Source organism: Dasypus novemcinctus, chromosome 30 (genome assembly GCF_030445035.2).
Source record: "Dasypus novemcinctus isolate mDasNov1 chromosome 30, mDasNov1.1.hap2, whole genome shotgun sequence".
Taxonomy (NCBI): Eukaryota; Metazoa; Chordata; class Mammalia; order Cingulata; family Dasypodidae; genus Dasypus; species Dasypus novemcinctus.
Window position 1 is genome coordinate 35,710,001 of NC_080702.1, and position 144,179 is coordinate 35,854,179.

The 144,179-nt window shown below is 37.5% G+C and overlaps 1 protein-coding gene and 1 pseudogene across 1 annotated transcript; one reads left to right on the top strand and one right to left on the bottom strand.

Annotated features, from left to right (window-relative positions):
- Positions 1 to 17,566: 17,566 nt before the first annotated feature.
- Positions 17,567 to 38,087, bottom strand: LOC101425541 (vomeronasal type-2 receptor 116-like). Its single transcript, XM_071212786.1, has 6 exons — positions 37,855 to 38,087; positions 25,454 to 25,745; positions 23,322 to 24,128; positions 22,368 to 22,595; positions 21,448 to 21,571; positions 17,567 to 18,489 (listed from the first exon to the last, which is right to left on the bottom strand). Exons 1-6 carry the CDS (start codon positions 38,085 to 38,087, stop codon positions 17,567 to 17,569), a joined length of 2,607 nt encoding a protein of 868 aa, XP_071068887.1.
- Positions 38,088 to 62,591: 24,504 nt separating this feature from the next.
- Positions 62,592 to 96,793, top strand: LOC131276783 (vomeronasal type-2 receptor 116-like; annotated as a pseudogene).
- Positions 96,794 to 144,179: the final 47,386 nt, after the last annotated feature.

The following is a 144,179-nucleotide window of genomic DNA, read 5'->3' on the forward strand; positions in this document are numbered from 1 at the left end:
AGTGATAGCCAACCTCCGTTTCCTGAAGAGCCACTTCCAGAGATAGATGGAATAGTGTTCAGGTCCTAACTTACTCAACTGCCCCAATGCCCTGGGAGCCACCCTTTCTCTCGAGGGATACAGTTCCCTCTATTTGATGGCATTAGTCCTCCCCAGGATGTGGGTCCACCCTCACTCTCACTACTTGGGTTTCTACCCCATGGTGTCACCCACTCTGGCAGAATGAGCATTTAGATATTCCCCAGGAGTTCGTCCTGCATCAGACCCTCCCCTCCGAGCATTCTAAACAGGTAACCCTCTTTATTATGTTTTGATATGATTTTCTCGGCATTTTACTCTCCACCAACACCTGACCCTCTCCTGTGTTCGTATGCTACCCCTCCCTCCCCCCACTTTTAGGCAACGTTACCCATCCGTCCCTCCCCAGCCACCCTCAAACCCGCAAAGCCCCAAGCAAAGGCAACCCCTTGCCCCCCTTTTATCTCTTCTTTGTGTTCATACTTACCACCATCTCGTCTTAAATTCCACTCCTGCAGACATCGGCTTATATCCTTCCTCCACCCTCCGATTTCCTGTAAGCCTATCGTTCAGTCTCTTGCTATCTAGGGCAGCTTGTTTATTTCATATCATTGAGGTCATGTAGTATTTGTCCTTCAATGTCTGGGTTGAGATAAGCTGTAACTTCTGAAGTATCCATCTATGGAAAAACAGAGGAAGACCTTGCATGCTAGGCTTAGGGGTATAAATTGTGTCATTTTTTTTTGTTTGGGGCACCAGCCATATCTGGCTCTGCGCCCCTTCTTGCAAGATTGAGAATAAATTATTTTCTTCTCCACATTCTGGTGAGCCTTAATTTCTTCCAGAAGATTTCTTTCCAACGAAATAAAGGTAATTAGTGGCTCTATTAACAAATTTCAGTAAGTAAAGAAAAGTCCATAAAAACTATGGAGAGATCTTTCCTGGGTTATGATTTAAAAATATTAAGTAATTGTGTAATGTGTTTTAAAACCTGGTAGTCAGTATGCATGTGTTTTAAAACCTGGTAGTCAGTATGCTTTTAAATTATTAATTTTCATAACTTAAACAAAGAAAAGAAGTTTTTAGCTTCCTGTAAGGGAAAAAGAACATTCCTTGCATAAACTATTATGGTTTCAATTTTATTTAACTTGAGTGTAATCTCCCATAGTTAATTTATAAACTAAATTAACATTATATGTACAAAATCTTTACAGTAATGAAAATTGTAAGTTCACATTGGTGAAATTAGGCTAAAGGAAAAAGATTGTAGATATGCTCTCTTAAATAAAGAGTAAATTTCTTTCATTGCTAATTGTAATTTAGTAAGTTTATTTAAACTTGAGGTGGCTAGTCAATGTGGTTATAGTCCATTATAAAGAGTTTGTAAAACATCTTCCAAACTGAAAATGTTTAAATAGTTCTAGTTGTAGAAGTCATTGTTAACTAAAAAAACTTAGATTGGTATGGGTAGCAGAAATAACTTCATGATAATAAACCTGTCTGAAGGCCACCGCAAAATACACATTTAAGTAAATGGTAATAAAAAGTTGTCTTGATTCTATTGGAAATATTCTGTTTTCATTCTAACAATGAAAAATAATATTTTCCTCTATTACTAAAGTAAAGTACATACTGTTATCTTCATATTAAAATTGTGTAAGTAAATAGTCATTTGATATATGTATTGCATTAAGTTGTTTAAAATATATATAAAACAAGGAATAAACTTTAACATTGTCAAACTCTCGTGCATTCAAACCAGGCCTTGAATACATTACAGGTGGCCTCTCCATGTGAGTTATTGGCTAGGCTGGTCACTGACCCCTCAATTAAAATATGTGCTATATCAGTCTCTGGTTCTGCTCTTGAAGTCGATGGAAACTATATTGCAGTTTCAAGCTCCTGCAGCAGCCAATAATGACTCGGTACAGCCAAGTGTACAATGGATATCGCCTCCAGACTGGCACTGTTCCATAGTGCCAGAGAGCACTATGCACCAGGGTAGTGGAATCCTGGAAAATCTCTCTAAGATGAAGGATGCAGCAACTTGCTCACTGCATTGAAGAACATGCTAAGTGGAGCCATGATACCAGGATACTGTAAGTGAAAGTTAAACACAATTGGCATTATGGCCTGCTCTCATGGAGAGATAACATGTAAGGTATTACAAACCTGAAACTCAAAACTAATAATTGCGACTTTGAATTCTTATGCATTAAGTAATACATTAGTTAATATTAAGTGCTGTACTTTTATCCTGTACTAAATATATGCCTAATAATTGTAATGTTATCTTTTCTATTTTGGATCAAGTGCAGAAGTATATTAGACATGTTAAATTCCTGGTAAAATCATTTTCTAAACAGTTAATAACATGTCTATAGAATAAGGTGGCAGTCTCAGCCAGTCTCAGTCAACTTCTATATTCTGCTCTACTCTGCTGTGTAGCAAAAGTGAGGCTTGCTTGCTGATGGTGAGTCACCTATTGAACAAGTCAAAATTGCTAGAAATTGTACAATGAAAACCAAGGTGTAAAAATCTTTATTCTGTAGTTCTGATCACTCCCACAGGTGAAAACTAAGAGTATTTCCAAATTAGCATTCTAATCCTGAGTGAAGCCAGTTGCCCAAGGAGTGCCAGTTCACCAGGAGCATCTGACAGAGTGAATGAGTGTCAATCATTGAACAGCTTGGAATGTGTCTTCAGACAAAGCTAAGTGTCTGTTGCAATTTCTCTCTAAAGATGGATAACTTAAAAAAGAATATATATATGCTGTTCCCACCAGCTTTTAAGGAATGCCATCTTTATAGGCACCTAATCTTGTCTACCCCTGTAATCCAATGTGTCCTCTTTTAAAAACAGGTATTCCAAATTTTTAATTAAGTTTGTTTCTTTCAGAGTGAACATCTTATTAACCATATGAAAACTTCATCCAACTTCGTACAGAAGGCCAGATCCATCTTCCTCCAGTTAGAATAAATTAAGAGTTTTACACCTTATTAGGCAATGACTACAGCCCATGGCCAGCAGGAAGCGGTTACAGAAAAGAGATCCATCTCCCTTCAGCACCCCTTTTAAATTAAAGGTGTACACTCTTCAAGGGTATAATAAAATTAATAGATGGATCTGGAACCTGAGTGGAAATCCACGTGAGTGCCAGTGGCAGCAGAATAACTGCAGAAGGCCCCTGTCCAAGATTCTGCTGTCCAGAATGAAAAGTTCTAACCTTCTAAAAACAGTCCTGGATGCTGTACTAAAGACTGATAAATAATCAATCAAAACAACAAACAGCCATCCACCTCATAGCTCCAACAATAATTATGCCAAAGCTTAGCAAGTTAAACTTTGGCAAAAGGGGAGGAATGATGTGGGATATGGGTGGAAGGCTCTTTGTCTCTTCAGAGATAGCTAAGCTGTTTGACTTGTGAGTGTGGAAAGGTAAGAGGCTGCAGTCCTGCCCTTAGGGACAATGGCAACAGGCTCCAGTCCCAGGAAATGTTTAACAATGCAAGGGCTATAAACTTTAAGTATTTAGGGGAAATGCAAAAAGTAAATATGCTAAAAGCTTATCTAGAATATCTGGAGTCCATGCTAAAAGCTTACCTAAGAGGTGGAAGATATATGCTAATTGAAGCCTATTGAGAACTGAAACAAAGGGACCATTTGGCCTTTCCTCTCTGTATAAAAGACATTTGAAAAGCTTGTTCGGGGCTCGGGATTCAAACAGAAGTTCCCGAGTCCAGCCGGCCATCAATAAACCATTTTTCCTTCTCAAAATCATTCCTGAGTCCTGACCTCTCTATACTCAAATAATTGAACTTCTCTTAAATTCCACAACACAATGTCTGTGAGACATTTGAGAGGAAGCAAAATAGCTGACACACATTCACATTTACAGCACATATTTTAGTGTTTACCATACAGTATTGCTGCATAAATACCTGTTGAATGACTGAGGAAACAAATGTTTAAGTGAACTAAACAAATATTGGTCAATATGAGGGAGAAATGCAGTGAGACAAGAAGTAATTCTGTAGAGAGATGAAAGCCCCATATATGAGAGCCAACTCCAGAGGACAGAGTTTGGAGGTAAGATATTTTAGAGTACTCTGAATATCTCCCAGAATGAGTGATTGGGAAATCATTTTGGGAAACCTTTTGCAATATTAGACTCACATCTAAAGAGAGGTGACCTCCTAGGAAGGAAGGAGTTCACTGGGATAAGAGATGAACATGGAGCTCCAAAGCTGTCTCTCAAGGGTCAAAATCAGCACAAGTATTCATTGAGTTTTTCTTTCTTTGTAGAGAAGAATGTGTCAGTGGTAAGAGAGACAAAAGAGCACAGATTAATGATGCTTATGGGAATGGAATCCCTCAAGGCATGGAAACTCAGTTGTTCCCTTGCACTGTTTCAAATTTATTTTAGTAATCTCTGGTGCAGAGAAAGGCAATTTTGTCTTCTATAGACCTTGTGGGTGGTTCAGACTCACTTTTCTTCCTGGAAGGAGAACATTCATTTCCATCCATCATTCAAGGAACAATCTGCATTGCTGGACTAGATCCTGCCTTGATAATTTCTGGGTGAGTCACAGAATCTTCACAGGTGCTGGGGGGCATGTATTCAAACTCCAGGGTCCCCTCTTAATGGTAGAATCTTTAGGGACACCAAAAGGTTATGCACATAAAGAAAATTTAAAATACAATGTCCTGCTATTTTAAACAGCCTGATGTGGAGGGAGATAACAGATACAACAAACTGTCTTCATTCTCCAATGTGACTCCTCTGGTGTTAGCTCTCATTCATGGGGCTTTCCTCTCTTGGAAGCATTTTCCCTCACTTGACTATTTCTTCTTTGTCTACAGCTCTTGGAAGCATCTGTTTAACCACATTCATTCATTTTTTTATTTCAGTCATTAACCAATATTTAGTCATCAAATACCTCATGGTAGTCACAAAATATTATTTTAGGAATAAAGTAATAAGTAAGACAGATAGTCATATATATATATATATATATATGTCTTTCTACTGGGCCCTTTCCATGGAAATTGTAAGCAAATGCATTTGTGTTCACTGCCATGTATATATGCACATACCTGTAAATATGTCTACATGCAAACTTCTGTATCTAATTTCACCTCCATATAAGTTAATACCAATGTGTCTAACTGTAAACTATTAAAACAGTCCAGTGTCCTGCCCTTGTTTATTTGTAAACTTCCACAACACAGGGAGAATCATATTCCCCCATCTTCCCTCCATTGACTTCATTGATTGATAACAGTGTAAATGTATAGGAGTAAAAGAATTCTTAACTCATACTGAAATGGGAGACAATTGTATTAACTAGAGTACTGTATTTATGTACAGTGTCCACTGACTTCATTTTACAGACTCGGTTCATATCCAATATTGTTATTTCAGTAAATGTCCCCCCATTACCTTCAGTGAGGACATTTCATGCATTTTCAGAGAGTCAAATCATTTTAGAACACTGCATATCTTGTAAATTAATTTTTATTTTCATACATTAATGTTCCCTCTTTTTGTTGTCAATTTCAATGGGTTTTGACAAATGCATGTCATGTGCCTACAATTACAGCATAATGTAGAATAGTTTCATTGCTCTAAAAATTTCCCTGTGCCTTACTGATTCAACCCTTCTGCCCCTCCATATGCCCCTAGCAACCAGTGATCACACTTTCTTTTATATGAAGTCTCTGTAAAATTAAGGCTTTGTATGATGATTTTGCCTGAACATCTTGTGATAAATAACATGACTTCACTACTTTCTTTTTTTTCCTTCTGTCTTTTCCTTGCAGCAGTTTTAACAATGAGGAATGCCATGATTTTTTTTTATTTCCTTATATTCTTTACCCAAAAAAAGATTGTAGACACTTTTGTTTTTATAGTCTATACCCTTTGCTAGACAGTGAAGGGCACCAATGCAGAACCCAATATGGATTCCTCCAATGAATGGATGAATTTCACTTAAAATCCATACAATGTAGAACTGGGAAATTAACTGAAAGTGGGTCAGGGATATTTAGTTAAATAGTGCTCATGGGATCCTCTAAAAGGGGATCAGTTTCATAAACAAAATCTAGAAATTAATTACTTCTCTACAAAATATGAATTATGAATATGTTAGTCTTTTTTTTCATTAATTCATTTATTTTAATTGTATTTTTTGAAGATACATAGATCACAAAAAATGATACATTAAAAAGCATGAGATTCCTATGTACCCCACCCCCACCCCCCAGTCCCCTCACATTTTAAAAAAAATGTTAGTCATGTCCTTTCTCTATTTCTGGATAGTCACACCAAGCAGATGGAGACAGGAAATGTAACACGAATTCTAGAATTTCTTCTTTGGGATTCTCAGAGTACCCAGAATTCCAGTCCTTTGACTTTGTCTTTGGCCTCGTCTTGTCCATGTTTGTTGCCACTATCTTTGGGCATGTGTTCATCATCCTGGCCACTGTCAAAGTCTCCCACCTCTGCACACCCATGCACTTCTTCCTCTCTAACCTGACTTTTTCTGGCATTAGTTTTATTCTTCCACCACCACGAAGATGCTGGTGAGTATCAAGAAGCACAGAAGTATGATAACCTATGAAAGTTGCTCACCAAGATATACTTGTTCATTTTCTGTGGAGGGTTGGACAATACGCTTATTAATACAATGGCCTGTGAAAGCTTCAAGGCCATCTGTCAACCCCTGCAATACATGGTCATCACTCAAACCCAGCTCTGTATCCTCCTTATTCTGGGTTCCTGGATAGTGAGTGCCTGCATTTCTTGATAGAAAGCTTAATAGTCTTGTGACTATCATTTTGTAAGCACTTGGAAATCCACCACTTTTTCTGAGTATATAATCAGATGACCTAACTTGCCTGATCTGATACCTTCATCAATGATGTAGTGATGTTTTTTGCAGCTGGGCTGCTGGGTGGAGGACCATTGATTGGCATCATTTACTCCTATTCTAAGATTGTTCCCTTCATATGTGTAATCTCATCATTTCTGCAGAAATATAAACATTTTCCACCTGTGCATCTCATCTAAGAATTTTCCCCTTATTTTACTGTATGAGTCTAGGAGCGTATCTTAGTGCTTTTGTGCTGCATAAAGCACATGCAAGTGCAGCAGGCTCAGTGACGTATGCTGTGTTCACACCCATGTTGAACACCTTCATCTACAGTCTTATGAATAAAGACGTAAAGGGGCTTTGAAATTATTTCTGAGCGGAATGCCAAAACTTTTTCTTGGTCCTGGATTGAAGAAATGCTGTGATTTCAGGGCTCAAATACTCAGAGATAGAAATCATGATTCTTTAAACTTTCTGATACTAAGACCTACATAAGAAGTGTCACATATAACCCTAATAAATATGTTGAAGGAAAAGTTGAAGTCATTCATTTTATTACTAAAGAATATAGTTGCTTTTGATATCTTATATTTTACACTAATGATTTCCATTTGCAAGTTATTTTATGCAATGGAGTACAGGAATGAGTTGCGTGTTCTGTATTATGTTAATGGGAAATAAATAAGACTCTATTCCTGTAAAAAATGACTGCCTTTTTTTTTCTAAATTTCTTAAACATTGAAGGTACTGTTAGTGGGTAACTTGTATACTGATGCTATGATTAAATTTCTAGACTTAATTTTTACAAGAACTTTCAAATTTCATGGCAAAAGGATGACTTAAAAAAGAGTTTAGAATCCTGCTGATTTTTTCCTAGGAATGGTATATCCTGAGTCATGGCACAATTTATTCAAAAACAAACCTACATGTCCATCCAAGAACTACTGCTTACCCATAATGGAGACTCAGAAATAATCAATTTTTCATACACTTCCTTTAAATCACCTGTAAAAGCAGTGTGATCATGAAGGCTGTTTTCAAATATCTGAAGAAATCCTAGAAATAAGAAGCTGCTGATTCTTCTGATGATATCAGTGAGCTATTACTGCACTTGTATCATCACCTGCCTGGAATTGTTCAAATACAATATCAGGGTTCCAGAAAGAGCAGTAGAAACACTTCAAGGTGTCTTGAAGCTTGCTGATACTCACCATACATTCTCTTTGCTAAAATAAATGTTAATTTATCTGAGTCAAGCTTAGATACAAAAGTAGGAAAGCTAGAGTCTTATTGAAAAAAATGAATTCTGGGAATTTTTGAAAATTGGGCCTATCTCTGCATACTTTCTACCAACATATATAAACCATGATTCAGTAAAGTTCAATTAGAACCTTTGAGACGCAAGATTTCCACTTCTGCCTTAACAGCAGAGTTGAGTTCTTGATAAAGAAAGTGAGACACAAACATATATTTAATAAGCAGACATAAAATCCTCTTTCAGAATGTCATGTTTCCCTCAAATTAAAATATTACCTCCATACTCTTTATCTCATATTCATTTTTTCTCAAGCTGAAAAAACTAAGCCAGAAGAATTGGGTAAAAAACTATACCACCCCACTGCCAACAGCTTGCAGCAGTGTGTAAACATCTCTTCAAGTGCCTTTTTTTTCTTATTATTTTAAGTATATGCAGAGTAGTGGGATTGCAAGGACATCCAAAGTCTGTCTTCCACAACAGCTGCCCCATCTTACATTCCCACCAGCAATGATTGAATATTCCTATTTCTTCACATCCTCTCCAACACTTGTTACATTCTATGTTTTTTGCCCCAAATCAGCCCTTCCAATAGATGTGAATATTATATCTTTTTGGTTTTGATTTAAATTTGTGATCAACTAATGACATTGAGCATCTTTTCAGGTGCTTTCTGGACCTTTGTGTATATTCTTTGGAGAGTTGTGTGGCCCCATTTTTAATTGAACTTTTGGTTGGTAAGTTGAGGGATTTCTTTATATATTCTGGCTATTAAGCCCTTTTTGGATATGTGGTTTCTAAATATTTTCATCCAATGCATAAGTTGTCATTTGATTTACATGATAAAAATACTTTGAAGCACAAATGTTATTTTCTTTTTAAATTTTGATGTGGTCCTGATACATATTTTTTCTTTTGTTCCTTGTGCTTTGGGTGGAAAGTATAAGAAATCATTGCCTAACATAAGGTCTTGAAGATATTTCCCCATTTCTTCTTCTAGAATTTTGATAAGTATAGCTCTTATATTTAGGTCTTTGATGCATTTGTGACTGATTTTTGTAGAAAGTGTGATGTAAGGGACTTTTTATCTAGTGATAAAATCCTTGGCTAGCAGTTTTTTTTCTTTAAACACATTAATTATTTCAGGTTGCCCCATTCTTGCCTCCAAGGTTTCTGATGAGAAATTGGCATTCCATCTAATTGGGACTTCCTTGGACATAAGATGTTGTTTTTTTTCTTGCAGCTTTCAGTACTCTCTCCTTGTCCTAAGCATTTGATTTCATCATCACTCTATGAAGGGGTGTATTCTTATTCATATTTATCCTATTTGATGTTCTCTGGGCTTTTGCTAAGTTTAGGAAGTTCTATGTCCATATTTCTTTGAATATCCTCTCTTTTCCTTCTGGGATTCCCACATTTTGAATATAAGTATGTTTGACAGTGCCCCTGAGATGTCGGGTTATTTTAGTTTTTAATAATTCTCATGTCTTTGTACTTCTCAGACTATCTCATTTTAAATATCTTTAAGTTCTGTGATGCTTTCTTCTGCCAGCTCCAAGCTTCCTTCTGGCATTTAAATATGTAATTTAAATGTCAAGAATTTACATTCTTGGAATATCACTAATGCATATAATTTGTATCTCTTTGCATTTTTCATCAGCTATTTATATAAAAAGGTCTTCTTTGTATTTTTCCTCTCCATCCCTTATGAGGAGGGCAGAGTAGGTTTTTCTTGAATAAAACTTAATTTCATGATTTTTTTTACCAAAAAAAGCAAATTTTTTATAATATTTAAGCTATATGTCTTCCTAGTAATATAACAGAATGAAAATATTTATATAATCATACAATGGAAACATAAAAGTGTTTATGTAAGCAATTCAATCAAACCTATGAAAATTATTTTACATGAAGGTGCACTTGTGACCCTACTTCCTTTCCTGGCCTTGTATTTTTTTAAAGCCTTGCTCTGGGCTTTTCACACATTTGCAGCCACTATTAAATGCTTTTGACCATACCGTTCCTCAAAATATACTTGTTTGTTTATGTAATTTATTCAGAAACCTTAATTCTTGTTTAGTTTTACCATTTTTAGTTTTCTGGTTTCTCATTTAAATCTGCATTTAGAATCTAGAAAAATTGGATGCAGTATTTTCTACTCACTCCTTGCATCTGTATGTAAAAGTCTGGCAAAATGGTATACGGTGCTGCTTGTAAATAATAACATTTCATATTGCCATATTTTAACAAAATTTTAAAGAGTTACCAAGGGTTTATTTCAAGAGATATTTTATATCTAACCCTGCATTATATGACTTCACATTCTATGAAAATCCAAATATAACAAATAAGATAAATTTTGCAAATGCATGTATTTTTATTGTATTTTTTGAAAATACATATACCACAAAAAAAGTTACATTAAAAAATGTAAGAGGTTCCCACGTACCCCACACCTCATCACCACCAATCCTCCCATATCAACAACCTTCTTCATCATTGTGGCAGATCCATTTCATTTGGGGAATATATAAGGTGATTTTTAATAATTCATAAATAAATTGTGATTTTTCAGAGCATTGATGCAGAAAATACAGGACTTCCCTACAGCAACCCACCTCCAGTCTCTCCCATTGGTGTGAAACATTGATTACAACTGATGATAGCACCGTTTTATAATGTCCTGTATTTTAACAGTAGTAATGAGGGAGTCTATGTTCTAGATACCTAAAAAAAATGACATGAATTACTTCGTTTAAAACACCCAATAGGGAGGCAGACTTGGCCCAGTGGTTAGGACATCCGTCTACCACATGGGAGGTCCATGGTTCAAACCCCGGGCCTCCTTGACCCGTGTGGAGCTGGCCCATGTGCAGTGCTGATATGAACAAGGAGTGCCATGCCACGCAGGGTGTCCCTGCGTAGGGGAGCACCACGCGCAAGGAGTGCGCCCTCTAAGGAGAGCCACCCAGCGTGAAAGAAAGTGCAGCCTGCCCAGGAATGGTGCTGCACACGCGGAGAGCTGACACAACAAGATGATGCAACAAAAAGAAACACAGATTCCCTTGCCATAGACAACAACAAAAGTGGGCAAAGAAGGCGTAGCAAATAGACACAGAGAACAGACAACTGGGGTGGGGGTGGAGGGGAGATAAATAAATAAATCTTAAAAAAAAAAAACACCCAATAAAAAATGCCTGTGAAATATTTCCCATGGTTATTATTATTAGCAGCCTATAATTTCCTTTTATTAAACATGCCATATATTAGTTATAATTCATGAAAGAACATTCTTATACTTGCACTATTAATTGTAGTCTTTTGTCTACAAAAAGGCTCACTGTGTTCCATGTTTTATCATAAAATCTTTTACTTTTTTTTTCGAATAGCCTATGCAACCTAAAGTTTTGCCTTTTACCTATATAATTCATTATTGTTAATTATACTCTAAATCATTATTTGCTACCAAAATGACAGCCTTTTTAACAAACAGCTCCCACTCCTCTTGTCAATTTTCCAATGGCCTTCCTTGTTCTTAGCATAAAGATCAAAGCCTTAAATGAACTACACCATCAGTACAATCTGACCAGAGGCTATCTCAACTCACCTCTTCTCCCTCCTCATTAATTTCCAGCGATTTTATTTTCATCCTGTACATGACAATCTCATAGCCTATGCTTAGGATATCCCGATGTTTATAATTATCTTTTCTACTTGTCTTCCCCTTTCCCCTGCCTACTCCTAAGTGCCAGTTTCTGCCCTACTCCAGCTCATTCTCCAGGTACCTTCTCTTGTTTGTCTTTTTCCTTTATTTCCTGTAACTAGGTGTATACATTCCCCTCCATTCTCTCATTGCACACTCAGTTTCCCTTCACAGTCCAATGCCATACATCATCTTTTCAACTACATACATGAGGACAGCTTGAGGATCTATTGTGTTCACTTATGTATATACACAAGACACAATACTTTAAAGATAGTAATATCATATATGTTGAGTAAATGAAGGAATGTATGCACTCGAAATGCATACATAACAAAATTATTACACATTACAAATTTATTCAAATAATATATTGATGTCTATTATTCACCAGGCCATGTGAGCAGAAAACATTTCCTCTGAAGATTTGGGGATTTATACTCATAATTTCACTTTTGAGAGTGATGCCTTATGATTCAATAATACTGTATTGGGAATATAATCATGTTCACTTAAATTAGACTCAAAAGAAATCTGATCGCAACTTCCATTTTAGTAATTTTTACTAAGAAATGTATTCATTTAAAAATGTTTCAGGTGAGAGAGGTGTGCAAAAGTGGATTAAGATAATACCTAAAATGAATAAATCTGAGATCTTTACACTGGCCACCTCCACCACCCACACTCATGTGGAAAGACAACTTACTCACCAGTCCATGCTGGGTTGATGAGCTACTGATTTCTGCCTGCAGTTGATCACCCTACCTGTAGTGATGGGATCTTGCTCTGGTTCTTGGTGCAGAAACTAATTAATGTTTATTTATTAGCTTAGTCTATATCTCAACTGTGAGAACCTCCAGTGCTAGGAGTGTTGGAGTGCTTATCCATGCACTATCTATACTAGGAATGATTTTTCATTTCTGGGATTATTCGTTTCTATCTGAGTCCAAATCCTGCAGTTATAGAAACAGAGATGAATATCTTTGATAAGTGGTTCACAAGTTCCCCAAAGGTGTCAGACAGGATGCTTTGCTCTAAAATTACGGTGACCTTGAACATATTTGCTTATGATTTCTGACTTTAATAAAAGCCCTATTTTTTTTTAAAGTTCTGTATTTTTCCCCCCATAGAAAACATTTTGCACATTGTGGCACACGTTGTACAACAGTGCTCAAAAGAATATAGTTTATCATTTTGGTATAGGCAAAATAGTACATGAAGAAAGTGATAAGACCTTTTGAACCACCTCTTCTTACTGATGATGATGATGAAGGAAAAATGAAGGGATTAATAAATAAATTTCACTTAAGAGTAGATATTGCTTACTGTTCCCACAACTAATTTGCTGTGATTTGGGGACCAGTTACCTCATCTGTAAGACAAAGGGTACAGATTACAGCATCCTTTTGCTCAGATTCAGACCAGTGTTCCTGATACTTGCTGGAAGTAAATTAAATACATAAAATATAGGAGGAAATATACTAAAATATTCCCTGGACTCAATACTTCCTGAGAATCTTAGAAGTTTACCAGATGATTTCAGATATCATTCTACTCTTTCATTTTTAATTCTCTTTATTCTCTTCCCAGAAGCACACATATGGAGATGGATAAAACAGCCAATTCCTTTGAAAAAAGAAGTAATAGATCAGTCTAAAAATTATAAGCTGTTTATTGTCATCACCTGGTTCTTTTCTTCATTTTGAAAAGGAAAAGATTTCACTTTTAGCCATTCTAGTGGGTTAGAATATATTGTGGTCATCAAGGCTTTTAATATATTAAGCTAATTTATAAGTACTGTTGGTCATTTTATATGATAAATTGCAAATTTTTTTCAAGTTTTGTCCATTTCTGATGTGGGCTGTTTGGAGGTATTCAGCATATATTAATGCATCAGGGAGTTTTCCAGGTATATGTATTAAGAATATTTTCTCCTAGACTGTGGACACTTTATTTTATACAGTGCTCTTTGTTTTGTTTTTAGCTCTTATTGCCATAAGGATTTGTTCTTAATAAAACAGACAAGTTATTTAATTTGTGGGTGTGATATAATATGATACATGCAGACATGCTCTTCAACAACATTTCAGTACAATTAACATATTGGTATTAACACCATGGTTGGAATTTTAAAATGAAATAATGTATATGCTTTTAAAAATCGTTGACTAGCTCCCAATATCTAGGTGAGTCTTATTCCAATTCTAAAACCACAGATTTTGAGGGAATTGTTTCTTTCTCATTGTGCAGAAAATAGGTGATTGGGTGCTATCAAACTGACCTACACACCTGGCATCAGCTCTTTTGTCTTAAACTATTAGAATATTCCTTTCTACCTAGTGCAGTCCATGGGTCAAAAATGAGCATGTGACACAATTTTAGCAATGGGAGGAAGTACATTTCAAGATTGATGGAGAAGATATAATTTATATATGCAATCAACTTCATTCTTCTGCTAAAGCAAATTTAATTTCTGTTTTCTATTGCTTGAAACCAAAAGAGATCCAAGTTATGCAGTGACCTTATATAATTATGATAGCATGCATAAGAGCATCACAGGGTCTATCTTTATAAAGACAGTCAACAGTTAGACTGATTTTATTTTAGATATTCTGTATCTTCATCCTCTATTTGCTCACCCATTCAGTGTTATCATCTCACTCTACCTTCATTCAGTTTCTCTATTTATCAGTTGTACTAATCTCCTTCTATTCCTCTATGTAGTCCTTTGTCCATTCCTCTCTCTTTCCATCTTTTCCTCCATTCATTCATCCATCAAATCATTCCAACTTTTTCCCTTTGACTCTCTCTCTCCATTCATCCATCCCTCTATCCAGTCATTTCTTCCATCCATTCATTTAACAAACATTTTTATTCTCATTTGTATGCTTAAAAATCCAATAAGGATAACACTAGAAAGAAAAATTATAGGCTAATGTAAATTTAAACAAATACAATAACACTTCATGCAAATTTACTCCAGTCTAATAGAAGAACATCACAGAATGGCCCATTAAAGTTTTTCTCAATAATTCATATTAAGTCTTATTAATGAAATTTTTAAAGTTAACAGGTAAAGGAAAAAATATACACTGTGAGGAAAGTCAAAAATATATTGTCCAAATCATTATAAATGTCTGAACAATCTAGAATGAAAGAAATAGTTTTTTTATCTTAAATGGTTATGATAAAACAATTTGCCATAGTCACCGTAGGTGATCATGAAATCTTTGACAAATTTTCCACTTAAGACATGAGAAATAGATGGAGTTCCATGAGCAACTCTAAGACTACATATCATATTAAACAAATAAAGAAATAAGAGAGATAAAGAATTGGAAAGAAAAGGAAAGGAGAATTTGCCTAAAGAAATATGTGAACCAAGAAGTAAGAGAAATAATGCTTTTTGTATACAATATGAATAACCTTTGAAAATGTAGCAGAGATAAAAAAGACCTTCATATTACGTACAACAAATAGGAGAATTTATTACTCTTATATGTATTTATATATATATGCAAAATACACATATATACCTAAATTATCAATGAATGGTGATGAGTAGAGGAGAGAATGGAAAGAGATAGCCAAACCCTGAGAGAGAAAACTTGCCTGTTGCAAATATATGAGCTTTCCCAAAATTAATCAATAACTTAAATATATTTCCAACCCAAATCTAATAGTATTTTAATATAGCTTCTGACAAGCCATTTCCAAAGGTCAAATGAAAGAAAATAAACAAAAACAGTCTTAGGTACCAACACCATTCCTCCTTACTTAAGGAGTTGTTTTTTCCCATCATGATTTCCTGGAGGAGAAGGCTGGAGAATGGATGCAGATGGGCAAACAGAAAGTATACAGCACAGTACTTAATTAATTTTAGTGCTTGTCCTTCCTCTTCCAGTTGCATTTTTTCTCATAAAGCAGTATTTATGTAAATTTGAAAAATTAATCCATAAGACTTTTTCAAAGAACCTCACTTCAAAAGGCAGTCATCAATTTGTTGGATCCACATAGCACTTTATATTATTAGATAAGCATGACAGGTGGTATTATATTGAAGTTTAGGAGATTAAGAGAATTTTCAAAGACCAAATAGGGTCTAGGCTTATAAAACAGGCCCATTACATTTATGTGAAATCTTAGAGATACAGATCATGAAAAAGGCTATTTGAAAATGAACAATCTGAGTAAGATGAAAGGATCTTGAACATCATCATTACCACTGTATTTCCAATGGGCAGAAAGTTGCATCTCCAAAAATGAATTTGATTTTATTTACAAGAGTTCTTACCCTACATTACCTCTTTCATTCCTTCCTTCCTTCCTTCCTTCCTTCCTTCCTTCCTTCCTTCCTTCCTTCCTTCCCTCATTCATTCCTTCCCTCCTTCCTTCCTTCCTTCCCTCCTTCATTCCTTCCCTCCATCCTTCCTTTCATCCTTCTTTCCTTCCTTCCTTTCTTACTTCCTTCCCTCCTTCCTTCCTTCCTCCCTCCCTCCCACCCTCCCTCTCTCCCTTCTTTTCTCACTTTCTTTCTGACTTTCTCTTTCCTCCTTCTCTCTCCATTTGTTTCCTCAATATTTACATACTTGGCTAATAAAAGAGAAAGAGAAATTCAACACAATGGGGTGGATAATGATTCAAATCCTTTGATCTACTTGCTAAGGCTGAGAATAAAATTTGATTCTGAGTTAATTGATACTAGTAAGTAATTCAATTCTCAATAATTGCAAAAGAAGAATATGTTATTTTCTCAGAAATAAATGTCAGATATTCTTAGAAATCATCTCTAAAATATGTTCTCAATTAGGACCATAATTTAAGTAAGATTCTGAATTGCAAAGTGAATCTTAAATTTTACAACTAATAAAATGGAATAATATGCCATGATTATTTCTTGAAATCAGAGTAAACCATTAAACACACTGCATTTCAGAACCTAATGCTCAGCCCATAAAGCTTTCTGCATTCTCTATACGATCAAACCTGGAATCTACAGAAGCTAGAAAGGAGAACACAAATCCCATTTTTTTTAGATCATTCCTCCCTACAATCAGCATTTCTGCCAGACACGCTTTTGAGTCGCTTAGACATATTGAGGTTATTCTCTCCAACAAATCCAGAAATGGTGCAGTAATTATGAAGGAAATGTACTATCAATTATAAAATACAAGTGGTAATCATACTGAGCATAGTAAAATATTGTGGTATTTGTTCAAGAGGGGAAAAGTCAAATAAATACATTAGGAAGTTCAGAAAAATGAGTTGTTTATATATAAGAATCTATTATTCTTAAAATCTGGTCATGGAAAACTGGGAGATAATAAGGAATAGTCCATAAATGGTATTGGATCACTAAGACTACCATAAAGAGATGAAAGAAAGGAAATGTTGATAGTGTTTATAAGGGAAATTAGGAAAACAGAAGTGCAAAACAAAGTGGGAGAATATGTGTAAATTAGGTAATTACACACAAAATGAATGCAAAGTACCCATCTTCATGAGTGTATTTGATATGAGGAAAAAAAATATAATTTAAAGTTAAAAATGTAGATGGCTGAAAGATGTGTTCCTGAACACTTTGAGAGAATGTAGGAAATTCATGTGTTAATTGAGGATAAATTACATTATATTTTTATCTAATACCTGAATGCAAGCATGGAATAGATTGTCATCAGTCCCCCTATTTGTTTTAGGAACCAAATGAGATAAAACTTAAGAAGACTTATTTCCCCCAGAATGTGTTTTATTCCATAACCCATGGTGAGTGTTCCTATCTGGCCTTAAGAAAATAATATAGCACTTTGGGGCAAAGATGCAGCCTAGTAATCCAGCACTGGAGGCCAAGATGGAGAAGATCTCCACAGCTGCCATGACCTTCCCCTTGGTGCTGTGGTAGACAGGGAGGAAAGTGACCCAAACACTGCAGAACACCAACATGCTGAAGGTCAAGAACTTGGCTTCATTAAAGGTGTCAGGCAGGTTCCTGGCCAGGAAAGCTACAATGAAGCTCACAAAAGCCAGGCAGCCCAGGTATCCCAGGACACAGTAGAAGGCAATGGCTGAGCCCTTATTGCACTCGATGATGATATAACCAGGCTCAGAGTGTGCATCTTTATCAACAAATGGGGGAGAGGTTCCCAGCCAGATGCCACAGAGTGTCATCTGGATCAGGGAGCAAATGGGAATAACAACGTTAGGTGCCCCTGAAACCAGCCACTGCCTCATTCTTCTCCCTGGAGCAGTGACTTTGAATGCCAGAACCACAGTGATTGTTTTGGCCAAAACAGTGGACACAGCCACAGTAAACACAATTCCAAATGTGATTTGTTGGAGGATGCAGATGGCTGTGTTTGGGCAACCAATGAAGAGTAAGGAGCAGAGGAAGCAGAGCTTGAGGGAGATGAGCAGGATGTAGCTGAGGATCCTGTTATTGGCCTTGACTATGGGAGTTTCTCGGTATTTCACAAAGACCCCAAGAATAACAGCGGTGAGGAAAGAGAAGCAAAGAGCTGTGCAGACCAGAGCCATCCCCAAAGGGTCTCCATAAGCCAGGAAGGTCACAGCTTTTTGGAGGCAGTGATTTCTCTCACTGTTTGCATGCTCATGATCTGCACACTTCACACACTCATCCATATCTGGTGAGAAAAGCAATGTGTCATCAGCTCATGTTCAGTAATTTTAACTTATTTATAAGTCCCTAAAAGAAACACATTGGGTAATTTTATCCATTTTTGTCAACTTGCATTGACTTCAAGAAAGTGTGTGTTATAATCTGTTTATTTTTCTCCCCTCAAACTTTCTCTTAGAGCTCTGACCTTCTTTCGACATTCAGACCTTCAATTGGATAGGAGTTGCTCTTTTCATTCAATGTTGAGTTTTCGTTCAGTTCTTCTTAAAACTTGTACACTGGTGGATAACATATACTCATAAGGGCATCTTTAGACATCCAGTACAAATATAATGTTCCATTACTGGGCCATAAGCTACTTAAATACTCATCTTTGTAAATAATGCCATCCTCTTTTCCAACTAGTTACACTAGTTTAAACTCCAGCAATCAACATTCTTTCCAGTTCTACCATGTTCTCTGAGACCCTTGACGTGGATGTTGTTTAATTTTTGCTATTATGGGGGATGCTTGGAGCTTTTTCACTATGACTTTTGTTTGGAATTTCTTGGAGAGTAATTAATCTGAACACGAGCTCATATGTTCATTGCACATTTCAAGATGTTTTTGAGGAAAGAGCTTGTGCTCAAGCCATGCCCTTCTTATTGCTGTATTTTCTGTCTCTCTTGTGCTTTAGTAAAAACACTCTATATATGCTAGGAATGATTTCTCACTGGCTAGATCTATTTTACAGATTTTATCCAACTTAAGTTGTTCCCTTCTATTTCTAATTTGGTAAACAATGGTTTTGTTATTTATTTTTAAATATTGAATGGATGCTCACTTTTATTCAATGTTTTCCTGAATTTTTTTTGAAATGATGGTTTCTCCTTTTCGAGGTGCTCATGTACCGATTTTTTTGCATAAAATAAACTTCATCACAATAAGTTCTTTATGTTATATAGCTGGATTTGGATTGGAGCTTTTCTTAACGGCAAATGTGAGTTTAGTGTCAAGAGAAAAATTGACCTAAATATTTTATTTCTTACAGCAATGTTATCAGACTTTGGTACCAATGTTAAGGTCTTCTAGTATAATTAAATGTGCATTTTTCCACATTTTCCTAATATCTGGAAAAGTTTGAGTAGATAAGGATTCTTTTTTCCTTGAAAGTTTGGATGCATTTTTCAGTGAAGTCATTGGTCCCCCAATTTTTTTAATAGATATGTCATTTTAAACTATGGTTTAATATCCTAAGTAGATACGAATATTTTCAGATTTTCCATTTTTCTTGGGACACTTAACCTTTATTTTTGGGGAAATTTGAGAATTTCATTTAAATTTTCAAATATATTGAAATGAAGTTATTTTTACTATCCTTTATGATTTAATATTTCTGTACATACATCCCACTTTTAAGTCTTTTCACTATTTATTATGCAACTTTTTTTATCATTATCTATCAATTTATCATTATCTAACAATTTGTCTTTCATTAGATTTAGCTTTGAGTTTTATTCTTTCATATTTGCCTTTTATTACTTTTTCTTTTTATACTTATTATTTTCAGTCTTCCACTATCTTTATGTTTACTCTAATGTTATTATTTTAGCTCGTGATACTTAAACATCAGATTTTTTTACATTTAAATATGCATACTAATAATACATACATAGGTATATAAAATTTAACATTAAACATCATTCTCTGAGGATACCTTTAGCCTTATCATATAAGACATGAAATGTGGCAATTTCAATTTTAAACTTTTCATAAATCCTATCATACTATTTACTTTAAACCATGGGTTATTTAATAGTGTATTTCTTAATCTCCAAATGTGTGGGAATTGACTTTGTAGATATACTATTCTTTTACATGTGCACATGGAGCATTTACTCAAACTTGCTTATAACCAATGTGTACATGAATCATTTTCCCAAGTTGACTAAATCCAGGTTATATCATTAGAAAACATGTTTCAAAAAGCTGAAACAACAGTAACCATTTCAGGGAATTAAATTGCATACTAATCACCAAAAGAAAATTAGAAATTTACCACCATAGAAGTGATTCTATAACTTAATATCATGAATATGAATAATTTCAAGATGTTAATTATATTACGAAAAGAATATTAAAGACTATTCTACATCATATCTCAAACCCTATCCTCAATATTCTGTGTGATCCTGTCACATTGAAACTCTTTTCGGGTACTCTGAATCTCTGAATATTATATGCAGTGGTGGTTTCCTTTTCTTCATTTATAATAATTTGGCCAAGATTTTATTCCTCCCTTCACTCATTTTATATAATACTAAGTTCCTGCCTCTCTGATGACCCCATAAGACCCGTCCTCCCAATGCAGGTACGGGTCAACAGGTTCCTGGTCAAACATTCACTGTGTGCTTTAAGCATAGACAAAAAAAGTCTATGTTTTCTCCCCAATTACCTGGGAACTTTAGGAGAGTGGAAACTAAAACTCCTCATTAAGGGTACGTTACATCATCCTCATTTTGTACACAATAGAAATAAATATTTCTAAAATCATTCCCAAACATTCTGAGCAGCTGCTCTGTGTCATGAACAGTTTTAGGCACAGAAACTGAGGAAGGTCTAAACACATTACTTAAATATAATCTAAACAAGCTTTCACTCAATATGGAAATCAGGTACTTGTAACACCATGTACTAAATTCCAAGAGAGGGAGGAAAGGTGTATTAATTTGGTGGCATCAACTAAAGGGATTCCTAGAGACTATTTGGCCTTACATGTGTCTGAACAATGACTCAAATAAGCTAGTTCTGGGCAGAGAATTGGTGTCATTTCAAAGGGAAATATTTTTTATTGTAAAAATGAAATTACTATACAAAGGAAGGAAGAATTTTGTTTCTGTAGTTGTCCTCCAGATTCTTTCTAATACCTTGTATGAATTGGGGATATAAAGGAGATTTGGGGACTTTTTTGTGGGCATAAACTTACCTGTCTCATTGGAAATCTCATTCTCTGGGCAGGGGGTGCAAAGAAAACAACAGGCAGCCTTTCCCTCCTGAAAGGTTTTCCTGAATCCAGGAGAACACTCCTCACTGCATACAGATTTGGGAGTCTGGGAAGAAATCAGATACATGCTCTTAACAGTGAGCATTTAATTCACCAGTATTTAGAAGGTTGAAGTATTGGAGCACCAACAAATTTAAATTTCAAATACCTAAGTCAAATTAATTGATAAGATATCAGGTTTATTACATGATATGAAATATAATAACTTAGATATGTATCTTTAAATAAATGTTTTCTTTTTCCACCCTTTGGATAGTAGGTGAGAAAATTTATCAAGTGAAATGGTAAGTGGTTAAACTAAAAATCTGGTCATGTACTTAGCTGGAAGGAGGGTATAAAGCCTCTGTGTTGGTTAGGTTAATGTATTAACACGGTCACTGTTTGGTCAAGTAAACTCTGGGCTAATTGTTATAAAGGATATTTATGGATGTTAATCATCATGTAATAAACTGCATAAATGGCTGATTACATGTACAATCCACCAGGGAGATTTCTGTCAACAATGAATAAGGTTTTTTACAATCAGACTACCTTAAAACAGGAATTGATTTCAAGATTTGGAGAGAATTTCCCAGCTCCTGTTTGGACAGGCAACGTCTCCTGGGAACTGATCAAGGGCCTTCATGGTACCTTCATTGGAGCCCCTGTTTTCAGCCTGCCTGAAGAATCTGGACTTGGCCATCCCCATGTTCACATGAGAGAATTTTTATTGAATCTCATACTATTCACAGATATCGCCTGTTGATTCTGTTTCCTTAGAGAAACTTGCCTATTATAATCTCCATGACAAGATTTTTGATATTTTGTTGTAATACTATGCATGGTAATTGGGTCCTACCCACCTCTGAAAATCCTATGGCCCATTCTATCACCTCCTCAGATATAGACAATTGTTGATCTCGTGGCACAGCTGAGTCAAATTGTCCTACTTTAACTTTAAGTCCAAAACCTTCTGGAAAATTCCAAAAGTTGAGAATGTCATAACTGGCTTCCAATTTCTTTTCATCATCAAAATACACTGTGTCACCAGCAGGATTGTTAAGTTGGATGTTCTTTAGAAATGGTTGAAGCTAAAAGAGACACACCTGTGAGGAAGTGGGTCCTCTGATCAAGGACAGATCACCAAGGTCAGAACATCCCTGATCCTCTGTAATCCCTGCTTCCTAAGGCAATTTTATTATTAACATTCAATTAAGTAAAAAAAAAGAAACCTTAAGGAGGACTAAAATGTCATAGCATAAAATATTAAGTTTCAGGGGAAAACTCCAAATACAATGGGATGAAAAAAATCTGTGAGTGTGGGATACAGACAAACATTATTAGAAGAATCATATCTAAACACTCTCAATTGTTAACTGAATTCTCCCCAAGCAAAGCCATCAATATCTGAAGAGCTTGCAGAATTAAATGATATAATTTATATACAGTATCTAACAAAGTGCCTAAAGCTAATTCAAAAACTAGTTTGTCCCTGCTGTCATGCAATTGTTCAATGGAAGTGGTCTAGGTATTTTATATTAAAACTTTAAGTGGGCAGAAAGTTGAGGGCCTTAGTAACAAGAAGCATTGCCATTGATTAATAACTCCTTCCCACCCTGCCATTGGCACCTTCCTGTTCATTACCATTTCTGCATAGGGCTAGATTTACCTCCTAGACAGTGAACAAGCAAATCATCTCTTGCACTTTTCAAGAGACAGCCCTAAACTTCCTGACTTGAGCATATGCTGCATTCCAAGAAATTTATGATTATGACATGTAGTGAAATACACATGCTGTTCAATGGAAGAGGTATTACCTGCCAAGGGTAAACCACCAGTCCGAATCCATTTTCCACTGACTGTGTTTCTACTCGTTGAAGAAGAATTTCATGAAGGCTCTGAGCCACAGCATACACTGCATTATAAACATTATAACTTCCTTCATTCATGTCCTTGTCAAACTGCCACCAAGGCAGCAACTCCAAGGAGGCATTGGGAGGACAATTCTCCAGAGTGTTACAGTCAGATTCAGAAACCAAGCAATTAAAAGAGATGTACCACAATTTAGTGAGGTAAAAGTCTTCCGGGTATTTTGAAGGTTTAACTGTCTGGATGAAAGTTTTGAAACCAAGCATATCAGCAGTGTGGTGTGAAAAAATGAGGGCCCCATGGAGTGAGTCAAGTAAAAAGTTTCTCTCACTGGTGGTAAAATCCCACTGTGAGGTTGTAACCCAAACTTTCCCTAAAACTAAGAGTCTCCATCTCCAAAAGCTCAATCCCATTAGGGAGTCGGAGTCACCGTAAATGACAGTCACATTCACTGATGATTCTCTGATCTGGAAATGATATTGCCAGTCTTTTGAAGAATATGCCCTCTCAGTGACAGGGATCATTTCCAAGAAGGCTGCACAGACTCCATTTTTGTCCATCTCCGCTCTCAAGTCCCATAGAAACTTGACACCTCTATTGTCTTCTGAGATGACTAGTCCCACCCAGTTCCAGCTGAAATGGAGCATCACTGAGACCATTGCAAGGGCCAGAGTTGTGTCCTTGGGGGCCATCTGATAAAGAGATGACCGCTTGCCATCATCACTCAGTTGTGGGTCATAGAGGCCAAAAGCAAGCTAAAGGTAGGCGTGAAAGAGCCGGTATGAGAAAGAAGATTGGTCAGAAGCACAAAATCAGCCCTGATGAATATTAAACAATGTATTATTTTTTATTAAATTGTCTTTTGTTTTTAAGATACATAGATCACATAGAATGTTACCTTAAAAAATATGAGAGTCCCACATACCCAACACCCCAATCCACCACTACTCCTACATCAACAACATCTTTCATCAGTGTAGCACATCACTGCATTTGGTGAATACATTTCGGAGTATTGCTGCACCATGTGGATTAGAGTCTACATTGTACTTTACGCTCTCCCCCCAGTACATTCAGTGGTTACGGCAAGATATTAATGTCCAGCATCTGTCCCTGCAATATAATTTTGGGCAACCCCAAGTCCCCAAAATGCCCCTACATCCCATCTCTCTTCCACTCTCCCTGCCCTCAGCAACTATAGTGCCCACTTTTTCCAGATCAATGCTACGTTTCTTCCATCACTAGTAAGAATATTTCTGTAGTAGAATACCAGTAAGCTCACTCTAATCCATATTTTACCTCTCCATCCTGTGGACCCTGGATTGGTGAAATCCACTCCACTTCTATATCAAGAGGGCACTCAGATCTCACATGTTTGATGGATGTGATTCTCCTACTTTGAGTTGTAGGCACTCTCAATTCCTAGTTGTGGTGGTTGACCAACTTCAACCTCCCTGTTAGCTGACCTGGGTAAGTAGATACAACTCCAGGTACTGGTGCTCCTGAGGGCTATAGAGACACACAGGACTATGATCATGGCAGCTGACTCTGGAGTTCAGTGCCCTATTTTGGAATTTGTGTTCCTCAGTGTGATGGAGGTGGACTCAGATGTGACCTTTCTACACATGACTCTTCTGTCACTTTTACTGCACCTGTGGTTGGCACTGGGGTTGGTGTATATCCAGGAGACTTGAACCTCAAGAATGACCAAATTGCAGCTGGGCCCTGAGCCTCAGCAGAGTTGTAAATCCTACTCACTGGTTCATTAAACAATGTTTTAAACAGGAAAAAGGAAATATTTGCTCTTCTTACTTTCTAATAATCTCCCAATCCCTGAGAGCATATTGGCAGCTACTTGACCAGTCTCAATGGTCTAGGAAACTCCTTTGGCTCTTACTCACTTGGTTTCACATATGTTCTAGAAAATGACATGTGAACATCCCATCATGTCACTGTGTACTGGCTGTACCCTTTGAGACATGAGTAAACACAATTCCTTCATTTGACCTTTTCTTTTAAGGTCCCTGAAATTAGTAAAGGAAACATTAATTTATCTTCCCTCCCATCTAATGAGGCTCACCTGTGGAATTTTGTAGAGTTCCAGCAGTGTCCCAATCTGGGCAGAAACTGCCCATGTTGTTCCTGTAAGGGCTGCTACAGACTTGCTCTCTTTCCTACAGGTGTAATTAGGAATGTCCTTGCCCAGCCCTGATTGCCATATGATGGGATTCTCCAATGTCCTCTGTTCACTGTGTAGTGAATTGTACAGATCAAATCCCAAAGTAATGTTGGGCAAAAGATGGGGGTTCCTGTTGATCTCTTCAATAGCAAAAACCAAGGCCAGAACATACTGGTAGTTCTTGGTCTGAAACCTGTATGGAATGCAAAGTTATATTTAGGCAGAAGACTCAAATCATGATTCTATTCAAAGTCAATAAAATGACCAAATTAAGGATGAACGCAAAAATGGACTCATTCTAGATTAGTGCTTCTGAAGCCTTGGAAATCAGCTAATCCTAAAAGAGTTAAAAGACATTTGAAGGCTATGACTGAATTTTGCATCTTTGGAAGAAGATGATACTGTTTACAAAGGAAAGTGTAATGAGTGAAAAAATTCATAAAGAATTTTTAATTTATTCTTTATATCAGGAAACAAGAATTATTTTTTCACATTAACACATTATTAAATGGTTTATATAATAGCAGGATAATTGTCATGAGTTTAGAATAATTCCAACTGAAGGGTATATCTCTTCAAAAGTTCAGGTCCACAGCATAAGCAGAATTGGATGAGAGAGGCAGAGGGGCATAATATCTGTTTGGTGAGAAGTGTCCACAAGAAGACTGATAATCAATTAGCCTTAGATTCTACCCCATCAAGTTGTGGACATGCCCTCTTCCAATGGTGACATACTGGGAAGAATGTCAGAGCACCGATTAGGAAGAATCATGCAAGGCAGGAATATTTGGGAGAAGAAAACTGATGAAGTGCAAGGTGATCCTTACCTATACCTAACAGGACTGGAAACACTGTAGTGTACTAAAGGGAAAGGTGTCATGATGTCTAGGAAGTCTCTTAACCATTTCTTAAACAAAATATTACAATCCTAATAACATTAACAATTAATCTCAGATCTTCCTTTGTACTCCCTTCATATGACCCTTACTCTTTTCATCTTGTTGATTTGTGCACAGTTCCACTTCCTTTATTAATAGCCCCTTTTGCAGGACAAATGAAATTCCTTTCATATTTTTACCTGGCAACTGAATTTCCAAGAACAAAAGTCTCCTGCATCCATTACAAACAGTCTTTTTCACAGGCTTGATTAACACACTAATAGCTATCGCTTACTGTACATTTCAACAGTTGGACACAGGTTTCCACATATGCTCAATCAATCAAACTTGTCAAATTTTTCAAACATAATTTATGTTTAGTAGATATATGTTGTCATTTTAGAGAGAAATATTGAAATTTTTCACTATGATGCCTTGTTTATACCTTGTTTCATTATTTATTTGTTTGAGGATATTATATATTTATAATAATTGCTATTTGTTTGTGAAGATTTGAACCTTTTTTTATTATAAATGTACCTACCGCTCAATTCCTAAGGATGCATTTTATCCTCATCCAGATATACATATACTTACCTCTGGTTAATTATGGATTTAACTTTTGTAATCTAGGGTATCTTTAGAGCTACACACTTTGGCTTTCAAGTTTTCATTTTTCTTTATATGTGTCTTATAAACACATTTTACAAGGAAGTAGGATGGTATAGTCCCTATGGAAAAAAAATGAATTATCTAGTAGGAATCTCTTCCACAATATAGAAAAAGAAGGAGCACCATAGCCATGACAAATCCCAAGGAGAAAATAATATGAAATAATCGTAAAAAAGTACTATTAGCGAATTAGGTAAGAGTTTATCAGTCTTCACTTTTCTGCAATGATAAAAAAGTACACACTCAAATAAGTAGATGAAGCATTAAAGAACATTGAGCATCTAACTGAATGTATTTGTTTAGGAGAAGAGTATTTTCTTAATATGATTAAACACAAAACAAAAATGCACTTAAATTGAGAACTTAGACTTTGCTTAATGCAAAGATAGTGAATCAAAATTGGAGGTGGCTGAAGGTCAGGCATGGAAGGATCACCCCCACACAGCGGCTGATCAGCACAGTCTAATACTCTCCCCATTCAGGATCTGAATGAGCCAAAACCATTAGCCAAGTTTGCTGATGCAGAATGTCATATACGTCATGTATTGTGGGATGCCCTGTGCTTGAAGAATCCCTGAACAAAAAGCATTAACTTTAAAATCAAGGGCAGGATGAGGTCTGTTAATTCCAGGATTGCCTTGTACCTTACTGGCATTGACAGCATATTACTTAATGCAAGAAAATAACAGGCAAAAAAGAATGGAAAGAAAGGAGCAAACCACAATCTTGCTGGAAGCAAGAGGTTCACATGGGAAACCCAAGAGGAAATGTGAAAAGTATTTGTAATTGATAAGGAAGTAGTCAATCATATATAGACAATTCTTAACAATGTTTAAATATAATATCAATAATTTATTAAGCTTTATAGGAAACAGATATGGTAGCAGTTGATTAATAATAAATTCTTAATATTAATAATGGTATAATATTGGGCAATTTCATTTATATATTTTAATACAAGTAAAAATTAATATAATTCGTAATTGATATTATTAAGACATATTTTAACAATAAATGCACTGTAAATTTACCTGTAAATCAATTTGTCTGTTACCTGTGAACAAGACCACAAAGCTCTACTGAGGAATGTAAATGTATAACAAACAGGGAAGTGGGTCTAATTCAGTGGTTGAGCACAAGCTTTCCATGTAAGAGGTCCCACACACAATCCCTCGTACATCCCCCAAAATATTACACCTACGTCAATAGTCTACAAATATTCTATGAAAGTTTAGTAGTATTATTATTGAATTAATGAAGTTTTCTAATAATGATTGAAGTAATGAATGCAGAAATATGTGATGATAACAAATATCATTGATTGCACACTTTTGATGAATTGTATGCTTCATGAATATGTATCAATAAAATTGATTGTTTAAAAAAAAGTTAGCACAATTAGTAGATTCCCAGTTACCAGGGCTCAGAGGATGAGGTGAAGGAGAAGGTGGAATTATTTTTTAGTGGGCATGGATATATTCTTAGAGATGATGTACACATTTGGGTAATGGATGTTGGTGACGGCAGCACAATAATCATTTGGAATATTTGAGTGGTATATAAAACTATTTTTAAAAATCATTGAGACATTTATAACGTTAATGTTAATACAGTTTGAGGTTTCTGGAAATATGGTAAGTTCAGGAATTTATTGAAATAATTGAGAACACTAAGGGGAGAATATAACAGAGAAACCAATAATTGCAATATTTAATTAGGCACATTATTTTAAACAGAATGGGAATGGCATTGAAAGACATGGATATATCAACAGGACAGAACAGAAAATAGAGAACCAATCTGTGTTTAAGTGACTATTTCACGCATTATCAAGCTGGTCTTGGAATAATGAACTGTTTCATTAGTGATGAAAGTATATAATTTTGGAATATAAAACGAAGTAATCTACTACATACTTGAGACAAAATCTTTCCAGTTCTCAAAGGAATCACAAAGTAGTAGAATAAGCACATCTATTTATCAACCTGTAGATTAGGGAGACATGGCCAGAAAGGCACTCAAAATAAAAGAAAATATACCTAAATTTTACTTTAACTGAAATTTCATGTTGTTTTATATTTAAAGATATGTTATGGAAAAATATTTAAAGCTAGCAACAACATAATGATGAAATGTATTTTTAATGAAAATGCTCTTGTTAATTCCACTAACAACACTATTCTTAAAAAGTGAGAAGCCCTAGATGTGAATAAAAAAATGGCCAAAGCCCTGAAAGGCAAATTGCCACCCCTGAGGTGGTTTGAGTGGACAGCAGAGTCTAAGAAGAAAAGCAGTTAGTGCCTCCTCTTCTGTCAGACATTACACCACTCTTTCCCTCAGCCTTATAGGGTTCTTAAAGCAAGCTGGGACAGATGAGAAAATCTGGCCTTCTACCCCAGGAAATTCAGCTCAAAATGTCCCTGAATGAGCCAAGCTCTACTCCTGCATTAAAAGGCAGTAATCAGCAGCATCCTTCAGAATGAGGTGTGCGCATCAGGCATTGATGACAATGGGACAAATATATTTTGGAAAATTATGGAGAGGAAATAAGCAGGGAAGCATTGGAGGAGTATTAAAGAATGGAAGAGATAGGCAGACAATATCCAGAAATGTAAAGACAGAAAATTTAGTTGCAAACTCCTTCGAAGGAGAAAGAGGTCCCAAATTTCTAACCCTTCCATCCCCTGTCAAAATTTTGTGGAACTGCTTGCAAATTATATGCTTCAGGCACTTTCAAAAAGCATTAACACATCATTTTACTGAGTGAAGTCCCACTTCTCACATGAGCAGAAACTATCTGCTGGAATCTCCTGAATTTCTTTTTATCAATTTTTTTGAAACATGATCCCTTGAATTGTCACTTTATCAATTCATTAATTACACCATCAGATATAGAACTGGCAGTCACAGAGATCTAAAAACGGAGGTAGTTTAAATGCCCCCATGAATCAGAATCAAGCTGCAGTTGAAAATAGCTCACAAAGCATTCATCTCTTATACCTGGTCAGGCAGCCTGTTCGAGGAGGCATGAATGAAGCATGAGAGGTGATGATACAGAGATATTTCAAACAGTAGCCACATGCCAACAGTAAGAAGTCTGACCATGCATGGGGGACACAGATACCTGGGTCATTTTGGTAAGAATATTAGTGACTATCTTCATGGGGAAAGAATAATTAGCAAACCCTTGTTTGGGGAACAGACATTTACTTGAAACCTTTTAGCCAAACTCTAATGCCAAAGGATAGGTTTTCTAAGACATAACACTTGATCCACTTCTTGTGGCAGCAGAGTCAGGAGGAAAGGCAAGGAGAGTGGAGCTTTTTGGAGAGGGCTGTCTCACTTGGATTTCAGCACTGGAAAAGGGAAAGTCATGGAAACTAAAAGGAAGAAAAATAGAATATTCTCATTCCCCTTTCAAAGAAAAAATAGCAGCCGGAAGAAACAAAATAAACTACTCACATTCTGGGATGTGGGTAGCAGGTGCGAATGGGAGGACAGGTAATGTGGAAAATGTTCATCGAGCCATCAGCAAATTGCCTAGCCATTATTCAACCAAATAACAATGCAGAAAATGAATGAAAAAGCACTTACTGCTGTAAATAGACTTCCTTTGTAGGCTGGGTGATCCCATCATTTGTTAGAAATGTATAAAGGGGGAAAAAGCCACCTATAATCAGATCTCCATCCTTAAATACACTGGGTTTCATTCTGTGGAAGCAGGTAGGATCAGTTAATCACCACGCAGAGAGGGGAAGCTGAAGGAGCAGGAAAATAAAAATCAGTGGGTACATCGCAGAAGTGTCTCCATGAATCACAGCCAAAGCTTTACATGTGTGCAAAGTATTCATCAGGCAGAGCTGAAATGGAACCTGTAGCCACAAACAGATATGTTTATAGATATAGATATAGATATAGATATATAGATAGATATACCCATATATGTGTGTGTGTGTGTGTGTGTGTGTTTGTGCAGGATATTATTATGACCTGGAAAGGGGAATCTGATTTCTCCAATGACCTCTTTTTGCTAAGCCTTTCCATATCCTCAAAGACAATAGGGTGAACTGAACATATTTTGCCCTTAGGCTCTGCATCTGAGGTCCTGTGCCCAGGTGAAAATCAATGGTTGAAAACATGTTTGGATTATCCTCTTCACCCATAGGTGCTATGATTTCATCAATAAGGCTCCAGGGGCCACCTCCTCTCCAGGAAGTTTTAGCCTAAACCTTGTCAGTGCAGCAGGTGTAGTCAATGAACTAGTGTCGATCCCATCAGAAAAATGCTGTGTCATGAAGGACTTATGCTGGGCAAGTTTTAGGAAGAGCATCCTGGGATCATGGACTCCAGAGTCCGTAGAGATGGGCATCCTAGAATACATAGGTCCCAGTGTAGCCACACAACATATACTATATGGCAGACCCAAGTCTGCCTGCCTTTCATTTGATCAGTGTCACCCACATGGCAATGTGTCTGTGCCTGGATAAGAGACAGTCATGCTAAAATCAAAACTCACAAACCAGTACCTTAAGAACAATGTAGAAATAAAATTGCATTTTGAATTACTAAAATTGACACATGTATTTACACCTCAGTCCTTTATAAACCATCTTAAACCCATAGATCAGCAAGTTATACTGATCCATTCCTCCACGTCCAGATTGCTTTCCACTAATATTTGCATTTTTGTGGGAGCATGGCCTTATATTGGAAACTCTTGTCTTTTCTCAACATAAGACAGAGAAAAGTAGCTGGAAAGCACCCCACATACTCTACCACATTGAAGATCTATGGCACATGCAAAAACTATATATTTCTATTATCCTGGTATTAAAAAGGGGGGGGGGGTATGGGAACTGACTTTAAAGGGAATTTAAAGATGTGCCCATTAGGTGGGCACATCACTTACAAGTGAATCAATGGTAAACGCGAGGAGTTCTAAGTTGTGGGAATACACATAAATTTATGGCCTACCACACTCAAGTTTGCCTTCTCTGACTAGAGATAGTTAATGGCCCCTTAGGCTATGGTTGCTAGAGCTCTTGTAACCCCAGAAACAAACAGACAACAAGGACTTATTCTTTTCCTTTCAGGTAGGAGTGAAGGTCACATGTCACTGTGCTCCACTGTGGCTATTTTGCAGTCTTAGAGGCTGTTAAGTTCCTTTCAATATTTGAGGATATATAGGGATGAATATTATTCCAAAGATTAATGGGAAGTTTTTGGTCCAAGGGTTCAAAATTGGCAGAAAGAGCTATCGAAATGTAAATGCAATCATATCCAGGTGGCCCTTCCCTGGTGATATTGAGGAAAAATATCCCCTTTTCCAATACATGATGGACTAAAGAAGACCTACCTTGTAATATAATTTTTCCCTTCTTAATTCCTGGCTTTGTAACAGAAATTTCTACCATTCTAGTTTTCAAGAAATTGTTGTTTGATTCTAGATATGATAAGGAGGCTAATGTGGAATAGTGTGGGGTCAGGAATTGAGACTCCAACTTTTGACGTGGGACTTTGGAAAATGTTTATGAATGTAGAGCAATGCATTTGCTCAGAAAGGTGATAAGTCTAGAATCGGAGAGGAAGGTGAAAGTGTTGAAATTTTCTGAATTAGGTATAAATACAGTTTTCAATGAGCTTGTAGTTTTTTAACTTTATTTTTAAAGAAGTTTTAGAGTATAGCAATGTAAGAGCAAAACCATAGGGGCTATCAATGGCTCTTCTACCTCCCCCATTCATATTTTCCCCTATGAATAACATCTTTCATTAGTGTGGAACACTTGTGTCAATTGGTGAATGTATATTGAAGAATTGCTACAAACCACAGGCTATAGTCAGCATTATGGATTACACTTTGCACCATGCAATTTTATGGGTTTTGTCATTTATAATGGCTTGTATCTGTCATTGCAAATTCATGCAGAACAATTCCAATGTCTCTAAATTGACCAATATTGCACCTATTCTTCCCTCTCCCCGCCTTCAGAACCTCTGGTGACAATTCTCTTTATATCAGTGTTACAAGATGTTCATAATAGGGGAAAATGTGAGAGAGGGAAGGGTTGGAAGAAATGGGAATTTCCTATATTTTCAAAGAGAATTTTCTGTAACCTAAAAGTTCATTGAAAATAAAATGAAAAAAAAAAAATAAGACACTGGGGGACCACACAGAACAAAATATAAACATACGTAAAAGATAACAGTATATTCTATTTATAAGACAGTTTCACAAAACATAAATACAAATATAATGAAAGAATTAAAAAGAAGAGTAGCTGTGTATGACGGGAAGCATAGAGAGATGGAGAGGTCATGATTTTGCTTTTTGTTTTTATTTTTTATTATTATTGGAATAATGAGAGTGCTTAAGAATGAATGAAGTAATGGATGTGCAAATATGTGACATTAAATACCATTGATTGTACACTTTGAATGAATTTAAGTTTTATTAATACATGACAATACAATTGATTTGTTTAAAAAAATAACAGTTCACAGAGGACTGAGATTATAATTTTAAAATACTATACTTGAATATTTATGAAAATCCTTCTTCTGTGTTAAAGGTTCATAAGAGTTCATTGATGCACACAGGAGTGAATCCTCAATGGAGAGAGAAGAAGTTTTAATACTTAAGATAGCATATTAATATTCCAGTGCACATGAGGAAAATTATTAATAATAAAGTTAGTTTGGCAGCCAACAAATGGGAAATTAATTCACTTAGGAAAAATATAACTAATGTGAATTTAAACATGAATCTAAATGAAATATAAGTAAGCTCATTATGGAGGCATGTGATAGAGGTGTATGCCTTTTATTTCATATGATTTGTTTCTTTTCACACATAACATTCTTTGCTTCTTTGAGATATGACTGGGGACATTTATGGGACTTGGAGTTGTCCTAAATGATATTGCATGGGCAGGTGCTGGTCATTATGCATCCTGCCATAACCCACTAATTGGACTGGGAGAGAGTGTAAACCACAATGTAAACTATTATCCATGCAGTGCAGCAATGCTATGAAATGTATTCACCAAATGCAATGAATGTGCCACAATGATGAAGTTGTTGATGTGGGAAGAGTAAGTTAGGCTGGGGTGTGTGTTATATGGGAACCTCATATACTTCTTTCCCTTTTTTATTTATTTTTATTTTTAATGTTATATTAAAAAATATAAGTGGTTCCCGTATACCCCCAACATCCACCCCAATCCTCTGACTTCAACAACCCCCTCAACCTCCGTGGCACACTCATTGCACTTTGCAAACGTACCCTGGAGCACCACCGCACCACATGGATAACAGTTCACATTGTGGTTTACACTCTCCCACAGTCTACACAGTGTGTTGTAGCAGGATGTATAATGTCCAGCATCTCTCCCTGCAACATCATTCAGGGCAACTAGAAGTCCTGAAAATGCCCCCACATCACATCACTTCTTCCCTCAACCCCCTGCAACTACCATGGCTGCTTTCTCCAGATCAGTGCTACAATTTCTTCCATTACTAGTCACAATATTTCCATAGTAGAATATCGTTAAGTCCACTCTAACCCATATTTTATTCCTCCATCCTGTGGACCCTGCAATGGTGATGTCCACTCTACCCCAGTATCAAGAAGGTCTTAGATTCCACATGGATGCTGGATGCATTTCTCCTGCTTGCAGTTGTAGGCACTCTCAGTTCCCCTGTTTGGTGGTTGAACATCTTCACCTCCCTGTTAACTGGCCTGTGTAAGTCCAATAAAGCAGAGGGTAGGAGTTGCAAGACTCTGGATTTACAGAGACTCAGGGTCCAGCTGACACATGGACAGTCCAGAGGTTCAAGTCTTCTGAGGATAAACCAACCCTAGCGTGAACTACCGGTTAAGTAAAAGTAACAGAAGAGACATGTGTAGAAAGGCAACATTTTTTTGTGTTGTATGTTTATTCAAAAAAAGCCAATTAAAAATAATTTTAAAAGGCATATACAATTCATGAACAAATAAATATGATAAAGAAAAAGTAGAGAGCATGAAAATAATGAATATTCTGGTCAAAATAAATTATTGAATTAAAATATGAAGAGCAAAATCTTTACCTGAGCTGAACATACTCATCAGATGTTTGACAATTGAGACATATTTCTGTGGAAATTATCAAGACCTCACAATAGAGTATGAAAGAGATGAAAAATTTTAAGAAAATAAGATTTACAGATTTTCTCTAGAGTAGTTCCAGCACTAAAAATGTTTGAGCCGGAAGAAGCAGAGTGAATAACTGAAAATCCACATTTGAAGAAATAATGTAGGAGAAATTTCCAAAACATATGATAGAATTTTTTTCCATTTAAACTATAGCCAATGTGTGATAGGTAGAGCCAATAAGAATCAAGCCACCCATGAATACATTGTGGTGAGTTTGTAGACTATGAAGGATTTATTAGTTTCTCCGGGAACCATAAAGATCAGATTACTGACAAAGTGCCAAAGTATAACACAATAAAACAAACAAGAAAATATTAGCATTGAATTCAGGATTTATTGAATTTCCAGAAACACTTGTGAAGGTACTGTAGAAGAAAATTATCATGTGATGCTGTTCCCCTTAATTGTTAGAAGTAACACATTCCTGGGCTTTGTCACTTTTCTGGCACTAATCCTTTTTATTCCTTGAAGTGGCGGTCAATGCATCATCCTATTTTGCTTTGCCTTAATTCTTGTTCCTTTCCCTCCCCTGCTGGATTCCAAATATGCTGCTTCAAAATAGTTTGTTTTTGCCTTCTATTTGAGATAAAACCCTGAAGTAGCTGCCAAACACCAGCCAGTACTCCTCTACACAAAACTTCCAATAATTCAGATCACTTCTCTTTCCTTTTACCTTTTCTAGTAGGGTCTGTGATCATTCTGCTTTAAACCGCACATGGATACCAGATGAAGGTCATGATTTAATGACTTCCAGAGGAAATACATGCCTCCTAGGCCAGCATTAAAAGACCTTCAAGATCTGGTCCAGTCTAGTGACTCTTTTCCTCTGCATGAACCCAAGTCTTAATAAAAATGGTGTCTCTACCCCTGGTACTTAAGCCAGTTCTTGAGTCAACCCTGGGCCTAATTTATACACTCAACCTCACATTAATATAGCCTGTGCATAAATTCAAACTTATTCTATATCCAAGTATGCCTAGTTCCCTGGAAAGCCAACTGAAATGAATAAACTCTAGAGGCTTTGGATATTCAGGGAGGTGTTAATTAAAGATTAACTGGAATATGGAGGGTTCATGCTAAAAGCTTACCTAGAATGTGGAGAATATGTGTTAATTGAAGTTCACCTGGAGGATATAATCTATATGATACTCAGATAAAACACTTGAAGAAACTAACAAAAATTCTTTTTGCATATAAGCACCATTTGACACCCCACTCCTACATCCTCTGTATAAAAAGAACCCAAAATTCTTATTCAGGGTTCAGTTATTATCAGGACAAGTGTATTCCAAGTTTGGCAAGTTGTAACACATCTTTCTTCTCAGAATTCTTGCCTCCTGGCCTTCAATATCATGCACATCCGACTTCTCTCTACTACAACATCTCTGGGGGCTCATCTTGAGAAGGTCAGAGGCAGCAACAGTTGATTGGCCCTCCAAGACATCTCTGAGTAGCCTGGGAGAGCTCAGGTAAACTCTGCCCTGGGTATCCCTGAACTCTCCTTTTGATTCAAAAGTGGTTGGGACTGCACAAGAGCCCTCCTGGAGAATCGAGAGACACTGGAGAGTTCAAGGGACCTTGAGAATGAAGCAAAGAGTTCTTCACACCAGAAATGTAAGACACCCAGGGGCAAAACCCAGGAAAGGCATTAATCTGAAAAAAACAGGACAGGAATCTGATCAGCTCTCAAGAGGAGACCCCAGTACTCCTTAGGAAAAGAGAGGAAGCCATCTTCTCTAGGTCCAAGAAAAGAAAGGGATGGTTGTGTGTGTGATTGTGGAGGCTGAGTGAGATGAGTGAGATGCCTGAGTGAGGGCCATTACAGAGTCCTGATCCATGGTTCTGTGGTGAACTCATCTAGTCAAGGGTGGTTTGGATGGCCTCCCTGCAAGGGGACCCTCTTCCAAGTTGGGTGTTTATACCGACCTGCTAAGGCTAAGAGGTACCATAAGTTCCTGAGAGGCAGGTGGCTGGAAATGGATGAAGCTTTAGGCTGAGTGAGTGTTGTGCAGCATTGACACAAGGTGGAAACATGGGAAACCCACAAAGTAGGACCACATTAGGTTGTATGCTAAAAAACTTTCCCCGAGTATTCCATAGAGAAGTATTTATCATAAAGTTCCAGCCAGGAAAGCTTAAAATACTTTCTGAATTAGAATGGCCAACTTTTGGCATGGGCTGGCTCCAGGAGGGCCCTTTTGACCCCCAGATCATCCATAAAGTTCACAACACAGTAACCAGAAAACCAGGGCACCCTGACCAGTTCCCCTAAATCAATGCCTGGCAATATGTTATAAGACAAAATCCACTCTGGTTAGGGAAGGTACAACTAAAGAAGCCAGGATTTGCCTAATACAAAAACCCAGAAGAGCTGTCCCAGGAACCAAGCCAAAAAAGCACTGTGCAAAGTTTCCAGAGGAAGTACACCCCAAATCCAGTGCCAACCCACCCATTCAAGAAGGGCCAAATGAAAATTACCTCCTGCCACCCTATGCAATTGCTCCTACATGGGCTATGATAAGGAATAAAGTGAGCCAATTTCCCTAAGTAGTGCTCACCTGTTGCCATCTGTGCTCAGAAGTGCACCCCCCACACCATTCCCACAGCTGCCTTTATCGCCATCCACACCAGGGAATGCACCTACACCATCTCCACTGCTGCCTTTATTGCAATCTGCATCAGGAGGTGTAACCACTCCATCATCACAGCTGTCTTTGTCATCATCTGCACTGAGAAATGCAGCAGAGCTGGCCACACAGACATTTGCCCCTGGCAGCCCAGTGCTGACCATCAGTCAGGAAGGAGTCCCTGAAAAACAACAACTCAGATCATGGGGAGCCTCAGAGGAAGGGGGAGCAGGGAGAAGGTCATTCCTACTCTGCGAAGCCCAAACTCAGGTTTATTATGATGCAGATGGCCAGATTCAAGGGGGAAACTATACATATGTGTACCAGCTCTGGACTACAATGGACTAATTTAACTGGAAAAGCCATACCCCACCATACTTGGAGAAGCCTCAGTTCAGGGCTGACCTCATCCAGTCCATCAGACCCACCTGTGCTGATTGTAAACAACTCATTATGACCTTATTTAACTTTGAACAAAGAATGTGGGTCACACAAGGGGGGCTATAACCTGCCTCAGAGAGCACCCACCTGAGGGAACCTTGGACAGTGACCAAAATGCCCACACCCAGTTCCCAGTCAAGGACCACCAATGGGATCCCAATCACATGACTGGCCTCAACTGACTAGAAACTTTCCATAGAGCCATAGTTGAAGTTTTCAGAGCTGGGAGTCAAAAAGCAGTAAACATGGCAAAAACCACTGAAGTCCTACAAACTTTCAATGAAAGTCTGGCTCAAATCTATGAGAGACTGTGGTAAGCATTTTGTGTCTACACAGCCTTTAACCCAGATGTTCCCAAAAGCCAAACAATGGTCAATGCAGCATTTGTTGCACAAGCACGGGCTGCCATCTCAGAAAGCTACAAAAGTTGTATGGCTTCACTGGAATGAATATTTCTGAGTTCTTGGAAATAGCCACCAAGGTTTACATCAACCGTGATGTAGAGACCAGGAGGGAAGTGAACCGGAAGATGAAAAAAAGTAGGCTTTCTCCCAGCAACAATCGTCAATGGATGCAATCCTGTGTCAAGGGAAATAAACTGGGAAACCCCTGCCTCAAGAAGAGAGAGGCGCCCACCCCTAGGGTGAATTCACTGTGCATACTGTGGGGAGGGGGGACATAGGAAGCAGGAATGTCCTAGCTGGCCACTCTACCACATTGCTGAAAAATAAGCAGCCAAATCATTAGCCAGGAGAGCTAGGGGAATGTCACAAACTAAATATTCGGTTAGCAAAAATTCAGAAGGAAGACCTGCAAATCACTTCATTGGACTTGCAGGAATACAAGACTCTGATTGTGATTATTAGGACAGACCACGCTCCTATTTTCTCTGCCCCACAGAGCCTATGGTTGGAGTCCAAATTGGGGGTTTCTCCATACATATGATGGTCAACCCTGGGACTAAGCACTGTAATGACCAAACCAGTCCAGGCATTATAAAAAAGACAAGCCACTATCATGGGGGCAATTGGTAAAAGTTCTCAGCAACCATTTCTCCATACCAGGACCTGCAACACTGGGGGTTAGGACATCATTCATGAATTCTTATATCTCCCAGAGTGCCCCCTCCTGTGTTAAGACTTGCTGTCCAAACTACAGGCTCAAATTATCTTTAATGCCACGGGGCAATCCACAGTAACACTGGACCTCCAAGCCCTCCAAAAATAGTGCTAACCCACCCTCTGCAGGAGGAATGAGACTGTTTGGCCTCAGGGAAACTCGCCAATCTATGGCCACACAGCTCCCCTTCAAAGATGTGTCCAAAACATGGGCAGAGGGCAAACCAAAGTGGATGACACATGACATTCCTCCAATTATTATTGAAAGAAAGCCCACACCCGGCCCAATTAGCATAAAGCAATATCCAGTTTCACCTGAAGGGCAAGAAAAAGTCTGGTACATATTTAGAGATTGCTGAATGAAGGCACACTAAGACCATGCCAATCTCCATGGAATACTCCACTCTTCCCAGTTAAAAAGGCTGATGGGGATTACTGCCCAGTCCAGGACTTGCGAACAGTCAACTCAGCAGTAATAACTCTATATCTTGCAGTCCCTATCCATACACTCTCCTCAGCTTGATATGCTCAAAGGAAATCTACTTTTCATAACTGAATCTTGAAGATGCCTTCTTCTGCATTCAGATAGTGCTCCAGAGTCAAATAATTTTCATCTTTACCTGGGACAATCTGAACACCAGCAAAAACCAGCACCTAAGTTGCACACAACTTCCTCAGGGATTTTAAAATGTACCCACTATTTTTGGACAAGCCCTGGCCAGTGATCTCAAATCCTTTATACCAGAAAGCCATAATTGTTTTCTCCTCCAATATGTAGATGACCTCATCCTTGGAAGTGCCAACTATGAAGACTGTGCTGGTGGAACCCATGTCTTTTTAAAACATCTGCAACAAAAGGGCTATCAGGTGTCCAAGAAAAAAGCCCAAATCTGCCTACCTCAGGTCAAATATCTAGGTTATAAAAGAATGCAGGGGCTCCATGAATGGGAACTTGAAAGAAAGTAATCAATCTGTTGCCTCCCTGAACGCAACAGCCGCCAAAAGTTGTAAGAATTCCTTGGAGTAACTGGATTCTGCCGCATTTGGACCCCCAAATTTGGGGTCCTCACATGCCCTTTATATGAAGCCACAAAAGGGGGAGATAATGACTACCTGCTCTCAGTAATTCCACAGAAGGATGCTTTCAATGCTTTTAAACAAGCTCTGATGGAAGCACCGAGGATTGAACTTCCAGATCTCAGAAAACATTTCTACATATATGTTAATAATCACCGAAGTATTGCACTAGTACTCACTCAATACTCGGGTTCCTGGAAAAGACCTGTAGGTTATCTATCCAAACAACTGGACACTGGAGCCCAAGGATGGCCCTCATGACTGCAAGCTGTAGCAGCTGCAGCAATACTAACACTAGAAGTCATAAAATTAACTCTTGGGCAACCTATACTTTTTTAGTTTCCACATGCATTAATCACAAACTTATAAGCCAAAGGAACACAGTGGCTGACTAACAGTGGCCTGATTAAATATCAAACCCTATTTTGTGAACATCTATCCATCCAACTGGAACTTGTAAAAGCCCTGAACTCTGCTATTCTACTACACATCAAGCTGGGAATTCCAACCGAAAACTGTCTGCAAACATTGCAAGAAGTTTATTTCAGCCAGCTGGACATTCAAGACCAGCCACTACCAAATCCCAACATGGAGTTCTTCATGGATGGGAGTAGTTTTACTCACAGCAGTGATCAGTAAGCAGGATATGCTGTAATAACATCTGAGACCACAGTAGAGGCCCAGCTCCTCCCAGGTAACACATCAGCACAAAAAGCCGAAATAATTGCCCTTACCTGAGCCCTACCACTGTGGCTGTGGCCAAGATTAACATCTATGCAGATTCCAAATATGCCTTTCTTACTCTGCATGTACCCAGATCAACTTCAAGTCCTGAAAATGTTCCCAATCATATCTCTTCTTCCTCTCCCTATCCTCAGCAGCTACCATGGCCACTTTCTCCACATCGATGCTACAATTTCTTCCATTACTAATCACAATAGTTCCGTAGTACAATATCAGTAAGTCCACTCTAGCCCATACTCTATTCCTCCATCCTGTGGACCCTGGGATGTATATGTCCACTCCACTTCTATATCAGGGGTGGTCTTAGATTCCACATATATGATGGATGCAATTGTCCTGTTTGCAGTTGCAGACACTCTTATAAGTGCCTACTTACCACGGTAAGTCCAATAAACCAGAGGGTAGGCGTTTCAAGTCTGAATAATTTTCTTATGTTAAGCAATCATGCATCCTGGAATAAATACCACATACTCATGAAGGATAACTCTTTTTATCGCCTGTTGAATTCGATAAGCTAGCTTTTTTTGAGGGTTTTTGCATCTATATTCAAATGGGAAATTGTCCTTGGTTTTCTTTACTTGTGAGATCTTAAAGTAGCTTTGGGTTCACAACAACTTTAGCCTTTAGAATAAATTATGAAGAGATCCCAATTTAGAAGAGTTTGTGAAGTATTGGAAATAATTCTTCTTTGAATATTTGATAGAATTCATCTTTGAAGCTGGCTAATCCTGGACTTTTCTTTTATGGAATGTTTTTACTTACTGATGCAATCCCTTAACTTGTTATAAGTCTGTGGAGACCTATTTTTTCTTGAGTATGTTTACATAAGTTGTATGTTGATGGGAAGTTGTACATTTCTTTTTCTAGATTGTTCCCATACCATTTTCTAAGCTTTCACTTATAATCCTTTAATATCTGCAATTTCTAGCAATGTCCTCAGTTTCAATTTAGATTTTATTAATTTGCCTCTTCCCTTTTTCTTTTTCAATGTATCTAAAACTTTGAAACTTTATTGATCTCTCCCAAGAACCAACTTTTTATTTTATTTGATCTCTCAATTTTTTTTCCATTTCATGTGTCTCCACTCAAGTATTTATTTTCCTCCATCTACAAGCTTTAAGTTCTGTATTCCCTTCTTTTTATAGTTCCCCCAGATCTGTAGAAAGACTAATGACTGTTCTTTTCTTTTTTAAATGTAGACACTGATAGCTATAAATTTCCTTTCAACTTTTAAATCCACCCCTAGAATGACCTAACATAAGGAATTCATCACTTGAAAAATAAATAATAATAAGGATCTTGATGGGTAGAGGAGTTCATATGCCAGCTGCAGTTCTAGTGAACTGTCAACACTGAAGTCCTTGAGATTCTGTATTAGTGAAGTGGGTTCATAAAGGGTTGAAGTCCAAAGTTCTCCTATGTAAAATCTCTGAAAAGTACATTTCACTGTGGGAATGACTCAAAATGAGGGTCTGATCATGTGGGATGATAAATTAAAAAATAAGATGAATTCAAACTTTGCCAAAGAAGGTGAAGTGAATACTAAATAATAGGCAGATCACATTTTTTTTCAAGATTAGACACTAGCTCACAGCAATTATTAATCTCAAAATGCCACTCTGGTTTTCAAGTCAAAGGAATGGATGTCTCTGGAGTCAGGTGATGAAGGAGGTATTGGCCTTTTTCTAGTTCACAGAGAACACAGTAGGTTATATAAAAACTCTGGTATAATTTCCTAATATCTGGGAAAACTAATGGTTGGCAGTGGACAAAATTAACACATGGCTCTGCTAAATCAATTTTAATGAAACATATCCATAAAACATAAAATCCCTCTACTGGCCCATGCGCAGTGCTGATGCGCACAAGGAGTGCCGCGCCACGCAGGGTGTCCCCCGCGTAGGGGAGCCCCATGCGCAAGGAGTGCACCCATAGGGAGACCCGCCCAGCGCGAAGGAGGGAGCAGCCTGCCCAGGAATGGCACCGCCCACACTTCCCGTGCCGCTGACGACAACAGAAGCGGACAAAGAAACAAGAAACAAGACGCAACAAAAAGACACACAAAACAGACAACTGGGGGAGGGGAGGGGAATTAAATAAATAAAAATAAATCTTTAAAAAAAAAATCCCTCTAAAATTTACAATGGACTTTGGTATAATTACAGAGTTGTGCATTCATCTCTTTAATCAATTTTAGTGATTTTTCATTTCTCCAAAAAGAAAAATATCTATAAACAACTACAAAAAAACACACAAAGGGATCAAGCAAAAGAACACACAAAAAGCCTACCCGTTGGTAGTCACCTCTCAATCATGTTATCCATCTCCTGCCATACATAATTGCTATTCTATTTCTGTCACTAGATTTTATTTGAATTTTCATTTTGTTTAGACCAAATATAACAATAGGTAGTAATTTCTGCCTACATTCTTTCACTTATCATTAATTATTATTAATATAAAATATATTATTATACTTTACAGTCCATAGTATTTTTATTCTGTTTTTCCACAAATCATCCTGATACAAACATCTTAGAACATCAACATATATTTTTTTACATTTCATAGAAAACATCCTTATATATGCACTATTAACAATATTAATTTTTCACAAGAAGGTTCTCTATGCTACCAAGTTCTAAGTTTTATATTTTCTTCAATTGACATAATTGACCTTGGAATTCCCTTTCAAACACTACTTTACTCATATACTAGGGCTGCTAATTACAAACACTATGATGTGCTTTCACCATTTTTATGCATTTCCAAATGTTAACAAATACACTTTTACCAAGTCTGCACATATTAAAACTCACCTTTCAAATCTATAAACTCATTCTATTTTCTAATGACTTATATTCTATCTTTTAACTCCATGAATTTGCTCTTTAGGCTCAGTTCATAATATCAAACTCATACAATGTTTCAGTTTTTGTGTCTGACTTGCTTTACTCTGCATTATGTTCCCTTGGTTCCTCTAGGCTGTAATATGCTTCAGGATTTCTTTCTTTTCAGAGTTGAATAATATTCCATCAGGTGTATATACCACAATATTTTTATGAGTTGCTTACCATAATTGTGAATAATGATGCTATGAACACTGCAGTGCAGATATATGTTCATATCCTAGCTCTCAGTTCCTCTGGGTATAAACCTGTGGGGAGCCGCCCGGAGCTACGTGCATTTGCGGTCTCCAGCAACATGGCGGTTTTCATAAGTATGCCTACTCCACCCCTGTGCTTCTGCCTTCTTCTTCCCCTTTCCCCAGTTTCCCGGGCAAAAAGTGTCGCGCCTGCGCAACAAGATGTTGAAGCCATGACCAGCATTGAAGACTCGCATCCTATAGCAAGTGGTGTAACAGCATTTTATTGCCTTATATGGAAGAGCCCCTTCATCAGTCTATCACCCCCTGCTAAATATCCTCCCCTTAGTATATATTCTGATGCTCTACCCTCAATAAATGCAGACTTGATCAGAATCCTGTCTTGTCTCCCTTTCTCTCGCCTCTTGTCCCCCAATTCCCACTCCCTCTTTCAGGTGCCGGATCGTTTGACCTGCGGGCCAGGTCATAAACCTAGTAATGGCAATGTCAGGTCACATGGCAGATCTATATCTGACCTCCTTAAAAACTTGCAAGTGGAATTACAGAGCAGCTGTGCCATGCTACAGTTCCATCAATAGTGAATAAGCATTCTTATCTCTCCAAATTCTCTCCAACACTGGTGGAATCCTTTTCTTTTTTTAAATCAAGACTTTCTATTAAGTGTGAAATGACATCTTGTTGTAGTTTTGATTTGCATTTCAAAAAAACTAGTGCTATTGAACATTTTCTCATGTTTTATAACTATTGGATCTCTTCTTTAGAAAACTGTCCATTAAAGTCATTTGCCCCCTTTTTAAAATTTGTGTCCATTTGTCTTTATATTGTTGAGTTGTCAGATGTTTTTATATGTCATGGATATTAAAGCCTTGTCATAAGTGTGGTTTCCAAATATTTTCTCACATTAAGCAGGCTGACTTTTGACCTCCCTCACAAATTCCTTCAGGTGCAAACATGTTTAGTTTTGAGGAAGACTCATGTATTTATATTTTCTCTCATTGCTCAGCTTGGGGAGAAAGGGTTAAGAGAACTTCACATACCTAAAGACTTGAAGATGTTTCCCTATATTATCTTCAGGAAATTTCCTGAACTTTACATTTAGATATTTCATTCATTTTGAGTTGATTCTTGTGTGGGGAGTGATTTAGGGTTCCGGTTTCATTATTTTGGTTAGTAATAGTCATTTCTTCCATGACCACTTGCTGGAGAACCTGTTCTCTCTTAGTAACATGAATTTGGTAGGATTATCAAAAATCAGTTGAACATAAAGCAGGGAGCCTATTTCTGAATGATCAATTCTATTCCAGTGATCATTTTTTCTGTCTTTATGCCAATACCATGCTGTTCTGACCCCTGTAGCCTTGTGATGCAATTCATCATCAAGAAGCATGAGCCCTCCTACTTCATTCTTCTGTTTTAGAAAGTCCTTGGCTCTTCGGGGCCACTGTTCCTTCCAAATAAATTTGGTAATTGACTTTTATATTTATTTAAAGTATGCTGTTGGAATTTTTTAATATGATTATATTGAAACTATAAATCAGTTTTGGTAGAATATCTTCATGGTATTTATCCTCTAATCCATGAACAAAGAACATACTACTAATTGCTAAGGTCTTCTTTGATTTCTTTTCACATTGCCTTTTTTTAGATTTATTTATTTTTATTTATTTCTCTCTCCTTTCTCTCCATTGTCTGCTCTCTGTGCTCATTAACTATGTGCTCTTCTGTGTCTGCTTGCATTTTTGTCAGGCAGCACCAGGAATCTGTGTCTCTTTCTGTTGTATCATTTTGCTGTGTCTGCTCTCCATCTGCGTGGTGCCACTCCTGGGGGGTAGGGAACAGCCCTTTTATCACGCGGGGCTGTTCTCCTTGTGAAGTGCACTCTTTGAACATGGGGCTCCCATACATGGCACAGTACTCCTTACCCACAGCAGCGTTCACAAGGGCCAGCTTACCACATGGAACAGGAGACCCTGGGTATCAAACCCTGGACCCTCCATATGATAGGTGGACACTCTATCAGTTGAGTAATGTCTGATTCCCTCACATTGCCTTTTATGACAAGGAAATGAGGACTATTATTGTAGGAAGCACTGAGAGAATTTTCCAGAAAACTTCATGCCTATCAAAAAATTGTTACACAGCAAAACTGCATCTCTGGAATAAAACTGTGATTAGTGATATTATCAGGGTTTGAATAATCAGGTATTAGTATAGCCTAACATAACATTTGCTGAATGTGCAGGAGAAGGCACATGTGGCTTATGCAATATGAATTGTTGAAAACATAATCAGATACTAAGTCACGTTCTGTATGTGATCTCTTTCTGGAACCTATTAACAGAAATTCTAGCAACAATTGTAAAGACTTTGATATAACAGATTTTTTCAACAAATTCATATAGTAAATGACCTATAGCTTTCATCTGGCTGATATTGCAGTTTGTATTCATTCCTCCAACACATACTATAATTCTAAATGTACCAATTACTTGTAGTAAGTATTTTACTACTGAAATTTAAGGCTGAAGATTTCCACTCCAATACTGTATTAGGGAATAAAACTGAAAATTCAAATTATTCAAAAGAAATTACATAAAAAGAGGTGTTTTGATGGACAAAAATTAAAGGGAAATAATTCTGGAAATTAGACCTGTAGCAGATTATCTTTCTATGCACAAATAAAAGTATCTAGATTTATCTCTCTCAGTATTTGATTTCTGTTAATCATGAGAAAATTTCTAATTTCGAGGCAAATGATCCTTTTATAAAGAGAAGTTGTCTCAGCAGGAGAGATTGTTTAAGGTCTGCTTTATATCCTTGTTTCTAAGACTGTAGATTAAGGGATTCTGCATGGGAGTGTTCACACAATACATCACTGAGGGTATTGTACTTGCCCTTGAGTTTTGGGTAGCAGCAGAACTAAGATACACTCCAAAACATGTATCATAAAATAAGGTGACTACTGAAAGATGAGACCCACAAGTAGAAAATACTTTATTCTGGCCCCCAAATGATGAAATTCTCAAAATGAAAGACAGAACCTTAGAGTAAGAGAAAAAGATCCTTATGAGTTGGATAATACCAAGAAATCCAGCTGCAAAATACCTCACTTGGTCATTGCAGAAACGGTCAAAATAAGCACATTGGAATACTTAAGTTCACAGAAAAAGTGGAGGATTTTCAAATCTTCAGAAAAAGACAATCTTAAAACTATTAATCAATGTAAAAGAGAGTCCAGAACTCTGAATAATAGGCATGCCAGCAGCAGGAGGTCACAGAGCCAGCGGTTCACGGTGACTGTGTAGTGCAGGGGGTGACAGATAAAAATACATCTGGTGGAGGTAGTTTATATAAGCCATGATTTTTCTTTCTCTATTGATATACAGCAGCATTTTGGGGACAGTAAAGGAGGTGATGATATCTGTAAAAAACAGGTGAGACAGGAAGAAATATGTGGACACGTGGAGGGGGGAGTCTGAGATGGTGCCCAAGATGATGAGCAGGTTCTCCATGAAGGTGACCAGGTACATGGGCAGGAGGCGCTGCACTTCAGTGTCTTCTGAGAGGTCCAGGAAGATAAATTCTGAAACATGTGTTTGGCCTTCTGGCTCCATGTAGCTAATGAAACAGCTGGAAAAGCCACCAAAGCAATGCAAATTTAGCCACAATCAGTGGTCACCAAATTACCATAAATGCTCTGATTTGTAAGCACATTTTGCTAATAATTTCTTCTGATAGCTAGTAGGAAGATTAGATAGATAGATAGATAGATAGATAGATAGATAGATAGATAGATAGATAGATAGATAGATAGATAGTTAGGTGGCTAGATAGAGAGATAGATGTATATTGGGAAAAATTAGTAGAGTATTGCTCAAAACTAAAAGTGAAATATCATGCATGACACTTTGTTAATTAGCAATGTTTTACTGGTCAGCAGTTTTCATATTTCAGAAGGCATAATGAGAACTAGAATAGTGGGCTTAATTGGGGAATGTCTCTAACAGATAAGAACAGATGCGTTCGGGGAATATTGTGCTCCTCCCTGGGAAGGTTGGCCATATCTTGGGGATGAAGCATAAACCTTGGAATGTACTCCCTGGGAGTGTTGTGTTCTTCCCTGAGGAGACTGGCCACTTCCTTGGGAATTAATGGAGTACTTTCAAGTTGGTATCCATAGTATCCAGTTCATTAATTATGACCTCAGTAAAAGAGTTAATCTCTGATGGAGCAGGTTGAAGTCCCACCCAGGGAGAGCATGCTCTGCACAGGTGTTAATTCCAATCAAGACATTGGCATTGGCTGCTGCTTCTGGTCTTCCTAGCTGTGACCTGGATGGTGGTGAGTTTGCACATACAACTATTCTATTTTTATGTCATTTTGTGACTCTGATAAATATTGCTTTAATCATCCAAATGATTATATAATTCTTGTTTCTCACACTAATTGTCAGTATAGTCTTTTTCAGCTAGATATGTTTGTTTGTTTGTTTATTTATTTATTTATTTATTTATACTGCATCCAATTGGGAATTTGGCCAGAGGTGGGCTAGGTATGTCAATGTTTCCCCCAGTTTGGTGAGCTTAGGAATGTATGTATGCATATCGTGAGAGATTGGGATATAACAGTTGAACCCCTGTTTATAGAAAATCCTTCACTTATTTTGTATACTTTCAATGAACAAAGATTCACTATCTAGATCTAGCTACATATATTTACATTTCATCCAAACAGACTCTGGCCACAGGTGGGCCAAGTATGTCGTTGTGTCCCCCAGTTTGGTGAGCTTATAACTATATGTATGTATGTCATAAAGAATTATGATGTATCAGTTGCACCCTTATTTGTAGACAATCCTTTCCTCATTTTATATTCTCCCAATTATTAATAGAATGTTAATAAAATAAATAAAATATATGTCTGTGTATTGCTTTCTTATAGTTGAGTTATTATATCAAAGAGTTATTATATCAAAGTGTTAGCAAAGCATTTCCTCTGTCACATCAGTTCCCTTCTATTTTGGCTCTCATTGAGAGTGAGGTCTGTTCTCCTCCTAGGATTTGATCTTAACCTGGTTTCCCAGGTATTGGGTGAGGGAAGGTTACACATAGACCACCTTAAAAGACAAAGCTGAAGTGCATCTTAGCAACCTCATTTGCTGTTTCTGTTGTAGTAGGAAAAACACTTAGTTTTGTAGTCTGCCATCCCTCCCCAGGGTATGGAGTAGGCAGGTTTAGGAATAAGAGCTAAGAAGGAGACCTGGGTTAAACATATCTTTCACCTGGTGTGGGGTGAAGACTGTGAGAGGTCACCCCTGAATTAATTTGGTGGTCTCATTAATTAAAGGATTTTTCCCCCTATTGCTCTCAGGCAAGGTGGCTATTCCTTTATCTTACAAGCATGTTTATTAACTACTTAGAAAATGAAGATTAGTAGAACATTTAACATGTTCAATTTCCCCCTGCATATTATTTAGAATAGACAAAATACCATCACAATCATCAATTATATAAGTACAATTCTTAATATTACTTAATTCACAACAAAATGCCTAAGTTTCTCTTTGAGTTGCAATTTTTTTATTTTTATTTTTTTATTTTTTATTTACTTATTTAATATTATATTAAAAAAATATGAGGTCCCAATATACCCCACACCCCCCTCACCCCACTATTCCCCCCATAGCAGCATTCTCCTCCATCATCATGAAACATTCATTGCATTTGGTGAATACATCTCTGAGCATAGCTGCACCTCACGGTCAATGGTCCACATCATAGCCCACACTCTCCCATGTTCCATCCAGTGGGCCATGGGAGGATCTACAATGTCCAGTAATTGTCCCTGCAGCACCACCCAGGACAACTCCAAGTCAGGAAAATGCCTCCACATATCATCTCTACCTCCCATTCCCCCCACCCAGCAACCACCATGGCCACTTTTTCCACACCAATGTCACATATTCTTCAATTATTAACAACAATATTTCATGAATAGAATATCAGTAAGTCCACTCTAATGCATATTCTATGCTTCCGTCCTGTGGATCTTGGATTGGTTGTGTCCATTCCACATCTATGTCAAGAGGGGGCTTAGATTCCAAATGGATGCTGTTTGCAATCCTCCTGCTTTAAGTTGTAGGTACTCTTGGCTCCATGGTGTGCTGGTTGACATTTTTCAACTCCATGTTAGCTAAGTGAGGTAAGTTCAATAAACCAGAGTGTAGGAGCTGATGTCTCTTGAGGTCCAGGGCCTGGCTATCATTTGGTCAGTACAGAGATTCAGATCTCCTGAGTATATGTCAAACCCCAGGACCAACTACAATTCTGGTAAAGTAACAGGAAAGGCTTGTGAAAAGAGATCACATCTGAGGCCAGCTCCATCACACAGAAAAACCAACTCCAAAGAAGGGCCAACTGACATGGCAGTGAACTCCATCTGCCATGACCATAAAACCTGTGGGTCTTTGTAGCCCTCAGAAGAACCAATAACTGGGGTTGTATCTACTTTATCTGTCTCTGGGACTCTGCTCAGGTGAGCATAAGGGCAACCCCTCTGTTAACCTCCCAAATTTTTTTAGAGACTCATAGCCATATAAACTCATTTGTCCTTCCCATTTCCCCCTTGATTTAGGTCAAAAAGCATTTTTAACTCCTGTTATTATATGTAGATAGAGATGTTCTCCTGGTCCAAATAAAAGTTGAACCTTTTATTCAAAGTCATTTTCTAGTTACATCATCAGCTGGTACTTGATAGTGATCCCTCGGTGCAGGGAGGCTCATCCCCGGGAGTCATGTCCCACGCTGGGGGGAAGGCAATGCATTACATGCTGAGTTTCACTTCGAGACTGGCCACATTTCAGTAACACAGAGGCTCTCAGGAGGGAACGCTTAGGCACACTGCTGCTCTAGGCCTTGTTCTTATTTTCAGGTGCACATGCTCACAAGCATAGTCATTAGTATCAGGGGCTCATTGTTCCTTTTTGATCTTTGCCATTGCACTTGGGGGATTGTTGCTGATCCTTTAGGGATTGTGATAGAGCTCCCCTGGCTAGGAACTCAGCACTCCCTCAGTTGTTGTTTTTAATTGTTTCCACTATGAAAATATCCAAACATCTTATGTACCCTGGATATATCCCCTGTAGATCTCCCTGCCTACCATGTGTCCCCTGTTAATAACATCCCACACCAGTATTCCTCTGCTGCCATTGTTGAACCACTCTGTGATCCAAAACTTCCTGAAAAGTAAAGCGCAATATATTGCCAGGTTCCCTTAATAGTAAAATGGAATATAGTGATGAGTTTAAAGTTTAGATATAGAATACATATTAATTTGGAAAAATTCTACATCCTACCTTTTTCTTTTCTTTTTTCTAATTATTAAGCTTATCTTCACAAGAGTTTTAGATCACAGTAATTCATATATACAATATACAGTACTCCCACATATCCAACATATAACCTTTTCCCTTCCACAGCAATAATCTTTTAACATGTTCATACCATATTTACTGAAATTGATGTACAGATATTGAGACAATAGCTTTCAAACAAGGTAATATTTGTGTTTACATTGTGGTTTATATTTTAGACTATACAATTTCCTAAATTTTCAGTTATCATTCGTTTAACATTATGATATACATTTTATCCTATCAGCCCCTGTATATTTTTGGTGTAACTTTACATGTCATATCCATCCTTGCGTACTCTTGTGAAACACTTCTATTGCCCTCACAGTTACACTGGTTCCATCTATTCAATACCTATTTCCCCCTCCCTTTAGGGCCCACAGTGACAGTTAATCTTCATTTCTTGAAGAGCCATGTTCAGAGATACTTGCACCAGTGTTGAGGGCTTGACACGCTCAACTGCCCTAATGCCCTGTGAGCCACCATTTCTCTTGAGATATACAGTTCCCTCTATTTGATGGCCTCAGTCCTCCCCAAGATGTGGGTATACCTTTACTCTCATTATATGGTCTCTACCCAATGATATAACCCACTCTGGCAAAATGAGCATTCACATATTCCCTAGGGGTCTGTCCTGAGTCAGATTAACCCCTTTAAGTATCTTAACAGGCCACTTTCCTTATTATGTTTTTGGAAAGGTTTTCTCAGCATTATACTCTCAACCAAATACCTGACAATCTCTGTTTGTATGTTGCCCCACCCTCCCCCTAATTTCTTGGGCAATATTACCCATCCTCCCATCCCTAGTCCCCTCAAGCCTGCAAAGCCCCAATTAAAGGTGATCCTATTCACCCATTTTATCCCTTCCTTGTATGCATACTTACCTCCAGCTTATCATAGATTTCACCCATGTAAATGTCACCTTACATTCTTCTTCTACCCCCCCCCCCCCGATTTACTGTAAGCATATCATCCAGTCTCTAGTCTCTGAGGCAGCTTGTTTTACTTATTTCATATCATTGAGGTCATGTAGTATTTGTCCTTCAATGCTTCAATGCCTGGGTTGCTTCACTCAACATAAGGTTCTCAATATTCATCCATGTTATCACGTGTGTTTGTATTGTATTTGTTCTTAAAGTTGAGTAGTATTCCATTGTATGTATATACCACATTTTATTGATCCATTCATCTGCTGTTGGGCATTTGGGTTAATTCCAACTTTTGGCGATAGTGAACAATGCTGCTATGAACATTGTTGTGCACATATCGGTTTGTGTCCTTGTTTTCATTTCTGCTGGGTATATACCCAGCAGTGGAATTGCTGGGTCATATGGCAAATCTATGGTTAGTTTTTTGAGAAACCGCCAAACTGTCCTCCAGAATGGTTGGATCCTCCTTCATTCCCACCAGCACTGGATGAGGGTTCCCATTCCTCCACATCCTCTCCAGCATTTGTAGTCTTCTGTTTCTTATCATAGGTGCCAATCTTATGGAAGTGACATGGAATCTCATTGTAGTTTTGATTTGCATTTCCCTGATAGCTAGAGATTTGGAGCATTTTTTCATGTGCTTTTTAGCCATTTTATTTCTTTGGAGAAGTGTCTGTTTAAATCTTTTTTCCATTTTTTAAATGGGTTGTTTGTCTTTTTATTTTCAAGATATAGAATTTCTTTATATATGCAAGTTATAAGTCTCCTCTCCGATATATGGTTACCAAATATTTTCTCCCATTGTGTAGGCTCCCTTTTTACTTTCTTGACAAACTCCTTTGAGGTGCAAAAGCTTTAATTTGTAGGATGTCCCATTTGATCTATTTGTTCTTTTTTTTTTTTTAAAGATTTATTTATTTATTTATTTCCCCGCCCCTCCCCTGGTTGTCTGTTCTTGGTGTCTATTTGTTGCGTCTTGTTTCTTTGTCCGCTTCTGCTGTCGTCAGTGGCACAGGAAGTGTGGGCGGCGCCATTCCTGGGCAGGCTGCTCTTTCTTTTCACGCTGGGCGGCTCTCCTCACTGGTGCACTCCTTGCGCGTGGGACTCCCCCACGCGGGGGACACCCTTGCGTGGCACGGCACTCCTTGCGCGCATCAGCACTGCGCATGGCCAGCTCCACACAGGTCAAGGAGGCCCGGGGTTTGAACCGCGGACCTCCCATATGGTAGACGGACTCCCTAACCACTGGGCCAAAGTCCGTTTCCCTGATCTATTTGTTCTTTTGCTTCTCATGATTTTGGTGTGATGTTCATGAAGCCATTTCCTATTACAAGGGTTTGTATATGCTTCGCTATACTGCTTTCCAAAGTCTTTATGGTCTTGGCTCTTGTATTTAGGTCTTTGATTCATCTTGAGTTGATCTTTGTATAAGGTGTGAGATGGTAATCCTCTTTCATTCTTTTACACGTGGATATCCCATTCTCAAGGCACTATTTGTTGAATAGGCTCTTTTTTCCCAGTTGAAAGGTTTTGCTGGTTTTATCAAATATTATATGGCTATATATATGAGTATCTATGTCAGAACTCTCAATTCGGTTCCATTGGTCTGTTTGTCTGTCCTTATGCCAATACGCTGCTGGTTTCACTACTGTAAGTTTGTAGTATGTTTTGAAGTTAGGTAGCATTATTCCTCCCATTTGATTTTTCTTTTTCAATATGTCCTTTGCTATTTGGGACCTCTTTCCTTTCCAAATAAATTTCATAGTTAGTTTTCCTAGTTCCTGAAAGAAGGCTGTGTTGATTTTTATTGGGATTGCACTGAATGTGTAGATCAGTTTTGGTAGGATAAACATCTTAATAATATTTAGTCTTCCTATCCATGAACAGGGAATATTCTTCCGTTTATGTAGGTCTTATTTGATTTCCTTGAACTGTTTTGTGTAGTTTTCTGTGTATAAATTTTTTTACATCTTTAGTTAAATTTATTCCTAGGTATTTGAATTTTTATTGACTATTGTAAATGGTATTTGTTTCTTTATTTCCTCCTGAACTTGCTCATTAAGGTGCAAAGAAATGCTATTGATTTTTGTGCATTGTTCTTATACCCTGTGACATTACTAAACTCATTTATGATTTCTAGAAGTTTTGTTGTAGACCTCTCCGGGTTTCCTATGTATAGCATCATGTCATCTGCAAATAATGTAATTTTGACTTCTTCCTTTCCAATTTGAATGCCTTTTATATATATGGTTCTTGCCTCAGTGCTCGAGCAAGTACTTATAAGGCAATGTCAAATAGAAGGGGAGAGAGTGGACATCCTCGTCTTGTTCCTGATCTTAGAGGGAAGGATTTTAGGATTTCACCATTGTAAACGGTGTTGGCTGTGGGTTTTTCATTTATACTCTTTATCATGTTCAAAAATTTTCCTTGTATTCCACCTTTTGGAGTGTTTTTATCAAGAAAGGTGCTATATTTTCTCAAATGCATTTTTCTGCATCTATAGATATAATCATGTGATTTTTTTTCCTTCAATGTTTATATGATGTATTACATTGATTGATTTTCTTATGTTGAACCATCCTTGCTTACCTGGAATGAATCCTACTTGGTCATGGGGTATAATTCATTTAATGTGTTGTTGAGTACGGTAGCAAGTATTTTGTTGAGTGTTTTTGCATCTAGGTTCATTAGATAAATTGGTCTGTAATTTTTCTTTCTTGTGTTGTCTTTGTTTGGCTTTGGTACTAGGGTAATTTTGGCATCATAGAATGAGTTCGGTAATGTTCCTTATGTTTTGAATTTTGGAAGAGTTTTAGCAGGATTGGTGTTAGTTCTTTCTGGAATGTTTTGTAGAATTCACCTGTAAAGCCATCTGGCCCTGGGCTCTTCTTAGTTGGGAAGTTTTTAATGACTGATTCTATCTCTTTAATTGTGATTTTTTTTGAGATCATCAATTTCTTCTTTCGTCTATATAGGCTGATTATGTGTTTCTAGGAATTTGTCCATTTCCTCTGAATTGTCATTTTTGTGGGAATATAGTTTTTCAAAGTTTCCTCTTATGATAGTCTTTATTTCTGTGGGGTCAGTGGTGATATCTCCTTTCTCATTTCTTATTTTGTGTATTTGCAACCTCTCTCTTTTTTTTTTTGTTAGTCTCACTAAGGGATTTCAATTTTATTGATCTTCGCAAAGAACCAGCTCTTGGTCTTGTTTATCTTTTCAAGTGCTTTCTTATTTTCTATTTCATTTAGTTCTGCTCTCATCTTTGTTATGTCTTTCTTTCTTCTTCCTGTGGGATTATTTTGCTGTTTTTTACTAATTCTTCCAAATGTGCAATTAGTTCTTCAATTTTTGCTCTTTATTCTTTTTTGATGTATGAATTTAAGGCTATAAATTTCCCTCTCAGTACAGCTTTTGCTGCATCCCATACGTTTTGGTATGTTGTGTTATCATTATCATTAGTTTCAAGGTAGTTATTAATTTCTTTTGAGATTTCCTCTTTGACCCACTGTTTTTCTAAGAGTGTGCTGTTTAATTTCCATATCTTGGTGTGAAATCTGGGCTTATGGCCCTTGCAGATTTCCAGCTTCACTCCACTGTGGTGAGAGACATTATTTTGTATGATTCTGATCTTTCTGAATTCATTGAGCCTTTCTTTGTGGCCTAGCATATGTTCTATCTTAGAGAATGATCCATGAGCACTTGAGAAAAATGTATGTCCTGCTCTATTCGGGTGTAATAATCTGTATATGTCTATTAGATTCAACTCATCTAAGATAATGTTCAAATATTTTGTTTCTTTAATGATTCTCTTTTGAGATGTTCTGTCCAAAGTTGATAGTGGTATATAAAAATCATCTACTCTAATTGTGGAGGCATCTATTCTTTCACTTAGTTTTTCCAGTGTTTACCTTGTGTATTTGGAGGCGCCCTTGTTAGGAGCATAAATATTTATGATTATTTGTCCTTCTTGAGAGTTTGCCCCTTTCACGAATATGTAATATCCTTCTTTGTCTCTCACAATTGTTTTGAATTTAAAGTCTATTTTGTCTGATATTAATATAACTAGTCCTGCCTTTTTTTGGTTATTGTTTGCTTGTAAGATTGCTGTCCAATAATTTACCTTCAACCTCCATGCATCCCTGGATCTAAGATGTGTTTCTTGTAGACAGCATATAGATGGGTCATATTTCCTTACCCAGTGTTCCAGTCTGAATCTTTTGATAGGTGAGTTTAATCCATTGACATTCAGTGTGTTTACTTTCAAGGAATTATGTTAGCCATATATTGATTGGACTTGCATTTGCCATATTTTGTTTATTTTGTTCTTTCTGTTTTTGTCATTTTTGTTGCTCTTACACTCTCCTTCAAATCTGCCTCTTCTGTTTCTTCCTTTCTTCCTGCAGAACTCCCTTTAGTATTTCTTGAAGGGGAGGTTTCTTGTTGGCATACTCTTTCAATTTCTTTTTGTCTGTGAATATTTTGAACTCTTCCTTATTTTTGAATGCTGGTTTAGCTGGGTAGTGTACTCTTGGTTGGAAAATTTTTTCTTTTAGTACCTTTACTATACTATACCACTGCCTTCTTGCCTCCATGGTTTCAGATGAGTAATCAACACTTAATCTTATGAGGCTCCCTTATATGTGATGGTTTTCTTTTCTCTTGTTGTTTTTAGAATTTTCTCTTTGTCTTGAGTGTTGGATAATTTGACAAGCATATGTCTTGGGGTGGGCCAGTTGGGGTTTATGATGTTTGGGGTGCATTGTGCTTCCTGGATATGTACATCCATCTCTCTCAGTAGATTTGGAAATTTTTCGGCCATTATTCCTGCAACACCTGTTCTGTCCCCTTTCCCTTCTCTTCTCCTTCTGTGATGCCTATAATACGTATTTTCTTGCATTCTACATTGTCATTCAGGTCCCTAAGTCCTAGTTGGATTTTTTCTATCTTTTTATCGACCAATTCTACTATCTGTTTGATTTCTGATGTACTGTCGTCCACACCACGAATTCTCTCCTCTGCCTCTTCTAATCTGCTGCTATTTGCTGCGAGTGTATTTTTTATTTCTTGAACTGTCGTGGTGTTCATTCCCATCAAATCTGTTATCTTTTTGCATATGTCTGCAATTTTCTCTCCAAGTGTTTTCTTCATATTGTTAAACTCTTCCTCTACTTCATTAAGTTGGTCTCTAATATATGTTTTGAGATCTTTAATTACTTGTCCAATGTTCTCCTTTTCATTCTGGCTTTTAGTTTGTTCATTGTATTCAGCCATCTTTTCCTGATTATTGGTTTGATTTGTAGTTTTTTGTTTCTGCCTGGTCATCATTTTATCTTGACCAGTTTAATCCATTCCTTAGCTTCTTTGTCTAGTCTTGGTGATTTATTAGTTTTTGTTCTTGCATAAGTGTTATGTCTTTTCTTTGTCACTTTGTTCTTCTTATTCTAATTTCTTATTGCTGGCTGAGTTCACTTTGAAGGAATATATTAGGGGCAGGGAAAGGAAATTGTGTAAGAAAAGAAAATGTGTAAAGTAGTATTGGTAGTAAATGTTAGCAGAGCAGCAATGTGATACATGGGAGAATGGATATTAGATTCATGTAAGTTGTGGAGAGTTATAGCAGTAAGTAGAGCACCTATAATGAGATAGTCAACTGAATATAGGGAGGAATATAGTATGTATTAAAAAGCCAATATTTTCATTAGAGAGGAAAAAAGAAAAGAAAGACAATAATATCAAGTGGATAAAAGACAGAAAACAGAAGAAAGATATTGGAAATTGAAAATTAGACAGTTTGGGGACCAAAGAAAGGGAGGTGGACTGTAAGAGAGACAGAAAATGATGGAGGATATCAAGATGTGGGTGAAAGGGGATAGTGTAGGTGGCCAAAATCAAATCACACAAAAATGAGGAAATGGAGGATGAGGAAACACAGCAAATTTGAGCCACTCCCTGCAGCACCTATTGTATAAATAAAATAAAATAAGAAGAAAAAGAGAAAAAAGAAAAAAAAAGAGAAGAAAAAAAGGGGCGTGGGCCAAGCAAAGGAGGGAAACAAGCAAGAAAAAGAAGAAGAAAGAAAAAAAAATCCTAAATAAACGAAAAAGGACCTTGGGGGATACAATGGGATAAAACACCAGGAGATAATGCAATATTAGCAACCAAGACAAGAAAAAAAGGTAAAAAAAAACCCACACAAATGCCAAGGGCTAGAACAATCAAGGTCCTCAGATGGACCTCAGGGCGTGGTAGATTCAGGCGTGGGAAATCTGTGATATTGCAAACTCAAGAGGTGTGAGTCTCTGGGGTGTGGGCCACCAGGGTTTAGGGGACACAGGCCTGGGAACCATGCATCCAGTTAACAGGTAGCCTGGGAGCACTGCAGTGTAACACAGACCTTCAGGGTTCCCTGAAGCTCAGCGCCAGCCCTAGGGGGAGGGGTCACGCCCACAAACTCTCACCTGTGTCAGAAACCCAAAATTCCACCTCTAACAAGTGTCTATTTTTTTTTGTTTGTTTACATTATGGTTTATATTTTAGACTTTTCAATTTTCTAAATTTTTATTTACATTTTAATCTATAGATTTTTATACATTTTTGGTGAGATTTAACATATCTTATATTCATCATTGCATGATCTCATGGAACACTTACATTGCCCCCAGTTACCCTGCTTCCATCTACTCTTTTTTTTTAAGTTTTTTATATCAATTTTATTTTATTTTATTTTATTTTCAAATTCTACTCAATTTATTCATTTTTTTAAAATGATATTACATTAAAAAAATTTGAGGTCCCCATTCGAACCCACCGCCCCCACTCCACCACTTCCCCCACAATAACACTCTCCCCCATCATCATGTCACATCCATTGTGTCTGGTGAGTACATCTCCGGGAATCGTTGCACCCCATGTCCCGTGTTCCACACCTATGTCATTGTCTCACCAAGTTGACTTCAGGACACCTCCCTCCCTGCCAGCCCCTGAAACAGCCTGCTGGGGGCACCACTCTACTACAAACAATTCAGGGACCACCACAGATGGGACGCCAGCCCTAGATGGAGGGGCTCCAGCTGCAAGCTCTGATCTCCGTGTCAGAAACCCAAAATTCCATGTCTTGCAAAAATCTCCCCTGTCACGGTCTCAGCAAATTGGCTTCCAGACACATCCAGCCCTGCAATCCTCCAAAACAGCCTGCAGGGGTGCCAGTGTAATACAAACAATTCAAGGACCACTGAAGATCGGCCACCAGCCCTAGTGGGAGGGGATCTAGCCAGAAGTTCTGATCTCCATGTCAGAAACCCAAAATTCCACGTCTCGCAAGAATCGCCTAAATCTCTGTTTCACCAAATCGACTTCCAGACACCTCCCACACTGCAAGCCCCCTAATAGCTCGCTCAGGGCTTGGGAACTCCCCAGCACAGTAAAGCCTCCAAGAATCACCACTGCCGGCCTGCCAGACCCAGGGGGAAGCGTCCCACACACAACCCCAATCTCCATGAAAGAGACCCAAAATTCTACCTTTTACAATAATTTTCTCTGTCACTGTCCCACTAAATTGATGTCCAGACACCTCCTGCCCTGCAAACACCCAAAACAGCCCAGTCCAGCAAAATTCCAACCCTATTCAGCCACCTCTTTACAAGAGAAATTATAAGGTGCACTTACTCAGACACCATCTTGCTCCACCATCTGAGTTGCAATTTTTAATTGCATGTTAGTTCTTTTTAAGAACTAAGCTCCAGGTTTGCAATATTGTAGATGTTATCTTTCCATAGGAGCAGGCTATATGCTGATTTTGTTTAAGTTCTACTTACATCACTCTGGAAATCATTGTTCCATGTGGTATGTCCTTAACGCAGCCAGCAACCTGCAGCACCGTTAACCCTAGAGAGAACCTAGGAAGGTGGACTACATTATTTTACCAGCCTGGTGCATCATTTGGTTGGCACTATGAGACAGTGCCAGGTTGCAAGCAATATCCATTGTGTATTTGACCATGTTGAGCCACCACTGGCTATTGCAGAAGTATGAAACTGTAATGTATTTTCCATTCACTTCAGGAGCACAACCAGAGATTTAGTAGATAACTTTAAGGTTTTCAGGGATCAGTGAACAACCTAGCCAATAACTCCAATGGAGAGGCAAAATGCCGTTTATTGAAGACCTGGTTTGAATGTACAGGAGTTTAATAATCCTGAGGTTTCTTTTAATTTTTACATATTTTATTTTCTTTAAAAGCATTTTTATATTCTTTATTTTCTTATGATTTTTGTGAACTTTTCTTAAAACTTCCCATCTAATATATACCATATCGTTTTAGTCTTTATCACTACTTTAATATGCAGACTTTCTCAGTTATTTTATGGAAACTGAAGATTCTCAATGGTTCCAACATGTTTCCATATTATTAAATTACTTTTTGCATTAATATCAATTAAGCATTTAATAAATGGTTAATCATGGGTCCCAGGTAGAGAGAAAGGGGCTGGAGAGTAGTAAAGCAGGCTGATTTACCGACTACAATTCCACTTTATAGATAATAAGTTACCAGGTTTTACTTGTTGCCATAATGGCAGGGAATAAGTGGTAAAAGCAGGGTGAAGATGGCAGGAAAAGGCACTGGGACAGAGTGAATGCAAGAAAATGCAAAGCGATCTTTATTCTCGATTTTTAAACCATTAATTATTCTGTCCCTTTGGTACTAGCAGGGGAGGAGTTCCACCTATTTACTGTTTTGATTAATTACCCCACTCATCAATCCCCCAGGATGGCCAAAAGATAAAGTCCTTGGGAAGTATCAGTGGTTTCCTGGCTTCTGAAGGAAATCTTGATTGTGGTTCTTGCAGCAGCCATCTTCAGGATATTGATGTCAACATGGAGTCTTTGCCAGGTCCAAATCTACCTATTGATATCCTATTTTACTAGCCAGCTTCAATTACCTTAAATTCCTTTTAGCAAACATGGAATTTACTTTATCCATTTAAAGAGGACAGACCTACATTTCTTTAACTTAATTTCTCTGGACATGAATTTACAACTTACATCATGTTTTATTTGTTTTAATTATAATTTAGAAACTGTCTTTCCTTAGCTTTCAAAGATTTTTTTGCTCTTATTGAAATTCAGTAATAAGATTATTAACCACCTTTATTTTAAGGCTGCTAAAATGTTTAAATTGAGGAATCACAGGGTAACTATGATTTTTAATTCCCCACATCAGAAGATTGAGTTTTAATCTATCACACTGTCTTTTCCCCACAGCTCTTTCATAGAAAATGCCTAGGGAGTAGTGCAGATTAGAGAGTTTAGGAAAATCTTTTTCCTTTCCCTATAGTTTCTATATCCAGTTTTCTATATTACCTCTCCATCCTGCTTAGCTTGATTTGGGATCTAGGAATACTTCTTCACATGTATAACTGCATATTTGACATTTCAATTCAAATAGAGCTTCTCTAAGAATTTTCATTTGTAACTTTGATATTACCATCCCAATATATGAAGATATATATTGAACACATATACAGACACAAGTAGAGTTTTAAAAAGACATGAAGCAGGCTAGTAAGATAGGGAATCAATAGAAGGATCTGGAAATTGGCATGAAGTCGCTGTGGACATGAATAACCACAAGATCGCAGCTGAAAGACCCTTAGCAAGATTCGGCCACATCAAAGACCTCCTCTGCAAGCCAGAAGCAGACCCAGATACTCCTCAAGGATGTTATCATTGAGCCCTCATGTGAGATTGATGGGAGAAATGAGCATTCAAAATGGTAGACAGTTGGAACTCCTCCCGTGCCATAAACCAGGGGTGGGATAATTGACAGTTCAAAATTGAGCATGAAGCTCTCGCTCTCTCCACTGGGCCCAAACTCTGGCTGCCTTCTCCCCATCTTGGATCACTATGCAAGTAAGCCTGGGGATTTATAACCTACAAAGCGGGATTGCAGTCTGTAAATCAGCCCTCCTCATCACTTTTTAGGCTTTGCCTCGCTACCTGGGACCCCTGAACTGTTATTTTCTCCCATTTCTCTTCCTTCCCTACCTGAATAAATTACTGGACCAGCTCACCTGACCTGCTCTTGCAATTCATTTCTGCAGCATAGTCAAGAACCTAAACAAAATCTGGTGACATATTTGGTGAGCCCATCCACGAGTTTATTGCTGAGTGAAACTATAGCCTGCAGCTTGTTTGAAGCCTTCCTTTTTTTTTTTCTTTTAAATGGGTTAGCCTATGAGCCCCCATTGGATGAAATCCCAGAAGGGAAGGGGCTGGGGCATGGGAACTCACTGTGTCCATGCCACAAGCCTGGGCTTGTTACATCTGACCCCAGTGGGGTGGTCTGGTGTACAAAACAGGAGCACACTGTGCCACGATGCTCTTTTAAGCAATTTTAGCAGCTGTCGGCTCTGCCCTTGGGGCTGGCGACCATTGTCTTCTCCTACTCTCTACCCTAGTTGGTGCACAGCAGTAATGGGGAGCCAGAGAGCCAGAGAGCCAGGGGCTTCTGGGGCCCATACCTTGCAGGCCTGTCAAGTGGCAGGCAGTGCCAAAATGGATGCTGTGGAAGTTCCCTTTCCCCAGGGTGGTCACAAGCCAGGATACTCTTGCTTGTTTAACCTTAACCCATGTTTTTACCTTCCCACTTCTTGCTACTGAATTTCTCTCTACAGGTTTTTGTTAGATGATTTGGAATGTCTTAAAAACAGTGAAACTGGGAAGCAACCTTTGCTAGAAAGGAAGCCATTGCCTCAAGGCACCAAGGCCTATTAGATAGCACCATTAATCTCTAATCAGTTAATGACCATTATTTTATTTTATATTTTAATTGTATTTTTGAGAATACATAGATCACAAAAATGTTACATTAAAAAATATAAGAGATTTCCATATACCCCACACCCACCAACCCCAATCCTCCCACATCAACCACCTTTTTCATCATTGAGAGATATTCATTTCATTTGATAAACACATTTTGGAGCACTGCTGCAATGCTTGGATAATGTTTACATTGTAGTTTACACTGTCTCCCAGGACATTCAGTGGGTTATGTCAGAATATAATGTTCAGCATTTGACCATGAATATCATTTAGGACAAATCCAAGTCCAGAAAATGCCCACACATCACATCTCTTCTTTCCACTCCCTCCATTCAGCAACTACTTTGGCCACAGTCTCCACATCAATGATAAAATTTCTTCCATTGCTAAAGTCATAATTTTTCTATATGGAAGACTAGTAAGTCCATTCTTATATATTTTATTACTCCACCCAGTGGACCATGGGATGCTGACCTCCACTCCACCTCTATATTGAGAGGGAGCTAAGATCCCACATGGTTGATGGATGCAAATCTCCTGCTTTCAGTTTTAGGCACTCTTGGTTAACTGGTGTTGTGGTTGAATATCTTCACCTCCTTGTTAGCTGACCTGCGTAAGAACAACAAACTGGAGACTAGGAGGTGCAACACTGCTGAAGCTCAGGGCTCAGCTGGCACATGACCAGTCCAAAGATTCAAGTCTCCTGAGTATACACCAACTCCAGTGCCAACCACAGGTTCTGTAGGAGTAACAGAGGAGGCATGTATAGAAAGATCACATCTGAGTCCTTCTCCATCACACTCAGGAGCACAAATTCCAGATTAGGGCCCACTGACAATTCACTGAACTCCAGAGCCAACTGCCATGATCATAGAACCTGTGTATCACCATAGCCTCCAGGAGCACCAGTACCTGGGGTTGTATCCACTTTTTCAGTGTCTGAGATTCTGCTGAGTCATGCATAAGTGTAATCCTTCTGATGACCTCCCAACTCTCTTTTGAAGACTCTTAGCAATATAAAGTTATTTGTCTTCACCATTTCCCCATTTTATTCAAGGTCTTTTTCTAGTTGCATCGCAAGTTATTGATTGGGGTTAACCCCTCAGCACTAGGGAGGCTTAACCCCAGGAGTCTTGTCCCATGCTGGAGGGAAGCTAATGCATTTACATGCTGAGTTTGGCTTAGAGAGAGGCCATGTTTGAGCAACGTGGAGGTTCTCATTAGGTAATTCTTAGGCATTCTGCAACTCTAGGCATAGTTCATGTTTCAGACACACAGGTTCATAAGTATCATCATCAATATCAAGAACTCATCATTGGGCCATCCTTCCTTGTTGGACTTTGCCATTGCTCTTGGGGATTGTTGTTGTTCCTTTGGGGAATGTGAGAGAGCTCCCCTGGATTGAAACTCAGTACTCCCTCTGTTGTCATTTGTAACTGTGGCTACTATGAAAATACCCAAAGAATTTTCAAACATTTTTGTATACCGTATGCGGGGAAATTATTAGTCAGTAAAATCTTAAAACTAGGACTGCATGTAAGACTTCTGGAGGGATATGGATAATATGTTTTCTGACTCTTCTCCATGGAAGGAACAGTATTCAATTTGGAAGGCATCTCATCTATTCGATTGGTCTTCTAAGTTCAAATGGCCCCAGGAATGCCTGCAACCAGGGACTCTGTTATGATCAGAGTAGCAAGAATCAGAAAGTAGTCAAATATTTCCTGAGATTAAACTCAAAAACTTCTGTTTGGATAATCATGCGGTCAATCAAAGACCCTGAAATATCAGAGATGATGAGAACCAGAGTAGTAAACTGTGAAGAGTCCCCATTCCTTGGCCCTTCCATTCAAAGGACAGCCAAATATCCCCTGAGACTTATCTCACACACTTCTGAATGCTCAAAATATCTCCCACCAGCTCAACTTGGGTACACTGAACTGACGCATCAGATATCCCCCAAGACTTATGTCACCTGCAAGGATGCCTCTAGGCCAAGCAGGCTCTGAGAGTTGAAATTTTCAGTATGCTGGGACAGGGGATCAGCTTCAAATTGTGTGGAGTGGTGAACATTTCAGGCAGAATAGGACTCTGGGATGCCAGATTGTTGGCTAAAAGATGATTCTTCATTCTTCCTAGAATAATGGGCACAACTGCTAGCATACCAACAAATTCCCCATAGGAGTCTCTTTTCAGGAATCAGGAAATTCTGCCTCCTGCTGGCCTACATGGCCCTAATATAGCCAAGAGCAGCCTCTGTAAATGACCCTGAATTCCACTTAAACCCATGTAAGAAAAGAAGACAGATAGATCTGATGTCCAGAAAGCTCAAGTCATGTCTCCTTAAAGAAATGAAAAATTAAACCTCAATCTTCTATTAGTTTAAACTCAGTTGTGCCTATGAAAGTTACGAATAGATACCAACATCCAGACCAGTTAATAAGCATCTCCTAGACAATAAGAAAACTCATGTGCCATCAGTTAAGATCAAAGAGCTTCTAGAAATGCTAAAGTTATAAATATTGTCTGTTTGTATGTGTTCTTAACCTTGCATTCACCTATGAAATCTGTGTTTAACATTGTCAGTTTACTTGTGCCTTGGAAATCAGATTTGGGGTTTACCTGTTAAAAATTGAGTAATGGTGAAAGGTCACCTAAATACAAGCCTTTAAATGTCAATACTGTCTTGGGAGTGGATTTAATGTATAAATCACAAGTGGAATTTATTTAATTGCTAGTTGTGGTTAATTATAAGGAATTGGAAAAAGCCTCTTCTAAACTGAAGCATTTAAATGCCCATTTCTAAGAGCCATTATTAGCTAGAAACAGCAAAAAGTAACTTCATAGCAGTAAAATCTGTCTGGATGTCACCTTGATTGCTTATTCAAGTGGTGGTAATAAAAAAGTTTCCTTGATTCCATTGGAAATCTTGTTTTCTTTTTTTTTTTTAAGAAAGGAGTAGTTTTTCCTCTACTGCTAAAATAAAATACCTGCTAAATAATGTCTTCATGGTAGAAGTGTAAAGGTGAAAATCAAAGTACTAAAATCTTCATTTGATATGTAATGCATTGTATTCAAAGTTTTTAAAAAGTATAAAAATCAAGAGATAAACTTCAGCATTGTCAAATTTTCTTGTGCATTCAAAAAAACTCCCTTGATACACTGCAGGTTTCCTCTCCATTAGAGTTTTTGGTTAAGTTATTCACTGATCCCTAAAGCAATAAACTCATCTACTACATCTCTGGTTGTGCTCCTAAAGTCGATGGAGACTACATTGCAGTTTCAAACTCTTGCAGCAGCCAGTAATGGCTCAGTACAGACAAATGTACAATGGATATCACCTCCAGATTGGCATTGTTTCATAGTACTGAAGGGTGCTACACACCAGGCAGGTGGAATACAGGAACCTACCTTCCTAGCTTCTCCCTAAGGTCAATGATGGTGCAACTTGTTGGCTCTGTGAAGGACATACCAAGTGAAACAGTGATCACCACAGTACTGTGAGTAGAAGTTAAACATAACTGGCATTATGGCCTGATCCCATGGAGATATAAGATGTAAGGGTATTGCAAAACTGAAACATATACTTGTTAATTGAATCTCAAAGAGAAACTTATGAATTGGATAGTACATTAATTAGTATTAAGTACTATACCTAATCCCATTCTAGATATAAATTTAAGAGGTTCCCATGTACCCCAACCCCCACCTCCCAACCTCAAAAAAAATGACCTCTTTCATCAGGGTGGCACATTCATTTCATTTGATGAATTTATTTTGGAGCACTGCTACATCACACGAATTATTGGTTACATTGCAATTTACACCCCCCCCCCCCCCAGGCCCATTCAGTGGGTTAAGGAAGTATATATAATGCCCCGTGTCTGTCCCTGCAATATCATTGAGGACAATTCCAAGACCCAAAAATACCCCAATATCAAAACTCTTCTTCACTCTCCCTGCCTTCAGCACCTCCTGTGGCCCTCTCCTCCACATCAATGATACAAATTCTTCCATTGCTAGAGTCACAATGATTCTAGCATAGAACACCAATAAGTCCACTCTAATCCACATTTATTCCTCCTTCCTGTAGACTGAGGGAGGGTGATGTCCACTCCACCTCTAAATTGAGAGGGGGCTTAGACCCCACATGGTTGATGGATGTGATTCTCCTGCTTGCGGTTGTAGACACATTGGGTCACTGGTGTGCTGGTTGACCATCCTCCCCTCCCTGTTAGCTGACCTGGGTAAGTCCAATGAAGCAGAGAGTCGGTGGTGCAGCTCTGCTGAGGGTCAGGGTCCAGCTGGCACATGGACAGACTAGAGATTCAAGTCTCCTGGGCATTCACCAAACCCAGTGCCAACCAGGAAATGCGTTCATTAAAAGTGACAGAAGAGGCATGTTTAGACAAGTCACATCTATGTCCAAATCCATCATATTCATGTCCACAAATTCCAAAATAGTGTCCACTAGCACGGCACGGAACTCCAAGGCTATCTGCCATTACCCTAGGACTTGGTTGTCCCTTCAGCCCTCAGGGGCACCACTTCCTGGGGTTATATCTCCATTCAGTTTCTCTGGGAGCCTACTAAGACATGCATAAGCAAATCCTTTGATGACCTCCTGATTTATTTTGAGGTCTCTTAGCAATATAACTCATTTGTCTTTACCATTTTTATTCAAGTTGTTTTCAACTTTCATCATTAGGTAATGATTTATAGTAATCCCTCAGTCCCAGGGAGGCTCATCACCAGTAGTCATGACCCATGCTGGGGGAAATGTATTGCATTAACATGCTGATTTTTGCTTAGACTGTGGCCACATTTGAGCAAAATGGAGGCTCTCAGGAGGAAACTCTTACACACCTTGCAACCCTAGGTCTAGTTGAAATTTAGAAATATTTTTATTATTTTTTAAAGACACATGTAAAGCATATAATGTTACAATAAAAAATATACAAGGTTATCATATACCCTCCTCTCCACACTCCCACTCCTCCTACATTGACAATTTCAAGCACAAAGACTCATAAGCATAATCATCAGTATCAAGGACCCATCACTGAAACTTTCTTTTTCACTGCTCTTTGCACTTGTACTTGGGGGATTGCTGTTCCTCCACTGGGGAGTGCAACAGAGATTCCCAGAATGGGAACTCAGCACTCCCTTAGTTGTCCTGTGAATCTCTATCTCTTATGCCATAACCCATCATCATCCAATCATATCTACATATCCTATATGCATGCCTTGGAAAACTCCCTCCAACACATACATCCCCCATCAAGGACATGTCATATCTGTGCTCCTCCCCTGACAGTGTTGACACCCCCTATAATTCAAAACTTCTTAAAAAAATAAAGCCTAATATATTGCCAAATTCAGTTAAGAGGAAAATGCAATGGTAACAATAGGTTTAAAGATAAGAAATAGAATATATAAGAATTTAGAAAAACTAAAATAAAGTAAGAAATGAACTGGAGTAATAAAAGAATGAAAAATATTATAACAAATTTTTTGATGTTTTGCCTTTCATCACTGTAATAGGTTTTGCCCTGTATGTACAGTGGCAAGGCAATCTCTTCCATTTCTTCCTCAGTGTCTCCATTTTTTGTGTGTGTCTTCAAAAAAGTTTTAGGTCACAGTAAAGCCATATATAGACTATAGGGGACTCCCATGGGCTCAATATCAAACCCATTTTCCCCTTCCCCAGAAATGATCTTTATACATGTGAATGTTACATTTGATGCGACTGATGTACAGATATTGAAACAAGATAATAATCATAGTTTCAATATTGTTTGCATTATTGTATACATTTTAGACTGCACACTCATAAAATTTTAGTTACATAATGGTTTACATTATAGTCTACATTTTCATAAATATTTGGTGATATTTATATATTTATTTGCTTCTATATTTTAATTTTTTATTATCTTTTTAAAAGATAAATAGATCTAACAAAATGTAACATTATAAAATATAAGGGGCTCCCAGATCCCCCACTCCCCACACCCGCCACTCATCCCGCATCAATACTTCTTTCAAGATAAATGAGTTTATATGGCTATGAGTCTCCAAAAAGAGCTGGGAGGTTATCAGTGGAGTTGCCCTTATGCACACCTCAGCAGCTTCTCAGAGACAGATAAAATAGATACAACCCCAAGCATTGGTTCTTCTGAGGGCTCCAGAGACCCACAGGTGCTATTGTCATGGAAGATGGAGTTCAGTGTCATGTCAGTTGGCCCTACTTTGGAGTTTGTGTTTCTGTGTGATGGAACTGGACTCAGATGTGATTTTTGTCCACAAGTCTCTCCTGTTACTTTTACCAGAATTGTAGTTCATGCTGGGGTTTAATGTATACCCAGGGTTCCTGAATCTCTGGACTGACCATGTGATAGCCAGGCACTGAGCCTCAACAGACTTGCAACTCCTACACTCTGGTTTATTGGACTTACCCCACTCAGCTAACAAGGAGGTGAAGAAGGTCAACCATCACATAGGGAGCCAAGAGTGCCTACAACTGAAAGCAGGAGGATTGCATCCAGCATCCATGTGGATCTAAGCCCACTCTTGATATAGATGTGGAGTGGACACACCATTCCAAGGTCCATAGGATGGAGGAATAGAGTATGAATTAGAGTGGACTTACTGATATTCTATTCATGAACTGTTGTGATTAGTAATTGAAGAAAATGTGGCATTGGTGTGGAGAAAGTGGCCATGGTGGCTGCTGGGGTAGGGAGTGGGAGGATGAGATGAGATGTGGGGGAAATTTTGGGACTTGGAGTTGTCCTGGGTGAGGCTGCAGGGACAGTTACCGGACATTGTATGTCCTCCCACGGCCCACTGGGTGTACTGTGGGAGAGTGTGGGCTATGGTGTGGACCATTGACCATGAGGTGCAGCCGTGCTCAGAGATATATTCACCAAATGCAATTAATATCTCATGATGATGGAGGAGATTGTTGTTTTGGGGGGGAGGAGTGGGGTGAGGGGGGTGAGGTACAAGGGGACCTCGTATTTTTCTAATGTAATATTAAAAAAATAAAGACAAAAATAAATTTAAAAAATTAAAAAAACAGAAAAACACAGCTCAACGAGTTATGGAAACATTGTTCCTATAAAGTTCATTCCAGGAAATTTGATCTCATCTAATTCCAACTACTAACTCAGATGTTCCTCTAGAGTTGAGGAAGATACACAGATGAACGCAGATTAAATGGCCTAGTCACTCCTTATTAATGAAAAAAATTAGAAAAAATGCTAATCATATTCATAGCTCACAAAATCAAATTTCTGATTCTTTTTTTAATCTTTAGCATTAATATAGTACCAACTTCAGTATCATCTCGGGCAAAACACTCACTTCCCCTAATCTTCAGCCTTCCTATCTTTAAAAGGAAGATAAAAGCATTTTTCAGGCCAATCACCGCACTTTTTGAGGTAAAGCTCATATGTTGTAACTGAAAGTGTTTTGTAAACTTTAAGGTGCCACTCTAATATCATAGCAAAAGATGACAGGGTGTGCCCAGGTACAGGGTAATTTGTATTCCTATCATTTATAATGTGCCAGAGATAGAAACAGGAAAGGGGGAGCCAAGTAAAAGTCTCCTCAGTTAAATATGTTCCAAGGTGAAAGAGAGAAAGAACTCTTCTATCTTTCCTGGTAAACAGAAAAGGAAGGTGGTAAAGAGAATATTTGCTAATAAAGTGGTTAGCCAATAGAGGAGTGGGTGATTAAATAGTCTACAGTCATTGTTTTAAAATGTATGTCAATGTGTACAAAATGTCAGCTCTAGAATATGCCTTCATGTAATGAGCAATGAACCGTGTAAATGTTTCAATAAAACCTAATTTCAGATCTGTAAAAAGAAAATATAGTACCAACTTTGCTGTTGCTTCAAAAATATTACAGTTGTGTTCTTAAGTATATTCCATATAATATATTATTTGTATGTTCCGATTGTATCAGCACATTCTTAAAAATGTGTAGAAGTCCATTCCTCCTTTTATATTATTAACCACAGTTCTCATCTCCTTCCAAAATCATTTTTATACATTCCCAATATCATCCTCCAGCTGTCCTCCATATAACAATAATTTCACTTGACTATTTGTTTCAGCCACATTCACATCCACAAATCAGTGTTTCTTACATTCATTATTTGTAGCCATCAATTGCCACCATTACCACCTATTTATATTTTACCTGATTAAACATTCTACATACATCCCACATTCCATTGTCCACCAACCTATACTTCACAGTTCCACTCCAGAAGTCTACTCATTATATTTAGATCATATCAGTGAGACTATAAAATATTCTTCCTTTTGTGCCTGAATTTGTTCAACCTAATATTCTCAAAGTTCCTGCTTGTTGTCATGTGCTTATCCAATTGATTTCTTGGTACAGCGGAATAATAACCCAATGTATGAACATATTACATTTTGTTTATCCATTCATCAGTTGATGGACACTTACATTGTTTCCATCTTTTAGCAATTATGAATAATATAATTGTACTATTAATTATAACCCATAGATTCCTTTACTGTTCACTATAGTGCACAGTCTTATCATTGCTTACCTTTAATTTGTATTCTAGTAACATATATACTACCAATATTTCCCCTATTACTCCACATTCAGTTATATAATTTACTAATGTTAATTATATTCACAAAGTTTTGTTACCATCATGACTATACATTAACGAATCTAATTAAGTGATCTTTTGAGGCTCAAGTTTCTTTTTCAGACTGTTCCTATTCTACTCTATGTGGATGATTTACTTAACATGAATTTACTCTTTTTTCTTTTGCATTTATTTTTTTCTCTGTTATCTTAAACATTTCATTAAAAAATATAGGAAGTCCGCATATACCCCCACCCCCCTCATCCCACTCCTCTCACATCATCCACCTCTTTCAACATTGTGTGGCACATTCATTGCATTAGGTGAATACATTTTGGAACACTGCTGCACCACATTGCAGCTTACATTCTCCCCAGTCCACCCAGTGGGCCATGGAAGGACATAAAATGTCTGGCATCTGCTCCAGCAGCACCACCCAGGACAACTCCAGGTCTTGAAAATTCCCCCACTTCATATTTCTTCTTCCCTTTCCCTACACTCAGCAGCTACCATGGCCACTTTCTGCACATCAATGGTTCAATTTCTTCCATTACTGATCACAATAGTTCCATTGTAGAATATCAGTAAGTTCATTCTAATTCATACTCTATTCACCCATCCTGTGGACAATGGGATGGTTGTTTACACTCCACTTCTATATCGAAAGGGGGCTTAGATTCCACATAGTTGACAGATGCAGTTCTCCTGCTTGCAGTTGTAGGCACTCTCAGCTCCCTGGTGTGGTGGCTGACCTACTTCACCTCCCTGTTAGCTGACCAGGGTAAATCCAAGGAACCGGATGGTAGGAGTTGCAAGTCTGCTGAGCCTCAGGGTCCAGCTGTCACATGGACAGTCCAGAGATTCATGTCTCCTGAGTATACATCAAACCCAGCACCAACCACAGGTTCAGTGAAAGTGACAGAAAAAGCATGCATAGAAAGGTTACATCTGAGTCCAACTCCATCACACTCAGGAACACAAACTCCAAACTAGGGCCAACACACATGGCACTGAACTCCAGAGCCATCTGCCATGACCATAGAAGCAATGGGTCTCTGCAGTCCTCAGGAGAACCAGTACCTGGGTTCTATCTACTTTGGCTGTCTCTGGGATTCTTCTGAGGGGCGCATATGCGTGACTCCTCTGATGACCTCTCTACTCTTTTTTGGACACTCACAGACATATCATCTCATTTGTCCTTTCATGCTACCCTTTTATTCAAGGTCAAAAAGCAGATTTTAACACCTGACATTAACTGTAGGTTGAGATATTCCTCTTGTCTGAGTTAACCCTTTACTCAAGGTCTTTTCCTAGTTGCATCACCAGCTGGTGCTTGCCTACCATGAAGTTTTGACAACTGTAGCTTTGTATTGTATTTTAAGTTCAAGTAACATCATCCATTCAATTTCATTTTTCCTTTTAAAAAGTTTTTGGCTATTTGGGGCCCCTGTCACTTCCAAATATATTTGGTAATTTGCTTTTCCAAGTCTGTTTATAAGTGCTGTGGGAAATTTATTGGAATTGGGTTAAATCTGTAAGTCAATTTGGAAATGACTGACATCTTAATTATATTTAGTCTTCCAATCAGACAATATGAAATATGCTTTCATTTGTATAGGTCCTATTTCACTTGCTGTAGGAATGCTGTGTAATTTATGTCTACAAGTTCTTTACATCTTACTTAAGTTTATTCCTAGATATTTAATTCTTTTAATTGCTATTGGAAATAGAATTTTTAAAATTTCACCTTCAGATTTCTCATTACTGTTGCACAGAAAACTGATTTTTGCCTCTTGCTCATATATCCTGCCACTTCACTGCACTGTTTAATCATCTCTAGTGGCTATGCTGCAGATTTTTTTTCTTTTTTCTTTTTGTCTTTCAACATGTAGAATCATTGCATCTGCAATTAATGAAAGTTTGTCTTTTCCAAACTGGATGCCATTTATTTGTTTTTCTTGTCTAAGTGCTCAAGGAAGTACTTCTAATACAATGGTAACCATGAGTGGGGACAGTGGGCATTTTTGTCTTGTTTCAGATCATAGAGAGGAAGCCTACAGCCTTTCATCATAGAGTATGATGATAGCTATGGAGTTTTCTTATAGGCTCTTTATCATGGTGAGGAAGTTTCCATCTAATCCTATCTTTTGAGGTGGTTCTATCAAGAAGGAGGCTGTGTGTTGTTGAATGTCTTTTCTGTGTCTGTTGAGATGGCCATGTGATCACAGACTGAGTCAGGTAATGCTCCCTCTTCTCAAAATTTGAAAGATTTTAGGCAGGATAAGTATTACTTCTTTCTGGAATGATTGACATAGTTTGCCCATCCATCCATCTGGTCCTGTGATTTTCTTGATAGACAGAATTTTATCACTCTTTCAATCACATTGCCGGTGATTGGACTGTTCGGTTCTTGAATTTCTTCTTCCATCAACGTAGTTTGATGTGCCTTTCAAGAAATCTGTACCCTTCATCTAAATTGTCCATATTAATGGCAATATATTTTTTTCAATATATCCTCTTATAAAACTCTGTTTCTTTGGGGTCAGTGGTGATAAACACTCTCTCATTTCTGATTTTATTTATTTGCATCAACACTCTTTTTTTCTTTGCTAGCCTACCTAAGGGATTTTCAATTTTATAATTTTTTTCAAATAATCATTTTTGGTTTTCTTTATTCTTTCTAATTTTTCTTAATCTCAATTTCATTTAATTCTGCTTTATTCATTATTTCTTTCCATCTGCATGCTTTGGGATTTGATAGTTGTTCTTTTTCTACTTCCTCCAGGTGTGTAGTTATGGTTTTGTTTCTGGCTCTTTATTTATTTTTAAATGTACTTATTTAAGGCAATGAGCTGTCTTCTTGGCACTAATTTAGCTGCATCCAATACATTTTATGTTTTTTCTCATTTTCATTTGTTTGTGGTAGTTAATATTTATCTGAGTTCCTCCAAGACAAACTGATTGTATAAGTGTGTGTTTAACTTCCATATAATTTTTCTAATTATGTTCTCGACCCTTTTTGATTTCCAGCCTCATTTCACAGTGGTCAGAAAAGGTGCTTTGTATAATTTCAATATATCTAAATTTGTTGAGACTTGCTGTATGTGCTTGCATTTGTCTCCCCAATTTGGGGGAAATTGAAATTGTTCTGCATGAATTTTCAATTATAGATACAAGCCATGATAAATGTCAAAATCCACAAAATTGTATGGTGCAAATTGAAAACCATATTGCAACCTATAGACTGTGGTTTGTAGCAATGCTTCTATGGATTCACCAATTGGCATATCTTCTCCATACTAATGAAAGATGCTATTGATATTGGAAATATGAATGGGGGTGGTAGAAGGGCACATGGATACCCTCTATGTTTCTGCTCTAACATTTCTATAATCTGAAACTTCTTTAAAAATAAAGTAAAAAATATCTCCAATCTCACACACTGAAAACTCTATGTATAATTGATTCAGAAGATTTCAAGGTTTTTATCTTCCTTTCAGATTCTAGAGCTATCACTTTTCTAAAAAAATGCCTTGCTCCATATTCATAAACTTTTTCCACAGTCACTTGTCAATGCTTGGAGTCTCAATCACTGATACCACGCTCTTCCACATAAGCCTCCTTTAGCATATCTAGAACCAAGCAACAAGTTCTTCTTGGGAAGCAGAATAAGTGAAATTTCAGCCACAAAGCCAGATTTAAGAAGAGAAAAATTTTATTACATGGTAGGTCTTCTTCTGTCCATCTTGTATTGGAAAAGGAGACATTGTTCCTCAATATTACCAGGGAAGGGTAACCTGGATATGATTGCATTTGCCTTTTGATAGCTCTTTCTTCCAATTTTGAACTCTTGGACAACAAACATAAATGCAATCTTTGTCATAATGTCCATCCCTACATATTCTCAAATATTGCAAAGAACTTATCAGCCTCTATGACTAGAAAAAGGCCACACTGGAGCACGTGATGTGTTTCCTTCACTCCTACCTGGAATGTATAAGGAATAAATCCTTGTTGTCTGTTTAGGTTGTCTGTTTGTTTGTAGGGCTTTGTGAGCTCTACTATTCATAGCCTTAGGGATCATTAACTAACTCTAGTCAGAGGAGGCAAGCTTGAGTATGGTAGACCATAAATTTGTGTGGTATTCCCAACACTTAAAATCCCTGCCTTGTAAGTATATGGGCCTGCATGATGGTCACATCTTCAAATTCCCTTCCAAGTCAAGTGCCTTAAGTCTTTTACTTTTTACATCATGGTTAATAGAAATCTATCGTTGCCTGTGTCATAGATGTTTGATGTGGTAGAGTGTGTGGGATGTTTTCCTGATATGTTTCTCTGCCTTATGTTAAGAAAAGACAAGAGTTTCTCACATAAGGCCATGTTCCCCCAAAAGTACAAATATTTGAGGAAACCAATCTGGACATGGATGAATGAATCAATATAACTTGCTAACCTATGGGTTTAGGATGCTTTATAAGGACAGAGGGTTGTCACATTTTAGGAATTCATAATGCAAATGCACATTAATTTTAACATTGTCCTTCAGCTACTGATTTGCAAGCTTTGGATTTAGCATGACTGCTGCTTTTCCAGGCAGGGACACATTGATTTGTGGGTGGCTGTGATCCATTGGATGGCATGAAGGCTTATGTCTACCATATAGGGTTTATGATGTGGCTACTCTGGGACCTACATGTTTTAGGCTGCCCATCTTTATGAACTCTGGAGTGCATGATTCCAGGATGCTCTTGCCTAAATCTTGACAAGCATGAGTCCTTCATGACACAGCATTCTTCTCATGCAATGAACACCAATTCATTGACTAGACCTGCTGTAGTGACAAGGGTTAGACTAAATTGCCTGGAGGAAGGTTGTCCCTGGAGCCTTATTATCCATGGACTTGATGATATCATAGCACCTATGGGTGAAGAGGATAATCCAAACATGTTTTCAACTATTGGTTTCCACCTGGGCGCAGGACCTCAGATGCAGAGCCCAAGGCAAAATATGTTCCAGTTCCCCCTATTGTATTTGAGGATATGAAAAGATAAACAAAAAGACGTCATTTGAGGAATTAGATTTCCCTTTCCAGGTCATAATAATATCCAGCACAAACATCCATATGTATATTTTTATATATGCTTGAGGCTACAGGTTCCATTTCAACTCTGTCTGCTAAATACTGTGCACAGACTTAAAGCTTTGGCTGTGATTCAGGGAGACGCTAGTGAGATGTTCCCATTGATTTTTATTTTCCTGCTCCTTCATCTTCCCCTCTCTGCATGGCGATTGACTGATCCTACCTACTTCATCAGAATGAAACCCAGTGTATTTAAGGAAGGAGATCTGATTATAGGTGGTTTTTTCCCCCTTTATACATTTATAACATACGATGAGAACACCAAACCTACCAAGGAAGTCTATATGAAGCGGTAAGTGCTTTTGCATTCATTTTCTGCTTGATTATTACAATGAAAACTGCCTTTGCAATTTGCAGGTGGCTTGATCAACATACTCCACATTACCTGTCCTCTCCTTACCACTTGCTATCCACATCCCAGAATGTAATTTATTTTTTCTGTTTCTTCTGGAAATTTTTCTGCGTGAAAGAATATTATATTTTTCTTCCTTTTAGTTCCCATTTCTTTCCCTTTTCCAGTGCTGGAATCCAAGTGAGACAACCCTCTCCAAAAAATTCCACCCTCCTTGCCTTTTCCTCTGCTTCTGAGCCACAAGCAGTGGATCAAGTTATATTCCTTAGAAACACAATCCACTGGTGTTAGAGTTTTGCTAAGCAGTTACAGGAAAATATATCTGTTTCCCAAACAACGGTTTGCTAATTATTCTTTTGCCATGAGTGTAGATGCTAATATTCTTACCAAGATGCCCCAGGTACCTGTGTCCCCTATGCACGGACAGACTTCTTACAACAGGCGTCTGACTACTGTTTGAAATATCTCTGTATCATCACCTATCAGGGTTCCTTCACGCCTCCTCGAGCTGCCTGCCAGGCTAGGGATAAGAGATGAATGATTTGTGAGATATTTTCCACTCCAGCTTCATTCTCATTCATATGGGCATTTAAACTACTTTGCTTTGTAGATTTCTGTGACTGTAAGATCTATATTTGATGGTCTAATTAATGAATTGATGAAGTGAAACTTCAAGGGAACACATTTCAATAAAATTGATTAAAAAATTTCAGGCAATTCCAGCAGATAGTTTCTGCTCACGTGAGAATAAGGAGTTTCATACAATAAAATAATGTTTTAATGCTTTTTTGAAATCAGATACATATGATTTGCAAGTAGCTGAGCAAAATTTTGACAGGGGATGGAAAGATTAGGAATTTGAGGCCTCTTTCTCCTTTGAAAGAGTTTGCAACTAAGTTTTCTTTCTTTTCATTTCTGGATATTTGTCTGCCTATCTTCCATTCTTTAATACTCCTCCAATGTGTCCCTGCTTATTTCGTCTCCATAATTTTCAAAACATATTTGTCCCATTGTTGTCAATGTCTTTGATGTACACACCTAATTCTGAAGGATGCTGGTGATTGCTTGTTTTTTAATGCAGTTCACCTTGTTTCATTCAGGGACATTTTGACATGAATTTCCTGGTGTAGAAGGCCAGACGTTCTCATGTGTCCCAGCTTGTTTTAAGAACACTTTAAGGCTGAGGGAAAGAGTGGTGTTCTGTCTGACAGAGTAGGAGGCACTAACTGCTTTCCTTCTTACACTCTGCTGGGCACTCAAACCACTTCAGGAAAACATACACTTTGACAGATCTGTTTTTTTTTTTATTTTTGTCTGAAAATAAAACCCCATGTGACAGTAGAATGCACTTGCAAATATATAAAGTTTTTTGACCTGGGAGACATATTCACTAGTCTCAGCAGGCACAGTGTCCACTGCTCACAAGCCTGGAGGGTGTGATGATTTGCCTTTCAGGATTTTGACCACTTTTTAATTCATGTACAGGCTTTTTCACCTTTTGAGAATATTTTTGTTATTGGAATTAACAAGAACTTGCTCATTAAAAATTCATTTTATTTTGTTCTTGCTTGTTTTAAATATTTTTCTATAATATATGTTGACGTAAAAAAGAGCATGAAATTTCACTTAAAGTAAAATTTAGGTGTAATTTCTTTTATTCTGTGTACCTTTTTGGTCAGGTCTCCCTAGTCTACGGTTTGCAAAATAGATGTGCTAATTTTACTATTTAGTTTTTCCTCTGAGACTTGGAAAGATTTTGCCTCAAGTATGAATTAGATAACATCAATTCTGTATTCCAAAATTATTTACTTTCACCACTACTCAAACAGGTCATTATTCTTGTACTGTTTTTCAAGACCAGCTTGATAATGCATGGAAGAGTCACTTAAACACAGATTGTTTCTCCATTTCGTATTCTGTACTGGTTCTATAACCATATCTTTCAATGCCATTCCCATTCTATTTAAAATATTTTGCCTAATAAAAAATTGCAACTATTGGTTTTTCTGTCATATTCTCCCCTTAGCATTCTCAATTATTTTCACTAATTTCCTGAACTTACCATGCTTCCAGAAAACCTCTTAAGCCATATTAACATTGCCTTATAAATATCTCAATGAATTTTTAAAATAGTTTATACTAATATACATACTATCCAAATTTTACATTTTAAGCACTGTTAAGTGTACAATACAGTGGTATTAAAGATATCCACATTTATTGTGCTGTCATCACCAATATCCATTACCCAAAGCTTTTAATCATCTCTAATAGAAAACCCTCACCCACTAAAAAATAATTCCCTTTCTCCTTCTCATCCTCTGGGCACTGTAACTTGTAATGTTTAATTGTTTTAACTTTTTTTTAACCAAACAATATTATTGATGCATATTCATGAAGCATACAATTCATCAAAAATGCACAATCAATGATATTTGGTATAATCACATATTTGTGCATTCATCACTTCAATCATTACTGGACCATTTTCATTAATTCCATCATAATACTACTAAACTTTTATAGAATGTTAGTTTGCAGACCATTAACATATTTGTGACATTTTTTAGGAGGTGCGAGGGATTGAACATGAGACCTCATACATGGGAAGCAGGTGCTCAACCATAGAATTAAATGCAGTTCCCTGTTTTTTTGATGCTTTTACATTCCTCAATAGATCTTTATGGTACTGTTCATTGGTAACAGAGGAATTGATTTATGGGTAAATTTACTGTGAATTTTTAGTTAATAAATTTCTTAATAATAATCAATCATGATTATGTTAATTGTTACTTATATTAAAATGTATAAATGAAATTGCCCAATATTATACCATTAATAATATTAAAGAATTTATTATTAATCCATTGATATTATATCTATTTTCCATAAAGCTTTAATAGATTATTGATATTATATTTAAATGCCATTAACAGTTGTATATATTCGGTTGACTACTTCCTTATCAATTACAAACAATTTTCACATTTCCTCTTGGGCTTCCCATGTGGCCCATCTTACTTCCATGAAAAGATTGTATTTTCTCCTTTCTTTCCATTCTTATTTGCCTGTTATTTAGTCGCTAGCAATTCCAGTAAGGTACAAAGCAATCCTGAAATTAACAAGCCTTATTCTTACCTTGATTTTAAAGGAAATTCTTTTTGTTCAGGGATTCATCAAGCAAATTACATCCCATGGTACATGAGGCATATGACATTCTGCATCAGCAAACTTGGCTAATGGTTTTGGCTCATTCAGATCTGGAATGGGGAGAGTATCTGCCTGTGCAGATCAGTCCCTGGGTGGGGGTGATCCTTCATTACCTCACCCTCAGCCATCTCCAATTTTTACTCACTATCTATCCATATAAGCAGAGTCTAATTTCTGATTTTGAGTGTTTTTTTGTGTGTGCGTGTTTATTCATATTAAAATACAATTCTCCTAAACAAATATATTCAGTTACACGCTCAATTTTCTTTAATGCTTTATCACCTTCTATCAGTGCATACATTTTAATCATTGCAGAAAAATGAAGACTGATAGGAAATTACTATCTAATTTGCTAATAGTCTTTTTTTAAAAGATTGTTTCATATTATTTTCTGCATGGTGTTTTATTCCCTATGTATTAGAAGAGTTTCCTTCGGGGTAATTCAGTTTTTTCCATAGAGATTTTATCATCCTACTTCCTTGTAAAACGTGATTACAGGACACATTTAAAGGAATAAATGAAAACTTGAAAACCAAAGTATGCAATTAGTTACAAAGATACACAAGTTTACTAAAGATAATAGCCATAATTAACCATAGGTAAGCATATTTATAGATGGGTGAGGAAAAAATGCATCCTTAGGAATCGAATTGTGCATTCATAATAATAAAATGTTCAAATCTACACAAAGGAAAAGCAATTATTATAAATATATAAAGATATAGTAGCCTCAAATAAATAAACAATAAAGAGAAGCAAGATATAAAATCAGGCATCATAGTGAGAAATTTCAACATTTCTCTCTCAAATGAGAAAATATATCTATTAAATATAAATTATATTTGAAAAAAGTTTACCAAGTTTGTTTTTTGGAGCACATTTGGAAACCTGTGTCTAATGGTGAAATGTACCGCATGGAATAGCTATTACTGTGTTAATCAAGTCTGTAAAAAAGGACTTTTGAAATGAAAGCAGATTTTCATTCTTCTTGGAAATTCTTTTGCTTGGTAATAAAAATGTAAAGAATTTCATTTGTGCCCAGAAATGACTTATTGATTAAGGAAGTGAAACTGCACAAATCAACAATAAAGATGAAAAGAATAAGAGTCATATGAAGGGAGTAGAAGTGAAGATCTTGGATTAATATTAATGTTAATAGGACTGTAATATTTTTTGTCTTTATTTATTTAATATTACATTCAAAAAACATGAGGCCCTCATACACCCACGACCCCCTTCACCCCACTCCTCCTCCCATAGCAGCAATCTCCTCTATCATCATGAGACATTCACTGCATTTGGTGAATATGTCTCTGAGCACCGCTGCACATCATGGTCAATGATCCACATCATAGCCCACACTCTTCCACAGTCCACCCGGTGGGCCATGGGAGGACATACAATGTGCGGCAACTGTTCCTACAGCATCACCCAGGACAACTCCAAGTCCCAAAAGCGCCTCCACATCTCATCTCTTCCTCCCATTCCCCACCCCAGCAGCAACCATGGTCACTTTCTCCACACCAATGCCACATTTTCTTCTATTACTAATCACAATAGTTCATGAATGGAATATCAGTAAGTCCATTCTAATCCATATTCTATTCCTCCAAACTGTGGACCTTCGAATCTTTGTATCCACTCCACATCTATATCAAGAAAGGGCTTAGATTCCACATGGATGCTGGATGCAATCTTCCTGCTTTCAGTTGTAGGCACTCTTGGCTCAATGGTGTGGTGGTTGACTTTCTTCAACTCCATGTTAGCTGAGTGGGATAAGTTCAATAAACCAGAGTGTAGGAGCTGAAGTCTGTTGAGGTTCAGGGCCTGGCTATCATAAGGTCAGTCTAGAGATTGAGGTCCCCTGTGTATATATTGAACTCCAGCACCAACTACATTTCTGGTAAAAGTAACAGGAGAGGCTTGTGGAAAAGATCACGTCTGATTCCAGCTCCATCACACAGAAACACAAACTCCAAAGTAGGGCAAACTGACATGGCACTGAACTCCATCTGCCATGTCCACAGAACCTGTGGTTCTCTGTAACCCTCAGAAGAACCAATCACTGGGGTTGTATCTACTTTATCTGTCTCTGTAATATTTTAATTAAGAAATGCTTAAGAGACTTTTTAGACATCATAACACTTTTCCCTTTAGAATACTACATTGTTTCCAGTCCTATTAGGTATAGGTAGACAAACTTCACACTTCATTATTTTTCTTCTCTCAAATATTCCTGCTTTGCATGATTCTTCCCATACTGTGCTCTGATATTCTTCTCAGTTTGTTGATTTTGGAAGATGGCAGATCCAAAACTTGATGGGGTAGAGCCTTCAGTTAATTGATTGTCATTCTTTTTGAGGACACTTCTCACCATGCAGATGTTATGCCCCTCTGACTCTCACATCCAATTCTGCCTAAGCACTGGAACTGAACTTTTGAAGAGATATAACCTTCAGTTGGAATTACTCTAACTTCAACTTCATGACAATAATACTGTCATTATATAAACCATTTAATAATGTATTAATATGAAAAAAATCATTTTTATTTCCTGATATAAAGAATAAATTAAAAATTCTATATGAATTTCATCACTCATTACACTTTCCTTTGTAAACAGTATCATCTTCCTCCAAGGAAGCAGAATTCAATCATAGCAATCAAATACCTTTTAGCTCTTTTTGAATTAGATAAATTTCTAAGGCTTCAGAAGAGCTCATCGAGAATGAGACTACTTGTGCTTTCAACCTGAATTTGGTCATTTAATTGAATTTGAAGATAATCATGATTTCAGTCTTCTGCCTAAATATAATTCTGCCTTCCACATAGGTTTGAGACCAAGAACTACCAGTATGTTCTGGCCTTGACTTTTGCAATTGAAGAGATCAACAGGAACCCCCCATCTTTTACCCAACATTACTTTGGGATTTGATCTGTACAATTCACTACACAGTGAACAGACAACATTGGAGAATCCCATCATTTGGCAATCAGGGCTGGACAAGGACCTCCCTAATTACACCTGCAGGAAAGAGGAAAGAGACTAAGTCTATAGCAGCCCTTACAGGAACAACGTGGGCAGTTTCTGCCCAGATTGGGACACTGCTGGAACTCTACAAAATTCCACAGGTGAACCTCATTAGAGGGAAGATGAATTAATGTTTCCTTTGCTATTTTCAGTGACCTTAAAAGAAAAGGTCAAAAGAGGGAATTGTGTTTACACATTTCTCAAAGGGTACAGCTAGTATACAGAGACATGGTGGGATGTTCACATATCCTTTTCCAGAATATAAGTGAAAACAGGTGAGTAAGAGAAAAAGGAGTTTCCTAGACCCTTGAGACTGATCAATTAATTCCATTATGCTCTCAGGGATTGGGAGATGATTAGAATATAAAAAGAGCAGTCTTCCCTTCTTCCTCTTTAAAACATTGCTTAATTTTCATCTGGGCTGAGTTTGTGCTTCTAATTCTCTTTCTCATACTGGCTATTTAATCCTTCCCCTTTAGCTTGCTTATGGCCTTTACGACCCACAACTGAGTGATGATGGACAGTTTTCATCTCTCTATCAGATTACCCCCAAGGACACAACTCTGGCTCTTGGCATGGTCTCACTGATGCTTCATTTTAGTTGGAACTGGGTGGGACTGGTCATCTCAGAAGATAAGAGAGGTGTGAAGTTCCTATGGGACTTGAGAGAAGAGATGGACAAAAAGGGAGTCTGTGCAGGCTTTCTGGAAATGATTCCTGTCACTGAGAGGTCATATTACTCAAAAGACTGGCAATATCATTTACGGATCAGAAAATCAACAGTAAATGTGACTCTCATTTATGGTGACTCCGACTCCCTAATTGGATTGAGTTTTGGGAGATGGAGACTCTTAGTAATAGGGAAAGTTTGGATCACAACCTCACAATGGGATTTTACCACCAGCGAGAAAGACTTTTTACTTGATTCATTCCATGGGGCCCTCATTTTTTCACAGAATATTGGTGAACTGCCTGATTTTAAAACTTTCATGCAGACAGTTAAACCTTCAAAATACCCAGAAGACTTTTATCTCACGAAATTGTGGTACGTCTCTTTTGATTGCTCGGTTTCTGAATCTGATTGTAACACTCTGGAGAATTGTCCTCCCAATGCCTCCTTGGAGTTGCTGCCTTGGTGGCTATTTGACAAGGACATGAAAGAAGGAAGTTACAATGTGTATAATGCGGTGTATGCTGTAGCTCAGAGCCTTCATGAAATGCTTCGTCAACGATTAGAAATGCAGTCAGTGGAAAATGGAGATGGACTGGGTGTTTACCCCTGGCCGGTAATACCTCTTCCATTGAACAATATGTGTATTTCAGAACATGTCATAATCATGACTTTCTTGGTGTGGAACATACGCTCATGTCAAGAAGTTTAGGGTTGTCTCTCTAAAACAGCAAGAGACTGTTTACTTGTTCACTGTCTAAGAGGTAAACCTAGACCTAGGTAGAAATGGTCATGAACAGGAAGGTGCTGATAGCAGGTATGGGAGGAGTTATTAATCAATGCCAATGTTTCATGTTACTAAGGCTCTCAACATTCTGCCCTGCTAATATTTTTAATATAAAATACCTAGACCTCTTCCATTAAACATTTGCATGACAATAGGGACAAACTTGTTTTTGAATTAGTTTTAGGCACTCTCTAAGATACTGTACATAAATTATATCATTTAATTCTGCAACCTCTTCAGTTATTGCTGACCTTACTTGGGGAGAATTCAGTTAGTAATTGAGGGTGCTGAGATTTGATTCTTCTATTAAGGTTTGTTCATATCACACACTCACATATTGTTTTGATTTCATTGTATTTGGAATTTTCTCTGAAAATATTTTGTAAATGCTATAACATTTTAGTCCACCTTACGGTTTTTTTTTTTTTTTTTTTTTTACTTAATTGAATGTTAATGATAAAGTTGCCTTAGGAAGCAGGGATGACAGAGGATGAGAGACGTTACCACCTTGGTGATCTGTCCTTATTCAGTGGGCACAATTCCTCACAGGTGTGTCTCTTTTAGCTGCATCCATTTCTGAAGAACATCCAATTTAACAATTCTGCTGGTGATCCAGTGAATTTGGATAAGGAAAGGAAATTTGAAGTGAGGTATGACATTCTCAACTTTTGGAATTTTCCAGAAGGTTTTGGACATAAAGTTAAAGTAGGACATTTTAACTCAGATGTGCCACGTGATCAACAATTGTCTCTTTCTGAGGAGGTGATAGAATGGGCCACAGGGTTTTTAGAGGTAGGTAGGCCACAACTACAGTACTTAATATTACACAAAAGTAACAAAATCTTGCAATGGATATTTTATTAGTGCAGGTTCTCTAAAGAAAGATAATCAACATGAGATATCTGTAAATAGTAAATGAGTTAATATAGTTCTGTTATGGGACCAAGGGAAGTACATGTCCAGATTCTGCAGGCAGTCTGCAAACAGGCATTCCAGTAAAGGTCCCATGAAAGTCCTTGATGAGTTTACAGGAGATATTGGCTATTCAAAGAACAGGGAATTTCTCTCCAAATGATGAAATCACTTTCTATTTTAAGGCACTGAATTGATTGGATAAAACCTTATCCATTGCTGACAGCAATCTCCCTGGTTGATTGTATATGTAATCAGTCATCTATGCAGTCAATTCACTGATGACTAAAGTCCATAAGTGTCCTTTATTACAATTAGCCCAATGTTTACTTGATCAAACACTGGCTGTGTTAACACATTGACCTAACCTTCACAGCAGTTGTCTTCCTCCTTCCTGTTAAGTAAATGTTCACATTATTAGTTTAACCACTTACCTTTACACAAGAAAATTTTTCTCACATACTGTCCAGAGGATGGGAAAAGAAAACATTTATTTAAAGATACATTTCTAAATTATTTTATTTCATATCATAAAATAAGCCTGACATCGTATAAATAAATTTGATTTAGGCATTTAAAATTTAAAATTGTTGATATCCAATACCCCAAACAATCTAATGGTTGGAGAAGTAAATACACAGCTGTTGAGAACATGTATCTGGTTTTCTTCCCAGACTCCCCACTCTGTATGTAGTAAGAAGTGTTTGCCTGGATTCAGGAAAACCTTTCAAGAAGGAAAAGCAGCATGTTGCTTTCTTTGCACCCCCTGCCCAGAGAATGAGATTTCCAATGACACAGGTAAGTTTTGCCCTCAAAAAGGTCCCCACCTCTCCTTTATATCCCCTGACCACACAAGGTATTGGAAAGAATCTGGAGGAAAACTACAGAAACAACTTTCTTATTTCCTTTGTTTAGTAATTTCATTTTTATAATAAAAATATTTCCCTTTGATATAACACCCTTTCTATGCCCTTAAGTAATTTACTTGAGTCATTGTTGAGACACACTGAAGGCCAAATAGTTTCTGGGAAGACCTTTGTTGACCATACCAAATTAATATACCTTTCATGCCTCTCTTGGAATTTAACACATGTGATTACAAGTACCTGCTTACCATCTTGATTGAAAGAATGTTTAGATTATAATTAAGTAATGTGTTTTAACCTTACTCCATTTCTGTGTCTAAAACTGTTCACGACACAGAGCAGATGTTCAGAAAGGTTGGAAATGATTTAGGGAATGTTTAGTTCTATTGCGTCCAACATGAGGATGAAGTAACAAAGTCTTAATGAGGAATTTCAGTTCCTGTTCTCCTCTAGTTCACAGGTAATTGGGGAGGTAAATATAGACTATTTTTGCCCATGCTTAAAATATGCTCTAAATATTTGAACAGGGTCCTAGGGACCAGTACATTCCTTGGGAGGAGGGTGTGATGGAATTCCTCATAGCGGCAGTCACATTAGTATTATGTAAGAAGAGTGGAGGATGTGATAAAATCTTAGCCAAATTATTATATATAAAAAATAAAATAAAATAAAAGGAAATAGTCACTGCACATAATATTCAGAATTTCAGAGTACCAGAACAGTTTCTATGTGACAGGATCTCACAGAATATTCGGTATGTGGTTTGAGACATGATGTAGAAAAGTGCTAAATATTCTTTACATAATATAATTAACATGTTAAAATTATAAATATTCATATATTAAATTCTAGAATCACTTCTATCGTTGGAAATTTTTAAGTTTCTTTTGATAATTAGTATGTAGTTGAATTTCCTGAAATGCCTACTATTATTTCAGTTATTTGAGATCTGTTGAACTGATGAAATAACAAGGAATTTAGTCAATGTGGAAAAAAGGTTCATGTACACATTTTTATATGGTAAGTTTGAATAAATGTTCCATGTGCACATATAAAGGAATAGTCTAACCACAAATTCATTTCCCAAAAATATGGAAATTAAGAAATACACTATTGAGGAAGTGGGGCAAGATGGTGTCTGACTGAGTACACCTTTGTCATCTCTCTTGTAAAAACCTGGCTGAGTGGGAACAGAATCCTCCCTGAGGGGGTAGTCTGGTAATTTACAATGCAGCAGGTGTCTGCACACCATACCCAAAATCAGGAAAGCATGAACAAATCCAATGAACAAGCTAAAAACCAGGAAGAGAATCAGAACATTGAACAACAAATTAAACTCTCAAAACATTATAATATGGATCAATTTAATGAAGAGAAGTAGGAGATTAAGGATGTTAAGAAAACAGTTGGGGATCATAGAGAACACATTTTAAACATATGTAAAAATGATAACAGATATGATGGTGATGAACAGTACCATCCAAGAAATCAAAAATACACAATCAGCAAACAACAGCAGTTTTGAAGAGGCAAAGGAAAGAATTAGTGATGAGTAAGACAGTACATCTGAAGTCAAACTAATAGTAGAATTATTGGTAAAAAGAGAGAAAAAAAATACAGCAGGGATATAAGGACATAAATTACAATGCAAGATACTCAAACATGCATCCCAGAATGAGAAGAGAATGGAAAGGGGACAGAAGGGGTGTAGGAGGAAAAAATGGCTAAAAGCATCACAAACCTATTGAGGGAGATGGATAAACATGTCCAGGAAGCACAACGTACCCCAAACAACTTAAATCCCTAAATGCCCACACCAAGACATATTCTTGTCAAATTATCCAATGGTCAAGACAAAGAGAAAATACTGAAAACAGTGACAGAAAAAGAACCATTACATACAAGGGAGGCTCCATATGATTAAGTGCTGATTTTTCATCTGAAAACATGGAGGCAAGAAGGGAGTCATATATCATCCACAAGGCAGTAAAAGGAAAAAATTTCCAACCAAGAATACTCTATCCACCAAGCTAGCTTTCAAAAATGATGGACAGTCAAAATATTCACAGATAAACAGAAACTAAGAGAGTATGCCAACGAAAAGACTGTCCTTCAAGAGATACCAAAAGGAATTCTCAACGAGGATAGAAAAAAAACACATGAGAGATAGAGTTGAAGGAGACTGTTAGAACAACTAAGAAGAGAAAAAGAGTGGAAAAAAAAAGAACCCAAACATATCACAAAGACAAATCCAAAGAAAATATGCCTAATAAAATAATTCCCTGAAAGTTATAACAATGAATGTCAAGGGATTAAACTCATCAGTTAAGAGGCACAGATTGGAAAAACGTGTAAGGAAATAAGACATATCTATAAACTGTCTACAAGAAACACATCCTACCCAGGGATTCAAGGACATTAAAAGTGAAAGGCTGGAAAACAATCTTACAGCTAAACAATAACCAAAAACGGGCCATATTAACATCAGACAAAATAGATTTTAATGCAAAACTATCATGAAAGACAAACAAGAACACTACATACTAGTGAAAGGGATAATCTTTCAAGAAGAAATAACAATCATAAACATTTATGCCCATAATGAGAGCACCTTCATATATATGAGACAAACACTGGAAACCCTAAGTGAAAGAATGGATGTCTCTACAGTTATAGTCAAGGCTTTAATATACCACTATCACCTTTGGACAGAATAACTCAACAGAGAATCAATAAATAAACAAAGGGCTTGAACAATATATTAAAGGAACTTGGACCTAATAGACATATACAGAGCATTACATCCAAATACAGCAGGATTTATATTATTCTTAAGTGCACATGGATCATTCTCCAAGATACCCTACATGCTCAGTCACATTATTAAGATGTCTATACTACCCAAACTTATCGACAAACTCAATGACATCCCAAGAAAAATCAACACAGCATTTTATTTAACACTTGATGTGGTATAATTTTATATTTTCATTCTTCTTTATTTTTTAAGGATATATAAATAATAAAAAGTTACTTTTTTTGTCTTTATTTTTTAATATTACATCAAAAAATATGAGGTCCCCATATACCCCCCACCCTCCTTACCCCACTCCTCCCCCCATAACAACAACGTCCTCCATCATTGTGAGACATTCATTGCATTTGGTGAATAAATCTCTGAGCACCACTGCACCTCATGGTCAATGGTCCACACCATAGCCCACACTCTCCCACTGCTCACCCAGGGGGCCATGGGAGGACATACAATGTCTGGTAACTGTCCCTGCAGCACCACCCAGGACAACTCCAACCCTGAAAATGCCCCCACATCATATCTCTTCCTCCCATTCCCTACCCCCAGCATCCACCATGCCACTTTCTCCACACCAATGCCATATTTTGTTGATTACTAATCACAATATTTCATGAATAGATTACCAGTAAGTCCAATCTAAATCATACTCTATTCCTCCATCTTGTGGACCTTAGAATGGTTGTGTCCACTCGACATCTATATCAAGAGGGGGCTTAGAGTCCCCATTTTGATGCTGGATGCAATTTTCCTGCTTTCAGTCATAGACACTCTTGGCTCCATGGTGTGGTGTTTGACCTTCTTCACCTCCTGCTTATCTGAGTGGGGTAAGTCCAATAAACCAGAGTGTAGGAGTTGCAAGTCTGTTGTGGCTCGGGGCCCGGCTATCACATGATCAGTCCAGAGATTCAGGTCCCCTGGGTGTACCTTAAATTCCAACACCAACTACAGTTCTGGTAAAAGTAACAGGAGAGGCTTGTGGACAAAGAAGTGATGACTATTCTTATGGGCCTGTGTGCCTGAAATTTGAACTAGTCCTAGAGATGCAAGGTGCCCAAGATTTACCTCCTGAGAGCCTCCAAATTGTTCACATGTGGCCACTATCTAAGCAAAACTCAGCATGTAAATTCATTACCTTCCCCTCACCATGGGGCAAGACTACTGGGGATGAGCCTCCGTGGCACAGACGGATTACCACCAATCACAAACTGGTGATGCAACTAGAAAAATGCCTTGAATAAAAGGGGGAATGGCAAAGACAAATGAGTATATATGGCTAAGAGTCTTTAAAAAAGTGTCGGGAATGATGATGGGAAAGAGTGTTGCAGTGGGGGTAGTGGTGGGGTGGGGGCGGTCGGGTTGAATGGGACCTCATATTTTTTGAATGTAATATTTTTTAAAAATGAATAAAAAATTAAAAAAAAATAAAGGCAAAAGTTAGAGAATAATTTTAAAAAAATGGTCCTTAACAGTCTTGCAGGCTGACCTTTAATTTCATGGGGTATGAAACTGGGAGTCAAGATACGCTGCCCTTTGGAGTCACAGACAAGGTTCCAATTCTGGCCTCAGGACTCTCTTTCCTACACTATCTGGAGAGCAGTGAACTGAGTCAGGCTTGTTGAGGATTATTGGCAGGAATCCAGAAAAAAATGTGTGAAAAGAGACACACCCATCACTGAAGGAAGCTGCTCTTACCCAGACCCTGTGATTCCCCAGAACTGCCAAGAGCTGCGCACACGTGGAGCCTAGAGGCTTCTCAGCTGGTGTTCTCCACTCTCCTCACCCTCCACCCTTTTCCTGCTCTTCACCCCAGAGCAGAGGAGGTTCTTCTCATCCTTCTTGAGTTGAGGCAAACGACCCTTATGTCTTAAAAGCTCATTACTTATGACTTAAAGTAAAACTTTTGTCTTTAGAAAAATAAAAATAAAAAAATAAAAAATATAAAAAATAAAAAAGTGTCAGGAGGTCATCAGATGTGTCATCCTAATACCCACATCATTAGGATCCCAGAGACAGCACAAGCAGATACAATCCCAGTTTCAGGTGCTCCTGAGGACTACAGAGAACACAGGTTCTATGATCATGGAAATTGGCTCTGGAGTCCAGCGCCTTGTCAGTGGACCCTACTTTGGAATTTCTGTTCCTGTGTACGAAGGAGTTGTACTCAGATATGAACTTTCTACACATGCCTCTTCTGCTCACTTTTACTGAACCTATAGTTGGCCTAGATTTGGTGTTTATCCAGAGGACTTTAATCTCTGGACTGGTTATGTACATGCTGGGCTCTGAGCCTCAGCAGAGTTGCAGTGCCTACTCTCTGGTTTGTTGGACTTGCATATGTCAGCTAACAGGGAGGTGAAGATGGTCAACCACTGCACCAGGGAACTGAGAGTGCCTCCAACTCCAAGCAGGAGTATTACATACATCAACCATGTGGGATCTAAACCCCCTCTCAAGATTGTGGCAGAGTGGACATCACCAACCCAGGGTCCTCAGGTTGGAGGAATAAAATATGGATTAGAGTGAATTTATTAGTATTCTACTATAGAATTATTGCATCTAGTAATGGAGGAAACTGTAGCATTGATCTGGGGAAAGTGGCCATGGTAGTTCCTGAGGACAGGGAAGGGGAAGAAGAGATGAGAGGTGGTGACATTTTCAGGACTTGGAGTAGTCCATAATGATATTAGAGGGGCATATGCTTGACATTATATATGCTGCTATAACCAACTGAATGGACTGGGGGAGAGTGTAAACTACAATGTTAACTATAATCCATGCAGTGCAGCAGTGCTCCAAAATGTACTCACCAAATGCAATGAATATTGCACAATGATGAAAAATTATGCTGTTGTGGGAATATTGGGGGAGGTGTTGGATATGTGGGAGCCTTTTATATTTTTTATGTACCATTTTTTTGAGATATATGTACCTTAAAAAGATATTTTAATATAAAAATACAAAATTAAAGAAATACACAAATAAACCATGGTTTCAAGTAAATACCACAATAAGATTTATAAAATGTATAAAACTGGAATTTCCACATTTCAAGTTTCAGGTAATGCAGCTAAAGATATACTCTGAATATAATATATCATCCTAAATTTTATATATGTGTGTGTGTACTATTAGTATGTATATTTTAATGTAAAAATCTGAAGTTATAAGTATCACAAATTAAAATAAGAACAGTAAATATAAAATAAAAGACAATATAATAAGTATGAAAATAAAATGTAATGAAAGACAAATATGAAAGGATAAATACTCAAAGCTAAGTCTAATGAAAGTCAAAACTAATAAATTAGTAGAATAATGAATTAAGAAATATTACATAATAAATGATTTAAAATTGGGAAATATGTACAGAATTTTTAAATCAGAAATGGATAGTATAAATAAATTCATTCCAGTTTATGTGAAAATTGAAATGAAATTCCCAAATTCCAAAAAAAGTAAATATTACCATATACGTCCCAGTAATAAAGGATAATCTGAAAAGATTCATATCTTGTTAGGATATTAAACCATAGTTTAAAATGAGATATCTTCTCAAAAAAATTTTATAAACCTATGGCTTTCCTGAGAAATCCAAACAAACTGTAAAGGAAAAAAGAATAGTTATCTACTCAAACTTTTCCAGATACTAGGAAAATGTGAAAAAGACTTCACATTTAATTTTATGAGAAGAGCTTAACATTGGTACCAAATTCTGATAAAATTTTTGCAAGAAACAAAATTTACAGATCACTTTTTTTCTTGAGACTAAACTTACATTTGCTAAAAAGAAAAGCTGCAATCCAAATCCAGCTATATTATGTAAAGAAGTTATTGTAATGAAGTTTGTTTTATGCAAAATAATTCAGAAAATGAACCCCCAGAAATGTAAAAACTATCATTTCAAAAAGTTCAGGAAAACATTTGATAAAAATCAGCACTCATTCATTATTTAAAATTAAGCAACAAAAATAAGACCAAATTAGAAATAAAAGGGAACAACCAAAGTAGGATAAAATATGTAAAATAGATCTAGCCAGTGAGAAATCATATCTGACATATATAGAATGCTTTTACAAAAGCAGAAGATAGACACAAAATACGGTAATAAAAATGGCCTGACTGGTGCACAGGCTCTTCCCAGAAAAACATTTTGAAATGTGCAATGCACAGATGAGCTAGTGTTCAGATTAACTAGACACCAAGAAATTCCAAACAAAAATCATGATTCAAAAGCTAAAAAGAGGCAACAGACTTGGCCCAGTGGTTAGGGCGTCCGTCTACCACATGGGAGGTCCGAGGTTCAAACCCCTGGCCTCCTTGACCCCTGTGGAGCTGGTGCATGCGCAGTGCTGATGTGCACAAGGAGTGCTGTGCCAGGCAGGGGTGTCCCCTGTGTAGGTGAGGCCCACACGCAAGGAGTGCGCCCCTTAAGGAGATCCGCCCAGAGCAAAAGAAAGTGCAGCCTGCCCAGGAATGGCATGGCCCACGCTTCCCGTGCCACTGACTACAACAGAAGCAGACAAAGAAACAAGACACAGCAAATAGACACAGAGAACAGACAACCGGGGGAGGGAGGGAATTAAATAAATAAATAAATCTTTAAAAAAAAAAAAAGAAATATTTGTTTAAAAAAAAAAGATAAAAACATTCCCCATAATAGCAAAAATTAACTTCCATGTCAAGGTTCTGACAGAAAAAGGTACAACTGGAATGCATATTGTTTGTTGGAGTTTAAACTGGTGTAACCATTTATAAAACAGAATGGCATTATTTACAAAGATGTTTATATAGCATATGACCCAGTAATGGAGCATCATATCTGTACTAGATGTACAAAGATGCTCAGAGCAGCATTATTGGTAATAACTAAAACCCATAAGCATTTAAACTTCTATCACCATTAAAATATGTAAATAAAATATGATGTATTATTATATTGAAATCTATCCAGCAATCAAAGTGAATAGTTTATACAACTTTAAAAAGATCACTGTATTTTAGAAATATAAAATAACAAGTGGTGGAGAGGAGTCGTAGAAATTGGAACTCTAGTGACCTGTTCAAGAGAATGTAGTGTAGCTCAGCCCCTGTGGAATGCATTACAGCACATCCTCAAAAATTTAATGATGCAATCACCATATGACCTGGTAATGCACTTCTAGGTTTATATTAAAAGTGAAAAGAGGTTCTCAGAATAGTAATTGTGTGCAATGTGTGTAGCAGCATTATTCATAACACCAACATGTGGAAATAATCCAAGTGTCCATCATAGCTAAATTGATAAAATATGGAACAAATCAGAGAATATTATTCAGCCACAAGGAAAAAATGAATTTCTGAGATATGGTGTTACTTGAAAGAAACTTGTAAATATTACACACTTGAAATATGGAAGTTACAAAAAGAAAGAGATTGTACTATATTACTTACAATAGAATTCTAGAAGTATCAAATCTCCAGAGTCAAAAGTTTAGTAGAGTTTACTAGGTAATGGGTGCAGAGTGAAGAGAAAATGAATGTTTAGCAGACTAGATGTGTTTGTAAAAAGAAAATGTATTTGCTGTGACATAGAAGAATCTCACAAAAATAGTACTGGGTCAAAGGACCCAAGCAGAAGGAATCTAGGTTACATGTCAACAAGTTAGCATTTTTGAAGATGTGGGAGATGAAATTATTTGAATTTAGGAAAGGGGCTTGAGATGGGCTGCTTAACAGAAGAAAAATATATACAGATTATAGCACACAGTTATATGAAGTCAATGCACACAGAGAAACAATGGCTAAAACTACCCAATGTGTTTCTTTTGGGGTCTTGTAAATAAGTTAAAATTACTGAACCTGAGCTGATGACACATTGCTTTTCTCACCAGATATGGACGAGTGTGTGAAGTGTGCAGATCATCAGTATGCAAACAGTGAGAGAAATCACTGCCTTCAAAAAACTGTGACCTTCCTGGCTTATGGAGACCCTTTGGGGATGGCTCTGGTCTGCACAGCTCTTTGCTTCTCTTTCCTCACCGCTGTTATTCTTGGGGTCTTTGTGAAGCACAGAGACTCTCCTATAGTCAAGGCCAATAACAGGATCCTGAGCTACATCCTGCTCATTTCCCTCACCCTGTGCTTCCTCTGCTCCTTACTCTTCATCGGTCTCCCTAACACAGCCATCTACATCCTCCAACAAATCACATTTGGAATTGTGTTTACCGTGGCTGTGTCCACTGTCTTGGCCAAAACAATCACTGTGGTTCTGGCATTCAAGGTCACTGCTCCCGGGAGAAGGATGAGGCAGTATTTGGTGTCAGGAGCACCTAACTTTGTTATTCCCATTTGCTCCCTGATCCAGATGGCACTCTGTGGCATCTGGCTGGGAACCTCTCCCCCATTCATTGATAAAGATGAACACTCTGAGCCTGGTTATATCATCATTGAGTGCAATAAGGGCTCACCCACTGCCTTCTACTTTGTCCTGGGATACCTGGGCTGCTTGGCTCTCGGGAGCTTCACTGTAGCTTTCCTGGCCAGGAACCTTCCTGACACCTTTAATGAAGCCAAGTTCTTGACCTTCAGCATGTTGGTGTTCTGCAGTGTTTGGGTCACTTTCCTCCCTGTCTACCACAGCACCAAGGGGAAGGTCATGGCAGCTGTGGAGATCTTCTCCATCTTGGCTTCCAGTGCTGGATTACTAGGCTGCATCTTTGCCCCAAAGTGCTATATTATTTTTTTAAAGCCAGCTAGGAACACTCACCAGGGTTTAAGGTATCAAACACATTCTAGGGGTAATAAGTCTTCTTAATTTTTAACTCATATGTTTCCTATAACAAAGAGGGGGCCTGATAAAAATCTACCAAATGCTTGCTTTCAGGTATTAGATAGAAATATAATGTACTTTTCCTTCAGTTATCACATGAGTTTCCTACAGTCTGTCAGTGTTCAGAAACACATCTCTCAGCCTTCTAAATTATTTTTAATCTAAACTTCGTAATTTGGTTCCTCATTTCAAATACAGTGATGAATATGGATATTCTGCCTTCATTGTGTGTGTAATTACCAAATTTACACATATTCTCCCATTTTATTTTGCACTTCTGTTTTTTCTAATATACCTGGTAAGCACTCTCAATATTTCCCTCTTTTCATCTCTTTATAGTAATCATAATTATCCAATACTATTTATGGAATATTCCTTATTTTCTCCCAGATTGCCATGACCATATTTTAATTATAATAAATTCCTATGTATAAATAACTCTTTTTATGGACTTCCTAATGTCTTTATTTGACTTTTTCCCTCTTGAACAATCATCAAAATATATACAAAATGATGATACCTTTTATTTTATAGTTGATAGTACATTTCCCTCCTTACTGCACCATTTCAGGACTTGTTGGAAAGAATATCCTCAATATGTCTACACCACTCAAAAACCTGTCTGTCAGAAATGCTAGTTGTTGGAAAGATGATCTAAAAGAAAAGGGATTTCTCTTCCCCTTTCTAGGTTCTCTAGAGTACTGGTCTGACCATACAGGACATGCTGGAAGTTTATGTACTGATCATTATCTTCTGAAATGCAGTGTGTTTAATATTTTACTCTGATTTCAATAAAAATTCATGAAAATTCCTTACACTTGTTATTATTTTTTCTTGTTGTTTCTTTTTTTTTTTTTGGTCTTTATTTTTTAAAATGTTACCTTAAAAAAAATAAGAGATTTCCATATAACTCCCACCCCTCTCATCTCATTCCTCCCATATCAACAACCACTTCCATGGCACATTCATTGCATTTCGTGAATACATTTTTAGTTGTTTTATGAAGTACTGTGTTTATTTTGCAGTTCAGAGTCTTACTTAAAATTAGGGGTTCTCCTTAAGAGTTTATTTTAAATTTGATGTCTAAGAATATCTGATCTTTTTTCTGAGAAAATAATATGTTCTTCTTTTCTGACAATTAAGAATTGAGATATTTACTAATATCAAGTAACTCAGAATCAAATTGGATTTTCAGCCTTATAAGTAGATCAAACATTTTGAATCATTCTCAAACATATCATGTTGAATTTCTCTTGCTCTTTTTTAAGCCATGCATGTAAATTTTGTTGGAAAGAATGGATGAAAGAATGGAGGAAAGGAAGAAAGAGAAAATTAGATAGAAAGAGAGAGAGGAAGGAAGGAAGGAAGGAAGGAAGGAAGGAAGGAAGGAAGGAAGGAAGGAAGGAAGGAAGGAAGGAAGGAAGGAAGGAAGGGAAAGGAAGGAAGGAAGGAAGGAAGGAAGGAAGGAAGGAAGGAAGGAAGGAAGGAAGGAAGCAAGGAAGGAAGGAAGGAAATCAAATTCATTTTTGGAGATGCAGATTTCTGCCCAGTGGAAATACAGTTATAATAATGATGTTTATGATCGTTCAGTCTTACTCAGATTGTTCATCTTGAAAGAGTCTTTGTCAACATGTGTTTCTCTGAAATTTTGCATAAATTCAATGGATCTATTTTATTTATTTATTTATTTTTATTGACTTTGTAATAATATTACGTAAAAAATATATGTATATATGAGGTCCCATTCAACCCCACCACCCCCACCCCACCTCTCCCTCCACAGCAACACTCATTCCCATCATCATGACACATCCATTGCACTTGGTAAGCACATCCCTGGACACCTCTGCACCTCATGGTCAATGGTCCACATCATGGGCCATACTCTCCCCCATTCCATCCAGTGGGCCCTGTGAGGATTTACAATGTCTGGTGACTGCCCCTGAAGCACCATCCAGGGCAGCTCCATGTCCCAAAGACGCCTCCACTTCTCATCTCCTCCCGCCTTTCCCCATATCCATCAGCCACCATGTCCACTTTTCCCAATCCAATGCCACCTTTTCTATGTGGACACTGGATTGGTTGTGTCCATTGCACCTCTATGTCAAGAGGAGGCTCAGATTCCACATGGATGCTGGATGCAATCCTCCCACTTTCAGTTGTAATCACTCTAGGCTCCATGGTGTGGTGGTTGTCCCTCTTCAAATCCATCTTAGCTGAGTGTGGTGAGTCCAATGAATCAGACTGTAGGTGCTGGAGTCTGCTGAGGCTCAGGACCTGGCCATCACACTGTCAGTCCAGAGATTCAAATCCCCCAAATATATCCCAAACCCCAACACCAACTGCACCTCCAGCACATTAGCATGAAAGTCCCATGAAGAGAGATCCCATCTGAGTCCAGATTCATCACACATAAACACCATTTCCAAAGAGGGGCCATCTGACCTGGTAGTTAACCCCATCGGCCATGATCATAACTCCCATGGGTCTCTTTAGCCCTCAAAGGAACCAATACCTGGGGGTTGTATCTGCTCTATCTGTCTCTCAGACCCCACTCAGTTGTGCACAAGGGCAATCCTTCTGACAGCCTCCAGACTCTTTTTTAGAGACTCATAGCCGTATAAACTCATTTCTCCTTTCCATTTCCCCCTTACATTAGGTCAAACAGCATTTTAAAGTCGTGTTATTTTATGTAGACAGGGATATTCTGCTGATCCGCATTGAACCTTCCGTATAAGATCATTTTCCAGTTGCATCATCAGTTGGTAGTTGATAGTGGTCCCTCGGTGCCAGGGAGGCTCATCCCCGGGTGTCATGTCCCACGCTGGGGGGAAGGCATTGCATTTACATGCCGAGTTTGGCTTCGAGACTGGATCTATTTTAAAAGCCAAGGCCCTCTTGGTCTTTGAAAATTCACTTAAACTCCTAAACCTTGGTACAATTCCACCTATTTTGGTTATCTAGTATCAAGTGCTATGTGGATCAAACAAATTGTTGACTGCCTTTTGACGTGAGGTTCTTTGAAAAAGTCTTAGTGGTTAATTTTTCCAATTTACATATATAATGCTTTATGAGAAAAATACAACCTAGAGGATGGAGGAAGAGCACTAATTTAATTAAGTACTGTGCTGGATATTTGTTTGCCCTTCTGCATCCATTCTCCAGTCTTTTCCTTCAGAAAATGGGAATGGAAACAATAACATAGGTAAGGAGGAATGATGTTGAAACCTAGGGCTATTTTTGCTTAGTTTGTTTCATTTGGCCATTGGAAATGACTTTAAAGGCTATAATAAAATACTGCTAGATTTGGATTGGAAATATATTGAAGCTATAGATAAATTTAAGGGAAAACATATTTTTGCAACAGTAAGTTTTCTCTTCCAGGGTTTTTTCTATCTCTTTCCATCTCGCCTCTGCTCATCACCATTCATTGATAATTAATGTATATATGTGTACTTTGCCTATATATTTACATATAAGGATAACAAATTGTCTCTTCATATTTGTTCCTAGGAACTTTTTAGTTGTTCCAACTAATATAAAGGTTTTTATTCCCTCTGCAACATTTTCAAAGGTTATTCATGTTGTATACAAAAAGTATTATTTCTCTTACATCTTGGTTCATATACGCTTGTAGGCAACTTCAACATTTCTTTTCTTTCCAATTATTTTTCCCTCTTATTTCTCTGTTTATATTACTAATACGATGTGTAACCTTAAAGTTGCTCATGGGATTCCATCTACTTCTCATGTCTTAAGTGTGAAATTTGCCAAAGCTTTCATGATCACTTATGGTGTTTGTAGCATATTGTTTTTATCATAACCATTTTAAGATTAAAACTATTTCTTTCATTTCTAGATTTTTCAGAATTTTATAATGATTTGGACAATATATTTATTGACCTTTTTCACAGTGCATTTTTATTCTTTACCTGTTAACTTTTAAAATTTCATTAATAAAGTTAAATATGAATTATTGGGAAAAACCTTATTGGGCCTTGCTGTGCTGTTCTTTTGTTAGACTGTTCGAAGTAAATCTGCATAAAGAGTTATAGCATGCATATAAAATGACATTAGCCTATAATTTTTCTTTCTAGTGCAATGCTTATTGGATTCTTAAGTGTACAAATTAAAGGAAACATATTTGTTAAATAAAAGGGTGGAAAGAGTGAAAGGATAGAGGGATGGATGAATGGAGAGACAGAGTCAAAAGGGAAAAGATGGAAGGATTTGATGAATCAATGAATGGAGGGAAAGAAGGAAAGAGAGAGGAATGGACAAAGACAACATAGAGGAATAGAAGTAGATTAGGACAATGGATGAAGAGAAAAACTGAATGAAATCAGAGAGATAAGACTGAAGAGGTGAGCAAATAGAGGAAGGAGAGACAGAAAATCTAAATTAAAATGAGTCTTAATTTTGACTCGATATAAAGATAGACCCAGTGAGGCACTAATAAATTCTATCATAATTAATAAAATCATTGCATACCTTGGATATCTTTTGGTTTGCAAACAACAACAAAAAGTTAAATTTGCTTAAGCAGAAGTATGAAGTTGATTATATCTGTGAATTATCATATCATCTCCATGAATCTTGAAATATCCTTCCTCCCATTGCTCAGTTTGAGTCACACACTCATTTTGACCTATGGACTTCACCAGATGGAAGGGAATATTCTAATAGTTTAAGCCAAAAGAGCTAATGGTAGAGGTGTAGGTCAGTTTGATAACACTAAAACATATATATTCTGCACAATGAGAAAAAAAGCAATTCACTCAAAAACTGAGGTTTTAGAATTAGAATAAGGCTCACATCAATATTGGGAAGTATTCAAAAATTGTTCAAAGCATATATATTATTTCATTTTAAAACCCCAACCATGGGTTTAATACTATAATGTTACTGAACTGAAATGTTTTTGAAAGCATGTTTGTAATGTATCATATTATATCACTTACACAAAGGAAAGAAATAGGCTGTGATATTAATAACAAATCCTCATTGCAATAAGAGTTAAAGCAAAACAGAGTACTTTATAAATTGAAAAGTGTCCAAAGTCTAGGAGAAAATATTCTCAATGCATACACCAGAAAAAATACCTGATGCATTAAAATATGCTGAATACCTACAAACAGCCTAAATCAGAAATGGATGGAAAAACCTTGAAAATTTCAGAAAATATGATACACAAATGGCCAATAATACATATAAAAGAGATCAATATATTAAAAGCCACGATGCCCACAATCTATTCTAACCTTCTAAAACGGATAATATTGAAAGCCTTTCCTGTTCAAAATGAAAAAATGATGTGGATGATGACATGGAACAGCTTATAATTTTTAGACTAAACTACTACTTCATTTTTCAAATGAGTTGGCTGGTTTTTCCATCTCCATATGTGAGTTTCTGGGAACAGAATAAAGAGAAATTTATTTATTTTTTTCCTTTTTTTATTGAAGTTTATCATTCATACATGAACACACATGAACTATAAGTGAAGATTGCAAACTTACAAAATTAACACACATAACATCACACAGGGGCCTCATACATTAACCCTCCACCAACTCTTCTCACTGGTGTGAAACTAGGGAGGAACAGTGGTGTAAGGTGTTATTGAGGGGGGCATATGTTTGGGAGGGAGTTCCTCAGGACATGTATATAGGGTACATAAAAAAGAATGGATATATGTTGGGAATTTTCACAGTAGTTACTGTTACAAATGACAACTGGGGGAATGCTGAATTCCTACCCAGGGGAGCTCTTTCACATTCCCAAAGGGAACAGCAGGAATTTCACAAGCACAATGACAAAGACCAACAAAGAAGGATGGTCCAGCAATGAGCCCTTGATACTGATGACTATGCTTATGAGCCTGTGTGCCTGAAATATGAACTAGACCTAGAGCTGCAGCATTCCTAAGAGTTACCTCCTGAGAGCCTCCATGTTGCTAAAATGTGGCCACTCTCTAAGAGAAACTCAGCATGTAAACGCAGTATCTTATCCCCAGCATGGTACATGACTCCCAGAGGTGAGCCTCCCTGGCACTGAGGGTTTACTACCAAGCACCAGATGATGATATAACTAGAAAAAGACCTTGATTCAAAGGGTCAACTCAGACCAGCAGAACATCTCAGCCTACATGTAGAACCGTGTGTTAATAACTGCTTTTTCACCTTGAATAAAAGGGGGAAATGTTACAGACAATGAGTTTATATGGCTAAATGTCTTAAAAAAAGTGTTATAGGTCTTCAGAGAGGCCGTGTTTTTGCACGCCTGAGCTGGACCCAGGCATCAACCAAAGTAGATACAATCCCAGGTGCTGGTGCTCTTAAGGGCTACGAAGACTGACAGGTCCTATAGTCATGGCAAATGGCTCTGGAATTCCGTGCCATGTCAGTTGGCCCTACTTTAGAATTTGTGTTCCTGAGTGTGATGGAGTTAGATTCAGATGTGACCTTTCTACACATGCCTCTTCTGTCACTTTTACTGAATCTGTGGTTGGTGCTAGAGTTGGTGTATACTCAGGAGACTTGAATCTCTGGACTGTCCATGTGCCAACTGGAACTTGAGCCTCAGCAGACTTGAAACCCCTACCTGTGTTTCATTGGACTTACCCAGGCTAGCTAACAAGAAGTTGGAAATGGTCAAACACCACACCAGGGAAACAAGAGTGCCCACAACTGCAAGTAGGAGAATCACATCCATCAGCCATGTAGGATCTAAGCCCCCTCCTCAATTTAGAGGTTGAGTGGACATCACCATCCCAGTTACCACAAGATGGAAGAATAAAACATGGATTAGAGTCGGCTCACTGATACTCTACCATGGAACCACTGGGACTAGCAATGGGAGAAATTGCAGCACTGATGTGGAGAAAGTGGCCACGATAGTTACTGAGGGCAGGGAGAAGGAGGAAGAGATGTGATATGGGGGCATCCCGAAGACCCGGAACCATCCTAAATGGTATCAGAGGGGCAGATGCCGGACACCACATATCCTGCCAGAGCCCACCGAATCGATTGGGGAGAGTGTAAACTACAATGTAAACTACCATCCATGTGGTCCAGCAGTGCTCCAAATGTAGCCACCAAACCCAATGAATGTGCCACAGTGACGAAAGAGGTTGTCGATGTGGGAGGAGTGGGGTGATGGGGGTGGGGGGTATATTGGAACCTCATATATTTTGAAGGTAACATTAAGAAATAATAAGAGATTGTGAAAAATGCAAAACAAAAATCAAACAATCAAATAAAGAAAGGTACTTAAAAATAAATTCAGCCTGCATATTTTGATACATTGCATTTTTAATTTGGTTATGTCCTTGAAACTACCTCTTTGACACACGCATTATTTACAAGTATATTGTTAATTTCCAAGTGTTTCAATATTTGTCTATTTCTGTTATTGTTTTTAGCTTGATTCAATTATGGCCCCAGAACAAACTCTGTATGATGAGAATATTTTAAAGTGGAGGTTTGTTTTAGAAGCCAGCATATTTTCCCTCTTGATGAATGTTCCATAGGGGCTTCAGGAAAAATGTGTATTTTGCATTTGTGTATGGAGTGTTATAAAGAGAGATTTAAATGAAAGATTCAAGTATTTTCTGAAATCACCTGGTAAATTGCTCAGATTCTTAGGAAGTACAGAGCCCAGTGAATGTTTTGGTCTTTTACTTTCTATGTTTTATATATTTTACTTACTTACAGCAAGTAATAGGAACACTGGTCTGAAATTGAGCATAAGGATGCTGGAATCTGTCCTCCTTGTCTCACAGATGAGGCAACTGAGCCCAAAATCACACCAAATTAGCTGTGGAAACAGGAAGCAAGATCTACTCTTAAAGGAAATCAATTTATTTATACCTTCATTATTCCTTCATCATTATCTTTAGTAAATGAAGCGGCAGTTCAAAAGCTCTTATCACTTCCTTCATGTACTATTTGCCTTTACCAATATGGTAAACTATATTCTTTTGACCACTGTTCTACAAAGTATTCCACAATGTGCAAAAATGTTTTTTATGGGGAAAAAATCCAGAGCTTTCAAAAAAAAAACTATGGCATTGGTTTTCAGAGTCACAAATCATAAGCAAGTATGTTTAAGGTCACTGTAAATTTAGAGTGAAACAAACTGCCTGACACCCCTGGGGAACTTGGGATCCACTTATCAAAGTTATTCATCTATGTTTCTATAACTCCAGGATTTGTGCTCTGTCAGAAACCAATAATCCCAGCAATGAAAAATCATTCCTAGTACAGACAGTGCATGGAAAAGCACCCCATCACCTCTATCACTGGTGGTGTTCACTGTCAAGTGATATAGACTAAGCTAACACATAAATATGAATTGGTTTCTGTACCAAGAGCCAGAGCACAATCCCATCAGTACAGGCAGGATGACCAACTGCAGGCAGAAGTGAGGAGCTCATACACCTGGCATGCACTGGGTAAGGAAGTCATCTTAACACATGGGTGTGGGTGGTAGAGGTGGTCAGTGTAAAGCTCTCAGATTTAGTCATTTTGGGTATCATCTTAATCCACCTTCAGACTCCTCTCTCACCTGAAACATTTTTAAATGAATATATTTGCTTAGTAAAAATTACTAAAATGTAACTTGAAATCAGATTATTCTCATTCTTCTTTTGAGTCCTAATAAATTAAGTGATTACATTTATATTCCCCCATGCAGTATTATTGAACCTTAATTTATTCCTCTCTGAAGTGACATTTTGAGTGTAACTCCTCAACTCTTCAGAGGAAATGTTGTCTATGCACACAGCCTGTGCACATTAGACATACATATGTTAGTTTAATACATTTGTGAATGTGTAATTATTTGGTTATACGTACATTTCATATTGTGTGCATACATTTATTAATTCATTTAACATATATGGACTAATATTTTTTAAGTATTTTGTTTTGTGTAGATACAAAAGTGAACACAATAGAACCTCAAACTGTCCTCTTGAATCTAGCTGAAAAGATCATTGGATGTCACTGGACTGTGAAGGGAAATTGAGGGTGCAATGAAAGAATAGAGGGGAATGTCTACACCACATTACAGTGAATAAGGAAAAAAGAAAAACAATAGAGAAGTTACCTGGAGATGAACAGGAGTAGGGTAGACAACTGGCAGTTGGGAGTAAACAGGGGAAAGGGACTGAGAGAGAGAAGAGAAATGTACAAGCAAAGGGTCTACAATCTTTTCCTGGAGAAAGAATATAAGTAAATAAAAAATAATACTCATGGCAATCCCTGTTGTTACAAGTGCAACATCATTATACAGCGATCTCAGTGGGAATGTCAAGGGTAAAGGTCCAAACGGAAGCTGAGTGAGTAAGGGGACAGTGATGACGGATGGAGTCTGAGAAGATTAAATAACCAGGTTGTTTTGCTGCTGCTGAAACTTCAAGACAAAGAGATTCCTTCTCCATGTGTTATATGTTTTCCACTTAATTTAATTGCAAATGTCACCCACAAAAGTAAAGTGAGTCACTCCCATTGCCCTATGTAGGGTGGCATCCTATCTCAGTACTAAGTGAGACAAATATTAGAATTTATGAATTCAGATGCTCCAAATTTGCAGTCACCCCAACAACCACAAACACACAAAAACACACAGAACTCCTGGGCTTCCTGGTGCCCTAATAAGACTAATTTCCTCCTGTGAACTTTTCCCCCTGGGTTTCCAGATACATAAAAATGCACTCAAGAAGCAGAGACAGAGCACAATGAAATAGACTTGAAGAAAATTATAAGACCTAAACTCAGGTTTTGTTGAAGATTTTTGCCTCTAGGTTCTTTAGAGATATTGATCTGTAACTTTCCTTTCCTGTGGTGTCTTTGTTTGGCTTTGGTACTAGACTAATTTTGCCATCATAGAATTTGTTAGGAAATGTTCCTTCGGTTTTGATTTTTTTGGAAGAGTTTAAGCAACATTGGTGTTAGTTCTTTCGGGAACGTTTACTAGAATTCACCTGTGAAGTCATCTGGCCTAGGAGTCTTCTTCATTGTGAGGTTTTTAATGACTGATTCTATCTCTTTACTTGTGATTGGTTTGTTGAGATCATCAATTTCCTGTTTTGTCCATGTAGGCTACTGATGTGTTCCTAGGAATTTCTCTATTTCCTCTAAAGTGTCTGTCTTATTGAAATATGGTTTTTCAAAGTATCCTCTTCTGATAGTCTTTATTTCTGTGGGGTCAGTGGTGATATCTACTTTCTCATTTCTTATTTTACATATTTGCATCTCCTTTCTTTTTTATTAATCTTGCTAACGGATTGTCAATTTTATTGAACTTCTCAATGAACCAGCTCTTGGTTTTGTTTATTTTTTCAAGTGCTTTCTGATTTTCTATTTTATTTAGTTCTGCTCTGAGTTTTGTTATTTCTTTCTTTCTTCTTCCTTTTGGGTTAGTTTTTTGTTTTAGTTTTTTTACTAATTCCTCCAAGTGTGCAGTTAGTTCTTCAATTTTAGCTCTTTCTTTCTTTCTCTTTTTTTTATGTATGAATTTATGGATATACATTTCCTCTCAGTACTCTTTTTGCTGCAACACCTAAGTTTGGATATGTTGTGTTATCATTTTCATTATTTTACAGTTAGTTATTAATTTCTTTTGCGATTTCCTCCTTGACCCACTGCTTTTCTAAGAGTGTGTTGTTTAACTTCCAAATTTTGGTACCAAATCTGTGTCTCTGTCCCTTGCACATTTCCAACTTCATTGCCACTGTTGTCAGAGAAATTATTTTGCATATTTGCAATCTTTCTGAATTCATGGAGACTTTTCTGAAGACTAGCATGTGGTCTATCTTGGAGAATGATCCATGTGCTCCTGAGGAGAATGAATATACTGCAGTTTTTGGGTGTAATAATATTCTGTATATGTTCATTAGGCCCAACTCCTCTAATATATTGTTCAGTGTTTTTGTTTCTTTATTGATTCCCTTTTGAGATGTTCTTTCCAAAGTTGATCGTGGTGCATTAAAGTCCTCCACTACAGCTATAGAGGCATCTATTCCTTCACTTAGTTTTTTTCAGTGTTTACCTCACATATTTGGAGGCTCCCTTGTTAGGAACATAAATGTTTTTCCCTTTCACTAATATATAGTGTCCATCTTTGTCTCTCACAATTGTTTTGCATTTAAAGTGTCTATTTTCTAATATTAGTACAGCTAGTTTTGCTCTTTTTTGGTTATTGTTTGCTTGTAAGATTGTTTTCCAGCCATTCACTTTCAACCTCTTTGAATCCCCGGATCTAAGATATGTTTCATGTATATAGCAAATAGATGGGTCATATTTTCTTATTCAATCTTCCAGTCTGAGTCTTTTGAAATTTGAGTTTAATACTTTGACACTCAATGTTATTACTTTCAAGGAATTACTTATAGTAGCCACAATTTCTTTGGATTTGTGTTTCTCATATTTTGTTTGATTTTCTTTTTCTTTTTTTTTTTCTTTTTAGTTGCTCTTATACTCTCCTCCAACTCTGTCTCTCTTGTGTTTTTCTTTCTTCTTGCAGAACTCCCTTTAGTATTTCTTGAAGGGCAGGATTCTGGTTGGCATCCTCTCTTAGTTTTTGTTTACCTGTGAATATTTTGAACTGTGCATCATTTTTGAATGCTAACTTTGCTGGATAAAGTATTCTTGGTTGGAATTTTTTTTTTCTTTTAGTACCTTGACTATGTCATACTACTGCCTTCCTGCCTCCATGGTTTCAGATGAGAAATCAGAACTTAATCTTATGGAGCCTCCTTTGTATGTGACGGTTCTCTTTTCTCTTGCTGCTTTTAGTATTTTATCTTTGTCTTGAGCATTGGATAATTTGACAAGTATATGTTTTGTGGTAGGCCTGTTGGGATTTATGGTGTTTGGGGTGCATCATGCTTCATGGACATGTACATCCAACTCCTTCATTAGTTTTGGAACATTTTCAGCCACTACTTCCTCCAATACCCCTTCTAGAATCTTACCGTTCTCTTCTCTTTTTGGGATGCCTATAATGCATATTTTTGTGCATTTTGCATTGTCATTCAGGTCCCTCAGTCCCTCCTGAGTGATTTCTTTTTATTGGTCCGTTCTACTATCTGTTTGTTTTCAGATGTTCTGTCTTCCATATCACTAATTCTTTACTCTACCTCCACAAGTCTGCTATTTGATGAGAGAATATTTTTGGATTTCTTGAATCGTGCTGTTCATCACCATCATATCTGTTATCTTTTAGCATATGATTGCAATTTCTTCTGTATTCTCTCCATATTTTTCCTTCATATTCTTAGTCTCTTTCTTCTCTTCATTGAATTGGTCCCTAATGTATGTTTTGAGAGCTTTAATTATTTGTTTGATGTTCTGTTCCTCTTCCTGATTTTTAGTTTGTTCATTGGATTGGATCATGTTTTACTGGTTATTGGTATGGTTTTAGTTTTTTGTTGCTGTCTGGTCATCATTTTATCTTGAGAATTTTAATCAGTTCCTAAGCTTCTTTGTCTAGTTTGGGGTTTAATTAGTTGTTTCTGTGTGTTAAGTCTTCTCTTTCTCCATTTGTTCTTCTTATTTTGTTTCTATTTTTTGGACTAAGTTCAGTTGAGGGAAAATATTAGGCCCAGAGCAAGCAAAAGGAGTAAGAAAAGAAAATGAATAATAGTAGTATTGATAGTAAATATTTACAGGGGGACCATGTGAAATCTAGGAGAATGGATATTAGGCTCATGTGAGGTATGTAGAGTTATAACAGTAAGAAAAGTAGAGTACGTATAATGTGACAGTAAACTGAATTTGGGGAGGAATATAGTGTGAATTAAAAGGACAGTGTGTTCAGGAGAGTGTGAAAAAGAAAAAAAGGCAGTAATATAAAGAGTGAATATAAGACAGAAAACAGAACAAAGGTATTAGAAATAAAAATTCAGGAAAATAGGAGGGTAAACAAAGAGAGGTGGAAGGTGAAAGAAACAATAAATGATAGAGAATAGAAAGATGTAGAGGAAAGGGTATAGTGTTGGTGCCAAAATCTATACACACAGAAAAGAGGAAATGGTGGATGAGGTAATACAACAAATGTGAAATGGTCTCTGTAGCACCTAATATAAAAAAGAATAAAAAAGAAGAGGAAACAAAGAAAGAAAATAATAGAAAAAGGGACAAAAGGGAGGGGGAAGCAAGTAAGAAAAAGAAAGAGGAAAAAAGGAAAAAGAAAAAAAAGAGCCTTGAGGGGATTAAGAGGAAGGAAAAACAAGAGGACAAACCAAAAAATTTCTAGACAAAATTTGAAGCAAGGAAATCTCTTTGCAGTTAAATAATATCTTAGGGACCTGATGTTCCTCCTTTCTCCCTTCCTCACTTCCCTCTCTACCAGGGCAGCAGGAAATCTGCCTGAGAGGTCTGGTAGGAGAGTCAAGTGGTTCCTTGTTGAACCAGCTCTGTATAGGAAACAATGACTGTTAATTTCCCGTACAGAGCACCCACACCTCACCAGGAACCCCAAGTATGCTATTGGAAGCTTGAAAATCACCTCCTACAGTTAATCTCCTTTAGATGTGCTACCAGAGGGCTAGTTGATTTTCTGACTTCACCTTCTCCCAGGCCACATTTCTTATCCCAGGGTATTTAGGTGAATTGCGCTCTCTCAATAGATTCATCACTCATTTCTTCCCAGGCTCTTCCCATGCCAACTGGTATGGCCCTCCAAGTGCAAAAAAATAAAAACAATGCGGGGGAGAGGGAACCAGAAAATTGAAGCCTCACTAACCCGGTCCCTCTGCTGCACCTCCATCTGAATCCCTCCCACTTACAGAGTCAGTCCAAAACCAGAGGGCTAGGGCAATCCCAGACCTCAGGGAGTGCTTGGGAAAGGGAAGTCTGGGACACTGAAGACTTAGTGTATGTAGGTCTTTGGAATGTGAGTTATAGGGACTTAAAGGACATGGAACTGCGTACCACAACTCTGGGGATCATGTGGCCCAGGAACACCACCACTCAACCGACAGTTCTCAGGGAACATGGTGGCCACTAGCCCTAGGGGGAAGGCTCGCCAGCCCACAACTTCTGGCCGCTGTACTTGTAACCAACAATTCTATCTTCAGCAAGCACTATTTCTGTCACTGTCTCTTCAGATCAACATCCATATACCTCCTGCCTTTCACCCCCCAAGACCCCCATTCTGGCAAGACTCCAATCCCATTTGACTGGTTCTTTGCAGGAGAGACTGTAAGGTGCACTCTTTCAGATTCCATCTTACCTCGCCTGCCATTTTTTCTATTTTAAAGACATCAAATATGTGCACAAAAAAATTGTATTTAAGATCTTATGTGACTCTTGGTTAAGCTCTAGTTTCATGGATTATTCAAATAATTGAAACTCTGAGATCTGAGGCTTTGAGTCTTGCAATCAGTGCCCTTATTCAAAAAAAAAAAAAGAGAGAGTGAGAGAGAGAGAGAGAGAGAGAGAGAGAAAGAGAGAAGAGAGAGAAGCAGTAAGATGGCAGTGGAGGAAGGAGCCCCTAGAGACAGTGCTTGCTATAGGGCAGTTAGCAAACACCCATAGCTCTCTGGAGCTAGCAGAGGCACTTGTTTTGGGCCTCCAGGAGTCCACAAGAGCACCCTGCAACATCCTTGAATGAGTGGAAAGAGGAGACTGCCCATCTTCAGTGAAGACTTGTAAGTAGAGCACTCCATGCTGTGGAGGTTGGTATCCATCCTCCACTGGAGGCAAAATTTCCTTGGGAGCTGCTCTGCAGCTGTAATTGAAAGTTCCTCTTTCCCAAAATAGGGGAGTAAGTGATGGTTAGGCACCAATTTCAGCTATTAATGAGTAAATTCAGCTGGTTACAGTATAATTCTGAGAACAGCTAAATTTTGAGCCTGTCCAAGTCAGAAAGAGCCTGGGACCTACCATCTTAACTCTTCAGCTGGCATGAGGGGAAGTGGGTCAGACTGAAAATCTCAGTGCTGGTAAGGACCAGCTTCTTTCCATCCAGATGAAATTGAAGCTCCATCCTAGATTCTAGCCCCACGTCCAGCAGGGAGGAAGCTGTGGCGACTTGCACCTGCCTCTCCAGGAAATTACCGGCCAATCCATGGAAACTGGTGATTTTCCTACTCTAGCTGCACAAGCTGCTTCAGGAACTATTTTTGGCTGGGATTGGAAGCTCCATTTCCCAGAAAAATTGGAGGAGCAGTTGGCAGCAGATTTCCGCTACTGACTTGTAGATTTGGCTGGATAAGGTATAACCTTAGGAATAGTTGGTGTGTGAACCAGGTAAAGTCATAAAGAGGCCAGTAGCCACCATTTTTTCTCACCCCCTCCCCCGCAAGCCTGATGTGAAGCTGGAATGACTGAAACTCTCAGTGGCAGCAGGAACCAGTAACTTTCATGCAGATGATTACCATATAGTGCAACAGTGACAGATGATCATGAATTGGTCATAAGCCATTGCAGTCAATAGGAAGATGTCTAATTCTGAAAAAAAGCATGAAAAAATTCATCTGGTTGAGACAGTTTTCATTAGCTATTGTTTTGTTCTTTGTCTGGATGTTCAGCAGCATCTTTGGTACAGTGGTACAGGTGGATCAGAGATCTCTAAAAGACAGGTTGGAGAGGAAGAAGTGCATGGACATGTGGAGGTGGAAGTCTGAGATGATGGCCAGGATGATGAGCAGGTTTGCAAAGACAGTGACCAGGTATATGGACAGGAACGTCCAAATAGCAGAGGCTACATTTCTGTATCTTCAGAGAGGCCCAGGAAGGTAAATTCTGAAACACGTGTTTGGTCTTCTCTTTCCATATACACAATGCAACTGCCAAAAAAATACCAGAGAGATGTAAATTTAGACACATCAGCTATCACCAAATTAACAGAAATGCTATGGTTTGCAAACACATTAAGTTAATTATCATATATAGATAAATAAATATAATTAATATGTAAATACTGGAAAACAAAGGATGCTCTTTTGTTTTTTAAAATTTCGACCAGAGATTTAACTAAGGACCTCTTATATGTGATATGGGTGCTCAGCACTGACCTACACACACTCCCCACTCCTGCTTCTCCTGGATGTTGTTTCTGACTAACCATCCTTGTTGACAATTCAAATGTTTTCTCATAGCAACACTTTTTACAACAAATTCTGTGCAATTTGTTTTATTCAAAAAAGATTTTGATCACACGTTTTGTGCCCTGTGTTGAAATATTGGGGTACTAGGTATTGGTGACAGTAGGACAATGTTTTGAATGTAATTAATATTACCAAATTGTACACTTGAAAATAGGCAAAATGGGAAATTTTGAGTTGTATATAGGTCTCTACAATTAGAGTTTAACTTAATTAATCAATTAATTTTTTGATTGTTTAGCACTATTCTGCTTTAGCATAGCATCATAGTGCCATGATACCATTTCTTTCCAACCTGATCTTTACTGTCATCTCAGCCCAGTCTTAAATGCAAACAAGTTATTTTGAGGATACCAAAAAATAATTCCTAATTTTTTATGGAAATCCAAATCCTAGAAAGCCAATATAATACTGAAGAAGAACAGAGTTGTAGGATCACACTAACTGATTTTGAGATAATAATAAAATAATAAAACAGTGTTGTCTTTTATAGACACATAATCTAATGCTAGAGAACCCAGAACTAGAGCCACACAAATGCTATCAAATATTCTTTGATGAATGAGAAAGCTCAATTCAATGGAGAAATTGTAATCATTTCAACAAATGGTTCTGGGAAAATGGGAAGTACACGTGTCAAACAAAAACAGAAATTAGGTATAGAATGTAAACATTTCACAAAAGTTAACTCAATATGAATCATACACTCATATGTAAAATGCAATATATAAAACTTTTAGAATGAAACATACAAGAAAATCAAGGGTCAAGATTTAAGTGATGAGAGTTTAGGTATAACACTCAAAGCATGGCCCATAAATGAAAAACATTCTTAAGTTGTACTTTATTAAAATGAAGACTTCTGTTCTGTGAAATATATTAATAAGGGAATGAAAAGAAAGTCAACAAACTTGGGGACATATTTGCAAAAAAACAAGTCCAGGAAATTATTTATATACAAAAATACAAACAATTCTTGACAGCAACATTAAGAAAGCAGAAACCCAATTAAAATTTATTAACAGCCATGCTATAATATTATTGCATCAATGTCAAAGTTGTACTGGGGGGGGGTTGGTAGAGATACACTCAATGTATGCTATGGACCAGAGTTAGTGGTAATAATCTGGTGAAATTATCTCATAATCTGTAACAAATATTCACCAAAGCGTGGTGTATTGGTGAAGGTTAGTTGTATGGGAATTTTGCATATCTGTATGAGTTTTGTATAAGTTCGCAATTTCGTTAATGAAAATATTTTTAAAATAGGCGTTGAGAGAAAGTAGTTCAAGTGGAGAGCCCCTGGTTCAATTTCCAGCACCTTTTTAAAAACTAACCAACAAAGAATTTAAAAAATCAAACCTCATCTTTCATTGATGATCGATGTAGTTTACCATTTAAGAACATGCTTCCTATTTACAAGGTTCTGGGTTGAATTGCCAGTACTTCCTAAAAAAAATGGCCAAAAGATCTGAACAGAATCCTAACCAAGAAGATACACAGTTGGCATGTATATATGAAAAGAAGCTACAAAAGACAAGGAAGAATCTCAAAGTATTGTTGCTAATGAAATCAGTCTAAATGAATACATATATATGATATCAACATATTTTATGACCTTCTGGGTAAGGCAAAACAACAGTGACAAAGAATGATCACTCATTGCCAGGTACCTAGGGAGGGGGCAGGAGGGTTGAACAGGTAAAGCACAGGGGACTTTCTAGAACAATGAAACTGTTCTATATTATACTGTAATTGTAGGCATGTGACATTATGCTTTTGTCAAAACCCATTGAACTTGGCAACACAAACAGGGGACATTGATATATGCAAATAAGCATTAACTTACAAGATATGCAAAATGTTAAAAAATGACCTGACTCTCTGAAAATGCATGAAATGCTATAACTGAAGGTTACGGGGGCAATATGCTAAAATAGAAATATTGGATATCAACAGAGTATGTAAAATGAAGTCAGTGGATACTGTACATATATACTGTACTCTGGTTGACAAAATTGTATTCCACCACGGTATGGGTTAACAATACTGGTAATTGTATACATTACTCTCGTATCAAGCAATGAAGTAAATAGGTGGCAGATGGGGAAATATGTTTCTCACTGTGTGTCAGAGTTTACAGGTAAACAAGGGCGGACACTGGACTGTTTTGTGTTATTAGTTGATAGTTAGACATATCAGTGTGAACTCATGTGGAGGTGAATATAGACAAAGAAGTTTGCATGTAGAAATATTTACAGATATGTGCATATATACATGGTAATGCATGCAAACATATTTCCTTACAATCTTCATGGAGATAGCCCAGTAGAAAGATACATAAAGTGTCCAGACTTTGGATTTTAACACTATTGTACAAAATGAGTCTTCTTGGTGAACTGTTGGTTGCAGGACTTTGACAAGAAGTATACAAAAAGAACCTGGAGAACCTTGTAGTACTGAAATAAAATCCTCAACAATGGAGATAATGTCAAATAGGCACAGGGCATAGCTGAAAGAGCTCCCATGGCCAAAACTGGAACAACCTGAACAACCAACTAAAGTAGCACTGTATCACAACCCAAAGTATAAAATAATGAGAATATCAAATAGACACAGGACACAGCTGACAGAGCTCCCAAGGCCAAAACTGGAACAGACTAAACAACAAAATAAAGTACTACACACCCCAAAGTATAAAATAAATGTAATGAGTCAATCCTGATCTAAATAAATTATTGATTAAATAAATAAGAGATACACCTTCTATGGAAATGAATCCCAATTCATTTTGCACAGATTTGCACAATTTGCACAGATATTGTTCTCTCAAGGCAGTGGAGTAAAATCCACACTCCTGAATGTGTGTTACACAAAGTGACTACTTTGCAAAGGTAAGGTGCTATATGGGAAGGCAGAAAACTGAGGAAGTTTATACTGGGGGGACCTCAAGACACTCTTGAGCCCACCAACAATAACCAAGATAAGCCATGTTGATAGGATGTACCCCGGATATGATGTGATTTTATCTCAAGTGTCTTCTTCCAAAGCCCATAACCCAGTCTCATCATGCCAAGATTATCAGAAAATTTCCAGCTGAAGGAAGCTTTACAAAATACCTGAATTGCATGCCTCAAAACTACATAGATGGAGAAGCAGACATGAGTGAACTGATGGATCATCCCCCCATCATATGTAGGGTCCAGGGTTTGATACCCAGGGCCTCCTGACCCATGTGATGAGCTGGCCCACATGCAGTGCTGTCACATGCAAGGAGTGTTGTGCCATGTAGGGGCTCCCCCATGTAGGGGTGCCCCCCACACAAGGAGTGTGCCCCAAAAGGAGAGCCACCCCTGTGAAAAAACTGCAGCCCGCCCAGTAGTGGTGTGGCACACATGGAGAGCTGATGCAGCAAGATGATGCAACAAAAAAGAGACAGTTTCCTGGTGATGCCTGACAATGTAAATGGACGCAGAAGAGCACACAGCAAGTGGACACAGAGAAAAGACAATGGGGAAAGGGGAGAGAAATAAATAAAATAAAAATCTAAAAAAAACAAAACACAAACTACATGGATCATCAGAATGAAGAAAGCCTGAGAAGGTGTCACTGCCACGAAGGGCCTAGAAATTTTTTACAAATAAATGTAATATGGTGTTTTGGATAGGAGATGTTAAGAGCAGAAGAAAATAGGTGAAAGGTTCTTACAAACCCTCTCTACTATCCCTGAAATTTTTCTGTAAATGTCACAGTGTTCTAAGATATTAAGTTTATTAAGAAACAAATTATCAGTGAAATGCAAAAGCTTATGAAATTCAAACTCTAAGGTTCAATACAGACACAATTACAAGCCTTGGACAAGAATATCACATTGCTGTTAGTCACATATTCTTTCTCCAGTAAATCAGAATAGTGAAAAATGATTTTGTACATTAACTGAAAGATTAGAAAAAAAGAATACAAATTGTCTGACATTGTGCCTGTATATGTAATAATATGATATTATTTATTGTCACTCAAACCCACACAAATTCACTCTACACACCTCTTTCCCACTTCCACTGTGCTAAATCCATCCCTCATTACCTCTCTAGGGTCTTGACACCAGTGACAGTCACACTGACTTATAGTGAGCTTTCCCCATGGCAAGGCTTTTCATGAACATCACCTTCTATAAGCCCTCACTGACTATCCAATAACTTCAAACATAAGTTACTACTGCCAACCTGGCCAGGCTCATGTTTCACTTTCCATGCTCTGCCCCTCAATGTTTATCAGATATAAAGAACTATTTTTGAAAGCACACAAAACCTTATGATTATATTACTCCAACAATTGAGTCCCTGTTGTCTCTTCTTGGTATACTTTTTTTCTTGGTGTTCTCTCTTCTTACACTCCCTTCTCTTCTTGATATTACCCCAATTCTTACTTCAAGTCTCAGTGCAATCATCAGGTCCATTTTGAAACCTTCACTAACCTCCATAGGATGAGTCCAAACTTTTGGATCCACTTCAGGAGGATTCCAGGGCTACCAAAGGATATTGCATGTATTCACTTGTATTAGTCTTGCATGTATCTGAGATGAGGAGCAATGTCTTATTCATTCCTTTATTCCTAAAATAATATTTTGTGACTACGATGAAGTATATGATGACTTAATGTTGGTTAGAGACTAAAATAAAAAATGAATGAATGTAGTTAAACAGATGCTTGTAACAATTATAGACAAAGAACAAGCAGTGAAACAGGAAAACATGTTGCGGACAGAGAAAAGTCCCATGTGTGAGAGCTAACACCAGAGAAGTCAGCTTGGGGAAGGAAGACAGTTTGTTGTATATGTTATCTCACACCACAATCAGGCTTTGTAAGATGTCAGGACTTTGTATTTTAAGCTTTGTTTATGGGCATAAACTGTTGATTCCCCTAAAGTTTCTACCAATAAGAGGATGACCCTGGAGTCCCAAAAACTGCCCCCCAAAACCTGTGAAGATTCTGTGATACACCCAGAAATTATGAAGGCAGGGTCTTAGTCCATCAATGCAGATTATTCCTTGAAAGACAGATGGAATGGAAAGTTCTCCTCCCAGGAGGAAAAGTGAGATAGAACCACTCATAAGGCCCATAGAAGACAAAATTGCATTTTATCTTCACCAGAGATTAGTAAAATGGTCTTTTGACCCTGTAGGGGAAAAATTTAGAGTTTCCATGCCTTGAGGGATTCCATTTCCATAAGGGTCATTAATCAAGTATTCTTTTGTCTCTCTGATCACTGAGATATTTACTTCTCTGGAGAAAAGAAAGAAAAACACAATGAAAACTTGTGCTGATTTTTGACCCTTGGGAGAGAGCTCTGGTGCTCCGTGTTCGTCTCTTGTCCCAGTGGACTCCTTCCTTCCGAGAAGGAGGTCACCTTTCTTTAGGTGTGAGCCCTAATATTGCAAGGTTTCCCAAAATGATTTCCCTATCACTGACTGTGGAGAGACATTCAGAGTACACTAAAATATCTTGTCCCAATCTGTCACCTCTGAATTTGGCTCTCATACATGGGGCCTCTCTCTCTCTACAGGATTCATTCTTGTTTCACTGCCTTTCTCCCACATAGTTAGCATTATCTGTTCAATTTACTTAAGCATTTGTTTTCTCAATAATTCAAAAAATGTTTATTCAGCATTACTGTATGGTGAGCATTAAACTATGCACAGGGAATTAAGATAAGTGTAAGATATTTTGCTTCCTCTCATACAGCTCACAGACAAACAAAGACAAGAGACAAAGAAATAAATAATTGGAAAACCCTAAGGTGGTACTGCAGGTCTCCTGAAGTGCCTTTCCATGAAAATCAGGATTAGTTTTTCCATTTCTGCTAAAAAGTCTCCTGGGACTTAGATGTGGATTATAATGAAGCCATAGAACACTTTGGCTATAGACACTTCAATAATACTAAATCTTCCTTTCCACAAACACAGAATGCCTTGCCCCTTTACTTAGGTCTTTTTCTAATTTCTTGCAGCATTTTTTTCTGAAGTTTTTATTGTGCAACCTCATTTAGTTAAAATTATTCCTAGGCTTTTTGGTCTTTTGAAGGCTATATTGAAGAGATATCTTAAAAATGTCCATTTAAGAATGTTCTTTGTTAGTATATAAAACACAACTAATTTTTGCATATAAACCTTGTAGTTTCCATTTAGCTGGATTCGTTAATGAGCTTTAGAATTTTCTTTTGGAAGCTTTGGCATCTTCTATATAAATAATCATGATATCAGTAAGAACAGTTTTGCTTCTTTCATTTTAATTTGGATCCTTTTATTCAGATTTATGGCCTAATTTCCTAACTTGCAGAATAATAGTGAATAGCAATAGTGAATGCAGGCATCCTTGGCTTGTTGCAGACATCAGGGGGATGGCTTTCTCTCTTTCAGCATTGAGAATAATGTTACCTGTGTACATATATGCTATTTATCACACGGAGGAAATTACGTTGTATTCTTGTTCTTCCATGTGTTTTGATCAGGAAACTGTGTTGGAAGTTATTATTCTCATTTCTGTATCAATTGAAATATTCATGTGATTTTCTTCTTCAGTTTGATAATGTGGGGATTTACATTGATTTTTTATATTGAATACCCTTGCATCCAGAAATAAATCCCACTTGATCATAGTGCATAGTTGCTTTAATATTCTGTTGCTTTCAATATGCTAGCTTACATTAAGTGTTTTTAAATCTATATAAGGGAAATTGGTTATAGGTTTTCTTTCATTTATATGACTCTATGTAGCTTTGGGATGAAATAACTTTAGCCTCAGATAAGATTTCAGATGAGATTTTGGATGAGGAACCCTCACGTCAAGTTGGAATATTTTGAAAAGTATTGCAATTAATTCTTCTTTGAATATTTCATAGATTTCATTATGGAAAATTATCCTAGACTTTAATTTTTTAGAAGGTGATTGAAAGCTAATTGAATCTCATCACTTGTTGCAGTTTTGTTGAGATTTTCTATTTCTATGAGGTCAATTTAGGTAAATTTTGTGTTTCCAGGAATTGCTTTCTTTCTTCTAGAATATCTAGTTTGTTGGCAGACAATTGTTCATATTATTAATTCATAATCTATTTAATATTAGCACTATCTATTAATATCCCTAATTTTATTTTGGATTTCAATAATTTGTATCCTCAATTTTTTTTTTCTTTTTCAATATAAACCAACCGTTGCAATTTTATTGCTCTTTCCCAGGACCAATTTTATTGGTTTTCTCAATTGCATTTCTATATTCTATTTCATTTTTCTCTACTAAAATCAATGTTATTTCTTCTTCTACTAGCTTTGAGTTTAGTTTGCCCTTCCTTTTCTAGGTCCTGCAAATCTGTACATGGGCTATTGATTTGTCATTTATTTTAAAAATAAGTATTCACACAAATTTCCGTGTATGTTTTAAATTCATCTCAAACCTGGCTTAACAAAAATATTAATTCAAGCAAAAATAAATAATAAAATGGACCATGATGGGTAGCAGTGCTCAAGTGCCAGCTACAGTTTTGGCACTGTCATCACTGAAGAACTTGAGATTCTATGGTAGTGAATAAGTTTATTATGAAAAAGACATGTTTGGAAGAGATTCCTCTGTAAAAGTGGATTATTTCAAAAAATATATATATATAGAAAAGTTGATCATTGAAATTCTAATGGCATTGGAAAGGATAACAATCTAGATACACACCAATCAAATATGTGTGTCAAGATACACACTTGTCCTGACCCTGGCACTTCAAGGTGGTAAAGTCCTCTGAATGTAGGGTCAGAGTGCAGTCTAAAATCACAACATCTATTTGGCCTTGAAAGCTCTAGGTGGAAAACTTAACCTTCAATGGTTCTGGCTGGATAGTGGCAAAATAAAGTCAAACGTGAATCTTCTCTTTCGCACTGAGTCCTTCAAGAATTTTCATAAGTATAGGTCCAACAAAGTAAACAGAACACAATTTAAAAGTTCTCCACAGACACTAAGACAACAAGTTACCATTACTAAGAGCCAGAAGAGAAGCAGATTGTGTGAAAAAGGCTTTAACTGTTTCAGGTTTTTAAGTTATTCAGACACAGAATATGAAACAACACTTTTTAATGTGTTTTAGAAAATTTTAAAAATCTTATAAATATATAAAATGGCACAAACATATTTCAATAACAAATTACATAGAAACTCTAAGTTTGAAATGTACAAAGAGGAAAACATAAAATTTCCATGTAGTGGAATTGGGAGAAATTTAGCTGCAATGGAAACCAAAGCCACCATCACCTAAATCAAATTTTTATCTATGGATTTCCCTACAGCTGACACTTTCTTTTGTAATCCATAATAGATAATAATAGATAATAGATAATTTTTTAAAAAAAAATCTTCACTTTAGAAACTCCAGGAGATGAAAAACATGTGTAACCATATTTGAGATAATGCATATCAGATCTGTGGGTGTTTTGAAATTCTTCTGAGAAGGGCGATCTGGAAAAGAGGGAAAATGAAGAGAAAGACTCTAGGAGAGTTAATCTAGGATCTTCTCATTCAATACTATTACTCCAGAATTTGCTTCAAGTGGAAACTCAACTCTTGTAAGTGAAGGAAGAAATCATCACTCCTGTGTTTGAAATATACTCATTTAGACACTGGCTACACTGTTAAGGTGCATTATAAGAGGTAAGGGCTCTAATTAATTTTTACTGTGTGTTAGTTTAAAAGATGTTCTTTGGGACTGAAAGTCCTGCACTCTGGAAAAGTATTATTCAATGGAGAGTGTTCACCTTTTCTGAATTTTTCATGGTAGGGGTCCAGTAAATAATTAATCTACTTATACAATATAATACGATTGAACAGAACAGAGCTCAATCACAATGAATCTTTTCCTCTTTCTGCTAACATATATTTCATGGATTTCAGGCAACAGTCAAGTCTCCCACTTCTCCAGGAAAAGTACTTGTATTTCCCTCTGTAACCTGGCATTTATCCCTCACTCAATTTATAGAAGTTTCTTCAGCAGAAATCAATATTTTCGTGTCTTTCTTCAAGTTTTCCCTTAAACAAAACCCCTAAACTGCCATTAAATTTCACAGAGGGCAGTCAATTTGGTGATTTCTTTTTTCTTGTAGCCACTTATAGATTCTTCAGGAATAAATTTAGATTTCTGTGGGAACAAAGTTATACTCTCTGTTCAGAGTGAATCATTACAGTCTCCACATATTTTAGGCTCCTGGAGAAGAGCATAATTCTGACAAAACTAGGGATATATGTATTTTTCTGACAGAAAAATTGGTGATGCAGGAATGGGGATCTAAGATCTAGAAGAGTCTAGTAGAGTTGACACTGTCTCCATCACTCAATCATGACATATGCTTAAAATTTTTTCTTAAGTTACAATGTACCAGCTAGGTAGATTAGTGCAGAAACAGAGAAGATCCATAGGAGATTTGAAAGAATACAATCATCCTCTCTCCTTACTTACACTCAAAGTAAAAATAAGTTTGGCATCCACCTTTGCATCTACATGATATGGTGTGAGGTCAGTAGGGTGGGCTGGCTCTTTTTTTTTGCCTTTTCCTTTTTAAAAATATATGTCAATTACATAACATGTTACAGAGAATATATAGGGATGCCCATATGCCCCACTCCACAACCTCCACCATTTTCCCACATTAGCAACATCTTGAATTAGTGTGGTACATTCATTGCAATTGATAAACACATTTTGGAGCATTGCCATTAAGCGTGGCCTGAAGTTTACATTGCAGTTTACACTCTCTCCCACTTAATTCTGTAGGTTATGGCAAGATATATGAAGGCCTCTATCTGTCATTGTACTGTCATTCAGGACGATTCTCAAGCTCTGAAAATGCTCCGGTTTTATACCTGGTTTTCCTTCTCGTTGCCCTCAGAACGTTCCATGGCCACTGTCTCTACATCAATGATATTCCTACCATTTTCTCTCTAAGCAGGCTTTTCTCCCTCTTTCTGGCTTGCTTTCCTGTAATACACAACATCGGGAACTAGCAGGTATGTTGCCTAATAACCAATACTTAAGGCAAGAGGCTCCTACTACCTGATTGCAGAAAGGGGGCGTATTTGTGGAGCCAACAATTTCAGTGGAGTCTTCTTGCATATACAGTGTTCCTGACGATAACAGAAGTATCCAATTTCTTAGTTGGCCTGTTGTCCAGTGTTTTCTGTACTTCCAATTACTTGAAAGGCATAACTCTAGCTCCTTCAATAAAATGAGTATGCATGCTTACTATATTTTTTCCCAAAATTCTTTGAAATATTTCTGCTTTTTAATAGATTTCTGTTTAAAGAAAATAAAGCATACAGGTAGAGATTTCTGCTTGAAGGAAATAAGTCATACAGTAAAAGAACTGATTGCAAAAACACATTCTTTGGTAAAAGAACTGATTGCAAAAGCACATTCTTGTAGTATAAGAATCTAGGAAATCATCAAATTGTGAGTGAGAATATTAATGACACTATATCCAGATGATAAATATAAACCTCTATTTTATGTACACCTTGGAAAAATATGATTTATAATATATTTTTTCTACAGGGAAAACCTTCTAGTTTATTTGATTAAATAAAAATAAAATAAACAGCATAGGAACAAATTTTAAGTCTAAAGAGTCATCAACTTTTTTTTTTTTTTTTTAAAGATTTATTTATTTATTTAATTTCCCCCCCTCCCCTCTTTGTCTGTTCTTGGTGTCTATTTGCTGCGTCTTGTTTCTTTGTCCGCTTCTGTTGTCGTCAGCGGCACGGGAAGTGTGGGCGGCGCCATTCCTGGGCAGGCTGCTCTTTTCACGCTGGGCGGCTTTCCTTACGGGTGCACTCCTTGCGCGTGGGGCTCCCCCACACAGGGGGCACCCTTGCGTGGCTCGGCACTCCTTGCGCGCATCAGCGCTGCACATGGCCAGCTCCACACGGGTCAAGGAGGCCCGGGGTTTGAACCGCGGACCTCCCATATGGTAGACGGACGCCCTAACCACTGGGCCAAAGTCCGTTTCCCCATCAACTTTGTTTTAAAGCTGCAGTGGTAGATAAAGCATCTCCTTGCTACCATCTCCAGCCTTCTCTGTGGGCGACAGTGATGCATTCAGAAGCCTGTTAACTAACACAGGAGTTCTGAACACTTTTCCATTGGTTCTTCACCTGCTCCTTGCCTGTCAAGCCTGCAGCCTGGAGTATAAATTTTAGGACTTCAAAGTAAAAGCCAAAAAGGATGAAAGAAAGAAACCTCACTCCCACAAACCAGCCACCCACCCAACCAACCAACAAAAATCTACTTTTCCTTGAAGGTCAGGGAAAGACTCTCTTCATTTCCCTCACCTTTCCACCAAATTGGTGGGACCTCTGTTGCCTCTGCATTGCCTATTTTAAAAAGGGTAAGAGGGAGCTGACACCACAGATGGTCTTGCAAGATGGTTTCAGAGGCCAGGGGAGTCATTCTGGTGGTGCATATTCCTCACATCATGTCTGCCTTGGACAAATTAAAATGCAAGGTATTTAATTTAATCATTCTGTATTATCTGCAGTAACCTCTAAGGACAGTGAAAAGGAAAGACTTTGACAAGCTGGTTTATGTGATAATTCATTTTGCCAGGACTCATAATTCAAGGAAAGTAGAGTGAGCTTGGACTTTTACTTGCATGGGAGATACTTCCAGAAAGATATGAGAAGCTGAGGATTTTTAATTCTCAGATTATAATGAAATCAAAACAATTAAATTTATAAGATTGCATGAATGAATTATTCTTTTCTGAATATTGAGGTTCTGATGTGGGTGACTCAAAAACAGAGGCTGAACCTGAGGGCTAGTAAATTACAAAATGAGGATGGATTCACAGCTTTCCCAAAGAATGTGAAATGAATACAAAAATTTTAAATTTTTCCTCCAAAAATGGCCATTACCTCAAAGCAATCAGTAATCCCAAAATGGCATTCTGATTTGCATTTGTAGTGATGGTCTTTGGATCAGGTGATGGATGAAGCATTCACCTTAATCTGTGCCACAAAGAACAAGTAGCTCTACATAAAAACCTGAAATTATGCCCTATCATCTGGGTTAAATAGTTGACAAAGACATAGTTGGAAATGGAAAAACACACAACTTTTTTTATGATCTATAAATGTGGACTAATATCGAAGGAAGTGCTGAGAGAAAGTTCCTAAAAATGCCCTTACCTATGAAAAAATTTTTAAAGGATAATCTTAAACCACTAAAACAATCACAGAAATTATTGAGACCATCGATGTTTGAAGAATCATGGATTATTTTGTAGATATCAACTTCACTGAACTTATGGTTGGAAATGAGAAGACAGAAGCATGTTAGAGATGGGATATGATTACTGTAAATCAAATCAGATGGCGTCTCCAATTCACAATGTGACCTCTTTCTGGAGTGAATGAATAAAAACTCTGGAAGATGCTACACAGCCTTTGGTATAAGATTATTTTTCACCCAAACCATATAATACAATGACTTGCTTTCATTTGGCAGTGATACAGTACACCTTTATCCCTTCAGAACCTGATATAATTTTATATGTGCAGAATTATCTGTACTAAATATTTACTGCAGAAAATCCATGCAACATTTACTGCCTTCAATATTGATTCCAGAGAATACAATAAGAGAGATCTCAGGATGAAAAATAATTCAGAAGATACTGGTATTCTTGATATATAAAAATTAAGGAAATTGAATTCTGAAAATTAAGCAAATGACAGATTATTTCTCTATTCATTTACAAAGTTTCTACATTTAGATCGTCCAGTGTTTGAATTTTGCTAATTATGAACACTTTTCTAAACTTGAGATAAAGTTTCCTTTTATACAGAGAATGTTTCTCAGTTTTATTAAGGCCTGCTTTATGTCCATGTTTCTAAGACTATAGATAAAGGGGTTCAGCAAGGGAGTGACAACTGTGTACATCATGGTGGCTATTGCATTTGACCTTGAGTTTTGAGTAGCAGTAGAACTAAAGTACACTGCAAGACCTGTACCATAAAACAAGGTCATTACTGAGAGGTGAGACACACAAGTAGAAAAAGCTTTATACTTGCCCTCTGTTGTTGAAATTCTTAAAATGGAAAATGCAATCTTTGAGTGAGAGAAAAGGAGCCCAGTGAGTGGAATAACACCCAGAAGTCCAGCATCAAAGTACATCACTAAGTCGTTGAGGAAGGTATCAGAACAAGCAATTTGGACGACATGATTAATTTCACAGGAAAATTGGGGCATTTCCAACTCTGTACAAAAAGACAATCGCAAAATCATTAAATCATGTAAAAGCGAGACGAAAACACTCAGTAACCAGGATGCCAGCAGCAGGAGGCCACAGAGCTGAGGGTTCACGATAATCATGTAGTGCAGTCATAAGCCATCACAGTCAAGAAGGAGATGTCTAGTTGTCCAAAAAGCATGAGAAAAAAAACATCTGACTGAGACAGTTTTCTTAAGTTATCATTTTGCTCTTGGACTGGATATTCATTAGCATCTTTGGGACAGTAGTGGAAGTGAAACAGATGTCTGTAAAAGACAGGTTGGAGAGAAGAAGTACATGGGTGTGTGGAGGTGGGTGTCAATGATGATGCCCAGGATGATGAGCAGGTTCCCAATTATGATGACCAGATGCATGGACAGGAATAGCCCAAAGAGGACAGGCTGTAATTTTATATCATCTGAGAGACCAAGCAGGACAAATGCTAACATATGTGTTTTGTTTTCCATATAGCTGATGAACTACTACAAAAAAAAAAAAACAGAAAAATAAGCATTTAGCCACAAACAATGGTGCACAAATTATCATAAATGCTATGGCTTGTTAACCCATTAAATTAATGATTTCTTCTTGTATATAAATATAGTATGTTTTAATGGAAAATGTCAGGGAAAACAAATGTTCCTGAATCTTCTTGATAATTTTGGTGACTAGCCATCCTTGTCCATAATTGAAAATATATACACATGGCAATATTTTCTACTAGAAATCCTCTTAGGATTTATTTTATTCAGCAAATATTTTAACCAGTCATTTTGTACCCATTCATGAAAAAGTTGAAGAAATGTATATTGGTGAAGGTAGCAGTACATTTGAACGTAAATTAATATTACCAAATTTTATGGACAAATTTACTCAGTATCAATCATATACATATAAGTAAAATGAAAAGAAAAAATCTTCTAGAATAAAACATGTAAGAAAATATAGGAGCTTGTGGTTTGGTGATAAGTGTTTTGAGAAAACACCCTAAGCATGATTCAAGAGAGAACAAAATGTATAACTTGAGCTTTTTTAAAATATAAAACTACTGGTCTTTGGAAGACGTGATAAAGCAATGGAAATGTCAACAGGCTTGGGGAAAATATTGACAAAAATAAAATATGGATTGGAGTCGCTTTACTGGTATTCCATTGTTGAACTATTGTGACTAGTGATGGAAGAAACTATAGCATTGATGTGAGGTAGTGGCCAAGGTATTTGCTGAGGGTAGGCAGAGTGAAGAAGAGATATGATGTGCGGGCATTGTTGGGATTTAGAGTTGTCATAAATAATATTATAGGGACTGATGCTGGATATTATATATCCTGCAATAATTCACTGAAAATACTGGGGGAGGGTATTCACTACAATGTAAACTATGATCCATGCAGTGCAGCAGTGCTCCAAAATATATTCACCAAATGCAAAGAATGTGCCACAAAGATGAAACAGGTTGTTGATGCTGGAGGAGTAGGGGGTGGAGGGTGAGGTATGGGGGAACCTCTTATTATTTTTCATGTAGCATTTTTTGTAATCAATGTATCCTCTAATAAAGCAATAAAATGATTTAAAACAATAATAAGAAAGCAAATGACAATTTAAAAATTGGCAAAATTTGAAAGAATCCCCACTAACAAGATAAAGTGTCAGCAAATAAATGAAAGCAAAAATATGTCTACCATCATTTGTTATTAGGAAATTGCAAAATTAAAACTCAATGATATTTATTTTCACCACATACTTATTAAAATAGCTAAAAACCTAATCATTGACAGTAACAATTTCTGGTGAGGGTGTGGAACAATTCAGGCTCTCAACCATTGCTAGTGAAAATACAAAATGGTTCAAGCAGAAGACAGTGTTGTGGCTTCTTGTTAAACTAAATATTGTCTTATTATTCAATCCTGGAATTTTGTTCTTAGGCACATATGTGGCTTATATCAAAATAATTCAACACAAACACCCATGGGAGAATGTTTCTATCAGATATATTTACAATCTCCAAAATCTATAAGGAACCAAGAAGTGATTCCATAGGTGAATAAACACTATGCTATATCTGTACAAGGGAATATAGATAAGTGATTAAAAAAGAAAAGTTCCGTCTATCCACAAAAGGAAGGATGAATCTCAACTGACTGCTCTAATTGAAATAACAGAAGCTAAAAACATTATAAACATATTATATCAAGTATACGACATTCTGGATAAGCCAAATTATCAGAGACTAAATCAACAATCACTGGTAATTGTTTAATTAAATTAATTAAAAAGCGTTTAATGTGAGGGGAGGTGTGTTGAATAGGTGAAGCACAGGTGAATTTTTAGAGCAGTGAAACAATTCTCTATAACACTGTAATTGTAGTTACATGATATTAGGAATTTGTAACACAAAAGAGTGAAACTTGATGAGTGCAAATTAATAATTAATTTACAAGTGAATCCTAGGATGTATTGCAAAGTATTTTTAAATTTTTTTATTTTTTTTTAATTTTTTTCATTTTATTTTATTGACTTTGTAATAATATTACATTAAAAATATATATGTGAGGTCCCATTCATCCCACCACCCCACCCCACCTCCCCCCCCCCCCCCCCAGCAACACTCCCTCCCATCATCATGACACATCCATTGGATTTGGTAAGTACATCTTTGGGCACCTCTGCACCTCATAGTCAGTGGTCCACATCATGGCCCATACTCTCCCCCATTCCATGCAGTGGGCCCTGTGAGGATATACAATGACCAGTGATTGCCTCTGAAGCACCATCCAGGGCAGCTCCATGTCTCAAAGACGCCTCCACCTCTCATCTCTTCCTGCCTTTCCCCATACCCATCAGCCACCATGTCCACATTTCCCAATCCAATGCCACCTCTTCTATGTGGACATTGGATTGGTTGTGTCCATTGCACCTCTATGTCAAGAAGAGGCTCAGATTCCACATGGATGCTGGACGCAATCCTCCCACTTTCAGTTGTAATCACTCTAGGCTCCATGGTGTGGTGGTTGTCCTTCTTCAACTCCATCTTAGCTGAGTGTGGTAAGTCCAATAAAACAGATTGTAGGTGCTTGAGTCTGTTGAGGCTCAGGACCTGGCTATCACATTGTCAGTCCAGAGATTCAAATCCCCTAAATATATCTTAAACCCCAACATTAAGTGCACCTCCAGCACATTAGCATGAAAATCTTATGGAGGGAGATCCCATCTGAGTCCAGATTCATCACACATAAACACCATTTCCATAGAGGGGCCATCTGACCTGGTAGTTAACCCCATCGGCCATGACCATAACTCCCATGGGTCTCTTTAGCCCTCAAAGGAACCAATATCTGGGGGTTATATCTGCTTTATCTGTCTCTCTGACTCTGCTCAGTTGTGCATAAGGGCAATCCTTCTGCCAGCCTCCAGACTCTTTTTTAGAAACTCGTAGCCATATAAACTCATTTCTCCTTTCCATTTCCCCCTTACTTTAGGTCAAACAGCATTTTAAAGTCATGTTATTTTATGTAGACAGGGGTATTCTGCTGATCCGCATTGAACCTTCCGTATAAGGTCATTTTCCAGTTGCATCATCAGTTGGTAGTTGATAGTGGTCCCTCAGTGCCAGGGAGGCTCATCCCGTGTGTCATGTCCCACGCTGGGGGGAAGGCATTGCATTTACATGCTGAGTTTGGCTTCGAGACTGGCCACATTTGAATAACATGAAGGCTGACAGGAGGAAATTCCCAGGCACAATGTTGCTCTAGGCCTTGTTTTTATTTTAGGCTTATCAGCTCACAAGCATAGTCATTAGCATCAGGGGCTAACTGTTGAACCCTCACTCCCTCCCTGTCCCCGCCGCTGCACCTGGGAGACTGTCGCTCCTCCCCTAGGGACCACGACAGAGCACCACTGACCAGGAACCCAGTACCCCCCCTGCTGTGGTTTTTAATTATTACCACTCTGAGTATATCCAAACATTACCATGCACCCTGGACATATGTTCTGTACAGCACCCTGTCAGCCATATATCACCTGTCAATGGCATCCCATACCAGTATCCCTCCATTGCCATTGTTGAAACACTCTGTGATCCAGAACTACTCGAAATTTGAAGCCCAATATAATGTCAGGGTCCCTTACTAGGGAATGGCATATAGCAATGGGTTTAAAGGTTTGATAAAGAACACGTGTTTACTTGGAAAAAATTCTACATCCTATCTTTTCCTTCTTTTTTTTTTTCCCCTAATTATTCAGCTTCTCTTCACAGGAGCCCTAGACAACAGCAATGCATATATATAATATACAGCACTTCCATACATCCACCACAAAACCTTTTCCCTTCCACAGCGATACTCTTACACCCTATTCACATCATATTTACTTAACGTGATGTACAGAGTCTGAGACACTAGCTTTCTAACAAGGTGACATCTGAGCTTACATTATGGTGCATACTTTAGGATACACAGTTTTTTACATTCTTAGTTAGCCTATGTTTTACATTATGGTTTACATTATCGGTCTGTCATCTCCTATATGTTATGGTGTAATATTACATGTTTTATATCCATCCTTGTGTACTCTCAAGAAACTCCTCTCTTACCCCCCATTTACCTTGGTTCCACACATTTAACGTCCATTTTCCCTTCCACCTTGGTGCCCACAGTGACAGCCAACCTCCGTTTCCTGAGGAGCCCCTTCCAGAGATAGATGGAATAGTGTTCAGGGCCTAACTTGCTCAACTGCCCCAATGCCCTGGGAGCCACCCTTTCTCTCGAGGGATACAGTTCCCTCTATTTGATGGCATTAGTCCTCCCCAGGATGTGGGTCCACCCCCACTCTCACTACTTGGGTTTCTACCCCATGGTGTCACCCACTCTGGCAGAATGAGCATTTAGACATTCCCCAGTAGCCCGTCCTGCATCAGACCCTCCCCTCCGAGCATTCTAAACAGGTAACCCTCTTTATTATATTTTGATATGATTTTCTCGGCATTTTACTCTCCACCAACACCTGACCCTCTCCTGTGATCGTATGCTACCCCTCCCTCCCCCCACTTTTGGGCAATGTTACCCATCAATCCCTCCCCAGCCACCCTCAAACACGAAAGCCCCAACCAAAGGCAACCCCTTGCCCCCCTTTTATTTCTTCTTTGTGTTCATACTTACCACCATCTCGTCTTAAATTCCACCCCTGCAGACATCGGCTCACATCCTTCCTCCACCCTCCGATTTCCTGTAAGCCTATCGTTCAGTCTCTTGCTATCTAGGGCAGCTTGGTTATTTCATATCATTGAGGTCATGTAGTAATTGTCCTTCAATGTCTGGGCTGCTTCACTCAACATAAGGTTCTCAAGATTCATCCATGTTATCACTTTTGATTGTAGTGTGTTTGTTCTTACAGCCGAGTAGTATTCCATTGTGTGTATATACCACATTTTATTGATCCACTCATCTGTTGATGGGCATTTGGGTTGATTCCAACTTTTGGCAATAGTGAACAATGCTGCTATGAACATTGGTGTACATATATCGGTTTGCATCCTTGTTTTCAGTTCTGCTGGGTATATACCCAGCAGTGGTATTGCTGGGTCATATGGCAAAACTATGGCTAGTTTTTTGAGAAACCGCCATACTGTCCTCCAGTATGGTTGGATCCTTCTGCATTCCCACCAGCAGTGGATGAGTGTTCCCCTTCCTTCACATCCTCTCCAGCACTTGTATTCTTCTGTTTTTTTCATAGCTGCCAATCTTATGGGTGTAAGATGGTATCTCATTGTAGTTTTGATTTGCATTTCCCTGATAGCTAGAGATTTGGAACATTTTTCATGTGCTTTTTTGCGATTTGTATTTCTTCTTCGGAGAAGTGTCTATTTAAGTCTTTTCCCCATTTTTTAAATGGGTTGTATATCTTTTTATTTTCAAGATATAGGAGTTCTTTATATATGCATGTTATAAGTTTCTTATCAGATATATGATTGCCAAATATTTTCTCCCACTGTGTGGGCTCCCTTTTTACTTTCTTGACAAAATTCCTTTGAGGTGCAGAAGGCTTTAATTTTGAGGAAGTCCCATTTATCTATTAGTTCTTTTGCTGCTCGTGCTTTTGGTGAGATATTCATAAATCCATTTCCTATTACAAGGTCCTGTAGATGTTTCCCTACACTGCTTTCTAAGGTTTTTATGGTCTTGGCTCTTATATTTAGGTCTTTGATCCATCTTGAGTTGATCTTTGTATAAGGTGTGAGATGGTAATCCTCTTTCATTCTTCTACATATGGCTATCCAGTTCTCCAGACACCATTTGTTGAATAGGCCACTCTCTCCCAGTTGAGAGGGTTTGGTGGCTTTATCAAATATTATGTGGCCGTATATGTGAGGTTCTATATCAGAGCTTTCAATTTGATTCCATTGGTTTATGTGTCTCTCCTTATGCCAATACCATGCTGTTTTCACCACCGTAGCTTTGTAGTAAGTTTTGAAGTAAGGTAGTGTGATTCCTCCAATTTCGTTTTTCTTTTTCAGTATGTCTTTGGCTATTCGGGGTCTCTTTCCTTTCCAAATAAATTTCATAGTTAGTTTTTCTAGTTCCTTAAAGAAGGCTGCATTGATTTTTATTGGGATTGCTTTGAATGTGTAGATCAGTTTTGGTAGGATAGACATCTTAATAATGTTCAGTCTTCCTACCCATGAACAAGGAATAGTCTTCCATTTATTCAGGTCTTCTTTGATTTCCTTGAACAATCTTGTATAGTTCTCGGTGTATAAGTTCTTTACCTCTTTAGTTAAATTTATTCCTAAGTATTTGATTTTTTTATTTACTATTGTGAATGGTATTTGTTTCTTGACTTCCTCCTGATCTTGCTCATTATTGGTGTACAGAAATACTACTGGTTTTTGCGCATTGATCTTATAACCTGCAACTTTACTAAACTCATTTATGAGTTCTAGAATCTTTGTTGTAGATCTCTCAGGGTTTTCTATGTATAGGATCATGTCATCTGCAAATAATGAAATTTTGACTTCTTCCTATCCAATTTGAATGCCTTTTATTTCTGGTTCTTGCCTCAGTGCTCGAGCTAGTACTTCTAAGACAATGTTAAATAGGAGCGGAGACAGTGGGCATCCTTGTCTTGTTCCTGAGTTTAGAGGGAAGGAGTCTAGGATTTCTCCATTGTAAACAATATTGGTTTTAGGTTTTTCATATATACTCTTTATCATGTTCAAAAAATTTCCTTGTATTTCAATCTTTTGGAGTGTTTTTAATCAAGAAAGGGTGCTGTATTTTGTCAAATGCTTTTTCTGCATCAGTAGATATAATCATGTGATTTTTTTTCCTTCAATCTGTTTATATGGTGTATTACGTTGATTGATTTTCTTATGTTGAACCATCCTTGCATACCTGGGATGAATCCCACTTGGTCGTGGTGTATAATACGTTTAATGTGTTGTTGAATACGATTAGCAAGTATTTTGTTAAGTATTTTTGCGTCTAGGTTCATTAGAGAAATTGGTCTGTAATTTTCCTTTCTTGTGATGTCTTTGTTTGGCTTTGATACTAGGGTAATATTGGCATCATAGAAGGAGTTGGGTAATGTTCTTTCTGTTTCGATTTTTTGGAATACTTTCAGCAGGATTGTTGTCAGTTCTTTCCGGAATGTTTTGCAGAATTCACCTGTGAAGCCATCTGGCCCTGGGCTCTTCTTAGTTGGGAGATTTTTAATAACTGATTCTATCTCTCTGCTTGTGATTGGTTTGTTAAGATCATCAATTTCTTCTTTTGTCAATATGGGCTGCTTATGTGTTTCTAGGAATTTGTCCATTTCCTCTAGATTGTCATTTTTGTTGGAATATAATTTTTCAAAATATCCTCTTATGATAGTCTTTATTTCTGTGGGGTCAGTGGTGATATTGCCTTTCTCACTTCTTATTTTGTGTATTTGCATCTTCTCTCTTTTTTTCTTTGTTAGTGTCGCTAAAGGTTTGTCAATTTTGTTAATCTTCTCAAAAAACCAGCTCTTGGTCTTGTTTATCTGTTCAAGTGCTTTCTTATTTTCTATTTCATTTAGTTCTGCTCTTATCTTTGTTATTTCCTTCCTTCTTCTTCCTGTTGGGTTACTTTGTTGTTGTTTTTCTAATTCCTTCAAATGTGCAGTTAGTTCTTTAATTTTTGCTCTTTCTTCTTTTTTGATATATGAATTTATGGCTATAAACTTCCCTCTCAGTACTGCTTTTGCTGCATCCCATAAATTTTGGTATGTTGTGTTCTCATTATCATTTGTTTCAAGGTAGTCATTGATTTCTTTTGAGATTTCCTCTTTGACCCACTGTTTTTCTAAGAGTGTGCTGTTTAATTTCCAAATCGTGGTGTGAAATCTTGGCTTCTGTCCCTTGCGAATCTCCAGCTTGACTCCACTGTGGTCAGAGATAATGTTCTGTATGATTTCAAACTTTCTGAATTCGTTCAGCCTTTCTTTGTGGCCTAGCATATGATCTATCTTGGAGAATGATCCATGTGCACTTGAGAAAAATGTATATCCTGCTGTGTTTGGGTGTAGCGATCTATATATGTCTATTAGATCCAGCTCCTCTAATATACTATTCAGATGTTTTGTTTCTTTGGTGATTCTCTTTTGAGATGTTCTGTCCAGAGTTGATAGTGGTGTATTAAAATCCCCCGCTATAATTGTAGATGTATCTATTCATTCACTTAGATTTTCCAGCGTTTGCCTGACGTATTTAGAGGCACCCTTGTTAGGGGCATAAATATTTATGATTGTTCGATCTTCTTGACAGATTTTCCCTTTCACTAAAATGTAGTATCCTTCTTTGTCTCTCACAATTGTTTCACATTTAAAGTCTATTTTGTCTGATATTAATATAGCTACTCCTGCCTTTTTTTGGTTATTGTTAGCTTGTATGATTGTTTTCCAGCCATTCACTTTCAATCTCCATGCGTCTCTGGGTCTAAGATATGTCTCTTGTAGACAGCATACGGATGGGTCATATTTCCTTATCCAATGTCCCAGACTGAATCTTTTGATAGGTGAGTTTAATCCGTTGACATTCAGTGTTATTACTATCAAGGAATTATTTGTGTTAGCCATATTTTGATTGGATTTGTGTTTGTCATATTTTGTTTGTATATATATTTTTTTGTCTTTTTTGTTGTTGTTGTTGGTATTATACTCTCCTCCAACTCTGCCTTTCCTGTTTTTTCCTTTCTTCCTGCAGAACTCCCTTTAGAATTTCTTAAAGAGGAGGTTTCTTGTTGGTATACTCTTTCAGTTTCTGTTTGTCTGTGAATATTTTGAACTCTCCATCATGTTTAAATGCTAGTTTAGCTGGATAGAGTATTCTTGGTTGGAAATTTTTTCCTTTAGTACCTTGACTATATCATACCACTGCCTTCTTGCCTCCATGGTTTCAGATGAGAAATCAGCACTTAATCTAATTGAGCTTCCCTTGTACGTGATGGTTTTCTTTTCTCTTGCTGCTTTTAGGATTTTCTCTTTGTCTTGAGCATTGGATAATTTGACAAGTATATGTCTTGGTGTTGGCCTGTTGGGGTTTATGATTAGTGGAGTGCGCTCTGCTTCTTGGATATGCACATCTGTCTCTTTCAGTAGATTTGGGAAGTTTTCAGCCATTATTTCCTGCAACACTCCTTCTGACCCCTTTCCTTTCTCTTCACCTTCTGGAATGCCTATAATACGTATGTTTGAGCGTTCAGCATTGTCATTCTGGTCCCTAAGTCCTAATTGGATTTTTTCTATCTTCTTATTGACCCCTTCTACTATCTGTTTGATTTCTGATGTACTGTCTTCCACATCACTAATTCTCTGCTCTGTCTCTTCTCGTCTGCTGATATTTGCTGCAAGTGTATTTTTGATTTCTTGATCTGTGGTGTTCATTCCCATCATATCTGTTATGTTTTTGCGTATGTCTGAAATTTCCCCTCCAAGTGATGTCTTCATGTTGTTAACCTCTTTCATTACTTCGTCAAATTTGTCGGTGATAAATGTTCTGAGGTCTTTCATTGCTTGTGCCACGTTTTGCTCCCCTTCGTGATTATTGGTTTGTTGATTGGACTCAGCCATGCTTTCCTGATTACTGGTTTGGTTTGTAGATTTTTGTTCCTTTCTGGTCATCTCTTTATCTTGGCGGATTTAATCAGTTCCTTAGCTTCTTTGTCTGCTCTTGGAGGTTAATAAGCTGTTATTTTTGCATAGGTGTTATATCTTCTCTTTGTCCCTTTTTTCTTCTTATTTTAGTTTCTTGTTGTTGGTTAAGTTCACTTTAAAGGAAAGTATTAGTGTTGGGGAAAGGCAATTGTGTAAGCTAGGGAAAAGTGTAAAGTAGTATTGGTGATATATGTTAACAAAGCAAGAATATGAGATCTGGGAGGATGGAGGTTAGATTAATGTAAATTGTGTAGAGTTATAGCAGTAGGTAGAGTACCTATTATGAGGTAGATGATTGAATATGGGAGGAGTATGGTATGAGCTAAAAAGCTATTGATTTCATGAGAGAGGGAAAGAGAAAAGAAAGGTAATAGTTTCAAGAGTGGATAACAGACAGAAAACAAAACATAGGTATTAGAAATTAAAACTTAGACCCTTCGTGGATCGAAGAAAGGGAGGTGGGAGGTGGAATATAGGAGAGCCAGTAGATGGTGTCGGATATCAAGATGTAGGGGAAAGTGGATAGTGTAGGTAGCCTAAATCAGTTCACACAGAAATGAGGCAGTGAAGGATGAGAAAACCCAGCGAATGTGAGGTGTTTCCTGCCGCACCTATTGTATAATTGAGTTAAAATAAACTAAGTAGAATATGAGGGATAAGAGGGAGAGAGACAACAGAACAAAAGGGGAGAGAAAAAAAAGGGGGGGAGGAAGGGACAAGAGGAAGAAAGGAAAAGAGGGTGGGCAAGGGGTGGGGAACAGGTAGGGGAAAGAATGAAAAAAAAACAAAACAAAACAGATATTCACGAACCAGAATTAAAACACCCACTACACAGCACCTACCACACACACACAAAAAAAAACCTTAAATAACTGAGTAAAAAAAGACTTTGGGGGATACGCTGTGAGAGAAGACTAGGGGATAATGCGGTGTTAGCAATCAGGAAATTGAAAAAAGTAAAGAATAAGTCACAATGAAAATAAAAACAAAACAAAATGAAACGATAAGGAAAGAACGCCAACATTGAAGGCTAGGGCATTTAAGGACCTCAGATGGACCTCAGTGCATGATGGATTCAGGGATGGAAAGTCTGAGATAATGAGGACTCAAGAGGTGTGAGTCTCTGTAGCGTGGGCCACCAGAATTTAGGGAATTCAGACCTGGCAGCCTCCAATCTGGTCAACAGGAAGCCTGGGAGCCCCACAGTGTAACACAGCCCTCAGGGATCCCCCCAGCTGGGTGCCAACCCTATGGGGGAAGTCAGATCCGCAAACTCTATATTGTGACTGAACCCTGCAATTAATTCACTTACTTTGCTGGACTCCTTAGTATGTTATCTTTCACTTCAGCTTTTGGACAGCTCCCGTCCTGTCATTCCAAACCACTACCACTAGAGGGCGCCTCTACAATGCAGCCACTTTACTAGTACAGATCCGAAGCCCGGCCTGTGACGCCGAAAACAGATTCGAAAACCGGAATTCTCAAGCTTCGCAGAATATTCCCTAATATTCTGCTTCCAGACGTGTCCCCCCCCCCCTTGCCACAGCCTAGAACAATTTTCCAATTACTTCTCTTTATTGCCTACAGCCTATTTGGGTTGGAGAATGGTTGCCGGGCTTTTGGGGGCGGGGCTTCAGGCGGAAGGGCTATTGTTTATATTCTCACTCAAAAGTTTCTCCCGCTTCACAACAAAACACCGTCTATCTTCCCAAATCGATCCACAAAGGCGATCTGTCACATCAATCTGTCAACAGTTTGCCCAGAGCTCGCGAACTCCTTAGTCCTTCAGAGCCATCCAAAAGCGGAACCCCAGGACAGGACCGCGGTTCCCCTACCCCCAACAGGGAGGAGCCCGTGCGCGGGTCTCACCTGCGGGCAATAGAACCCAAATTATATCTACTAGACCAATCCTCTCGGTTACCTTTCCACCCAATCGATGTCCCGGCACTTCTGCCCTGCAAAAATCCCGAAAAAGCCTCGCCTTGGAGAACCTGCCGCCGCGCCCAGCTGTCTCTTCCCAGGACAGACCACAAAGGCAAGTTCACTCAACGACCATCTTGTCTCCTCCTCCCAGATAACTTTTTTGCAAAATATTTTTTAAAAACCTGTAAGTGAATCCTAGGATGGAATGCAATACATTCAAAAAACATCTAAGTGTATTACAATGTGTGACATGTCCTCTCTATAGGGAAAGGGAGAATGGTGCTGAAAGAAGTAACAGTGTGTATGAATCGCATCTGAAAAATGAAGTCAATGCACGCTGTACATAAGTCCTGTACTCTAGTTGATAAACATATAGCCTACCAGGATAGGGGTTAACAGTGCTTTTACTTCTGTATCTGTGTCAATCAAAGAAGAAAATAGATGGCAGATGAGAGAATATGCTTCTAAATGGGCAGTGCAAGTGTAAAGATAAACAAGGTAAGGGGGCTAGACTTTTCTATGTGATAATTTACAAGTAGGTATATCAGTATGAACTCACATATAGGTTAATATACAGAAGATTGCATGTAGGAATATGTATTGATATGTGTATATACACACATATTTTCTTAATCTTTCAGCAGAGAAGGCTTAGATACCCCAAAATCAAAGAGCAAAATTTATTATTTGACTATAGACATTATTATTTTAGCAATGGAAGGACTTGTTGACGTAAAGGCAATGGCCACCAGAGGTTCTGAGGGATGTGAGAGGGAAGAACAGGTGTACTCTACGGGTATTTCAGGTCTTTGAATTTGTCTTGCATGACACTGTATTGACAGATACAGGTCACTGTATATTTTTTCATAATGTACAAAATTGTGTGAGACAGACTATGAACTATAACGTAAACTATAGTCCAGTCCATATTTAGTAGCAATGCTTCAATATGTGTTCATCAATTGTAATAAATGTACCATGTTAATGACGGATTTTTTAAATGTGGGATAGTGTGGGAGTAGGAGAGAGTGAGAATATGGGAATTGTTTATATGTTTTAGGCAACATTTATTTAATCTAAAGCTTCTTTAAAATAAAAATATAATTTCATTAACTAATGAGCAGAACTTTGCCCAGACCATGGATTTTAATGCAACTTTCTCCAGTATGAGGCAACTTGGAGAAATAACTGACTTTAGGACTGGGGAAAGAAATATACAAGAAGAACCTCCTGTACCAGAAAGGAAGTAGGTGCTAATATAATTACACCAATGATGAGGTATATCAGAAAGACACAGGGCATAGTTGAATGAACTCTCATGGAAAAAAAAAATTGGAAAAAAATGAAATAAATAAAATAGTATTACATCTCTCCCAAAGAATCAAATAAATGTCAGGAATCCATCCTGATATAAATAAAGTATTGCCTAAATAAATAAAAAGTAACAAATCTCTCATGGGGAAGTATTCCAATAATTTATGCAGATACTGTGCTCTCGAGGTCGAGGATAAATCCCACTCCTCTGCTTCACTTAGTGATGTCTTTCCAAAGATGATATATGGAAAGGTAGAGAAATGAGAAACTTTACTCTGCGGGAGCCTCAAAACACTGTTGGTCAAGGTCAACATCAACAGTGATACATCACATTGATAGGAAGCATCCTGGAGATGATGTGATGAAACTGGCACTTTACAATTGGTGTCTTCCTCCAAACACATATAATCCCAGTCTAGTATGAGAAAAATATCAGACAAATGCCAACTAAGGTACTTATTACAAAATGCCTGACCAGTACCCCTAAAACTCTTCAGCTCATCAAAAACAAGGATGGTTTGGGAAACTGTCCCCATTTCAAAAGGGCTAAGAATTTATGACAAATAAATGTAATCTTGTATTCTGGATGGGTGGTGTCAATAAAAGGGAAAAGTGAGTGCATGGTTTTGGAAGCTCTCTCTACTATCCTTGCCAATTTTATGTAAATATAAGAGTGTTTTAAAAAATTAAGTTTATTAAGAAGTAAAATTATTAGTGAAACGCAAAAGCTTAGGAAACAATCAGCTCTGAGCTTCATTACAGACATTTTCACATGCTTTGGACAAGATTATCACACTGCTGTAAGCCTTATACTCTTCATCCATTAACTCAGAATAGTGAAGCCAATAACATAGAGTAATTGGAAGAATTAAATAAAATAATGAATATAAATGTCTGGCATTATGCCTAAAATTAATTGTGAATAATTTTATAAATTAAGATTCAACTCCAGAGATTGACTCCACACTCCTTCCCCTTGTCCACTGTGCTATTTTGATCTCTCATCATCACTGCAGGGATTTGAGAACAGGAATAGTGACAATGACCCAGAGTGAGCTTTCCACAGGGCAAGCCTTTTCATGAACTTCTCTAAACCCCCACTGACTCCCAAATAACTTCAAATATATCTATCCATCTTGTGAACAAAACACAAGGATCTCTGTTATCTGGTTGCTGCCAACATGTCAAGGTTCATGGTCCACTTATTATCTCCTGCCCCTCATTGTTCACCAGATATCAGTAAGTATTGCTAAAGCCTACCCACATCTTATGGTTACTTTGATTCAAGCATCCTGTCCTTGCCATCCCTTCTTGGTGTGCTTCTATACCTTTTTCCTCTTAGAAATACTTCAATTCCTCCTTCAAATCTCAGGACATTTAACAGACCCCTTAGGGAAGTTTCACTAACCACCATAGGATGAGGTGAAACATTTGGATATTCTTCAGGAGCATTTCAGAGCCACTTCAGGATATGGCATGTACTCATTTCTATGTTTTTATACCCATTTAGATATAATTCCTTTAATATAAGGAAAAAGTATTGTTCATTTCTTTATTCCCAGAATAATTAGTGCATACCATGAAATATTTGAGGAATAAATGTTTGTTGAATAACTAATTAAAAATGGATGTGATAACATCACCAGACTTGTAGTACTAATTGTGGTCTCTAGTGTACTTTTGGTTTTTTTTTTCCATACCCCCCTATTATTAACATGATCTCTAACAGATGTTTCAAACAAGGAAAGGTGGTGTTGGAGGCATGCTATATGGGAATTCCGCCCATTTTCATGGTTGCTTTGTAAGTTCAAAACTTCTCTAATAAAAGTTTATACATATATAAATAATATGGATATATATATATAAATATATATATGAATGAAATTGAATAAACAGATTCCTCTAACAATTGTAGAGAAAGAAGATGTAATGAAACAAGAGAAAACATTGCCAGAAAAGGGAAGCACCATGAGTAAAACCTAACCTCAGAGAAGGCAGATAGTAAAAGGAAGATATTTTCCTGTTCCCTCAGCCTTTTGAAATAGGCAAGGCTTTGTATGATTTTTATTTCTTTATGTTTGTACTCTTTTACACTTCTCAAGTTACCACCAATAAAAGGGTTACCTTAAGCCTTTACACATTCTCCCAATACCTGTGAAGATCTTGTGACTTACCTTGAAATTATCAGAGAAGGGTCGATTTCACCAATGCAGATTCTTCCTTGAATGAGGGGTGAAGTTGGAGACTGTGCCCCCAGGAACAGCAGAGAGATGGAACCACTTACCTGGTCTCCAGAAGACACAATTGCCTTGTTTCATCACCAGAGATTAGCAAAGTATGCTTAGATAGTGTAAGGGAAGCATTTTGAGTGCCTTTAGGGATATCATTCCCATGAGCATCATTAATGAAGTATTCTTTTGTCTTTTTTCTGCATGAGCTGTATAGTTCTCTGGAGGAAAGAAAGAAAACCAGAATGCAAACCTGTGACAGGTTTGACATTTCAGAAACAGCTTTGGAAGTGGATGTTCATCTCTTAGCTCAGGGGATGCCTTGCTCCCAGGTGGAGATCAACCATCTTTAGGTGTGCACTCTAATATTGCAAGGTTTCCTATAATGATTTCCCAAAGGCTGATTCTGGAGAGATTTTCTGGATACAACAAAATGTTTTCTATCTCTGATCTTTCTCCTCTGACATTGGCTTTCCTTTATGAGGCTGTTCTCTCTAAAGAGGATTTCTTCTTGTCTCACTGCTTCTGTTTTCTACTCCATTGTTAGCATTATTTTTTAAACTCACTCAAAGGTTTGTTTTCTCATTCATTCAACAAATATTTATTCAGAATACTGTATGGTAATCTCTAAAGTGTGTTCGAGAGAAGAAGAAAGATGTAATATGTTGTGTTTGCTCTCAAAAAACTCCTGGTCTTAACAGACCAAACAAGATGGAAATAAACAAATACAATGTCCTTATGTGGTATACTCAGTTCTGGTGAAATATAATTCCATATGAATGAGAATTGCCTTTTTAATTTCTGCTTAAACAGTCTCCTGGGATTTTGAGAGGTATGATGTGAAGCTATATGTCACTTTAGGTAGTAGCAACATCTTAATAATATTAAGTCTTCCTATCTTTGAACACAGTATATCTTACAATTTACTTATGTCTTCTTTAACTTCTTGGAACAGTATTTCCTAGCTTTCAGTGTGCAAGCCCTTCACTTCTTCACTTAAAATTATTCCTATGTATTTTTTTCTTTTAGATGCTATTGTGAATAAATATTTTCCAGTGACCAACTATGAATGGTCTTTTCTGGTAGATTTTTTCATGTTAATCATGCAACTTACATTTGGATGTATTAATTTATGAGTTTTATTGTGGGAATTTGTTATTTCTTTAATATACAGCATCATGCGTTTGCTGAATATGGATACTTTTCTTTCTTCCTTTCCACTTTGGGTACTTATATTTAGTTTTACTGCCTAATTTCACTAGCAAGGTCTTCCAGAACAATTCTGAATAGCAGTAGTGAAAGCAGGTATCTGTGTCTTGTTCAATACCATAGGGTAAAGCTTATACACATTCAGCAATTTTACATATATGACTTTTAATATGATAAGGAAATTACCTTCCAATCTTTTTCATGAGATTTTTTGTTTTGTAAAAAGGCATTGTATTGTGTCAAATACTTTTCTACCTTTCTTAAAATTACCATATAGTTTCCCTTTCACTGTGTTAATGTGGTCTACTGCACTGATTATTTTCTGATTTTGAAAAGCCTTGCATCTTCAAATGAATCCCACTTATCCATGATGGACACTTCTTTTAATGTTGTAGTGGATACTATTGCTAGTTTACCTTTGAGGGGTTGTGCTTCTATATTCATAACAGAAATTGGCATTGGTTGTCTTTCATTGAAAGAAATTTATATAGTTTTGGTTTAACAATAACTTAAATTTCATAGAATGGGTTATGAAGAGATCTCTTATCTACATTTTGTAAAAGTGTGAAAAGAATTTGAATTAATTCTTCTTTGAAAATTTTTTTTACTACAACCATTTTATTCTTTGGCTTTCACATGTCATATCTTTTATATATATATATATATATATATTCTCATTATTATTAAGTGTTACATTAAAAAAAATATGAGGTCCCCATATATCCCACAACCCCCTCGCCCTACAACTTCCATATCAACAATCTCTTTCATAATCATGGGACCTTTGTTGCATTTGGTGAATAAATTTTGGAGCTCTGCTGTGCCACATGGATAATGGTTTACATTATAGGTTATACTTTCCCCCAGTCCACACAGTAGGTCATGGCAGGACATACAATGTCCAGCATCTGTACCTGCAGTACCACAAAGTACAACTGCAAGTCTTGAAAATACCCCCACATCATATCTCTTCTTCCCTAACCCTAACCTCAGCAGCTACCATGGCCACTTTCTCCACATCAATGCTACATTTTCTTCCATTAGTAATCACAATAGAGCCATAGTAGAATATCAGTAAGCCCACCCAAATCCAATTCTTTTCCTCAATCCTGTTC

Bases quoted from the DNA above. Each gene is read 5' to 3' on its own strand.
- LOC101425541 (XM_071212786.1), bottom strand. From the start codon at position 38,087: ATGGTCAGCACTGGGCTGCCAGGGGCAAATGTCTGTGTGGCCAGCTCT. The intron at 25,746-37,854 runs GTGAGCACTACT...CATTCCATACAG, and splicing joins CTGAGCACAGATGGCAACAG to GTTTCAGACCAAGAACTACC. The intron at 18,490-21,447 runs GTAAGTTTATGC...TTTTCTCACCAG, and splicing joins TGAGATTTCCAATGAGACAG to ATATGGATGAGTGTGTGAAG.